Raw genomic sequence first — 144,179 nt, 5'->3', positions numbered from 1 at the left:
CTATGATGATTATCCCATCCCCGTGCTGTTGGAGGAAGACTTGGCCAATCATGTGAAGCTAGCCAAGAGGGTGGGAATGGTCACCCACAGCCAGGCTAAGCAAGCTATCATGCCTAGCTCTGTTCCAGAAACTTCTACCAGGACCCAGTCAGAGGTAATGGAACCAGACCCCATGCCAACGTCAGCAACAGCAGTAGTGGATCCAGTCCCAGAGACCCAGACAGAGCCAGTCCCACAACCAGAACTGGCGAAACAACCAGCACCAGAACCAGTGCCAGCACTGAATCCAGTGCTTGCATCCCCAACACCAGAGGGCCCCACCGAACCTGCACTGACAGCAGCAGATAACCCTACACAAGAGGCTCAGCTGGAGCCTGAACCTCAACGTAGTGCACCAGCGGAAAGTGGTTCACAGTCAATGGAAACAGCCCCATCCCCTACATCGCTTCCAGAGGGACCTAAGCTGGTAAGAATAAGCTTAAGGGGTCTTTCATGCAGGTCCCCACATCTGTACCCTAGAGTTCAGAGTGGGGAAGGAACCTTGACAGATGGCAACTTAGAACTTAAGGATACTTGCGGGGTTATGATTTAAAAATAAAATAATTTCTTCAACCCAAGACATTTATATGAGCGATGAGAAGTGGAAGGCCATTAAAAATATTATGGAGGCACTAATGTCTTCTATATTAACAACAAAGGCACTTCAATCAGGACAATTTACTCTGGATGATTTTTATAAAGCCTGGCTAAATGGCCAACTCGACACATCAAAGGAGTCTTCTTCACCTTTTATTGAAACGCTGTGGCCTCAGTGAAGAACTGTAAGAAAATGTTATTGGACAATGATACATTTTGATCCTGTAATTACCTTGACCCCCAGGTACAAAAGGCTTCTCTCATATGAGGACAAATAAAAAAGTAAAATTCATCTAACTCAAACATGGGCTAATTGGGAATTACTATCTGATATTCCAAATGTTGAACTTACCGATTTTTCAGTCTGGACAGTCAGATAACAGCCTCTTCAAAGCATCTGAGAAGTCCAAGACGCCAGAGACAAATTTTGGTTGAAGCAAGGTTAAAAAACATATTAGTCCCTTCCTGTGTTATTTTGTTGATGAGCCTTATGTCAGTAAAAGTGAAAATATTCTTCACTACTGGGAGCAGCAAAAAATAATGAGACCTGAACTATATCAATTGGCTAACATTGTGTTTGCTCTTCCTGCTAGGTATGTCAGCACAGAAATGGGATTTTTGTGGGCTGAAATTCATTTTGTTACCATAGCGGTCAAATATGACTGACAGAGTTCTGGAGGACATTGTACTAGTGCATATAAATAAAAAATTTTCTCCAGTGAAAGAAATATTTGTATTTGTATTCTTTTGCTAGGAGTTACAATGCAAGCATAAGAGTATGTGACATTAATCTGCAAGAAATGTATCTGAATCAGTTCAAACAGGTTACAAATGGTTGAACTAGTTACAAAAACATCATTCTAAGTTAGTGTCTGAACCGGCACTGAACCGGAGAGTTAGAAAATACTGATGAACCTGAATTAGACCTGAACCAAAATGTTTAACGGTTTGACTCATGTTTAAATAGTTACTTCTGGGAGAGATGAGAAACAGCCATATTCAAATCCCTCTTTTTCTACCAATCAACAAGAAGATCAAACTTATTTTGGCCTTCTCTAGTGAAAGAAGACTTCTGGGGAATTTCCTCCTAGAAACCTAGTTTACATAGTGACCGGATGCTCTCAAAATTATCTCTATGTGCAGCCATAAATAATTTAAGACAGAGCCAAAATGGAGATTAACCATAGACTTCCCATTACATAGGTTGGATAGGGCTGTTGGGAAATTGAGCTCCCAATTTGCCAAGGTAGTAATGGGGGAATATGGGCAGTCATTGAAGAAGCAAAACACAACAACTTGTGTCTGCAATACTGCCCCCTCCTGGACAGATGGGACCTACTCTGACAGAGAGCTGGATGCTCCATCTCTCTTATGCTTTAGCAGCCCTAAATTGCAATCAACACCTCCAGAATGTCGTTCTTTCTAGGGACAGAACGTACTAGTGAATTTATATCTAGTGGAAGAACTGCTAAGCTATTGGACCTGATTCACTGTGTCTTTGGCCCCTGTGTAGTAATTTATACTTGCACAAAAAAGTGTAAAGGCACCACCAATTCAGGATGCTAATGCTTTACACTCTTTTTTTGCACAAGTGTAAATGACTAGACACGGGGTGGAAGGTAGTGGAGAATCAAGCTTTTTAAATGTATTTTTTACTTAGGTGCCGTTTTAAAAATTATTATTATAATTATTTTCTTGTAGCACCTCATGTCCCTAGTCATGGACCTGAACCCTGTTGTGATAGACACTGTACAAACACAGAACAAAAGACAGACCCTACCCTAACGGGTTCCCAATCTCAGTAAATATATTTCTAGGGGTATAGCTCAGAGTTCTTTTAATTAGCAGGTCAAATGAGCTTTGTAATGTAATACTTTAATATAATTAGTGTGTGAGCTCTTTCTCTGCTTCTGTACAATTGACCCATGTTTATAACACAAAAACATAAGCACCAGTTGCCTGGTGTTGAGTGATCGGTGTCTGTGGGATGATTGTGTCTGATGGCTGGAGCAAGCCACTCTGAATATTCTCTGCCTGCGTGCGTGTAGCTATAAATAACTAGTTAGATCTGCATATGAATATTTTCAGCCCTTTTTCCTTTTATATCAAAAATGCAGAGGGAAATAAGCTAATATTGAGAATTTGGTATGACTAACCCAAAAGGTCTGGGGTTTTGTTCTTTCTTCTCTGTATTACATATGATACAATTCACACCATGTCGTGGTTTGAACTGTCCGGTGTCTTGAATTCACTTTGTTTCCAAAGCGCAGCCAAAAGCAGTTTCAAGGAGTTCATTTTCTTTTGAAAGCCTGAGGTTAGCTCTAACTCACGCCGGCTGCCACGAGCCACGAGGGGCTGCAATGACCGATTGTAGGTACATCCTGGCCATTGGGGAGTAACAGAATCTACACCGGCCAGGGATTCCCCCCTTACGCTGGGTTGATTCTTCCAGGATTAGATATGTCGGCTGCATAGCTGGAATCCATTAGTGGTTCAACACAGAGCAGTCGTGCTGCACCAGAGGAGCCAGCTTTTGTGTGTGTCGTGCAAATCAGTGCCTGTGCACACAGACAGCTCTTACCCATTTATAGTGGGTCCAATCCTGCAGCCCTCACTCCTGCCAATAGTACTTATACAAAACATCTTGTCAGGCCTGATTCCACTGGCACTAAGGCCCCTTTGGACCACTCTGGCACTGCAGAATGGCCTGATGTAAATAGAATTTACCCCCACTCTACAGCCCGTTAGGCTGTTAAACTGATGTAAATGCCAATGTGAATCAGGCCAATTGAACCCACCTGGGCCTACAATTGCAGAATCGAGCCCTCTGCCTGTGGGTGTGCACAAAGACCTGGTTTCATGCGCACATCTTGTGGGCACTGCTCATTTCAGCGAATTGCTTTAGCCACAGCTCTAGGGGCAAAGTGTAAAACATACAAGAGAAAAACAAAGCATTCGGCATTAAACCGCCTGTTGCCCCACCTCCTTCAGAAGACGTGGAAAGGCAGGTCTTCCCAGCACTGCCAGGACCTTTAGAGAGCCGAATATGTGTCCATTGCCCTGCCTGCAGCTCCTTCCTGTTCGTGAAGGCTTCAGCGCTGACCCCTCCGCCGATCGCTGCAATGCAGCGTAGTATTGTACAGGGAAAGAGGGTGCTTCTCAGATAAGCAGGTCCTAAGCCATGCAGGGTTTTACGAGGTAAGGCCAAGACCTCAGATTCGTCAGCCAGTGCAGAGCACGGAGAACAGGTGGGATGTGCTCTCTGTGTGAAGCTCAGCTGGTCTCAGGATGCCACTTCACTTTCCACTGGCATCTGTTCCTACAATCCAGGACTGGTATCTATAGCAAGGGCCCCAACCAAAACAAACAGGAGAACTCAGGTCTACCACTGCTATCTGGGCACGTAGGTTCAGCTGAGCCTCTCAAGGTCTGTCTACACAGCAACTAGCCACCTGTGGCTGGCTTGTGCCAGCCAACTTGGGCTGTGGGGGGGGGGTTCATTGCTGTGTAGACTTACGGGCTCAGGCTGTAGGACCCTGTGAGGTGGGAGGGTCCCAGAGCTATGGCCTGAGCCTGGAGGTCTACACAGCAATGTAACAGCCCCTCAGCCCAAGCCCTGTGAGCCTGAGTCATAGAATATCAGGGTTGGAAGGGACCTCAGGAGATCATCTAGTCCAACCCCCTGCTCAAAGCAGGACCAATCCCCAACTAAATCATCCCAGCCAGGGATTTGTCAAGACCTTAAAAACCTCTAAGGAAGGAGATTCACCACCTCCCTAGGTAACCCATTCTAGTGCTTCACCACCCTCCTAGTGAAAAAGTTTTTCCTAATATCCAACCTAGATCTCCCCCACTGCAACTTCAGACCATTACTCCTCGTTCTGTCATCTGCTACCACTGAGAACAGTCTAGATCCATCCTCTTTGGAACCCCCTTTCAGGTAGTTGAAAGCAGCTATCAAATCCCCCCTCATTCTTCTCTTCCGCAGACTAAACAATACCAGTTCCCTCAGCCTCGCCTCATAAATCATGTGCTCCAGCCCCCTAATCATTTTTGTTGCCCTTCGCTGGACTCTTTCCAGCTGTCACAGCCCAGTCAGCTGGCACGGACCAGCTGCGGTATTTCTTTGCATACCCTAACAAGAGCCCTGCATTGTGAACCTGTGTCACAAACAGTGGCCACCTCCACTCAGTCATAGGCACTGATAACATCTTTGCAATCTCTTCTGGTTGGTTCCCCCCTCCATAGGTGCTGGAACTAGGGGTGCTGGGGGTGCTGCTGCATCCCCTGATTTGAAGTGGTTTCCATCATATACAGGTTTTACAGTTGGTTCAATGGCTCTCAGGACCCTGCCTATACAAATTGTTCCAGCACTCCTGGCCCCCTCCCTAACTACTGCTCCCCAAACCTAAAGTCAACTCACCCTCAATCCCCACCCTTATGCAGGGCTGCCCAATGAAATCTGGCCCAGGGTCTCTGTCCTTATTGTCAAGGTTCTCAATAGCTAAAAAGTCACCTGAAGCTAGGAAGAAGCCCGTGGTGGGCAGCCCTGCTCCCCTGGGCACTGGAGAGTATAAGAACTGGAATAGAACAGAATAGCCTGTAAACCGTGAGGACACTTGCTCAACCAGGTGAACTTGAATGGAATGTCTACATAACCTGCTTGCTGATCTCATGTGACTGGATTTCAGGTACAAATGTCACAAACTCTTTCTGTGGATTGAGAATGCAGCTTTTTTGTTTTTTTTCTGCAGATGTTTCTGAGTCATAGGAAACAGGTTTGGGATACCCAAAACAGGAGACCATCGTGATTTTCTTATAAAATATGTATAGTCTTCGTGCTTCATGACCTCATGGGTATGTTATATGGTTAAGAGCTTTCTGGCATTCATTACGCATTAAGTATTCTTTTCCTCTTCCTTTTTGTGTGTGTGTAGTGTGGGTTTCTTTTTAAATAATGGCCTCGGCATGGAATTTTGCATGGGTGTTATTTTTCAGTGTGTTTAATAATCATCTTGTGAGAATGGATTTATCTTGAGTTCTCAGATTTCTGAGTTGCCATAAACAAAAAGCTCTTGTGATGTTTTTCATAGAATATCAGCATTGGAAGGGACCTCAGGAGGTCATCTAGTCCAACCCCCTGCTCAAAGCAGGTCCAATCCCCAATTTTTGGCCCAGATCCCTAAATGGCCCCCTGAAGGATTAAATTTATAACCCTAGGTTTAACAAGCCACTGCTCAAACCACTGAGCTATCCCTCCCCACTCACTGAAGACATTTAAAAAATCACAAATGCTTGCCTAAATCCAGCAGGGCCTTTACAGCTCAGCGACTGCAAAGGGAACTCTCAACATTCCAGTGTTTTTTTTTAAACACAGCTACTCCCCACTGCAACCACAGCTACTCCCCACTGCTGGCCCTGTGCTAATTAGTGGATTCGCCATCACTAACCATTTTTAAATCAGGATTGGCTGTTTTTCTTAAAGATCTGCTCTAGGAATTATTTTAGGGCAGTTCTCTGGCCTGTGTTATACAGGAGGTCAGACTAGCTGATCACATCAGCCTTGGAATCTTTGAATGAATTATTCCATACCCTGTCCTGCTACTTCCCAAGCTCTCAAGGCCAAGGGATGGGTTGAGAACCATCAGCTGCCAGAGGCAGGTCACACTAGAGATGCTGGCTAATCCTCTTGAAAGTTAAATGAACTATGTGCAGTCTTTGTAATCAGTCTCATCTCCCTCTGCTCCTCCTGATGCTGCCTTTGGACTCTGAGGGCCCTGGGCAAGTTCTGAATTAGTCTGTTTGAATGTTACATAACCCTCAACCTTTTGAACTCTGGCTCTTTGACCTCTGTGAGCCCAGGTGACCAGTTGCAATGAAACAAGCGTACTTGATTCTGGTTAGGGATGAATACAGACCTAGCCTGTGAAGGGTCTCATCCTCCGGCTGAGAGAGCCACGTGAACAAGTGAGCATGGGGGAGTTTGGTGGGTGTGGGAATCAGGCATTTAAATTAGACCACTAAAAGCCCCCATTATCTACTGAAAGAAAGGTTAGCCTTGGTCTTAGTCCTCAGTCACATGGCATAAACCGCAATCTAATGGTGGAGGTAAAGGACCAGCAGCAGATGAGGTGGGGAAGGGGCTACTCCAGTTACCACAGGTGCAGAATAGATGACTACTTACCTTGTGGCCAAGAGGCATCTGTCTGCAGCTGGTGCAAGCAGCTCAGGGCCTCCAGGTGGCATCTTGAGGCCAGAGTTGCTGAATTGGATATGCAGAGAAACAGAACAGCATATAGGGTCATTACTGAGCAGGCCCACTCTAGAACTGACTGCCCCAATCCACTAGCTGAGGAAGCCAGTCACATGATGGAAGGGCATGTAGGTAGAATGGAGGGTCCTCCCCGACCCCCTTGGATGGCACCCACTGTTCTGGCCACGGCATGCACACAGAGAAGTTAGATAGCAATATAAATGCTCCTGTTAGAAGGCTGAAGCATTACATGACTATATTTCTTGGAATTCAGAACGATAAGACATAAGAACCACAAAACAGAGGGAGATAAAGCAGGCTGCTCCCTAAAGCAGTGAGGCACAACTCACCCCACCTCACTCCAGGCTACTGATTCTGATTGCACACTTCCCTACAGAGCCCCCTGCTGGCAAGCAGGACCAGGAAGCCCCTGAGAATTTAAAGAGATTGATCACAATTTTAACACAGGTTTCAGAGTAACAGCCATGTTAGTCTGTATTCACAAAAAGAAAAGGAGTACTTGTGGCACCTTAGAGACTAACCAATTTATTTGAGCATAAGCTTTCGTGAGCTACAGCTCACTTCATCGGATGAAGTGAGCTGTAGCTCACGAAAGCTTATGCTCAAATAAATTGGTTAGTCTCTAAGGTGCCACAAGTACTCCCTTTCTTTTTAATTTTAACACAATTTTCCAAACACACCACACCCACATTCTGACTGGGGTAAAGGAAACTGACAATTAATTCCTCATGCCATAAAGAGGGCACTCCAAGAGATGGGTTGTGGCTGGGAGATAAAGACAGGTTAGGGGACAGGATCATTAGAAACTTAGATAGCTGATTATGGGGTGACAGCAAGAATACACCAAAACTATTATAATGCCATTACAAAACTCAATGGCACTGCCTCATCAGGAATACTGCATTCACTTCCGGTCGTCCTACCTCAAAAAAGGATCTGACAGAAACAGGAGGGATTCAGAGACAGGCAAATGGCATCATCAGAGGCATGGGGAAACGGAAACAGAAATGTCCATGAAAGGTTGAAAAGATAGGGACTGGTTACTTTGGAGAGGAGATGAATAAGAGAGGAGGTGATAATGCTACACATAATAGCGAGTGGTGTAGTGAATACAAATCAGGAGATTCCACTTACCTTGTCTCATAACATGGGGCTATGAAGCAGCACTGGAGAAGTGGCAAATTCAAAACTGATCAAAGCAAAGACCATTTCACACAAAGCACCATTAGTCTGTGGAACTCATTGCCACATGATATCATTAAAGCTGGGAGTTTAGCAGGATTATTAAAAGGATTGGCCCTTTATATGGCTAATAAGAATATTCAGAGGTTACAACAGTCATAATTAATTATAGAGGCTTGGAAAGGATCTAAACTCTCCTGCTGGAGGGGAAACCCCAGCCTTTAACTCATAGGAAGCAATTTCCTACGTGGAAAAGTTATTCTGTAACTGCTACCATGGGCTTTCTTGTACCTTTTGTTTTAAGCAGCTGCTAGGGGTATGGAACAGCTTCTGTATGAGGAGAGATTAATAAAACTGGGACTTTTCAGCTTGGAAAAGAGACAGCTATGATTGCGGTCTATAAAATCATCACTGGTGTGGAGAAAGTAAATAAGAAAGTGCTATTTACTCCTTCTCATAACACAAGAGCTAGGGGTCACCAAATGAAATTAATAGGCAGCAGGTTTAAACCAAACAAAAGGAAGTATTTCTTCACACAACGCACAGTCAACCTGTGGAACTCTTTGCCAGAGGATGTTGTGAAGGCCAAGACTATACTAAGGTTAAAAAAAGAACTAGAAAAATTCCTGGAGGATAGGTCCATCAATGGCTATTAGCCAGGATGGGCAGGGATGGTCCCTAGCTCTGTTTGCCAGAAGCTGGGAATGGGTGACAGGGGATGGATCACTTGATGATTACCTGTTCTGCTCATTCCCTCTGGGGCACCTGGCATTGGCCACTGTCAGAAGACAGGCTACTGGGCTGGATGGACCTTTGGTCTGACCAGTAGGGCCATTCTTATGTTCTTATTACTGGTGGCCACTATTTAGAGACAAGATGCTGAACTAGAAGGACCCTGATCTGAATGTATATTCCTATGAGGAGCATTTCTGCTGCAGAGGACAAAAAGGGCACAGAGGGACTCATTCCACCCTCCAGCCCTGCTGTCATTTGTTTCTGGGCAGCCCTCCCCCCGGCCCCTTTGGGACAGTGCTATCTCCAAGACACTAGCCAAACAGTTGCCCACAGGCAGCATCCACCAGGGGATCAGTCAAAGTCTAAGTGCAAATGTGTGACTCCAGTTAAAAGATAAGGGTTTTCATGGAACTAGAACCCTGCCTGGGCTGTCCTTCAGCTTTGTGGGGCTCCAAGCAACACTGAGGCTACAGAGGTGGGTGAAATTTGGCCGTCAGTTGCTCCATAGTGGTAGGGGTATGCCCACCTTAACAATTCTGATGGGCCTGAGCTGTGCATTTTTGAGTCTAGGGAGAATCCCAAAACATCCACTGGTTTTACTTCTGCTTCAGACCTGCTCTGGTTCCCTGGGGGACTCACACTGAGCTCACTACAAAAAAAAACAATGCTAAATCTCTGGAATGTCCCTGCCAAAGGAGGATAACCTGTAACCTTTGTCCAGAGTCCTCCTCATCCAGAAATGAGTATGAGCCACCGCCTCCATTCTCACTGTACACTCAGTTCTAGATCAAGGGACAAAGGTGACCAATTCTTCCTGGAATGTAAAATGACTCTGCTCCTTTGATAGTAACATTGAAACCTGAGGGGGATCATTAATGGACAGGAGAGAGACAAAAATTTCCACTAGACACCTGCCTCTCTCAACTGACCACAGCATGAAGGCTCATGTGATTTCAGTACCATTTTGCTGGCTTTTCTTACACATGGAAGTAGTCCCATTGAAGTCATTGGGACCTAATTGCATGCTTAAATGCTTTCCTGAATGAAGTCTGTAATTCGCAAATTTTGCCCTTGCTTTTCTGTGTGTGAATTTTCTGTGAGCTGGTTGCAACATTCTCCCTTGTATTCCCTGCTCAAAACTATTTGTAATTTATTCCACAAATTTTGGTCAAAATTATGTGTAAGTGTTACGTTCAAATAGCACTCTCCAAATGAGCAGTGATGGCAATAGCTGGGCAGCTATAGTTTCTGCTCTCTGGCTAGATGATTTATGTAACTAGCTAGCAAACTGGCATCAACTGCCAGTTGCATGTCTGACTGTAATATACACATTCCACATTCTACGCGGGGTTGGTTCCCATTAAGTGTGATTCATGAGTTTTACAATCCAATTTACAAATACAGTTTATTTTTTGGCAAATATTCCAAGAATGCGAGCTAAACATTCACCACACCTGGATCTGGTGCTTGGAAACTGACCTGTGAAGGTGGAACCCTGTTTCTACAGAGCCCCAATGGGATCTGCTCGTGTGGATCAGCTGACAGGATCAGGGCCTTGTCCGTCATTCCTTATTGACCCCACAGTGATAAACTGAATTGTGTTCCGAGTCCTTGTCTCTGCGAACCACCTCTTACAGTTTATCTATTGCTAAATGATTGTAAACCTACCCTTTCGTACATTCAATGATTGTTTCCGCATAAATATCAAACTATTTCCTTGTTTTAATCCCTGAGTTTAAAATCCAGGATTGCCCACCCCGAACATTTGAACATCACGAGTCAGGTCCTAAAAAATCATAAGCCTGGTCCCCCAATCGGGAGATTTTGTTAAAAAGATTCTATTTTGTCTCGTGGTCTGTCTTCTCCTTTCTGAACTCCCCCTGCCTTCCCTCAGTGTGTGACAATGTCAGGGCTGCCGTCTTTCATACATGGACAATGAGGAACTGAAGTTGCTGCAGAACTCTCGCTAGAAAACCCAACTGAGATTGAAGCTTTCAGTTTCTCTCCTAACCCAAAATCCCAAGTAGCTAACGCTGTGCCCCCCAGCTGCACATCTGCCTGTCCCCCAGCCAATCAAGTATAGAAGCACTTGTCCAACCCCATGTCATTTCTGTGCCCCTCATCCCCACATAAATTAATTTTGTGTCTCTCCAAACCTCACGTCTGCCCCACCCTACAGAGCCACATCAGTTCTGCACCCCAGCCCCACCTCTTCTCCTCCTGCAGCTGCAGGGTCTTTTCACCTCCCTCCCCTCCTGTGAAAATGGTATTCTGCTCCCGCAGCTCTCTCCCCTCATCAAAAACTTATGTTGGCTCCTGAGGGGAGCCAGGGAGCACTCTGTGTCCGGGAGCACGTGGGAAAGACAGTCCGTCAGAGCTGCCGGGTAGGGCTGACATGCACGTGGCAAGACGAGCTCCAGATAAGGCCAAAATGCCTTCAGGATAGCACACCAGGCCATGCTACCCTTACAGTATATGAGTTCATTTTAACTGTTAATGTTTTGACTTATTTTGCTCATTTAAAATGCTCTCAGCAGACATTTGCCAGTGTTGAAATGGAAGGTACTACTTCAATTTGAATAGTATTGCTGTCACATAACGAATACTGAACCTTATTGTTTCTGTAGAGGTACAGGCAGTATATATACACTGTGTGGCTGCAGCCCACATAACACATAGACAGCTGGAAATGCGCCCACAATGGTAAATAGGTTGAGAACCACTGCTCCAGCATGTCACCTCGTGCCATGATCTAGGTCTCCAGCTGCCGAGGTCTGACCAGACCGAGAGCGTGGCTGCCCCTTCCCCTTTCATGGTTGGGTTTCATCCAGGGGGTTCTCAGGAGTGTGTATGCTGTTTCTGCTTGTCTCAATATGATGTGCAATTAAGTTCAGCTATCCTTAAGAATACATCCTAATAGTTAATAGCTCATGGTTGTCACCTATCAGGGCAGCATTCCTAAGACCCTATAGGCGACTGCTGTTACTGCTTTGACCCATACCTGAAACAAGACATGTTGGTCATTGCTTGGGAAGCAGCAGCATTGACTGCCCTCTGCTGGATGTTCAATAGAGTTCTCTCCACTAAGGAATGAGTTCCACTCAACAACCAGCAACAAATCTTACTACCTCCTGATATGAATCAGATTCAAAACCCCATTACCAGAGCTGGGAGCCAGCCAGTCTCCCTGCTAGTCTCATATCGAGTGTTCGCTGTGCATGCACTTCCCTGACAATAGATAACAATCAGTTTAATTCTCAGAACTGCAACGGTCCCACCAAGGAAAGTGATCAACTGCTGCAATCTGCAACTGACCCATGGAGACTAAAATAAGAAACCATTTTCCCTTTACAGTACTCACGGGCCGACAACAACCCAGGATGTATCTATATCTCCCTGTTGCTTTGACTCAACTAGGTCAACCGAACTCAGTAAATGAGTGAGGGTGAATCAAGTCCTTTCTTCATGGGGTTGGTGGTTGCTTTTATTTAACCTATAATGGTCTCCTTATCTGTTTGAGATTCAACCTGCCCTGGCTGGGTGATGATTGCGTATTCTGCTAATCCGAGCTCTAGGAGCCATCCCAGCTATTTCTAAAGTACCTATCTCTGTGCTATCTAAGCCACCATCCGATCACTGATGATTTTCAAACTAGCCTGCAGGGGTTTTTTCCCATTTCCCGGGCCCCATGCCCAAATCTCGCTCCCTATCACTGTTACATTTCCTCTGCTATTATAAAACCACCACCCCTGGCCCTAAACTGCTGAGCAAAAAAAAAAAAAAAAAAACCAACCTGCCAATGAGCAGAGCAAAAACGGCCAGCCAATCAGAGTGGAGCCAAAAGGCAAGCAGCACAACAGTGCAGCACTTCTTGGAAACAGGCACCCAGAATGACTGCCCTGCTTGACCACTCCTAGAATAAGCCTTGATGGCCAACTGTTGAATATCCCCTCCTTAGCCTCCATAGCCCATTCATTCTCTGCTGGGTGCCACTTAGTGCCCATTATGATGGTGGTTTATTGAAATTTAATTGGTCTAAACCCACCAACTTCTTTCAAATTTGTGCTCTTCCTGTGGTAAATCAGTAGCTTGTGGTGTCGAAATACCTTACAGTATTTGGTGTCTGGGGAGAAATAATCCCAGAAAAGTTCAGTTGCTAACATAGAAAACTCATCTGAGTACTGACGGGATATCATGCAGTCATGACACTACAGCCCAGCGATACCATCAGTACTAGTATGACTAGTTTAGAATATAAGATGGAAAAAGAAAATACATCAGACAGAAATACCCCACCCCTATATTATTTTTTAGATAATTTGGGTGTCCTGGATGTACAAAGAGTTTGCCATGAATGGCATGAGGTGGTAATGACTCCCCCATATGTCTGGAAAGGTCATTAGTAGGAATAATTCCATATCTTTCCTCATCGTGTATTTTTGACCCCTTCTCCTTTTGTCCCACCACTTTTGTTATCCATTGAGTTGGCAGTATGGTTTGGAAAGTTTCTTCTACCCTTTCCACCACTTCTAGGGCCCCTAGCTATCACTTCTGGACACGTGTATTTTTGGTATCATCGGACAATTTGAAAAAACAAACAAGACTTATTTTAAATGTCATTTAGTTAATCCTTACTGAAGATATTAAAGCTAAATGAATAAATATAGATTTCATGCCTTTTGCTCATTTTAAGGAGAAAATGTGCTTTTCATACCATTAGTAAATGGTGGTGCAAAGTCTTAATGACACAGGAATAAAGAAGAATTGCTAATACCTATATATAATATATACATGCATGCATATAATTTTCTTGATTTTTCTAAGATTTTAATGATCCTTGTATGGGTAACAAACAGGCAAGAACCATGCTCTCTCTGCCATCTTCATATCAAAGCCAGTGCTCCAGACATTATCCCAATGTGTTGGGTTGTGCAACTAATACATAAAAAGAAGAGACCAAAAGCATACTTCATGCACTGATCAGGAATAAGCTTTGCAGAGGATACCAAACCAGTAGGAGATGCTAATACCAGAAGGACAGAGAAATAATACAAAAGGAGTTGTTGAGATCAGAAACTTAGATCAAAAATAGCAACATGAGACTGAGCTGAAGGAATGCAAGCTAATATATCAGTGGGCAACTCATCCAAACCAGGGATAGTCAATGGGAGAGAGAAACTATGAAACCTAGCAATCAGTATTGCTGTAGCAGATGTGGATGTGATAATGGGGAAGCAAATTAGGCATGAGTTTGTAATCCAATGTGACCCCAATTCAGCAAAGTAATTAAGCCTAATTTTAAGGGCATGAGCAGTTTCACTGTCAATGGGGCGACTCTCACATGGAAGTACCTTGCAGACTTGGGGCTCCGACAAGCAAAAGAAGCTAGTGCAGTTTTGGGCTGTTACCCAGAGATAATAAAAACAGAGAATTTTTTACTCTTAAATAGCCCCAAAGTCACCCAATAGGCCAGGCTGGGAACAAGTGTCCCAAGTGTCCTGCATGACAGTTTAGTGCTCTATCCATTAGAAGACACTACCTCGCTTTCAGGACAACCCCTTTCTTGGCACCTCATTAAAAAAAGTTAAATAGATATAGTTCAGCAAAGAGGCCTAAGAGTCTATGAATATTTGAAACTAATAAATATGAAGAAAAGGGAGGAATTTATCCGCGGGGAGACGAGGGGTTAATGCTAGAAGTGATGGGATCAAACCTGGAGAGGCTGCTCATCAAGAACTCACTGAGAGCTAGTTGCGTTGGGCTGTGCCAAAAATTGTGAGAAAGTTGGTAAATCCCCTAGTATGGACTGAACAAAATTAGAACATGGACTGTAGGGAGTAACTCTGCTGTGGTGGGGGAGGGGACCCTACCAGATCTTCCCCAGCTCTAACAGCAATAATTTCATGTCTCAAACAGATGCAATTTGTCAACTCATCCTATTATGTGTACAAGGCCCTTAAGCCTCTCCCTGCTTTCTCTGCCTCTGGGTTAAGCCTAAAGATTAGAGATTTAGGCCTGGTCTATACTGGGGGGGAGGGGGGATGATCGATCTAAGTTACGCAACTTCAACTACATGAATAACGTAGCTGAAGTTGACGTACTTAGATCGACTTACCGCGGTGTCTTCACTGCGGTGAGTCGACTGCTGTCGCTTCCCCGTCGACTCTGCCTGCGCCTCTCATGGCGGTGGAGTACAGGAGTCGACGGGAGAGCGCTCGGAGGTCGACTTATCGTGTCTAGACTAGATGCGATAAATCGACCCCCGGTGGATCGATCACTGCCTGCCGATCCGGCGGGTAGTATAGACATACCCTTAGGGTTGCCAACTTGGACTGAAGCTATTCCGGGAGATTTTTTCCACAACATGACGTAATGTCCTTTTCTTAAAATCTCCTGGATTGCTTTCAATAGTCACTGGGAGATCAATGCCAATTCCGAGAGACTCCAGGCCAAACCTGGAGAGTTGGAAACCCTATAGAGACTAGACACTGGTGTCTAGTTCATTTGTGTCCAACTGGGTGACTGGACTTCCTTCCTTTGGGGAACACTTTTTGGAGTCTATGGAGGCTTACAGCCTTTTGGAGAGCTAATGAGGGTCTCCATAGGCAATGATCGGCAGTGCATTGAGGGGCTGGGCCTGTTTGGCTGCTGGTTTTAAAGAAGAATTGTGTTACGGTAGGTAGGGACCAGTTTATTTCTCCCCATTCCCATCTCAGTTTGCTTCCCCTGGTACCTCCGGGGGAGCTGAAGGGGAACTAGCTTTGCATGGTCGCCTATTTCTGGGATGTCAAATTGGATTCAAGACAATGGGCCACATGCACCAAAGTGGGGGCAGGAAGGTATAAAGTATGCTGCTCTGTGGCAGCTAATTCCCCAACATGCTTTGCCCTGAGAGAGGGGCAGCTCCTATAGGGGTTTCACCCTAGGAGAGACGAGTTTGTGGCCAGGATCTGCATCATGAGAGACTGCACTGATGCAGCATTGACCTTGCTGTGCCCTCTTCCCACCTGCTTGTTGGGCTATACCCGCCAAGCCACTTGACACCACCAAGACCCTGGGCAGAATCTTGAGGTGGAATCTGACCCCAGGTCAGGTAGTAGGCTGCATAGGACAGAGCTTGTGAATGAAGCTGTCTGACTGAAATTGTCTGGTTGTTATTATACAGCCTTTGCATTGCAGTAGCAGGTAGAGGCCTCAGTCACAGCTCAGGGCCCCCCTGTGCTAGGTCTGCCTCTGCCCCAGAGAGCTCACAATGAAGGATATGATGGGACACAACAGATGGATGGGGTGACTGATGAGGGTGGGGAATATGAAGAAACATTAAAGTGAGCAAATTTTACAAAGCTCACCACCTACCCAGCCCCTGTTAGTTATTTTTTCTGGCTTGTACATTTTCTTTGGCTGTTTCACATGGGTATACAAGCCCATGCTAGAAAGAAATTAGGCAACGTCTTTAGCAAGAGCTCCTGCCCCTTTAAGAGGATCTTTGGGTGCTTCCATGCAGTTTTTAGGTAACCTATTTGGAGAGCAGTTACATCAGACATGGCTCCCAAGGCTAAGTACAGTAGTTAAAGATACGCTGTAGGCAGAGAGGTTTCAGATGGTCGGAAGTATGTCGTGGGTGACCATGGGTCTGTGCCCCAAGCTGTGTTTTGTGTACAGGATCTTGGAGGTGGTGTGCTGGGGGGCTGGGACTGCAAAGCACTGAAATTGAATGAGTCTAGCTGCCAAACAAAAGGGCAACAGTCCCAGGGGCCTGCCCTGGCTGGGGAAAACCAGTCTGATGCAGAGGGAAAACTTCATATATAGGCCCTGGGAGAAAGGCCATTGAGCAATGTGGTAATTTGGCCCACACAAACACCAGAAGGGAGATGGGCTTTGAAAAAAGGGCATTTCACAGAGAATGGGGAGAGCAGGCTGGGTGAATCCCATTGTAGAAAGGAAACGGAGATGAGGCTGGGTCCAAAAAGTAGCCCCCCCTCCCCCTGAGCTTACTAAAAGAATGTAAGGTCATAGAATTTAAGGCCAGAGGAGACGACCAGATGAGATCTGCTAGACTGACCCACAGGCCACCAGCACCACCCAACCCCCGAACACTAAACCCAACAACCGAACGTAGACTGAAGGATTACAGCCCAGAGGAGATTGGACTATTATGTGCCCCAGGCAGAGAACAGGAGGGACTGAGGTGCACCAGTTCCTGAGGCCCCTGCAATGGCAGGGAAATGAGGAAGTGAGATAGACCCAGGTAATCCTGGCAAGTGACCCACACCCACACGCTGCTGAGAAAGGCAAAAAAGCCCCAAGGTCACAGCCAGTCAGACCTGGGGGAAATTCCTTCCTGGCCCCACACGTGGCAATCAGTTAGACCTTGAGCTTGAGAGCAAGAACCAGCCAGCCAAGCACCCAAGAGAAAGGGCGCTCAGTGCCACCTCAGAGCTTGGCCCTCTCTGTCCAATGTCCCATCTCCAGATGTGGCCATCCTTGTGAGGAAGCTGAGTCAGTTCCCTTCCTGTAACACAAGGGGGCATGTTTCAGAGTAGCAGTCATGTTAGTCTGTATCCATAAAAAGAAAAGGAGGACTTGTGGCACTTTAGAGACTAACAAATTTATTAGGGCATAAGCTTTCATGAGCTACAGCTCACTTCATCGGATGCATACAGTGGAAAATACAGTGGGGAGATTTTATATACACAGAGAACATGAAATAATGGGTGTTACCATACAGACTGGAACAAGAGTGACCAGGAAAGGTGAGCTATTATCAGCAGGAGAGCTGGGGCCGGAGGGGGGGGGGGAACCTTTTGTAGTGATAATCAAGGTGAGCCATTTCCAGCACTTTACAAGAACAGTAGGAGAGGAAATAAACAAGGGGAAATGGTTTTACTTTGTGTAATGACCCATCCATTCCCAGTCTTTATTCAAGCCTAAGTTAATTGTATCCAGTTTGCAAATTAATTCCAATTCAGCAGTCTTTTGTTGGAGTCTGTTTTTGAAGTTTTTTTGTTGAAGAATTGCCACTTTTAGGTCTGTAATCAAGTGACCAAAGAGATGGAAGTGTTCTCCAACTGGTTTTTGAATGTTATAATTCTTGACATCTGATTTGAGTCCATTTATTCTTTTACGTAGAGACTGTCCAGTTTGGCCAATGTACATGGCAGAGGGGCATTGCTGGCACATGATGGCATATATCACATTGGTATATATGCAGGTGAACAAGTCTCTGATAGTGTGGCTGATGTGATTAGGCCCTATGATGGTGTCCCCTGAATAGATATGTGGACACAGTTGGCAACGGACTTTGTTGCAAGGATAGGTTCCTGGGTTAGTGTTTTTGTTGTGTGGTGTGTGGTTGCTGGTGGGTATTTGCTTCAGGTTGGGGGGCTGTCTGTAAGCAAGGACTGGCCTGTCTCCCAAGATCTGTGAGAGTGATGGGTCGTCCTTCAGGATAGGTACTCCAACGAGAGACTGCTGAATTGGAATTAATTTGCAAACTGGATACAATTAACTTAGGCTTGAATAAAGACTGGGAGTGGATGTGTCATTACACAAAGTAAAACTATTTCCCCATGTTTATTTCCCCTCCTACTGTTCTTGTAAAGTGCTGGAAATAGCCCACCTTGATTATCACTACAAAAGGCCCCCCCACTCCACCCCCGGCTCTCCTGCTGGTAATAGCTCACCTTTCCTGGTCACTCTTGTTCCAGTCTGTATGGTAACACCCATTGTTTCATGTTCTTTGTGTATATAAAATCTCCCCACTGTATTTTCCACTGTATGCATCCGATGAAGTGAGCTGTAGCTCATGAAAGCTTATGCTCTAATAAATTTGTTAGTTTCTAAGGTGCCACAAGTACTCCTTTTCTTTTTACAAGGGGGGCATGCCATCTATCTTAGCTTGTGGTGCTATGTACAATTACTCCAAGTATGTGTGTCAGCTGTTTGGCATTATATCACCTGAAGCTGCACCTGCATGGTAATAAGCAGCTGGCACAGCTGGTGTGTAGCACCCAGATCCTATCTAAGGGTGGGAGAATTGTGGAATTCCAACCCCAGATCAGTGAGGGCATGAGGAGGGGCACTCAGAGAGATGAGGTGCATAGAGAAAGGGGCCAATCAGCCCCATAACTGTGACATGTATGATGTGGTTACTATTGTTTAAATATATTACCATTTATTCTGCTTATGCGACAATATGTCCAGTTAGAAACAAAGGCCAAGATTTTCCAAACTGGGTGCCTAAAGTCAGGTGCCTAAAAGTCCTAATCCAGCGTTGAGAAACTCATCTTAAATCCATATTTAGGCATCTAAATAACCAGGCAGATTTTCAATAGTGCTGGGCACCAGCAGCTCCCCCTGACATTATTTCTACGGGGGAGGCCGTTGGATGCTGATTTGTCAGGCTTGCCGCTAGCACTCGCAGGGTGTCTAGCTTCTCCACCTATCAAAACCTTGTGCAAGGCTCTGTGCTGGCTGAAAAGTGAGCCTGCCAGCCGTAGGGTATGTGTTCATGTGTCCATTACATTACCCTGAGCCCCTTCCACACTGTTGGCAGGATGTAGGTAGTTTCATTAGGACTGTAGCAGGAAGCCAGCTATAATTGGGCTAGGAAAGATTTTAGGCAGAAGCTCTATGGTGAATCAGAGAAAGAGAGAGGTGTTGGGGATATCCCTGCTCTCCTTTGGCTCCTTGTTCCTTGTTCAAGTTTGGAAGAAAGTGACTGATTCTTTGCATTGGTCCCCAGTGATTCCTGTTCCGGGTCAAGTGTGCCCCATTGAGAAAGAGAGTGGTAATAGCAATCACGTGTTTTCTGCAAAAAGAATTCAGATTGTCCAATGCACTCAAATGAGCAAATGCTTACTGGGACTGGCGCAGGTAGGCGCTTTGTTAAGACCATATTTATTTAATAAAATCAATGGTGAAAAGCTATTAATTATGTCTGGGATTATCAAAGGGACTGAAGGGATTCAGGCACCTGACTCCCATTGACTTTCCAAATGCTCCCAGCCCCTTTTGAAAATCCCCTCCCATATCAGGTTTATAGATTGCTATGATTTATTATTTGCCATAGCAGGCCGAGACCGCAGCTCCATCGTGAGGGGCACTGTACATCTATAGAACACAAAGACAGCCTCTTCCCTAACGACCTTCTCTCTCTAGTTGTAGGAGTCACCAAAGCCAGTGCTTCTGCCTCGACCCTTCCCCAGCCCAGTCCTGCCTGGCTTTCTTCTAGAGGTTTAGAGAACAGGGTCAGGATTTTCCAAAGTGACCAGTGATTCTGGGTGCCCAAACTGAGGCACCTTACAGAGGCCTGATTTGGAGGAAATGCTGAGCACTGGCCCTCCAAAAATTAGGCCTCATTAAGGGGTCTCAAATTGGACACCTTAAATCCGAAGTCTTGGCCACCGTACATATATCCCCTTAACTGGAAATACTGTACTGGTGCTCACTCTTTGACTTCCTACTGCAATGCTTTCGGGAATAAAAACATCAAAGGTTTCTTTGGAAGCAAGCAGAAGTGATCAATGTTTCAGTGGGGATGTATTCAGATCATGAATCACAACAGGAAAACACTTGATTATCAGCCAAGGATGGGTACAGGGAGTTTGCCTATTCCCTTAACAGGGCAGAAGATAGCTGTTTATGTTGCTTTATAAAGGATGGCCCTGATCTTGCATGTGTATCCACAAACATGGACTCTCTACTCCTGGGTGAAGTACCATGGACTTGAGTTTTGGCTGCGTAAGGACTATGTAGGAACCTTTATTGATGCTCAACCTGACTAGTTAAATACTTTATACCCTGAATGCTCATGTGACATGTGAAACTATGGTGGCTCATTCTCCTGGAGAGGTCTATATATAAGTATATGGCTGAGCCCTCGCTGACTGCATTGGTAACCAGGCACTTTGTTGGGACCTCATATAGATGTTCCAGCCACTTGAGTATAAAGCTGGGGAGAACGGTTTTTTGTTTTGTTTTTTGGTTTGTTGGCAGTTCTGAAACAAATTGAGGGGAAAAATTGGTTTGGGTGAAGCCGAATTGAAAAATTGTTACACATTTTGGCTCGACTTAAATGGGTTGGGGGCCAGCAGGGGTCTCTCCCTTATAACCTTTAGCCCAGTGGTTAGAGCACTCAGCTGGGATGTGAGAGACCCAGATTTGATTCCCCTCTCTGGCAGGTGGGGAGAAGGGATTTGAAGGCCACTTCACTGTAGCATTCCCACATGAACAAATGTATCCTCACAACACTCTGGGGAGGCAGGGAGACATTGTTATCCCCTCTTGGCAGATGGGGAACTAACACAGAGAAAAAACCAAGGGCCAGGTGCCTAGTTTCCATTGAAATCAATGTGAGTTAGGTGCCTAAGTAACTAGTTCAGGGTGGCACAAGCAGTTTGTTGCACAGCTAAGAAATTAACCCAGACATCCTGAGTCCTGAATCACAAAGCCATGCTTCTTCTTCCCCTACAGAAATATGTTTGTGGGGGGGGGCTGGAGTGAGGGCAGGGATTCCTGTGCTATGTAACTTATGTCACATGATGCCCATGCACTTTGAGTGGGGAACATTGGTTGCTGTAGCCCTGTCCATATGGTGTATGACCCTGGAGTGACCAACAAGATAGAATCTGCATAAATGCCATAACAACATGCAGCACAAATGACTAACTCCGTTCTTTGGGGGTTTTACCCACGTTTCATTTCCTTCTGTTTTCCATGAAAGCAGGCACTATGGGCACCAACATAAGATTTGTTAAAGGGAGGTGAAACATGCTTGCAGTGTTTGGAGCTGGATTACACGGAGGACAGGGCTCAGAGTTCGGGGCTCAGTATGGGCTAGGGTTCCGTTCTGGATTCAGTGAGACTGAAATCTCATAATCCAGTCTCATTGGCGTCCACCTGAAATTAAGTAAATCTCACCAGATCAACTGTTCCTGAGAGACTTAACCTACCATGGAACACATCTGATCCAGGTCTGGGAAAAGGGCATGTTCTGCTTTTTGGATCACCCCAGGAACCTAAACGATAAGTGGGTAGAATTCAGAGCTGGGGATTCCACTCTGAATTTACCCTAACCTTCCAAAAATTGAGAAAGGGGACAGTCAGATTGGAATTTCCACCTCCAAGTTAGGTCTATCTGTAATTAGCAGCTGACTGGTAAAATATGCCACGTTCATCACAATTACAGTCTGTTATGGGGTGAAGCCTCAGCATGGGTGAGAAAGGGTCAAAGTCTAGTTTGGTACATTCACTCCATCTGGGCGGTAATTAGAGTGTCACTTGTCAGTCAAGGAGGGTAGGACTAAAGAAGGACCAAGTGATAACTCAGCAGACACCTGGGCCTTATTAATAGGATTCAGCACATACTTCCATCAGGGGAGAAGTCGCAGGGAGAAACCAGGCTGGCTGGCTTAGATTGGGCAGAACAGTGCATGAGAGCAGAGGTGGGGAAAGGCAGTGGAACCCCAGGAAAGCATTGCACACAGGGCCCAGAGGATAGGTTGGTTCCCTGGGACTTTGGATGACACTTGGACCTTTTCTTGTTACCCTGGAAGGGGTCTAAAGTAGCTCCTTCTCAGCTGGAGGGCTGAGTGGTGCACAAAGACAGATGGCCTGAAGGGGGTGCTGTAGATGAAAAGCCCTGCAACCTCACACCCTGACAAAAGGGGGCGCTTTCAAGGGTGCGGACTCACCACTGCACAGTCCAAATGCGAAGATGACTTACATATACATCTATTAAGAACTGGATTTCACGAGAGCATCAAGAACAGTGAAAGTGACCTGTATGCAGTTTAGGAAGATACGTCATTTATATCAGCCCCATGTGAGATGTCTAGCTCCTCTGTTGAGCTACTCTGCTGTCCAGTGCTTGAATGCTACAGCTAGTCACTGAATGTAGTCTGCGTTCAAGCTGGTAGGGAATTTTTTGACTAACCATGCCAATTTGTCAAAATCCCGACTGTTCACATAACAGGTTTGGTTACAACTAATCTCCCAACTCAGAACAGTTTTGGGGGGGAAAAAGTTTAGAATTTGTTCAGGATTTGTTCTGGGATTTTCAAAATGAAAAATTCCAATACAAAATCATAGATTCGTAGGATCGGAAGGGACCTCGAGGGGTCACCTAGTCCAGTCCCCTACACTCATGGCAAACAGAATTACTTTGTTTTAAAATGTAAGTGAATTAGACTGAAAAACAAAATTGAAATTGAATGTTTCAAAATTATTGAACCAAAGCGTTTCAATTGACATAAAACAAAAAAATATTATTTTGTGAAAATTTGACATTTTGATCTTTTGTCCCAGTTTGGGACAGTAAATATATATTCAAAAACATTTCCTCCCCAATTCTACTCTGCATGCTGAGGTCAGACTGAAGTGGTCTACTCTCACCAACACTGAGTTGAAAAGAGTTTGAGTGACAGGGAACTAGGGACAGGAACAGAGAAGTTCTGAAGGGAAAATCCCTAGGCACAGTAAGACAAAGAGAATGTTTGCTCTGAGGTGTCAGCTGTGTTGCTATTTCACTTAACAATACAGGGAAACCCCTGAGGGAGAGGGGTGGGACATGTCCCATGTGTTTATATGTTATAGCATGTTGGGACCTGCCTGTTTATAGACCCATACACAATGGGACAAGTTTTGCTGTCAGTTCCACCGGCAAACAGCTTGAATGTCTTTACATATTGCCTGTAGCTGTGAGGCTGGGAGTACCTTCCCCAGACCTGAAGAAGAGCTCTTTGTGGCTCAAAAGCTTGTCTCTCACCAACAGACGTTGATCCAATAAAAGATACTATCTTCCCCACCTTGTCTCTCTAATATCCTGGGACCAACACAGCTATAACAACACTGCATACGTGTCTTTCCTGAAGTCAATGGAGTTGCTTTGGATTGGTGGAACTGAGAACACAATCTACCCCCCTCACAGTTTTGACATCAATCCTGTATTCCTGCATCAAGGGTGATACTTGCACAATCACCCAGCCATGGAGGAAAGTACTAGGGACACAGTGAATATTCTTATGTTGACAGATGTTAATGGCTGTCATTGGGGGTGGTCTTAGACCCCAAGACAACCACAGACCCCATTACAGCCAATGGGTGTCAAACATTCTCTTCCAGGCTCAAGAGAAGGAGCAATCTGTTTCATTCACAAAGAGAGATGCTGAATGCAAGTGAAGTTGAACAAGTAGAAGTTTATTAAACCCTGTGGACTGCTTCGTCCCTATGGCTGAGTTGTTTCCAGCCTGACTCCCCTATTCCCCATTTCCTTGGTGTTCCCTCAATAACAGTCTCAGGGAACATGGGCCCTCTGGTTTCAATTCTATTGATCATGATATGCAGTCAAGCCCCTTCATGTCATAAAAACAGCTGCAGATAATGGTGATGACCACCCAAGGCAATAGGCCACCTGGCAGGCCAGAGCTAGCCCAGATAGACTAACAGGAGTTACCCTGGCCTGCTAGTGCAGTGGCTTGGATGTTGGGTGCAGCACATGTGTTGGAGAGGGAAATCAGTGGAAGGAATTGTGAGTGTGACCCTGAGAGGATGCCAAGGGACAGGGCTCCTTGAACATAGGGCTCCCTGCAGTGGCAGACCTGGGGATTTCTGAGGACTTTGCGGTGTTCTGAGACACAGGACTTTTTAGACATGCTTTCTATGATTACAAACAAGATTACACCAAGAACTCCTATCACTGATTTCCCCTCCTGAGAGAAACAACCCTGCAAGGCTCCAGATACTGGCTAACTGTTTGGGCCAAAGTGGAAACAGTATGATTGGGAATATAGTTGCAGAAGAGGCCAGAACCATTGCCAAATATAACCCGTATGACTCCAGAGGCCACAGGGCAGCAATTCCAGACTAACGCCACTGTGCATGTGAAAACAAAACAATATTCTGTCCCATGGCCCAGTTGCCATCAACAGAAACGCTTCATTTACCATAGGTATTTCTCTGTCAAACAATCATTTGGACGATGCTTTTGGAGAACAAACATGATGCAGACAGATCAACATAAGATGTGATTTCGGTAATAGAACTGGCCTTGATTTTAATAATAAAAATTAAAAGATTTACCGGGTGCCAACAAGAATTCTTTACAAACCAATCATTTCTGGAAAGGCGTCAGATCTGACTCTCAGTCTCCATAGAAAACAGGGCTATGTAGTAAAAAGGGACCCTATTATGTGATGACTCATCAAATTAGAGACAAATTTTCAAGTGCAGTCCTGCTCTGAAAAGTGACTCTTTGCAATGAGCATCATGGGGTTCTGTGCTATTGCTTCTCAGGTTCAAGGTTCCCAGCTAAAACGGTGGTGTGGTTTTCCTTAGTGCCTGCCTGGCCTCTGAGAACCAAGCCCGGTTCTTTCCTCTCAGGCATCATCACGAGGGTAAAGATCCTGCAGTCCTTGCTAGGCATCTGTGCAACGTAATGGTCTTCTCATTATGTCTCCAGTGACACGGGTGAAACCACACCACTTTGAACGGGCTAGGGTAAGAATTGTAACTGGGTGATCGTGGGGTTGTAACAATGTAACTGTTTGGAATGTATTAAAGTTCTGTGGATGATGTGCGAGAACGAATAGAACCCAGCTCGCTCACTTAGCTCTGCTGACTCCTCCAGGCTAAACGGCGTAAACGTACTGTAGGCACTAAAGTAAGCTGATTTGATTCCTGTGAACAAAGAATCTACTGAGTCTGAAGGTGCCATTTTTCCATAGTCACTCATCAAAGCAGAGCCGTACTTGAAGCAGGGCCTTTTCTGGGGGTGCTTTGTAATTCTGATCTGCATTTTGTACCAGAAATGCCAGAGGAGGCTGTGGCGATCCCACAGCAGCTGTCCCAAGCAAACATGACAAAACCACATTTTGACAGGAAGAATCCCACCCCAGTGGTATGAAAATGGGCAATGGGAGGAGGGGAGACAGGACCCAGCAATGGAGCTGGTGACAGAAACAGGGGCCAGCCCTTTGCTGTACTCCATGCCCCTTTCTGCACACCTGAACCCTCAATGCAGGCAACCTAAATTCTGGCCTCTCCTAACTTATGCGTGCATGACCATACAACCTTAATAATGATATTTTCATGTAGTTGCAATATATATAAGTATACTGTATCCTATTAATATGGCACATAAACGTCCGACCCCTAGTGGCTGTAATTAAGATCTACACCAAAGGTCTCAAACTCGAGGGCCACATAAGGACTAGTTTCAGAGTAACAGCCGTGTTAGTCTGTATTCGCAAAAAGAAAAGGAGTACTTGTGGCACCTTAGAGACTAACCAATTTATTTGAGCATAAGCTTTCATGAGCTATAGCTCACTTCATCGGATGCATAATGTGGAAAATACAGAAGATGTTTTTATGCACACAGACCATGAAAAAATGGGTGTTTATCACTACAAAAGGTTTTAGCTTATCTAAAGTGATCACTCTCCTTACAACGTGTATGATAATCAAGGTGGGCCATTTCCAGCACAAATCCAGGTTTTCTCCCCCCCCCAAAAAAACCCCACTCTCCTGTTACCTGGATTTGTGCTGGAAATGGCCCACCTTGATAATCGTACACATTGTAAGGAGAGAGATCACTTTAGATAAGCTATTACCAGCAGGAGAATGAGGTGGGGGGGAGAGAAAACCTTTTGTAGTGATAAACACCCATTTTTTCATGGTCTGTGTGTATAAAAACATCTTCTGTATTTTCCACAGTATGCATCCGATGAAGTGAGCTGTAGCTCACAGAAGCTTATGCTCAAATAAATTGGTTAGTCTCTAAGGTGCCACAAGTACTCCTTTTCTTTTTACATAAGGACTAGTACATTGGCCCGAAGGCCTCATCACTGAATCCTTTTCATACAACGATATAAAAGTATAGTCAAAAATGAAAAAAATGAAGAGTAATATAGTATGCGATTAAAAGTCACTGTATTAACTTTTTAAAAACTGTAATGTGAAGAGGGTTTTTAATAAAATATAAACACTCAGAACAACAAAACACACATTTACTCTTAGAATTACTTCAGTTAAAGCCCCCCTCCACCCCCAGCCCCGCCCCCACTCCACCCCCTCCATGAGGCCCCACCCCTGCCCTGCCTCTTCCCACCCCTTCCCTGCCCCCATTCCAACCCCTTCCCCAAATCCCTGCCCCGGCCCCGCCTCTTCTCCGCCTCCTACCCTGAGTGCACCACGTCCCCGCTCCTCCCCCCCTCCCTCCTGGAAAGTCCTACACACCACCAAACAGCTGTTTGGCAGTAGGAAGTGCTGGGAGGTAGGCAGAGGAGTGGGGACATGGCATGCTTGGGCGGGGAGGGGAGCTTGGCTGCCAATGGAGTCAGCACCTATGGCTGGCTGCAGCGGCCCGCGGGCTGCGTGTTTGAGACCCCCGATCTACACAATAGGTTTGTCACTAAAGAAAAGGTCACGAGAAGACTACAAGTGGGAACTGGATAGAAAGGGGAAAGCAAAATGAAACATCAGATTGATGTCTCCTTGCTACAAGAAGAGTGTTCAGAGACCCATTCTGCATTGGGAAGCCTATTTTGTTAGGTTGTCTGGTTTGAGTAATATTCAAGAGAGGGATATTATGGCATCTTTGGTAGCTTGTTCCATCGCTGAATTGCTCCAATATAAGCACACAACAAAGATTCGCATTCACCAGAATCTCGTCATTGCAGAGAGTCCGGGAGTGCTCTAGATCTTCTATAGCTACAGGACTCACTCCGCCACTGAAACACAGCCATGACTGCCCTACGAGGGAGACAGGCCAACATTGCACACTGCATAACAGTGCTGGGAGAGGATTTATGGATGGGGCAAATCCCAGTGCTCCTGAGAATCTTTAATCTCCACGCAGAGGGAATGTGGGGTTTGAAGGTTCTCTCTGAACGACATACAGTCAATTTATCCAGCCCCCTTCACCATTGTGTCTCAGCACCTCACACACCTTCTGTTAATTCTCTCTAACCGTGTGCCTGGGAGGGAAGGAAAGAATATCCTCATTTTCCAGATTAGGAACAGAAGCACAGAGACTAAAGGTGGTTTGTTCAGAAAGCCTCAGCATGGATCTAATTCTGCATCTGTTTAAGTCAACAGGCCAGTGCTGAGGGCCACAGAAAATCGGCAGCTGACCAGTCCGAGGCCACATGGGAAATGGGCAGCACCCGAGCCCAGCTCTCAGCACAGGGCCTTAGCGACAAGACCCCTCGACTCATCCCACTTCTGAAGGATGAAGGACTGAGTTGCACGGCCACATTGGGAAAGGCTGGGTTCAAGGCCTAGCTCTGCCACAGACTTCCAGTGGGACTCCAGGCAAATTGCTCAGGGTAAGGTTCACCAAAGCGCTCAGCGTTGGCCTGTTGACTCTGTACCAATGGGCCTGTACACCACAGTCTTCATACTTAGCCAGTCAGCCATGTCCCTTGATGCTGTGATGCTACATCTTCTAATGCTTAACCTCACTTCTCCCAGCCGCACCTACTGAGTATCCCTCTACCGACGAATGGGAAAGGAAGCAAGTTTGGTCCTCTGGATCAAATCCCTTCTACATGCCTGGTGGCAGCTTTCATATCTCCCCTACCTCTTCCCTCTAGAATGAACATGCCCAGACATGCCCATCAAAAAGAAAACCCCCAGAATCTTCAGCACTTTTTCCCTTCCTGCTCTCATTTTGAAAGCGTGTCTATAATCTTTCATCCTCTGCCAGCAACAGGAAGTCCGATTGCCTCTGCAGTCTGGCCAAAGCACACCACAAACTGGCAGAGCAGCTCATTCTTTAGCTACAGACCCCCTTGATGCTAATCTCTCTCTCTCCTGAGAAGTCAGATCTTTCAACTAGACAGAGGGAGCTGCAGCCCAGAGCCAAATTTTCCAACTGTCAGGAGTTTTCTGACCCAGGCTCCTGGTTCGGTGCTTTATAAAGCTAGGGGTCATCTGCAAAGTTCACAGCCCAGCTCCCTAAAGTTCTGTTCTCTGCATTTGACTCAACCCACTTCCATTTGTCAGCTGGCAGAAAACAAGTGTATGAGAAAATGTTCCTGCTTCTACCAAGCGAAGCCCCAGTCCAACAAATCACCGAGGCTGAGATTTGCAAGTAACCTGAGGGAGTTTTGCTGCCCCAGGCCCGCTGATTGTTCAACAGGCCTCTTTGCAACACCCATTCTTAAGTACTTGCTGAACTTTTCTAAGAGATGACTTATATGCGTAGTCAGTGGGACTGTTCACATGCTGAAGGTTAAGCACGTGCTTAATCGCTTTGCTGAAGCAAGGCCTGAGTCAGTGACCCTCTGTAGACATGTGTGACACCGATAGACCCCGGTCATCGGCAGGCGGGATGGAACCTGGGACCACTAGAGCTTAGTGCATGAGCAGCTCTCTTCCCCCTGAAGAACACCACACCCAGGAGGTGTGTGGGTTACATATGTATGCACCGGTGTGTGTATGCAAAAGGTGGTAAATAAACACAACAGGACTCGGTGGAACAGCAATGTTTGTTGTCGTGCTACAGTGTTTTAAGGGAGGGGCGACTGTAACAAGTTACTTTAAAGGAAATGTACTGGTGAATCAATATCTGCCGGCCCAGTGGGAGAAGCGGAGTTAATGCTGTAATTCCCCTGGAGTGTGGAAAGTCATGCTTTAAAACACTCTACATTTTTGGCTTGAGGATCTGGCCTGCAGGAAATGGAGCGCGCGAATGATGGACACCACTTTCACACAGGGTTTAGAGCTGTGGTTCTTGTAAAGTTTCAGATCAACTCTGCGGGCTAGAACCTCAGCTGCTGCAAATCCACATTGTTTACACCAGCTGAGGATTTGGCCCTACAGAAACAAAAGCTTCCCTTGCACAATGAGGAAGAAGTTAAAAGAATAAGGGAGGGGGGGGGGGACGACCAGTAGATCAGAAAGAAGTTGGAACATGAAACCCACTGTCTTAGAATAAGCCAAATTTACTACACAAGGGAATGGCAAGGACCAGAATGTTTTGAAATGAGACTGGAAGCTGTAACAAGATTGTGGTAGCTAGCAGTTGCACATTCAGTCCCAGTGGATGGAGTAGGTGGCCACTTCTTTCCGTTTAAGATCATCAAGAAAGGAAAACATCTGCTTTGTTTTGCATACTCTCTCTGATGAGTTGCCAAGGCTCAGTGTCATCTGTTATCAACTTCTGTTATGTATAGAAATGAGCTTATGCTGCAAAATATGGATTCAGCTATAATATATCAGGGCACAAAACGATCAACCCTTAGGACCTAACCTCAGCCACAACATGGGCTACCATGAGCACATCAGTGCTGTCCTTCCCTGGCTACACTGGCTTCTCAAAGAACATTGAATCAAGCCCTGGGTCCTTATCTTCAGGTGCTCAGTGGCTTGGGCCCAGGGTATCTAAAAGATGACCTAAAGCTCCAGGACGAGGACCCTGGTTGACAGCTCTGCTGTTCAGGTACTTTCTACAATAAGGGTAAAGCTTGTCTGTGCAGAAGACAGAGCTTTCTCAGGGGTGGGCTGGGACTGTGGAACAAACTCTCAGGGACTAAGGACCACCACAAACCTTCCTCTCCAAGGACAAGGTACATGTCTTCAACCTGCCGTCACTCATCTAGAGATAGCGGAGAATATAAGGAAAACCATACCATGGAATCCTACCAAACCATTACACTGCGTACAGAATGCACCCCGGGGAAGAGGAAGAGAGAAAGAAGAAACCATGTGTGACAGCTGTCAGTCACAGTACTTAGTGCACCACTGGAAGGTGGTGAGTACGTACAAGACCCTGAAGGGAATAGAATCCACATTTTTTATACCTTAAAATTCAGCTGTGTTTGGATCCAAGGGTTTGGTTCTCACCATTACAGCGATAGGTGGTAGATGTAAAATTCATGTCTAGGTCTGGGTTCAGATTTCAAACACTTCCAGAGGTTGGGGCGGGAGAGTAGAGCCAACGTTGTCAGTTGAACATATCCAGTAAAACATCTCTTTTGCCACCAGAAACAATACTGATACATAGGGCTCTGTGTTTGTCACAAAGGTCACGGAAGTCACGGATTCTGTAACTTCCTACGACCTCAGTGACTTTTGCAGCGGCCAGTGTGGCTGACCCCAGGGCCACCCAAGCAGGTGGCTCCAGGGCCAGCTGCTCAGGCGGCCCTGGGGACAGCCACAGTGGCCACTGCTGGAGCGGCCCCAGCCTCGGGGACAGCTGCACTGGCCGATGCTCTGGCAGCCCCTGGCAGCTGGCCCTGGGGACCACCCAAGCAGCAGCCGATGCAGCTGGCCCTGGGGACCACCTGAGCAGTGGTCCTGGGGGCAGCGGGAGCAGCTGCAGCTCAGTGGCTCCAAGCAGCAATCCTGGGGCGTCCCCAGCCTCTGATGTTCTGGACTCCTCCCCCCCCCCCCCCCCCAGCAGTGCTCCTCCCCCTAAGATTAAATCAGGGGAATTTATGGTATAAGTGATGGACAGGTCACAGGCTGTGATTTTTTTTATTGCCCGCGACCTGTCCAGGGCAGCCGTTCCCTGCAAGCACACACCACTGAGAGAGAGAGCCCACCACTCCTTGTAGCCAGCGAGCAGGGCACCCACCCACCATGTGGGCCAAGCCCCTCATCCAATGATTGAGCATTTCACATCAAATGAAACAGGAGAGTGCCCATCCCAGAACACCCAGCAGCCTAGTGCTCAGGGCACGTCGCTGGAGTGGATGAGACCTAGACACAAATTCCTGCTCCAAACCAGGTGACGTGGGGACTCAAACCAGGATATCCTGTATTCCATGTGAATGCACAACCCCCTGGGTATCTGGTGTTCCAGAGAGGATGAACCCAGGGCAGCCAGCCCTAAAAATTCCTAACCTGCTTGCCCTAAGCTGTCTTTTGCACAGGTAGGGTGCATTCCTGCTGGATCAGGCCCTGAATCTAGCCTTTAGTGACTACATCATTCACCCCCGTAGACACAGGTGGATCTCCATGTTTCTGAAGGGGTCCTAGCACCAGAGTCAGCATATCCTCCTGTCATAAATATAAAGGGAAGGGTAAACCCCTTTGAAATCCCTCCTGGCCAGGGGAAAGCTCCTCTCACCTGTAAAGGGTTAAGAAGCTAAAGGTAACCTCGCTGGCACCTGACCAAAATGACCAATGAGGAGACAAGATACTTTCAAAAGCTGGGAGGAGGGAGAGAAACAAAAGGGTCTGTGTCTGTCTATATGCTGGTTTCTGCCGGGGATAGACCAGGAATGGAGTCCTAGAACTTTTAAAAAAAGAAAAGGAGTACTTGTGGCACCTTAGAGACTAACCAATTTATTTGAGCATGAGCTTTCGTGAGCTACAGCTCACTTCATCAGATGTATACCGTGGTATACATCTGATGAAGTGAGCTGTAGCTCACGAAAGCTCATGCTCAAATAAATTGGTTAGTCTCTAAGGTGCCACAAGTACTCCTTTTCTTTTTGCGAATACAGACTAACACGGCTGTTCCTCTGAAACCTAGAACTTTTAGTAAGTAATCTAGCTAGGTATGTGTTAGATTATGATTTCTTTAAATGGCTGAGAAAAGGATTGTGCTGAATAGAATAACTATTTCTGTCTGTGTATCTTTTTTGTAACTTAAGGTTTTGCCTAGAGGGGTTCTCTATGTTTTTGAATCTAATTACCCTGTAAGATATCTACCATCCTGATTTTACAGGGGGGATTTCTTTATTTCTATTTACTTCTATTTTTATTAAAAGTCTTCTTGTAAGAAACTGAATGCTTTTTCATTGTTCTCAGATCCAAGGGTTTGGGTCTATGCAAATTGGTGAGGCTTTTTATCCAACATTTCCCAGGAAAGGGGGGGTGCAAGTGTTGGGAGGATTGTTCATTGTTCTTAAGATCCAAGGGTCTGGGTCTGTAGTCACCTAGGCAAATTGGTGAGGCTTTTTACCAAACCTTGTCCAGGAAGTGGGGTGCAAGGTTTTGGGAAGTATTTTGGGGGGAAGGACGCGTCCAAACAGCTCTTCCCCAGTAACCAGTATTAGTTTGGTGGTGGTAGCGGCCAGTCCAAGGACAACGGGGGGAATATTTTGTACCTTGGGGAAGTTTTGACCTAAGCTGGTAAAGATAAGCTTAGGAGGTTTTTCATACAGGTCCCCACATCTGTACCCTAGAGTTCAGAGTGGGGGAGGAACCTTGACACCTCCCCTTCCGCGCCCCACCCCAAGCCCCAGAATCCCACCGTTGGGGTTGGGACCCTGTTTCAAAAGCGGTCTCTGGATTTTGTGACCCCCCCATCCCCAAAGACAAGAGCATGCTTTGGGGGGGCAGCCTTTCAAGAGGGCTCCCCACATTTCACAACCCCACCTCCCACTGAGCCCGGGTTTGTTTGATCAAGGCCACATGTAAACCTTAATCCAGCTCTGAGAGGAGCCGCAGACAGCAATTCAGCCTGCTTCATGCATACGTCTTGCAAGAAGGGGAAACTTCAGATTATTCCCACACCCTACACTAACAACACATTGTGGTTAGGCCTCGCATTTGCGGTAGAGTTCATTTGCCTAGCACAGCACATCAGCTGCTTTGATGTCAAATGTGACGTTGGGATGTAACTTGCGTTTTCTGCTCTCAGTCTGACCCACAGTTGTCGAGTGCTGTGCACTCTGACTGTTCCCTGGAGCAAAGCTGGACTTCTCTGCGGGGCTTGACTGACTGGGGATCAGGTGGCTTTGGAGGGGTTCTGTTACATTTATCCTTGGTGCTGGATTGACAGCCCGGGGGACTGACCCTTGCACATCCACAGCACAAGAGCAGCATGGGCTGCGATGGTCAGACCCACATGGACCCCAGCAATTTCCTCACCCCTGATGCGTGAAGGGACAGTGCCTCAGCAGTGTAGAAAGCATTGCCTAGTAGACAGGGTACTGGCTGGGGATTCAAGAAACCTCTCTTCATCTCTTGGCTCAGGCACAGATGCCCTGTGTGAAGCTGGAGAAGCTGCTTAAGCTGCCCTGTGCCTCCATTTCCCTATCTGTAAAGTGTGCTAGCATTTCCCTATCACAAGCCTGTGAGGATGAAAAGCCATTCATGAGACTGGGGCGCTCAGAGAACACCATGATAAGGGTCATATAAGTAACTGGACAGAGACAACAAACCAATAGTTTAGTGGTCCCTTATCTCCCAAATCATCCACGTGTTGCTCTGAGTGACACCTCTTTCCAGCTGACTGTACCACCAAAGAGATCCTGCTGTGGGCAAAACAGAGAGCTGCTTTTGCTGGTGAGATTGGGCTTGTGGATAATGCACCGGACTGGGACCCAGGAGATGTGGGGTCAATCCCTGGCTCTGCTACAGATTTCTGGTGTGACCTGGGCAAGTCATTTGATCTACCCTGTGCCTCAGTTCCTCATCTGTAAGTGGGAATAATGCTGCTGCTGTTGTCCGCTATTTATAGCGGATACTCTTTGGGTTGGAGCAGTGTCTCCCTAGGTGGGTGCTGAGAGCATACCACAATGGGGCCCCACTAAGGAAGAAGCAGGAACATTGCTTCCTACAAGTGGAGAGTGCGGCAAGGCTAAGCTTTTGCTTCCCAAAGTGGCAGTAGGTGGGATGCAGCAGAGAATGTGGATGGGGAATGAGAGCAGAGAAAGGATCTGCTCTCCTTCAGCTGAGTTAGACAGCAGCATATGAGTGGCAAGGAGTGGGTCCTCTGATCCTTTTTGGGCAGATGCAAAGAAAGGCATCAGCAGTGGGCACATGAAGGGAATAAAATCGGGGGGCGCGGGGGGAGTGCTCCATATGGACTATAGTGGAGATGTACAGGTAGGGACAGAGACCAAGAAATTGGGGGGGGGAGTGCTGAAAAAAATCCTGCTTTGAGGGTTTCTACTAATGGACACGGTGGTGCTTAAATGCTCATAGAATCATAGGACTGGAAGGGAGAGGTCATCTAGTCCAGTCCCCTACACTCAAGGCAGGACTAAGTATTATCTGGACCATCCTGGACAGGTGTTTGTCCAACCTGCTCTTAAAAATCCCCAATGATAGAGATTCCATCACCTCCCTAGGCAATTTATTCCAGTGCTTAACCACTCTGACAGTTAGGAAGTTTTTCCTAATGTCCAACCTAAACCGCCCTTGCTGCAGTTTAAGCCCGTTGCTTTTTGTCCTATCCTCAGAGGTTAAGAAGAACAATTTTTCTCCCTTCTCCTTGTAACAACCTTTTATGTACCTGAAAACTGTTATCATGTCCCCTCTCAGTCTTCTCTTCTCCAGACTAAACAAACCCAATTTTTTCAATCTTCCCTCATAGGTCATATTTTCTAGACTTTTAATCATTTTCGTTGCTCTTCTCTGGACTTTCTCCAATTTGTCCACATCTTTCCTGAAATGTGACACCCAGAACTGGACACAATATTCCAGTTGAGGCCTAATCAGTGCGGAGTAGAGCGGAAGAATTACAACACTCCTGCTAATACATCCCAGAATGATGTTTGCTTTTTTTGCAACAGCGTTACACTGTTGACTCATATTTAACTTGTGATCCACTATGACCCCCAGAACCCTTTCCACAGTACTCCTTCCTAGGCAGTCATTTCTCATTTTGTATGTGTGCAACTGATTGTTCCTTCCTAAGTGGAGTACTTTGCATTTGTCCTTATTGAATTTCATCATATTTACTTCAGACCATTTCTCCTGTTTGTCTAGATCATTTTGAATTTTAATCCTATCTTCCAAAGCACTTGCAACCCCTCCCAGCTTGGTATCGTCTGCAAACTTTATAAGTGTACTCTTTATGCCCTTATCTAAATCATTGATGAAGATATTGAACATAACTGGACCCAGAACCAATCCCTGTGGGACCTCACTCGTGACCTTTTAACATGACTGTGAACCACTGATAACTAACTACTCTATGGGAACGATTTTCAACCAGTTATGCACCCACTTTATAGTAGCTCCATCTAGGTTGTATTTCCATAGTTTGTTTATGAGAAGATCATGTGAGACAGTATCAAAAGCCTTATGTCCAGCACTCAGGCCTGCATAATGATACGGGGCAAGTCACAATCTAATTGTGCCTCAGTTTCCCCTGCTGCAAAATGGGATTGTTGTTCCATGCTCCGAAAAGGTCAGTTATCAATTCAGATTCTATTAACATGATTAATCACATTACTGAGTTTCTCACCCCACCACTTTCATTATTTCTCTTTGAGCCAGGAGGATGTCCCTGGGGGACAGTGAATGGCTCAGGTGTGACTGAGCAATCTCATTTTGAGCTCACTGCTCCTGCAGTGCTGGTCTTCCCAAAATAGAACTACAGTATTTTGTTTCTCTGAAAACCTCATTTCTTCAACCACACTTTCCAGGAAGAGCACCTCAAATTTCGCAGGCTGAGTGTATGAAGATGTAGTACATTTGACATGACTGCATTCTTCCTGTGCCATTGTTACATGTATTTTATCAGGCAATGAGTGAGTTCAGGGAATTTTGTGCTGCTTGACAAAGTTGAGTTGGTCTTACAGTCACGATTCAAACTGTTCACAGATTTTTAAAGCCAGAAGTCATCATTAGATCATCTAGTCTAACCTTCTGGCTGGCACAGGCTAGAGAGTTTTACCCAGTTACCCCTTTATCGAGCCCAATCGCTTCTGTTTGACTAACAGGCCTTTATGAAAGGCATGCAGTCTTGATCTGAAGACATCAAGAGATGGAGAAGACACCACTTCCCTTGGGAGTTTGTGGTAATGATTAATCATCTTCATTGTTAAAAATGTTACTCCTGCTGGAATTCTGCACCAGCCAAATTTGTGCAGAATTAATGTTCCCCAGCACCAGAACTCGGGGAGCCACGGGGCCATGGTCCATCCACTTTTTAACAAGAGAAACATATGCACTGCGGGGAAAATGATCACAGAGGTGATGGGGGGGGGGGGCGGCACACAGAGTCATATGCCCCTCCCACCTCGAGATTCACAGGAGAACCTTGCCAGCAGCAGCCTTTCGGTGCTGTGTGGGCAGGAAGGGATGGGAGCTGCATCTAGCTGTAGGGGGGAGGAGGGTGTATCTTTGCAGAGCTCATCCCTTCCTCCCGCCTCCCACAGCTGGAAGCAGCTCTTGTCCCTTCCTGCCCGCACAGCCCTGAAAGGCAGTTAATGCCTCCAATTTGCTGCTGGCTACCATCATAACCCAGCCGCTTCCTGTCCACTGGCTGCAGTGCAGGCAGGAATGGGTTAAGCCTTAAGGTGGCATTGTGCACCAGGCCAGGAACCTGACTGCTGGGACATCAGCGACCTTGGATCCTGGCCAGAGGTAGCTCGGCAGGGGAGGGCGCCTCTTCCAGGAGGAGCAGCACCACATGTGACTGCTGCCTTGCGCACAAAGTCTAGGGGAAGGAGCAGCCCTGTGCTCCCTGGGGCCAGGACCCAGGCTGAGCAGGGAGGCGTGGGGGGGATGCGCAAAGAGAGCGCTAAACCTCTGCCTGAGGGCTGCTGCAGAGCTTGAGTTCAGGCAGGAATAGGCTAGAAATCACACTCTCTTCCACCTCATCCCAGTGATGTTTAGAACTAAAGTTGTCTCCTTGTTTTGTTTATTCGTACTATAATTATACCGTAAATAGTATAATGTGGCTACATTTTGTATTTGGGTTATTTAGGTTACAGTTGTACTCTGTGGGATATGTAAGTAGTATTTTCATTCCTCTGCCACTTTGGCCTTGCCCCTCCGTGTTCCCCACAGTTCTACAAAGGCTCCAGTGCCCTTGTTCCCAGCAGAATTTTATTTTTTCCACACAGAATTTGCAATTTCCACCAAAGTGCTTCCTTTTCCTGTTGTGCACATTTCAAATGGATTAGTTACATATCCACGTAACACGTTTGCGTGCACATGAGCGCTCCTGCTGCGTGGTGCAACGTAAAAACCTCACTCACACTGTATAGTAGCGCTTCACTGTGAACTCCACTCTATGCATATCTGACCTGGGTGGGAGGGGATAGCTCAGTGGTTTGAGCATTGGCCTGCTAAACCCAGGGTTGTGAGTTCAATCCATTTAGGGATCTGGGGCAAAAATTGGGGATTGGTTCTGCTTTGAGCCTGGGGTTGGACTAGATGACCTCCTGAGGTCCCTTCCAACCCTGATATTCTATGATTCTATGACAAACAGACACAAAACAGTCCTTAGGGACACTAGAACCCTCTTAGGCCAGGTCGTTACAATACTTTTGTATAATGTATAAAATGAAATATTTATTTCAGAAGATAACTGTCAACAAAGTTACATCAAGTTCTGTATTAATATGCCTAGTAAGGACTCTATTTGTCAAAAAACATTTCCTGGCACTTTTCTGGTGTCTGTATTGTTGCAGACATACTGGCCAACATGTATTTTGAAAAAAATTACCAAAATAATTGAAACTGCCTCGGGAGAAAGGTGGTGGAAACCTGCAGTCCTTAAAAGGGAATCTAGGAACTGCCATGCTGGCTCAGACCTAAGGGCCAGTTAGTCCTGTGTCCTGGCACCATTAGCGGCCAGTGCCAGATGCTTCAAAAGTTGTGAGGATCCCTGATGCAGGCAGCTGCTGCGAAAAATTGTTGGGTCAAAACCCCCTTATGTCCAAAAAAAAAAAAGTTGTGATTTGTTATTTCTAACCCTACATTTATAGGATCAGTCACCCATTGACACACAGGTGTAACATGGACCCTTTCTCCATTCTCTAGGTGGCCCGTAGTCGGCTCCTGTGACCTGTCTGGTTAGTTAACTGACTTGCTCCACCAGCTACCATAGTTGCTGGGTTACTCCTCCTTCCTTTGCAGGTCTCAGCTGTGGATTCCAGGAGATGACTGGACATCTTAATCACCCTACTGAAATCTCCATTTACAATATAAGTGAGATAAATGCATAGGCTGGAAGGAACCGTTATGGTCATTTAGTCTGATCTCCTGCATAACATGACATGTCCTAATGAAATATTTTGCCACCCATAGCTCATTTCACTCTCCTACTGTTATCCGGATGTGGTTAGAATGATCAAACTGCCCCTAAGATCTCATGCCATCATTGGTGACCTTTAATCAATAGCTCCTGCACTTCATATAGTGATTTGTATACAGGTATCACTGTCTGTGCCCTTTATCCCTTTTTTGTGAGTTGTTTAGACATAAATATGGAGAAGGTTGTAGTACAGTAACTCCTCACTTAAAGTCGTCCTGGTTAACATTGTTTTGTTGTTACATTGCTGATCAGTTAGGGAACATCCTTGTTTAAAGTTGTGCCATGCTCCCTTATAACATTGTTTGGCAGCCGTCTGCTTTGTCCACTGCTTGCAGGAAGAGCAGCCCGTTGCAGCTAGCTGGTGGGGGCTTGGAACCAGGGTGGACCGGCAGCCCCACTATCGGCTCCCCGCTCCCCTAAGTTCTCTGTGCAGCAGCCGCCCAGCAGGCTATCAATTGCCGGCAGTTCAGCTGTCCCTTCCCCCACTGCCATGTGCTGCTCCTGCCCTCTGCCTTGGAGCTGCTCTCAGGAGCCTCCTGCTTTCTGTGCGGGGGTGGGGAGGTGAAGAAAAGGGGGGCTAATGTCAGGGTGTCCCTCTCCCCCCTGCTTCTGCCCCCCGCTTACCCAGTTTCCATAGAGCAGGGGGTGGGGACATGACAGAGCTCAGGACCGAGGGAACATTCTGGCAGCAGGGCTGTCTCAACTTGCTGATCTACTTAAAAAGGCAATGTACTTATAGTGGAGTCAGCGTACTTAAAGGGGCAATGCGCATCTGACTCTCTCACACACAGGATGTGTGTCTCTGTCTCTGTCTACCTTGCTGTCTCCCCTCCCTCCATTTGTGCTGCCTTGTAGAGTGTGAGGCTACATTAAAAACAATGTGTTAATCCTTGAGGGCTCAGCTGTTCTGGTTCATCATTTAGCAGTAAGGCATTCCCTGGGAAATATCCCACCCTCTGACTTCACCACCTCAGCCAAGCTTCACAATCATCATTGTTGTGTACAGTATTAAATTGTTTGTTTAAAACTTATACTGTGTATAATATATAATATAGTCTTTTGTCTGGTGAAAAAATTTTCCCTGGAACCTAACCCCTCCTATTTACATTAATTCTTATGGGGAAATTGGATTCGTTTAACATCGTTTTGCTTAAAGTTGCATTTTTCAGGAACATACCTATAATGTGAAGCGAGGAATTACTCGATACAGATTCCGATCTTATGGGCCACATTCCCAGCTCGTGTAAATCAAGGCAGTTGCAGTGCCTGCAGTGGAGCTGCCAGGATCTGTCAGCAACAAAGAGTTTTATTACAAGTAATTGTGGCACACAAAGAATTTTTTGGGCATCTACAGGCTCAGTTTGTAGTGCAGATTTTAGTCAGAGTTAGGACATATGAGCTGAAATGCCTCCAGAACCCAATCTGCATTTAGAACCCCCAGAAATTCATGTTTGTTCCAAGATTTTCACTTCCACCCTTTACAAAAAGGGACCAGATGTTAAGTTCAAAGCCAGGATCAGATTCCAGAGACTCCACCTCCACAAAGCGTGAAGGAATTTAGATCCCCAGAGAGAGGCTCCAGCTGGGTTTGGATTCTGAAAGCTTGGGGCTGGGGAGTGGTTGAGTTCAGGGTTCTGGTATCATAAGGCTGGGACCAAGCAGCAAAACTGAGAGCCACATCTGGGTCCAGATTCCAAAGAACCAGAGAAGCCAACCATGAAGATTTGATCCAGGTTTGGATGCCAAACACACGTTAAAGTTGGGAGCAATGGGAGATCTGATCCAAGGTTTGGGTCCAGGCCCATCTCTAACATATAAAAGGCAACAAAAGAGTAGCTCAGTTCTCCCAGTACATCCTCTTTCCACCCCACAACTCTGTGCCCCTCCCAACCCAAGGCTCGTCCATCCCAAGGATCCTTCTATGCCCATCTACCAGGTGGCAGAACAGAGAGCTACCCATGAGGCCATCATTCAGGCTCATGTGTTGCCAGCTTTAGCACTAAAGCACCAGTCCTAGCACATTCTACTCTGCTAGGCCATGCCTGCATTACACATGAATTCCCACCACAGCTACCACCAGTTCAAACTGCACCAAAGGGAGCGGTCATATTCACAAGCTTCTGGTGGCTTGTGGCATTTTTATCCCCAGGTCAGTGGTCTGGACCCCACTCCGCTTCTTCCCATTCTCAAGCAACTTCCCTCCCTGCTGTGCATCAGCTTGCTGGAGTGTAGAATTTCCACCGCTAGCTCACAGGCCATTAGTCATTTCAGTGCAGAGAGCTGGAGGGAATATGCAAGGTAGTGGAAAACAGAACTGGGGACTGGTGCTGCTGAGGGTTTTGTTGTGTTTTGGGACTTTTTCTTTCCTACCGTGGGCGTCCTGAAGATTAAAACACTGAAAAGGTCAAGAAAGCCGTCACTGTCCAAACTGGGAAGTGTTAATAGAGGCTTCTTTACTCCTACCTACAGACACCCAGATTGTTCTGGGCTAGAGAGAGCAGTAGCACCATGAGGCCTTGAGGTTTTCTGATGAAGGGCTGTTTTTTCCATAGCCTGACAGAAGGATTTTGCATCTGTTCACTGCACTATATTCTAGGTGGTACATTATATTACCAGTGATGCCGATAGTTAAGGTTACCTGATTATTTCCATTAGAAGACCCTGGTATTGGTTGCTTATAACTTTGCCAAACTTTAACCACTCTGGCTAAAATTTTCCATGTCCAATGTCGGCCTCAAGGCTGAATTTTTTATTATTTTTTTTTTTGGTGGAGGGGGCCAGTTTCAGCTGAAATGGATCAGCTGGGATTGCTGGGCACTAGAGTCCCTCAGGTTGGCTGCAACTTCAGACCCAGCCACTTCACCACTTCACCTTGAATCTGCCTCAGCTCGGCTGCATCAGCCACCCCCTCACAGCCATCTACTGCCTTGAAGCTGCCTCTAGGCTAAGGCTTCAGAGAGAAATCAACGGCATACAGAATCCTTAGTATAGCCTGTGTCATGACAGAGGTACTCCCAGCAGAAAATGGAAGTCAGTCTCTTTCCTAGCTCATGCTTTGTCCAGATCCCTTATTCCAACAGTGCCACACCTTGCTCTAGGTCAGGGCGACCACTCAGCCCGGGGGGGCATTTGGTGCTGTTCTCTTGCCCTTTCATTTCCCAGCAGGGACATTTCATTGCCCCTAAACTCAAACTGTGTACACATCATACACATTGTAAGGAGAGTTGGGGTCTTGGAAAGCTTGGTAAGACAAGCATGCTGGAGAAGGGTCTTTTGATGTAGAGACTTGGTGTTAGAGTTGATTCCAGTGAGGAAGAACACAATCCAAGATTGTTGGGAGGGACCTTTCGAGATGGAGAAATTGAATGAGGTCACTTGTGATGTATGGAAGCTCCATGACAGGGGAGCTGTGCAAACGGTACATGTCAATAGATTGAAAGCTTACCAGGAAAGAGAGATGGTGGTGAACGTGATTGGTGCTGCTAATGAGGGAACATTTATTGCCCCTTTAGTTGATTTGGGGAGGGAGGGTAAGGAAGAGACTCCCCTGGAGTGCACTGAGATTTGGGAGAGTTTGAACCCAACCCAAAAGTGGGAGATGTTGACCCCCTTGAAATACCATAGGCAGGTATTTTCCAGCCCTCTGGGCTTAACTAACAAAACAGAGCATTGCACTAAAACTACAGAGCCATGCCCTGCCACTAGCAGAGCATACTGTGCCGAAGGAGAAAGGCAAAGACAGATGCAGGGGGAGGTGGAAAGTGTGCTAGATATAGGGGTGCTTGTGAAAAACCCCATGGCATCTCCTGTCATGATGATACTTAAAATGGATAAAACCACGAGATAGATTTTAGAAGGGTAAAAACCATCACCCAACCTGTCCCCACCCCCTGGATAGAGAACCTACTGGATCTGTCAGGGGATGAAAAACTCATAAGTACTTGAGATTTGACTTGCAAGACTGGCAAATTCCCTTAGATGTGGATGCCCAGGAAAAGTCAGCTTGCCTAGTTGAATCTGGCCTATATGAGTTTAATGTAATGCCTTTTGGATTAGTTAACGTAGGGGCTACCAGTCAGAGGCTTGTCAGTGAAGTGCTGCAGGGTTTACAGACCTCCGCAGGCCCAGGCATAGACAACTCTCTTATCTCTAGCTACTCCCGGCAAGACCACCTGAACCATATGGCAATCATATTGCAGAGGCTTAGAGAAGCCAACCTCACTGCCAAACTGACCAAATGCAAGAGGGGGGGTGGGGGGCGCGCTCAGGAAGCTTTTTTGGGCCCAGTGTGGGCAGTGGGTTGGTTTGCCTGGAGCCTTTAAAAGTAGAAGCCATTTGAAATTGGCCTGCCCCACAAACCAACAAGCAGGTTCAACCCTTTATTGGTCTGGCCAGTTCTTACCCGAGGTTTATAAAAGGATTTAGTGACATTGTGGCCCCCATAACAGACCTTACCAAAAAAAGGGGAAGCCAGACAGGGTGGTATGGACCCAGGCCTGTAAGAACAGCTTCAAGGACATGCCTTCTTGAGTAAAAGACTGGCCCCCAGTGAACAGAACAATGTTGTCATTGGGCGGGAATGTTATGCCATAGTAAAAAGAAAAGGAGTACTTGTGGCACCTTAGAGACTAACAAATTTATTTGAGCATAAGCTTTCGTGAGCTACAGCTCACTTCATCGGATGCATTCAGTGGTTTGAATGCATCCGATGAAGTGAGCTGTAGCTCACGAAAGCTTATGACTGTTAGGTGAGAAAAGCTAAACAGGAGGCAGTTATTCCAACCGAACCAAAGTCAGGCTAAGAGAGGCTGCTGGGAAAGTCTCTGAAAATAGAATGAAGGAATATTTGTTTAAGTTACAGAGAGTGAGAAAAATGCATTCCTGCATTTTTGTACCAGATGTGCTGGGAACAGTCCTTGAGATACAGAGGGGCTGTTTTCCAGTCCCTGCTCTTGTGTTATGTCTGTTTTAACTCCTCGTCTCCTGGTTGACACCCATACCGATAAGAAAGTTAGTGAAGCACTACGATTTGCTAAAAGTTATCTACAATAAGGGGGTAGAAGTGCATACATAATAGAAAAAGAGGATTTTAACTAACATGGGGGGGGCGCGTGGGCTGCTTTATGAATAAATTTGTGATGCGACGGGACTGTCTATAAAAACCTATTAGTTTTACTTAGAGGCTGCTGGTTCTCTTTGGAGACGAGCTGCTCTCTACTGTTGTGTGCACTCTTCAATAAAGAGCTTTGAGTTCGGACCTTGCTGATGTTGCCTGTCTCTCTCCGGTCAGACAACGAACCGTGCCGTCTGGAGTTCGAGTCCTCGACATGCTCAAATACATTTGTAAGTCTACTTGCCACAAGTCCTCCTTTTCTTTTTGTGGATACAGACTAACGCGGCTGCTACTCTGAAACATGCCATAGTAAGTTAAGCAATTTAAACTTTTGCTGTACAATCAACTTAATGTTCTGACAGACCACTCCCCACTGATATGGTTGCACCAAGGTAAAGGCACCAATTCCAAATTATTATCCTGGAGGTTAGCTCTGCAAGAGAATGACATGGAAATAATCCATATCAAGGGGAAAGAAAAGGTAGTGTCAAGAAGAGGGGCACCCTGAGGCATATTCAGGAGTGTTGGTGACATCCCTTCGTATACCATTTTTGCACTGGGGATGTGATGCTGACAAATCAGGTGCCAGCTCATGCCAAGGCCCTCCATGTCTGAACTGAACACTGGCAAATACATGGTTGGAATGAGTCCAGCTCACCTGTGTGTTAGCATTGTTAAAATACCTATTAGAGTTATGAAAATGTGTTTAATGTTATAGACTTCATTGAATGCTTGCAAATTGCTGCCTGCATTAATCTCGCTTAGAACCATCGGTATCCTGTGTGATAAGGTAATATTTAAGTATTTGCATTGTAAATCTCCATAGCAGTGGAAGTCACTAGAGAGGAGAGAGACATTAATGTGAAATGCTGGCCTACAACAAAAGGTATTACATCCTGCCCCCACAGACAAGGCCCATCAACACCCGACCAGCTATTGTGAAACATCAAAGAGGACAGGAGGCTTGTCTGATTGCTTTCTCTCCCCTCCCCTCCACTGAAGAGAAGACATTTAAGTGAATTCCTCCCGTCAGATGAGCTGGCAGCTCACACAAGGGGAAAAGGGAAATAAAAATGCCTGACAATGAGAAACTGCATTTTCATGCTGCTTGAACTCCGAGGGGTGAGGATTACTTATCTTAAACAAAAGATCCCCAGTGTTTAGCCGGGGTTAGCCCTAAAGGACACATTGAGCTTGCTGATTATAGAAGCTTCTATTACTTTTTGAAATTTAAGATTGGAACTATTTGTGTCTATGTTTACCTGCTTTAACCTTGTAAATAACTATTTCCTTTTCCTAGTTAATAAATCTTTAGATAATTTATTACAGGATTGGTTACAAGTGTTGGCTTTGGTGGGAGACCTAAGGTGCAATTGACCTGGGGTAAGTGGCTGGTCCTTTGAATATTGTTTGTGATTCTTGGTGTAAGGGACCATCTATCGCAAAGGCAGGCCTGCCTAGGTGCCAGGACAGATCAGAGTGACTCAGAGGGCTGCCTCTGACTCCATGTTAAGGCTGTAAAAGTGCCTGAGTAGTTCACACTTGATCATCGGGTGATTAAATCTAAGTATAGAGCTCACAGCCAATTGGGGCGTGTGCCCTGTTTCCTGACAATCTGCCCTGAGGTTGGTGTCCACGCTATGGAGTCACTGCAGGACAGCTTGACAAGGATAACTCAGTACTCCAAGGCTTCCTCTCCCTGGACCCACTAGATCAAACCCTGGCTGGACCTAACTAATTTTGCTGTGACATGATTGTAGTCAGATCCATGGTATTTACTGCGGGGAGATTTTTCAGGCAGACCTTGAAACCCAGGTTTTCCATGGGCTTGAAAACCCTCTTTTGGATTCAGCTGACCTTTAGGGTAATGTGAAAGCGAATCTCTGCTTAACTTCTTGTTTTTAATTGAGTCTCTCACCCTTTGCCTTGTAAACTGAAGCAAAGTGACCTGTAGGGCTGAAAGCAGCAACCAGCTGAGTTCCACCTCTGCCTCCCAGAGGTGAGAGGGAAACATCAAGTTTCCTGCTTCTGCCATGATGACAGCAGGAAATCAGCTGGTAAATAACAGCTTGAGGGGTAGGTGTGGAGAGCTGACTTATCATATACTTGCACTTATCAGGGAAAGATTGCAAATATCTCTCTTCCCCTATGTTGCATGTCATCTTAGTTTATAAAGCTATTTGGGGTGGGTGGGTACTGGATCTCGCTATATCGATATAGTAGGTATTTGGCTGGGTTGGGTTATATCGATATAGGGCTTGGTTGAGGTTGGAGGAGGGGTGCCCCGGCCACGGCAGATCCAGGCTGGGGCTGAATTTGGGCTGGGGGCGTTCCTTGAGTGCCTGCGCCGTGCTAAATAGGCTGCTGCACAGCTTACAGAGACCTTAGCCCAGGACTGTGAGTCACCCTGTTACCCCCTATTCCAGCGTGAGGGAGACTTGCCTGTGCTAGCTGGGTGTTCGCTCCCTACCACCACCACCACCACCACCCTTTCAGCTACTCAAGCGCTCTCCTCTGGGCTATGCCAGACTTGTCTTCGCCTTGAAGGTTATCAATAGGTGCACCCCAGACCCAGAGTCCCTTTGAATTGTTCTGCAATATCCAGGCCCAGACACTAGCCACTCACAGACATGCCAAATCACAGACATGTCCGCAACGGAGTAGTGTACCTCAGTTTACCATTTTTACCTTCAACCATCACTCTTGTGTAGCACGCAGCACTGTGAAAGAAAAGGAGGGTTATTTAAGAAAAAATAGTTAACTAGAAATGAGAGAGTGGTGGAAACAAATGGTTACAATGCAAACCAGAATCACAAAATGCAAAGTAGAATGTACACTTATTAACAGTTCCCTTTCCTATCTAAGAAATTGTTTCTCCTCACCTGCCCCCTCAAAATCCAGTCTGTTGCAGAGCTGGCTGGCTTATCTGGATCCAAACTTTCTCCCCCCATGTCTCCTCAGTGAAAGGATATAGGGTGCTTTCCCTACCCTCAGTTACATTGAACAGCTGCATTTATTCAAAGGCAGGGTGATTCTGCCTGTTGTCATGTTCTTTTCATCTCCAAGCAGTTTTGATTGCAACTGTCTGATGGTTTTCCACTGAAAGTCTTGGGATGAGACAATGCTAGATCACTGAGCCTTGCATTCCATCACTGGCTAAACACGGTGGGGTGACAGCTCCCTCCTGCCTGGTTGGGCCATCACCAAGACACATCACCAAGACAAGTCACACATTGGTGACTAAGTTTTATTCCAAATCCATAAAGCACACTGTCACTATAAATACATTATTCCTTAAATTATACCCATACATACATCTCTCCCTAATTTATGAATCTTGGCAAGTTACAAGCTTTCTGTAGATATTTTGTACATTCTTGATGGATGAAAATCCCATAAGACATGGGCTTGTTATAGTGAGTTTGTCAGGTCTGAGATGAGTTGTTTGCAAACAACAAGGGACCCTGGGCCAATGGGTCTCTGTCTCTGTTAGCCATCCTGCTGTAAAAGTCCAGTGGGAACAAGGCAGTGTAGTTTTATTCTAAGGCCAACCAGAGGTGGGCAGTTAATAGTGCTGATCTCCCCTACCTACTTTGCTGTAAAAACTGCAGGTGCCTTGCCTCACTAGGGTTTTACAGCAAGAGAACTATCACTTCAGCTACCTCACTGTAAACCCCACCACCACCTTTCTGGCAATGGGGACGTGGTCAAAGCCAGGGGCTGAGCTTGCTGCAGTTCACTCAGGGAGCTGCCCTGCTGTGGGTGGGCCTGCAGTTTCCACAGCAGCTGCCTCAGAGGGAATTTACCTTGTGTGTCTGTCTCTCTGGGAGGACGTCATGTTGTCCCCACGCACTTTCCTGGCATCTCTCCCGGCCAGTGCCTACATGTGCAGACTGGAGTCCTAAGAGCTTTAGTGTGGGAGAGCCTGGGGCTCCATTTCCAGAACTCCCACAGAACTAGGAAAGCCCTGGCTGTCCCTTTCCCCACACCAGTTATGGGGAGACCACCACCAAACCCAGGGGGGATTGGCTTCTCAGCCAGCTGCCCAGCTAGTCCATGAGCCAAAGGGGAACTACTCCCCACCCCTCGAACAACATGCCACAGGCTGACCAGCCTGCTAGCACCGGTGCTGGAAACAGCCTCAGTAGAACTGGGGCTGGCAGAAGGGTTGTCCTAGCCGAGCCATTGAGGGAAGCCTCCATGAGATGCTGGGGTGGAGAGAAGAGAGGCTGGGCTTATGGCTGGCATGGGGGAGACAGGTGCTATGGGCAGCGTCCCCGCGGATGCCGATGGGAAGTCAGTGAAAAGGAAATATTGTCTCAGTCTGAGCCCTACTGTGCTGTCACTTCAGGATGATTGTGGAGGCCAATATCGCACCGGGGGGAGTGGAGAGGCAGGAAAGCAGATAAACAGGGTATGGGCGCTGAACCCAAATCCTTTCCATGGAGAGGTGGTTGGTGCCACCAGCCCAGTGCTCCTATTTACCGTGGCTGAGGAACTATTCATGCATAGCCATGGGAATGCTCCCATCTGCACAGTAGGACAGCACAGCGGTGGGAGAAATGTAGACAAAGGTCATTGAGGTGAACGCCTCTTTATCAAAAATGGGGAACACTTTCTGCAATTTCATCTCCGCAGTTTCCACCCCCAAAACATAACATTTTTGCTTCACGATCATGATTTTTCTTCTGTTTTCACAGTGAACTAACCTGGCCTGAAAACCGGCTCACCAAACATGGCCCTATTTTGCCTGAAATATTCAGAAAAACAAAACTAGCTTTGACAACAAAAAGCAGAAATGGTCACATTTTGAGTTCTGTAACACAGATTTCATAGGTTGGAGGCCCGAAGGGCTCATTACGATCAGCTAGTCTTGACCTTAACACAGGACGTAGGATTTAACACAGGGATTCCTGCATAGCTTCTGGCTGAGCTACAGCAGATCTTTTAAGAAGATGTCCAGCCCTGGTGTAAAGGCTCCAAATGATGGAATACCCACTGCATCACTAGTAAATTGTTCCAGTTAATATTTCAGTACTCCTCAGTGAACTGACCAGAGAAAGAACCAGTCTGTACTTCTGCTGCCCTACCATTTAACAAGCAGGGCCTGTATTCTAGCTCATTCTCAGCATTTTACAGTCCAGGTTTTGAAACCAAAACACGATACCTTCACACCCCAGCCCACAGGAATGCAAGAGAAGGGAAGTCCCAGAGCTAATTCCTAGAAGTTATTAGAATTTACGACGTGTGCTCTGGCGCCACCTCTTGGCCATTTGAGCTACTACATCGAGAGCACAGCATGAGAGACCTGAAAGAAAGGGCCATTTGGGCTTTTTTGGCAAGTCTGGCACTGTAAAGGGTGAGGGTGGGACACACAGCGGGCATCTCACTGTCCTGTCCTCAAAGTTGTATCATGCTCACGCTGACTATCAGATCTGAGTTGGGAAGGAATTTCTGCCAGGTCAGATTGGCAGGAACCATAGCAATTTTTTGCCTGGCTCTGAGGGATGGGTCACCTGCTGGGTTCCCTAGCCATATCTGACCTAATCAATGCCCTGCCCTTGCAGGGGCCTTGGAGCACTCCAGTCTTTCCTGTTTTCTGCCTGCAGCCACAACAGTTTAGTCTCCTGAGGACTAAAGTCTTTGGGCCTGCACTGTGGGGCTGGCTGGGTTTGGCCCTCTGCTCCAGGCGTTGCAACCTCTGGGGTTGCAGCACTGCTCAGGTTTGGCCCCGCCCCGCTGACAGGACCAAATTTGTGTGAGTGGAGTTGTGACCTGGTTCATGGAATTGCAGGGCCACTGACTCAAATCTTGCCTACCCGGACTCCCATTGTCATGACGACTGGGCCAAACCAGAGTGGAGTTGGGACCCCAGAGGTTGCAGTGCCTGGAGCAGGGAGTGAGCCCATCCAGCCCCGTGGGACAAGGAGCCACAGGAGCTGCCATGTGACCGTTTAAAACACTGGGTTCCTAATCCACAGGTTGAGAAACCCTGACCTAACCTATCCCCCTGCACTGTGGCAGGACTAAGTATACCTAGTCCATCCCTGACACGTGCTTGTCTATCCATCCAGTCCAATATACAATTTCCACTATGTTATCACAGCTAGTATTATCCAGTCTGATTTTAAAAGTCCTACTCAAAGCTTTTACTATTACCCGGGGAGCCTATTCAGTCAGCCATATTTTCAGAAGCAGGGACTGTATCCTGGACACCAGTGACTCTGTAAAAGACTAATGGGCCATAGTAGGTAACCAAACAAACATTGTAACCTCATCAGGGCAATCTTTTCATTATATGTCTGTCCAGTGTCTAGCACAATGGGGTTCAGCTCTGTGGAGGAGGTGCCTAGGTGCCACCCATCCCTGCAGATAAATAATAACGATCTCCTAGTTTGATACTGTGGAAAAAAATTGCTAATCCGATCGCTGGCTGTATAAGCAGGGGAATAGGGAGTAGGAATGGGGAGGTGATATTCCTTTGAATACAGCATTGATCAGAGAGCATCATGTCTATGCCCCACAGAGGATTTTGAAAAATTGGAGAGGGTTCAGAGAAGAGCTACAAGGATGATTTGTGGCCTGAAAAACAAGCCTTACAGCATAGAATGAGGGAGCTCAATCTGTTTTACCAAAGAGGAGGTTAAGAGATGGCTGTATTACGGTCTACAAGATATCTGATTTTAGGCATCTTGTTAGTCTAGCAGGCAAAGGCATAACAAAACCCCATGGCTGGAAGCTGAAGTTAGAAAAATTCAAATTGAAACTAAGAAACATTCACCGCAAAGGTAGTTAGCCATTAGAAGATATTCTGATGGGATGTGATATATAAAGGCACTGTTACTTGGAGTTTTTCAAACCGAGACTGGATATCTTTCAAAAAGATGTATGTCTAGCTCAACCAGAAGTTATCAGGTTCCTGTACTGTGCAACAAAATAATTCCCTTGTTGGCAGAAATTACTAAGTGACATTCTCTGGCCTGTGTTTTGCAAGAGATCAAACTAGATGATCAGAATGGTCTCATCTGCCTTATTATTTAGTGTTACACAGTGTAGTCATGGTGATGCATCCGATGAAGTGAGCCGTAGCTCACGAAAGCTTATGCTCAAATAAATTGGTTAGTCTCTAAGGTGCCACAAGTACTCCTTTTCTTTTTGCGAATACAGACTAACATGGCTGTTACTCTGAAACCTATCATACCCTGCCTTGATCCCACAAGACTCTGACCTCTGCTATGGAAAGTGACTAAGGGCTGTATGCACAAGGCAAGGCTGCTCATACTTTGTATAATGTTGCATACTCTGTTGTGAGAGAGTAGAAGATCTGGAGAAAGTTATGACCCCAATTTTTTTGACCTCTGTTGTTAACTTCCCCTCAGAGTGATTTGTTTGCAGTGTTGGTATAGGCGTGTTGGTGCCAGGATATGAGACACACAAGGTGGGTGGGTTTATATCTTCTTAGGCCAACTTTGGTTGGTGAAAGAAACAAGCCCTCTAGCTCCACAGGTCTGAAGAAGTGCTCTGGGGAGCTCAAAAGCATGTCTCTCTCACCAAAGTTGGTCCAATAAAAAGATATTACCCCCCACCACCACTTTTTCTCTCCCAGTGTGAGTTGATATTCCTGGAGCAATGACAAACAAGGACCCATTAGAAAATTAGCCACGTTATTAGACTTTTTGATTGCAAACAATTTCAAAACTGAAAGCAAGTCAGAGAGGAAGTTTAATTGTGGAGTAGCAACAAAAATTCAGGCTGGAAGGACTTGGAGCAATGCAAATCAGAGTCCGGCTGCACAGGGGTCAGTGTGGGGGACACAGAAGTACTCTGTCTTTGCCTGTTCTTCAAGACATCTCTCCATAAGGGTGTCTGGGTGCATTGTGTGGGAGGTATTACTTTAAGTGTGTGTTTCCTGTGTTGCATAAGTTTGTGGTTTGGCTTCGGGTAATGCGAACATTCTTTTTAGGGATACAAAGGGAGAGCCTTCCTGAAGGTTTTATTACTTTCTAGTGCCCAATTTCTGGTGATTCAGCAGCAGCCTTAGCAAAGCTTTTGGGAAGTGAATAGTGTAGTTAAGCACAGAGATGAGAGTCACTAAACCCAGAAGGCCTTTTATCCAGCCTTTACCACAGAGTCACTGTGTGACCTGGGGCAAGTCACTTAACCTCTTTGTGCCCCATTCTCCACCACCGGTAACAGGGGGATAACACTGTGGAAAATGCTGTCGGGGCTAAGTATGATCATTCCTTGGTCTCTTCAGCATTATTCATGGGACTTGAACTAGCAGGACTCTTCAGTCTGTCATACTTGCTTAAAAAGGTGGCTAACATCACCGCTCATGGCCCCTGTGAAAAAGCTGGTGTGGGTTCAACTCTGCAGTAGACTCCTCACAACCGGAAGGAGAATTGAGCTCCATATAATTTTGTTGAGACATTTTTCTTTTAAGCAGCCTGGCTGAATCGTTCATCCGCCCCCTGCGTCATGGGCGCCTTGTAGAAGTTCAAATCAAAACAGATAAAAATTCAGCTTTGCTGGACAACTGGCTTCCTCTCAGCCTGGAGTTTGGCTATCTTTGAGCATTACAGCTGCTAGCTTAAGGTATGAGTAAGACTCACACGTCAAAAAAAAAAATTTTCCTTGAGTGGGTTTTTTTTGTTTTTTTACATGAGATCTCAGTCCCACGTATTCCTTTCTTTGCTGGGGAATCTTGACTAGGTGCTCTAAAGGCCTGCATAGTCATGTGATAACTGTTACGGCATTGTGAACACCAGCTCTCCCTCCCCCCGCCTTTAGGGAAGGGGATGCAAAAGTGCTGGATTTAGGTATTCTGTCAAGAAAGCAACAGTATCTTCATCCGTAGGCCCTGCTGGCATGTGGGTAGGTTCCACTCTCCGTTAGCCAAAGGAGGGAAAAGTGGCTCCTTGAATCTTTGCCGGTCTTTGACATCTAGAAGTGAAAAAAGATTGATCAGGGCAGACCAATCTGGAAGCAGCAGCTTGAATCCCACTTTTGGCTGCCATTTGATTTAGGATTTTCCTTTCTGTAGTAAGTTGCTGGCAACAGCACTGGTGACCATGCTGAAACTTTGCAACAGTCTTCAAATTTACCTTTGCTTAAACCCCAAGTCTTCTTTTAAAGTTTGCATTACCTGTGGCATTTCCCAGCTCCTGCAATGAGACAGGCAGTGGGAGCGTGAATGCATGTTCCCAGAACAGCCTAGACTAGGACTCTGCCTATGGACAAAAAAAAACCAGCCTCTTCCCTCAACCTCCCTGAAGAAGCTGGCTGTGCAATCTATGGGATGGGATGGAGTCTCACTGCTTCGGGGATGGGAACTGGGACAGCACAGAATATCCGGAGGTGGGCACAAGACAGGAGGCAGGCAAATGGTGCTACGGGCAGCAAGTGGCTGTTTCTAAATGTTGGAGAGCAAAATAGTCTTCCTCAGAATAGCTCCAAGGCACAGGAGCTACCTTCTCCCAAGAGTAGCTGCTCTCCAGTGTTAGGCCCCACTTTCCTCCCACAGGGCTCTGGCTTCCCCCTCCACTTCTAAATTAAACCTCACGCTTAAATCTTCCCTCTTCACGTCTTTTACATTCTAACCTTTAAACACACCGTGATGCAGAGGAATCTACACTATGAAATTAGGTTGATATTATAGAAGTTGATTTTGAGAAATAGATTTTATACAGTCGATTGCGTATGTCCACACTAAGCACATTAAGTCGGTGAAGTGCATCCTCACTACTATGGTTAGCATCGACTTACGGAGCGGTGCACTGGGGGTAGCTATCTCACAGTTCCCGCAGTCTCCGCCACTCATTGGAATTCTGGGGTAAGCTCCCAATGCCTGATGGGGCAAAAACATTGTCACAGGTGGTTTTGGGTGCATGTAGTCAGTCACCCATCCCTCCATGAAAGCAACGTCAGACAATCGTTTCGCGCCTTTTTTCCGGGCCGACGCCATACTGCTTTCAGCAGACAGTACAGTAGGACTGCTAACTGTCGTCATCCACCGCTTCTGCTGCAACTCTGCTCTGTTGCTATTGTCTCAATAGTGAATTTCTCCATGTTGTCCGTCATGGGTTCCCAGGTACATGTATTCTTCCTTGGGAAATGTGCGCAGTGCTAACCATCGTCCTCCACTGCTTCAACTCTGCTCTCATGAATCCACCTCACAGGTCCTCTCATTGTTCTCTATATCTAGCCTCATGGCATCCGTCGTCAGCCACCGCTTCCGCTGTAACTCTGCTCTCCTGCAGACGCCATACCACAGCAAGCATGGAGCCCACTCAGATCACTGCGGCAGTTATGAGCATTGTAAACACCTTGTGCATTAACCTGCAGAATGTGCAGAACCAGAACCTGCAAAAGCAGGCGAGGAGGCGACAGCAGCGCAGTGACGAGAGTGATGAGGCCATGGACACAGACTTCTCTCAAAGTACGGGCCCCAGCAATTTGGACATCCTGATGGCAATGGAGCAGGCTCATGCTGTGGAACGCTGATTCTGGGCTCAGGAAACAAGCAGACTGCTAGGACTGCATAGTGTTGCGGGTCTGGGATGATTCCCAGTGGCTGCAAAACTTTCGCATGCATAAGGGCACTTTCATGGAACTTTGTGACTTGCTTTCCCCTGCCCTAAAGCGCAAGAATACCAAGATGAGAGCAGCCCTCACAGTTCACAAGCAAGTGGCGATAGCCCTCTGGAAGCTTGCAACTCCAAACAGATACCGGTCAGTCGGAAATCAATTTGGAGTGGGCAAACCTACTGTGGGGGCTGCTGTGATCCAAGTAGTCAGTGCAATCAGTGAACTGCTGCTATCAAGGGTAGTGACTCTGGGAAATGTGCAGGTCATAGTGGATGGCTTTGCTGCAATGGGATTCCCTACCTGTAGTAGGGTGATAGACAGAACGCATATCCTTATCTTGGGACCAGACCACCTTAGCAGCCAGTATGTAAACCACAAGGGATACTTTTCAATGGTGCTGCAAGCACTGGTGGATCACAAGGGACGTTTCACCGACATCAACGTGGGGTGGCCGGGAAAGGTACATGATGCTCACATCTTCAGGAACTCTGGTCTGTTTGAACAGCTGCAGGAAGGGACTTACTTCCCTGTAAGCCAACCGCCTTCTCCCCTTCGATCACTGCTTGCAGAGGCAATAAAGTCATTGTGTTTCAAAATCATGCATTCTTTATTAATTCATCACACAAATAGGGGAATAACTGCCACGGTAGCGTGAGAAAGGTGGGGGAGGAGGGAAGCACCGGGTAGGGTGGTGGATGAGGGGAGGAGGGAAGGACAAGGCCACACTGCACTTCAAAACTTATTGAATGCCAGTTTTCTGTTGCCTGGGCAGTCCTCTGGGGTTGAGTGGTTGGGTGCCCAGAGCCCCCACCGTGTTCTTGGGCATCTGGGTGAGGAGGCTATGGAACTTGGGGAGGAGGGCGGGCAGTTACACAGGGGCTGCAGTGGCGGTCTGTGCTCCTGCTGCCTTTCCTGCAGCTCTACCAGACGCCAGAGCATATCAGTTTGATCCTCTAATAGCCTCAGTATTGCATCCTGCCTCCTCTCCTCACGCTGCCGCCACCTCTCCTCTTACTCCCGCAACCTCTCATTTTGCTCGTCCCTCATGTCCTCGCATTCATTTTCTGCTTTCCTGGACTCTGCCGTTCTTTGCCTCCATGCATTCTGCTGAGCTCTTTCAGTGCGGGAGGACTGCATGAGCTCAGAGAACATTTCATCGCCAGTGCGTTTTTTTTGCCTTCTTATCTGCGCTAGCCTCTGGGATGGAGATGATAGGGGAATCGTTGAAACATTTGCAGCTGCGGGAGGAAAAAAAGGGAGAGTAGTATTTAAAGAGACACATTTTAGAGAACAATGGGTAGACTCTTTCACAGTGAATCAAGCTGTTAACACATTATATAGCACATGTGCTTTCGGTACAAGGTCGCATTTTGCCTCTTATATTGAGGGCCTGCCAGTTTGGTGTGAGAGATCACACACGCAGGGCTGGGCAACAGAATTTGGCTTGCAGGCAGCCATGGTAAGCCACAGTCTTTCGGCTTCTTCAACCTTCATAACATGTGGGAATGGTTTCAAACAGCAGTGCCCTCCTTTCCCATACCAAGTACCCGTTGCGTTGGGCATTTAAAAGGAGGGGTTGCAGTTTTCGAGTTAAAGTGCAGCACAAACCCAACTAACCCCCCCCCCCCCCCGCCCCCCGACACCACCCAATTCTCTGGGATGATCGCTTCACCCCTCCTCCCACCACAAGACTAGTATCAGGGAAGATCCCTGCCAGCCAAATACAAACAGCTCAGTGTGAATGCCCCCCACCACCACCATCGCGTGGCTAAAAGCGGGGATGATTTTTCAGCCACAGGCAAACAGCCCAGCAGGAATGGGGCCGCCTCTGAATGTCCCCTTAATAATGTCCCTGGAGGATTTCCGCTCCATCCCCAGACGTGTTAATAGACTTTTCCAGTACTGTACTGGCTGCGAATGCATCCCAAGTCTTCTGGTCAAATTAATCACTACACACGCTTGCTTTGAAACCATGTATTATATTTACAAAGGTACACTCACCAGAGGTCCCCTCTCTGCCTTCTAGGTCCAGGAGCCCACCTTGGGAGGGTATTGGCTCCAGGGTGATAAACAGTTCCTGGCTGTCAGGGAGAACGGTTTCTCTGCTTGCCTGTTGTGTGCTATCCTCCTCCTCGTCCTCCTCATCCCCAAAATCCTCATCCTTGTTGCATGAGACTCCCACTTTGCAGGTTTCCACGGACAGGTGTGGAGGAGTGGTAGGGGAACCCCATAGAATTGCATGTAGCTCATCATAGAAGCGGCATGTCTGGGGCTCTGACCCAGAGCGGCCATTTGCCTCTTTGGTAGGCTTGCCTGAGCTCCTTAATTTTCACGCGGCACTGCTGCGGGTCCGTTATAGCCTCTGTCCATCATGCTCTTGGAGATTTTTTCAAATATATTGGCATTTCGTCTTTGTAATGGAGTTCTGATAGCATGGATTCATCTCCTCATACAGCGATCGGATCCAGTACCTCCCGTTCGGTCCATGCTGGAGCTCTTTTGCGATTCTGGGACTGCATGGTCATCTGTGCTGATGAGCTCTGCATGGTCACCTGTGCTGATGAGCTCGCCATGCTGGCCAAACAGGAAATTAAATTCAAAAGTTCCCGGTGTTTTTCCTAGTGCATCTGAGCTTTGGCTAGTGCATCTGAGTTGAAAGTGCTGTCCAGAGCGTTCACAATGGAGCACTATGGGATAGCTCTTGGAGGCCAATACCGTCAAACTGCGTCCACGCTACCCCAAATTTGACCCAGCGACGTTGATTTCAGTGCTAATCCCCTCGTCGGGGAGGAGTACAGAAACTGACTTTAAGAGACCTTTAAGTCGACAAAAATGGCTTCATTGTGTGGATGGGTGCAGAGTTAAATCGATCTAATGCTGCTAAATTCAACCTAAACTCGTACTATAGACCAGGGGCTATGAAAAGGACTTTGCATTTATTTCAGCAACACAGCAGCATTCTGATATGATAGACTCCTGTGTGAAGCGGTGACTGAACAACATTCAGTACAAGAAGGGGTGGGCAAAGAAACAAATTTGACCTTTGGGCCTTCCCTCAGAGGTAGCCAAAAGACCACTGGGTTCCAACCAATCAAGTGCCATTTTGAGCCACGTTCTTGAAATTTGGGAAATTCCTTTATTGTGGGTTGCTGATGAGAGAAATAACCCCAAATTTGACAACTGTCATAAGTCACAATAAAAGTCGCCATTAACAGTTCCCAGACACGATAGTTTGCTCCTTCCAAGGGTGGTCACATTGAGTACATAGCTTCCAGTTTGGAAAAACGATACTGCTCAAGGTCACCAGTTCCGTTTATTGGATAGCAGCCAGACAATTGCTGACGGTGAATGAATGTGCCAGTGCTGACAGCCAAGTCCACCCAAACGATAGACTACTGTCAGCTAGTGGCAATAGCTACTCACCCCAACACCTTCCAAGAGAATGCACTTGTGGGTGACCCCTGTCACAACCAAACCAAGGACGGGTGAGGCCACAAAGGGAGGGAGGGCCAGTATGGAGGCAGGGCTATGAGGATGTGCCACAGGTACTGTAATAAAATAATACCACGTAGCTGTTCTCTAGCACTTTTCATCAGTAGATGTAAAATCCTGTTACAAAAAGGTGGTCAGTACCATCACCCCCATTTTACAGATGGGGAAATGGAGGCATTTCCTTAATCCAGCCCCGTGTGGCCGGTTTCCTTTAACATCGAATAGGTTACACAGCACTGGAGAATAAAAAGTTCTGCACAGCATATACATGGCATGCACTTCATATAAACACACACAAATGCATATTTCATTTTAGCACTAGGCATTTTTATTTAAAAATGTATGACACTTTAGAGGCTGCTTATTAAAATTTCTAGCAAACACTTAATGTTCTCATTCCATACCATAAGCATTATGACTAGCTGGGAAATCCCCTGCCCCCATCCCAAACCCAGTAGTACTTCGGGTGCCCTGCTGATCTCACTAGTATACATTGTAAGTATTATAGCTCAGTCTTGGTTTTAAGCATTGCCTTCTAAAACTAGTGGATTTCAAACTGGTGGGGTTTTAAGGCTCATTCTGCTACATACACGGGAATTAAGAAAAAACAGGTGCTGGGAAGAGACGGGGCGAAAAAAAATCTGTGTCCTGTTGCAGATTTCACATGTGCTCAGACACTGCTGGGCTTTAGGAGGCTGTGAAGCTGCTACTGCATGGTCCATGCTACCAGTGACCAAGTGCTTTGCCAGGTCCCTCATGCTGCTTCTTCCTTCACCACCATCTCCTGGAATTGGCTTCATAACTCACTAGGGCCCTTCTCATCCTGAACCACTGGATACAAACTGCAGCCGCCACCCTTACTACCCCTAACACCATGGCATGTGGTACACTTCCTCCCACTCACCTGGGAAGCTTCAGAAAAACGGGAAGTACTGACTAATGGGGGGGCCACCTAGCTACATTAGTGACCCTCCAGAACCATCACCTATTGTTTGTTAAGGGGATTCCCTGGAAGCATAGGCAAACTGATAGGTCAGTGATTGGGTGGGAGGGATCTGAGCCCCTCACCAATTATAGGGAAGGCAGCCAGAGGAAAGACGGAGACTGGCTCTGTGTTCTGAGTACACTAGTGAAACAAATTATAGCTGCCCCAGTACAAGTATGTTCTGAAGAGGGGAAAAGAAGTGGGTACAGGGAGCCCTTTAAGGTACGCCTACACGGGAGCTGGAGGTGTAATTTCCAGCTTGAGCAGACATACCTGCGTTGGCTCTGACTGAGTTAGCACGCTAGCCACAGAAGTGTAGCCCCCGCAGCAGCAGTGGCTAGCCGTCCTGAGGACAATCCCACCTGAAATGCTAGGGACGTACTTGGGGCAGCAAGACTTCTATTTTTAGTGCACTGGTGCAAGGATGTTTCCTCCAGCTGGAAATGACACCTTCCAGTTCCAGTGTAGACATCCCCTCAGCCTCTCCTCCTAGCACTGCATTACAGGAAGCTGCCATAGTCCAGTTTTCTGAATAGGTAAAACAGCACCGATTTGGGTACATGGAGCTTCAGCCCTAAACACAGTCCAGTCCAGCCCACCCACCAGTTTGAAAGATTGATTCTATACTTCAGTGTGTTTTAAACCGCTTTCTCCTCTCAGCACACACACGTAGTTCTCCCTCCAGCCTCAAACAGGCTTCCAACAGTAATACCCACTACAGAAACCTATTAACTCTCCAGAGGAGAGCTCCATACATACCTTCTATTCAGAAAAAAGGGGTGACCTGTCAGCTCATGTATCTCAGGACAACTCTATAAAGTTATGAAGAAGGCAAACCCATACTGAGAGCCCTACCAGGCCAGAATACAATAGTTCATTCCAATACATAGGATGGGATTTTCCCCCTCTTTACACCATTGTATCATCACTGGCTCAAACTGAGCTGCTCCGTATTTACACTTGTGTCACAGAGCCGGATCAGAGCATTGCGTTTTGCAGGGCTTCAGTACATTCATTGGCTTTTTTTGGATAAAACAAATAAATCATTTGTTCATATTGCTCTGACTATTCCTCCTATTGGCTCCCAGAGCGGCTACCTCTTACTCCAGAGCTGGACAGTACCTAGACTGTGAAAGCAGGACTCCTCCATTACAGAGCAGGCAGGATGGGTATCTGCATCGGAGAATACTACTTTCAAAAACAGACTTTACTACACATTTCAGTGTTTTCTAAATCTCTCACACAGCTGCCCTGTACATACCCTTGTGCTTTGTAGTACACAGCAGTTCAGAGAATTTGCCAGAACAGGCCCTTCCATTTGTGTGTCACAGTCCAGATCCAGAAGTGGAGGTTGCCAGGGTATAAATGGAGGGCCACGTGGGCACTATATTCATCTTCACTTGGGTGTCTTGACTCCCCAGAAGTCCAATTCAGCTCCCAATGAAATCAAGGGAAAGACTCACACTGAGCTCATGGAAAGCTGGATCAAGCCCTGGGTACTAAGAGAGACTGCTTTGCCAGCTTCATACACGCTCTGAACATACCTTGGTAAGTTATATACTAGTGTGATTACACCACAGACACTCTCAGAGCACAGCCTTTTCCAATACAAATACCTGTCACAGCAGGGCACCTGCACTCTGGGCCTGCCCCAAAGCCCAGGGAGGTCAATGGCTTTGGATCAGCCCCTTTGACATGTGCAACATCCCATACTCCTTCCAACTCTTTCTGTAGTCTGTGCCTCCCCCGCCACTGGACAATGGCAGGATCTGGGTTCTCCCTGGTGACACTGACTGGGTGCAGAGAGTGAGAACACATGACAACCATTCTGGCAGTGGGGAGCGGACTTCTCCCCTTCACAGGGAAGTCCTAGTTACACCAAAGGAAAAGTACTTTGCCACAGGCATGTTTCTTCACTTGGATTTTAAGCACAGAGGTACAGGCTGCAACCCGGACAGTCACTGGCGAGCGTGAGGAATAGTCATGCACTCTGTCAGGCCCTCTAGGGCATTAGGCTTTTGCCAGCACAGATCCATCACACCCACTAAACAAAAATGTGGATCAGTCTTCCTTAAAACTAAATAGTTCCTTCTCCCCCTGCCACTCACATTTTTCCCTACACAGGACACAAAGTCTAACTTCCATTCCCTTTCAAATGCAGTTGGAGCAGTGCAGCCCCAAGCAGTCAGAGTAACCCAGAGTTGGGTTGACTCTATGGCTTCACAGTAGCAAACAAGATGTACTACCCTTGGGTCACATTTCCATAGGAAAAGGTTACACATTACACATTTCTGCCTTGAAATGCTGACACGATGATGCAAGATTCACAACTGTTTTCAAACCAGCAAAGCCGAGGAGACCCCCGTTGCTGAGTTCACGAAACAACAGCCTGCCTCAGCGCCGGCCATCCTCACTTTAGCACAGCAGCAGCCCTTCCTTTGCTGCCAAGCGCTGGCGATGGATTTTGTCTTGCTGCAGCTCCTCATGGTTTGGATGCCAAAGTTTCATGATGATTCTCTCAATGTTTAGCGCGTAGACAGTGTGTGCTGGAACAACCTCTCTGTGCACCTGCGGGGGAGCGGGAGTTACACGTTAGAAAACATTGTTAGCCAGATGCTATCACGCTCACTCCCCCATTTCTAAAATAAGATGCATCTAGTACATTTACTATAACTATAGAATAAGCTGATGAGGGGGTCCTCAGGGGCAACAAAAGCATGTTGCTTTGTGTTTCTAACTTGCCAACATTGACACACACCCAGAAGAGACTACCTGCGCTGAAGCCACCCACTCAGGATAAGCACAGGGAAATAGATAGTCTTGAACATGCTCATAAGGGTCAAACTCAGGAAGCTAATTCCAGAGTCAAGAGTCTTCCTGCTGAGAATGCTTGGTCTCACCAGCCCCAAGCCATGCAAACCCAGGGACGGACACCTCGAGCAGCCCAGCTGGTAATAAGTACCTGCATGGAACACAGAGAAAAGAGGGATTTATATGGCAACTCAGTGTGCTGTATTTCTGCCAGAATCTCCATCAATCGAATGCAGGGAGGGGGGCTGTGACCACCTGTAACCTGTGCATAATCCCAAGGTGAGAACCTATGAGCTAACGCATAATGCGCTTGCAGCTACAGCGGTAATATTTACCCAGCTAGCGGGGCCCAATCCAGAGTCCCTGCCAAATACTCTAGGCAGCTCCATATATAGCCATAGATTTAAGAAGAAAACAAGGAAACAGCCTGTTTAAACAAACAAGCAGTGGGGAGGGAGTGAAATCAGGTCAGTCTCCAAGTACATATTACAGAGCAGACACAATCAGCTCTGACTAGCAGTCTCTTGTCAGGAAAGCATCTCCCCAAGCCATGCTGCAATGGAACGTGAATGGTTACCTGTAATGCCTCAAAAAGGTCATACATGTTCACAGGAGGGAGAGTAGCTGGTAAAGTATTCCCAGAACATGCTAAGAGGAGAGCCGCCTGCTGCTCAGCATCGTCAGGAGCGGGATGGGAGGCTAGATTCTGACCTGCGGAAGGTGCCACGCAGGTAGGAGGACTGTAAAGAAAGGGACATTAAAGACATTCCAGTCACTAAAGAAGCTCCCATTTGGGGAAATATCAGGGCAGTAGCTTGGCTCCTGAACTTTATTTTTCACTCAGAGCTGGCTCAGGCCTTGTCTGGATACCAAAGTTACACTGGTTTCACTAAAAATCAGCTTTTAAAAAGGGACCAAGTTAAAATGGCGCAAAGCCGTGTGGCCACACTTAAACTGGTTTACGTTACTTTTAACTTAGTCACTTTATTGCAGACAGGCTGCTGGCATTCTTACATGACTAATCTCCAGCCAGAACAGATCCCAAGGCTGTGTCTACACTAGGTAAAGAGTTGCAGCAAACTAAAAACAAATACATCTTGGTTAAACTATGTATTAGTTGCAACTCTTCAAATGGCAATGGTGCCTTCTAAGGCTTTTTGCTTTGTGAGGTCACAGCCAAAATGCCACTGCTCCCCAGCAGCCAGAGACAGCATGCTTAGTCCTAAGCATAAAAAACGCTGTGGTATAGTGCATTGCTGTTTGGGTTTCAGAGATTACAAGAGACAAAATGTGTTCTGGAGATTAGCTATTAAAAAGACCCTGATATCTCAGGATTGAAAACATAAAGGAGCCCACTGTGGCCCACGTGTCTGGCAGAGATAAGGCAGGAACAAACAGAGTCTTTATCTGCAAGGTGGTGAAGGTAAAACCTAAAAGATCACCTGAAGCTCTGGGACAAAGGCTGTGGCTGACAGCGCTGCTCCCAAGCCGGAGCAGTCCTAGTCCTATTTTTGGCCCCCTACCTCCCTGCAGTTGAAATAATTTACATATGCAAAACCCATCACTTGCATGCAGAAGTGATGGACTCCACCCTGCTCCCAGCAGAACAAAAACCAAACCAAACTGCCGACCGATCAGAAGCGGAGCAAAACAAAGCAGAGTGGTACAGCAGTTCAGTGCCCCAGACAACTGCCCAGCTCACCCGCCCCTGGAACTGCCTCTGCTCCCAAGGCACAATGGCGCTGTCCACCACAAGGGTAGTGCTTTGCTGTGCAGAGACTGAGCTTTGCCGGGGGGCCAGCCTGAGACCGCAAAACAAATTTTTAAAGAATATAAGAACTGCCTTGACCCTCATCAGCTTCTGCTCCAAGTGCAGGTGCAATTTTCTGACCTCACCTTCAGCAAAAAACACACGGAGCAGAAAGAAAACAAATAAATATAAATTATTTAAAAGACCTTAACATCATTTTCCGTTGGAGAATTAAAAAAGGGAGTCCCATATGTGACAGATGCTAGTCATGTTACTTTGTGCACTCCTGGAAGGTGCTCAGATAGCACAGTGATGAGGGAGGTATAAGATTGGAATGGAATACAAACAAAACACTGGATGCTGAATCCACCCCAAGGGGCCAGCCCTGGTTTCTTACGAACGCTTCCTAAGGAAGGAATAACTGACCAATTAAACAGAATTCCAAGTTTCAGCTTTCTAAACTACTGGACTGTCCCCCTCCAGGAGGGTAGTACAAACGGATTGGGGATTCTGTGGGTTACCATCCATGGCTTGCACCTCTGGCAATTCCAATCTCTCTGTCATCACAAGCTGCATGCTCTATTTACTGTAGTAGAGAGAGAGTCTAGAGCATTAGGCCTCGTGCAAGACCTGAGGCCCAAGCCAGAGGCTGTGAACCAAAGTCAGGCAATGTACTGGAGTACTGTGTCCAGTTTTGGGCCCCACACTACAAGAAGGATATGGTTAAATTGGAGAGAGTCCAGCGAAGGGCAACAAAAATGATTAGGGGTCTGGAACACATGACTTATGAGGAGAGGCTGAGGGAACTGGGATTGTTTAGTCTGCGGAAGAGAAGAATGAGGGGGGATTTGATAGCTGCTTTCAACTACCTGAGAGGTGGTTCCAAAGAGGATGGTTCTAGACTATTCAGTGGTAGAAGATGACAGGTCAAGGAGTAGTGGTCTCAAGTTGCAGTGGGGGAGGTTTAGATTGGATATTAGGAAAAACTTTTTCACTAGGAGGGTGGTGAAACACTGGAATGCGTTACCTAGGAAGGTGGTAGAATCTCCTTCCTTAGAAGTTTTTAAGGTCAGGCTTGGCTGGGATGATTTAATTGGGGATTGGTCCTGCTTTGAGCAGGACGTTGGACTAGATGACCTCCTGAGGTCCCTTCCAACCCTGATATTCTATGATTCTACGATACTGAAGCAAATGCCTGTAAGTTCAGTGTCCGGTACATGAACTTGGCACAGGTACTGCTAACATTGCTAAAACACACTGAATATATAAACACATTCCAGCAGACTAGCACAAGAGATGATTTGACAGAAGTGATCAACAGGGATGTTTTATCTGAAACATCAGGACAAAGGTACAAGGGGTGGCAACAAACGTCATCAAACACACAAGGTGGTACGTAAGTTGTTTATCCAAGATTGTTTGTCTCAGTCTATAAATGTTGGGGTACCTCACCTTAACCCTTTTCCAGCCTCAGGGGCAACAGAGAGTCCCACTGCTGACTGAGTTCTTGTCACTCAGCACTCCTGTTTTACTGTACCTGTAGACACTGATCTGGGAAGCTAGTACTGTGTCTTGAGGGCAATAAACCTGGCTGAATGCCTTTACCAGAGTCTGGTCTTTCTGGGTCTGCTGAGCCAGGTACCTGTGCAGAGTTTGGACAACACATGGAGTGAGCACCTATGCATGCCAAAAATGGCCTCACACCAGGGATGTTGTGAAGATTAGTTATAGATAAGGCTGCGTGTCTGTCATGAAGGTCACAGAAGTCACGGATACCGTGACTTGTGCAGCGGCTGGCACCGGGGCTGCCCAAGCAGATCAGGCAGCCCCTGGGCCAACTGCACTGGCAGTTGCTGGGGCAGTTTGGGTGTGGGAGGGAGCTCAGGGCTGGGGTGCAGGGTAGCGCTTACCTCGGGGGGGGAGGGGCCCTCCCCAGAAGTGACTGGCATGTCCCTGCAGCTCTTAGGCGGAGGGGCTGGGGGCTCCACGCACTACCCACGCTCACAGGCACCACCCCTGCAGCTCCCATTGGCTGCCAATGGGAACTGTAGCTCATGGCAGAGGCAGTGCAGGGAGCTGCAGGAACACACGCAGCTGAGTAGGGAACCTACCAGACCCGCCAACCCTCCCCCGCCCAGCACCAGCAGGGGTCCTGGGCCCAAGTTTTAGTTAGGGGTATATAGTACAAGTCATGGACAGGCCATGGGCCATGAATTTTTGTTTACTGCCCAAGACCTGTCCATGACTTTTAGTAAAAGTACCCATGACTAAAGCATAGCCTTAGTTATAGATCGTCAAGCCTGTACCCTGGGACCAGTGCATAATTAGTCTTAAAATACAATTCAGTACATTATCCAATCCAATTTAAATGTTTCCAGTAATGGGCTTTCCTCCCTTCCCTTGGCAGTTAATGTACAGAAAAGGCTTTGAGATCCCTGGATGAAAGGTACTTCAGATGTACACAGCATTATTAGGGCTTGAAAAATTCATTCGCCAGCAGGGAACAGGAAATTTTCCCTGTGGAGAGGGAGTGGGATGGGGGAGAAGCATAATCTTCTGCAGAATTTACTCTTTCATGCAAAACAAAACAAAACACCACTCCTTATGCTGAGAAGATAACCTTCCAGATATGAACTGTACAGTCTTCCTGAGTCTGCAGACAGATGCAAAATTACTGCTGCTGCTGCTGCTGCTGCTCATAGCCTTCCCAAGAGGCTGCAGCAGGAGACTGAAATCAAAATCATTGCTGATAATTTTACTGCTGACCAAAAGAGTTCTGCACAGTAGCCACGAGTCAGTATCTTTGTCAATTCCACACTGTAGCTATCTGGGAAAGCTATAGGCAACAACAAAGGTGGACACTGGAGCTATCCACATGGGAGTAGGACCCAAAGAGAGGCTGGGAAAGTGGTAGAGCCCGGAGAACAGGGAAGGGAAATAGTGGCCCAACCCCTTCACAATTCTTCACAAGTCAGAAGATCGTAGGGGCATGGCGTATTCTTATCTCATCTTAAGGTTTTATACAGGTGAAAGCTGCTTCTCCCTTCCAGCAGCAAGAGGTAGTTGGAAGGGGGGGGGGGGGGTAAGAGTCTGTGTACTTCAAATCAAACACTCGCCTACTAACCAGAGGCTTATATGAAAAACTGAGTCCTCAGACTGGATCTAGAGAGAACACCCAAACAGGAATTCCAGCGTCCTCACCTGCTAGGAATCAGTGGTAAGGGACACAGACTTCTCACCAGGGCACTTATGCTAAACCCCAAGTCCTTCCCCTCTGCCCAGTAGGGACAGTCCTCTGGCACATCTGCAGTTTCTGAATATTAAATATTACCACTAAGTTTTCTCTAGGGGTTTAAAAAAAAAATGGATCAGTATGCTCAGTCTCCTACACCAACTACTCATTGACTATGTTTAGAACGAGGTAGCTCCATGAGAGCTCGCTTACCATTCAATTAGATTATTATAGGCAACAACACTGTTCTTCAGGTAAGGCTGTGGATTAACATTGCTTCCGAAGGCGTATTTGAAATGACCATCTCTCAGGCGATAGGCTTTCCTCCTGGATACTACAGATGCCAGAATATCCTTAAGGTGATTCTGTAATGACAAATGTTACCTTTACCATTTGTGGAGCATGCTCTCAATATTGTCACATAGGCCTGTTTATCCCTTCCACCTAGATACCGCTGCAATCAGTGCATCACAAATGCCATTGGTCATATATAGAGGCAGTTTCATAACTATTCATTTTAGACTATTAACTGGTGGATTCTGTTGTATGGATAGCTTCCATTATTAGAAGTACAGTCCGGCAATGTTATTTTAAAGGAAGTGCATTCAGTAGAAGATGATACAAATAGCACCCCCCTGCATCACATATCTGGAAAAGAATGTATTTTATAGTTTTTTACTGAATCTGGAAAAAAAAAAATCAAGATAGCCCTGAAAAAAAACAGATCTCCAACCCAGATAAAAATCCTAGTGCCTCAGGAGGGCAACCCAAACAAAACAAAGCCAGCATGCTGATTTCCTTGCTATCACAAGTTCATATGTTTCTCTTCCTGATTTATTTCTGCAAACCAGTAGGGTACCAAACGTCAGGGGCACCTGCCTTCAGACAGCAGGATTGGTGTAAATTTCTTTACCCTATTTGTACACGAAGCAGAACAAGCACAGTAAACAGAGCACTATGTGCACTTGTCTGTGAACTGAAACTCACAGCTCTAATTTGAGATCTCCTGGTACCAACCTTAAACATGTCTCTTAAATGTCAGGAAATTCCCACCACTAACTAGCACACTGTGGTAGAGGACAAGAAAGGGTTTCATAATCAGCATCAGAGAGTGCATGTGCATAGGAATATTGCACTTAAAGCTATTCTGAAAGCCACACTATGCTTTTATTAAGGGCTGGCCTTACTTCTGAGGTGAAACAGCTGGAGAGGGATGTACAGGGGTGAAAAGAACAAGCAGAAAGTTGCTCCCACATCTGGTCCTATTGATGGATAGGGAGATCAGACTGGCCTCTGAGTCTGCTGTGTAAGCACCCAGAAGCACAAGTCTTAAGTAGTTGCTTGCATTGCTTGGGCCTGATCTTGAGAGATGCTAATAGCCACAACTCCCATAGAAGACAATGGAAATTACATGTAATCAGCACTTCAGGTTTAGGCACTATATGATTTATCTACCTTGCTTGAGCTTCAAGAGCAGACAAGTTTTACAATAGCTTGACGTGCCTAAAAAGGGACTGTTCAAAACTAATCTTGTGGCCTCTGGATATAAATCTGGAGTATAAACCGCTGCTAGTAATGGAATATACATTTTAAAAATCCATCATAGTTAAAGAAGTCTTTTATTTTAAAAGCTGAAGGTCAAACGTTTTCAAACTCAGCTTCTAAAATTGTGCCTACAATTTTTCACTCTGAGTTTCTGCAAATTATATTTTTGTATGCACAAATACAAGATCCTTTACGTGTGCCAAGACTATGATCTGAAGTGCTGCAGGAATAACTTTCAGTGCCAGTTTGGGAGGCACCTATGAAACACATGGCATGGATTCTCATAAGTCACCTGTAAATATAGTGAAGCTAGTTTCCTCTCACACACTGTTGTGCCTCACCATATACAAAGCCTTTTATTAGTAGCATAATCAAAACCACATTGTTGGTTTGTCTTTTCTAACCTGCACAGCATAGACAATAGCCGTCACTGCCTCTTCGGTGACATTGTCCAGCCCGTGCTCATATGCAGTCACTATCATCCTTCCTTCTAGCTGGCCCCGCGTGGGAAGCATCATTGTATGGGAACACAGCTTCAAATCATCATCTTCTTGAGGATCCTTTGCCACAAACTGCTGGGCTCCAGACAATGGATTCTGAGGCTGGAATCGGTGCTATCAGACAAACACACTTTTCATTTAAAAACTACTAATTCCAGCAGTGAGTACGGTTTTCAGGGGAGATGTGAAATTGAGGTCCTGAATTTACATGGTCATTAAACAAGGCACTCTTCATAACAGAATAAGGATTTTAAGCATAGCCACCTAGTTGAGTTCCAACTTTGGTTATTATATTCTGCCTGTCTTACATTTACCTGGACAAGGTGAGTGAGGTAATATCTTTTATGGGACCACTTCTGTTGGTGAGAGAGACAAACTTCTGAGCCACACAGAACCGAAAGTTTGTCTCTCATATCAACAGAAATTGGTCCAATAAAAGATACGACCTCACCTACCTGGTCTCTCTAATATCGTGGGACCAACACGGCTACCACTACACTTCAATTTACCTTACCTTTTCAACTTAACATTGCTGTGTGCTGCTAAACAGCTGGCTGTTTCCCCTCAGAAAGAGCTGTTTTTCAGTCACCCCAAAATATCAGATGCTTAATTAGTTAATGTTTATACAGATATCCTCGGATAGAGGGGGTTATAAAAGCTTTATACAAAACTACAAAGGATAACCATATATCTAAACAATGTTTATTTAAATATGATTGAAAAAAATATTACCACTAATGAGTGGGAAGTTGTTCTGCTAATTTTGAGCACTTCAGCTTTCATTTGGTTGCAAAGATATAACCTTCAAAATGTAACTGATTCTGCAAACAGAAAACATATGTCTTTGGAAAGCAGAAGCAAAGTGGAATTAACATGGAATCTGGTAATTTCACAGCTGTTACTTGGACCTTCCTGGGTAGCAATGAAATTGTGTCAATTTCATGCTGTTGAGGATACTAATAGCAGGGACAGGCACAGAAGTTATTCATGGGGCGGGGGGGGGGGGGGGGGAGGAGGATAGAGTAGAAGACACTTCTTTTCCCCTTCTCTCCTTGCAGCAGAGAGGTGGTCCTTTTGAGAGATCGAGTGGAGCATTAACAGAAATCTCCTCTCTCAGCAGTATTTTGGTGTCAGCTGAACATCGCTGAACACCTTAACTCTAATGGGATTATTAACTTCACTACTTGTAAATAATCCTATCCAAAATTCATCCTGATAAAACCTTAATACAGTACTACTCTATCATACATTCCTGAAAAAAAATGCATATGTACAGTATATATACACATTCACATTTTTTAAACCCACCAAGTTTTAAGTCCACCACCAGACATATGTATTACTCAGTTAACCAGATTCTCATCATTGCTTAGCGCGAAAAGATTACTGTGAATTTTTATAAATGAAGATACTACAGATTATCTGAATAGCAGCTTCTATGCATTGCTGTTACAGTCTTGGCCAAAACTGGGTGAATAGTAAGAAATATTGTCTGAATCACTGTGGCAATTTCTAAATATAATTCTACTTCCACTGGGTTCACAACTCTTTAAGACCACTGTCTGTAAAGAATATTACAGTGCCAGATTATACCAGTGTCAGATTTATTCTCCGGTGTTTATGGGCCCAATTCTCACTCACACTAATGCTCTTTATACCACTCTGGCAGTGTAAAACAGTCTCCAAGTGGGCCCACCTTACAGACCCTTTAGAATGTCAGAGTAATATAAAAGGGGATTAGTGTAAATGAGAACCTAGTCCTAGGCGTTTCTCCCCTTACCCCACGGGGAAAAGCCTAGGCAGAGAAGAGGCACTCCGAAGTATTTTCCCTTAAGAAACTTGGAGCCCTCTAAGAGTGGTCTGTTTAAAAGAAAGTGTTGCACCCATCCAGACATCCCAAAGCAATATGGAGTTGGCTAGCCCAACCAGGCTCACGCAGCAAGTCAATTTGAGAAGAAGAGGCAAGCATAATGGTAACTATAATATATGGAACGATGACCTTTTGCTTCATGAAGCACTTAGCTTTTTAAAGTCAACAAGAGATCAGGGGCAGCATGAAATTATAAATATCTGGACTGAAAGAGACTTGTCTGGTAATTACACTTGAATACTTATTGCTTTAATAAAAATGCTTCTGCTGGAATGAGGTGAAGCATCTTAGCCATCCCAGCTAACAAAGGGGCCATTTACTGCTCACAAGTTGCCAGCTCTTCATTTCTAGAGTGTTTAGCAGAGTGGAGACCCTTTGCAGAATATAAACTTACATCAAACTTCTGCCGAACAGAAGAAAACTTTTTCTTTCCTTTGGGTTTTCCAGGTTTAGCTGCAGAGCCACCCGTCCACGGCAGAGGCCCAGGACCCTCTGAAAATAGGAGAGAAGGGAAAAAAGCGGAGAGGGGAAGGTCACTCCAATTTTTAGCCAATATAATTTAGTTCATACAGTTAACAACAAGACAAAACCCACAAGGTTCTGATACCTCTGAAGAGCACTTCCATACTTTCCAATTTAAGTGTATGTACCACTTCTATTTTACACTATTTGGCTTGTTACTATTCTCAACTACTAAAACCATGTATCTGAGCAATAATTCTGTTACTTCAGAGGGAAATTATCTGAACAATATTGTGCCTTTCTTGCAACATGTTTTTAAACTGCAATAGATGCATGAGGCTATCACAAAAGCACATATATATAATGGCTAGACAACACTACACCTACCTAAAAGGACATGGCAGGCACTGTATTGGTGGATGACTTCTGAAGACGTTTATTAAGCAGTACATCAAGGATTGTATGACTTCAGATACTTGAGAAGCATAGTTAAAGTCCGAGCCTGCAGAGTTCCAAGTGACTCCTGAGAGGTGCTGAGCATCCTCATCTCCTATAAAAACCACTGGAAGCTGAGACTGCTCTGACCCTCACAGAATTGGATCCTAATTCTTCAGGCACATCCTGTATTTGCTATTATGCAAATTACAAAATCATATACAGAGAAAAGCTAGATGTGTGTTCACTGGGTTTTAGTGATGATAATGACCCTGAAAGTTCTAGAGTCTCCAGACTGTTCAACATATTTCACAGAGCTATCTCACATGACATGAGTCTGACCAAGGAATTAGTGGTTGGAATTCCCGTTTGTAATCCTGTAGTGGTATACAAATGTCTACACCCAGAAAGAGCTTTTCATTTTAAAAACAATGACCTAAACTTTTGAGGACAACAGTATGTGGGGAAACATCTTAGAGAACTCAAATTATATTGAGGGATGGAAAAATAACAGACATTGCATTGTCTGTTAATGGATCCTTTATATACCTAGGATTTCATATGTTCTTACTTACCCTGAGAAATAGCTGCCCCAAGGAGTAAGAGCTCCATATAGAAGCTCAAAAACACAAGAATTTCTTGACACAGCAGTCCCTACACTACTGACGCCAAGGAGTTCATAACAATGGTGTTGATTTGGAAGAACTACTAATAAGAGAATAAAATGTATTTTAAAAACAATTTTCTACACCCAAATCATTTCATATTTCCCCACCCCCAAAAAAATATTTTTTAGACAAAAGGAAGTCACCAACTGAAGTTATATATACAATTCTTAAACCAAGCTGGGGTTGCACACTCAAAGACTAGAAGTTTCTCTCTATGCAACACATCAGAGCAACCTTAACTCTTCTAGTAGAAGGGGAGGGAAAAGAGTAGAGCATTTCAGGGAAACTATGAAGACAGAACGAAGTTGCTCAGGGCCATGGACGCAGAGGTTTTTGTAGGCAGGATGAAGAAAGGGGTGATGCGTATCATTCAGGCCCTCTCAGTAGCACCCCGTCCCACTTCTCCACACACACACGCAGCTCAGCAGACACTTCCTATATGCTTAAAGTTAAAGTGTTTAAATGTGTTATTGTTTAAACATTAAAAGTAGCACTGGGATGAACTGTGCTGCTAGGCTCTCCTCTAGCAAAGCAGTTAAGCACATGCTTAACTTTAAGCACATGAAGAGTCCCATTGTATCTCATGTGTTTAATGATAGATTCTTTAAGGTGCTTTAAGTACTTTCCATATTTCAGATGAGACTTAAAACCAAGGTCCTGATCATATGTGGTTCTTAAAGATCCCATGACATTCTTTTTAAGAGTAGGGATCTTAGAGTCAGCATCCTGGCCACATTCCAACTCTAGGAATTATGGTCAGCCTAAATAAATTCCCTCTACAGTTTCAGTTCTAAAAAGGTACTCTTCAGGTTCAGTTGTGTAGCACTGTTGTGTTCTACTTGACAGTTGCCATACGTCATCCCCAGAAATGGCTGCATTTCACTAGCAGAGTCATCCTGGACTATAGTTCGTAAGTCATTCTGAAACGAGAGGGATTGTGTAAGCATAATATAGATATATCTTTTATTGAAAAGATTGTTTGACATTCTGGAGTTTTGTAAGAAACATGCTGTGTCAGGACATGACAATTAGCCTTTCAATATCCGGTGCCTGGCAGGTATTCAAGTCCTATTAAGGCAACAACAAAGTTCAATTTGAAGTTTATGTGCTAACTTGCTGAAAGGTAAATTTGCAGCAACATATTGCTCCAATGCTTGGGGCCAGATCCAAATACCCTTACTCACAACTGAACATATCAGATGCCACAAGTGGAGGACAACTTTGTGGAGTACGGTGCAACCCAGCATGAGTGAGGGTATCAGAGTCTGACCCACTGGATCTTACTGAAGTCAGTGCAAGTCTTTCCATTGACTTTAATAAGTACTAGATCAGGCTCTTAATAAACAAATGTCATATTCATCCTTAAAAGGGCAAGGGAGTATGAAAAAGTTGAAGAAGAAACAGAGACCCAGAAAGCAGACAGAGAGCTAGCAACTGTGTGGAACTGACGGAAGGAGGAGGAAGGACCAAGTGAAACCAGTTGCAACAAGGATGGTTGTTATATATTACATCACACCAGAAGGTGTAGCCAAGCAGCCCACTTGGATACTGCTCAGGAGTTAGCTACTTGTATTTCCATTGCCACTGCTGGCCAGACCAATATTACAGACTTTATACCACATACCCTTGGCAAGGGGAGTCCTGCAGAGTAGTCAGTATCTCCTACTGAAATGTTCACAGAATCTTGTGCACCAGCTCCCACTCCATTATTTTTGGGGGAGGAGCTATGGAGAAGGTTTGATCTGATGGATTTTTTCATTCACCGGTAGTACTATCAGGCACCTGCCCTGCCCCCAGTTTGAGCTCTCTGGCTGAGAGTGCAGCTCCCACTAAAGAACAAAGATTGGGATTGCTTCCTGTGAGGTAAGGGCTGCCAGCCCTTTCATGATAATCTGTCTAATATGCAGCCAATCCGCTCCTTTATGTTTACTCTGCAAACATCTGCACCCCCAGTGCTGTTCAGGGAAATAACATTGCCCCTCCTTCAGGCTTTCGGTATCGTGCTGTGATCATTTTGTTTTATTAAACAAAATAAAAATTCAGAAAGGTAAATGATTTACCACACATTTCACATGATAGCCAATAAAATTATGCAATTTTGCAACTTTTAGCTTGTCAAAGAGCAGAGCAGACAATATAAAATTGGACAATATCACACAGACACGCTAGGGTGGGGTTAACAATTCTGTGATCGTTATTTGATGACAGGGAAGTTAGTACAAATGGTGTTTAAAGACATGTCAGAAACCAAGGAAAGCTTTTAGCATTTCAAAGTTATGTTGGGGGAATTTGGCAGCTCTGGAAAAATCTTTGAAAGGTTTTACCCCTGAAGTCCACGCATTTGTATTTCCTAGCCAAGGGGAGGACAAACTTTTTGGCCAGACGGCCACATCGGGGTGCAAAACTGTATGGAGGGCCGGGTAGGGAAGTCTGTGCCCCCGCCACCCAAACAGCCTGGCCCCCACCCCCTATCAGAACCGCCGACCCAGCCAACCCCCCGACTTCTTGTCCCCTGACTGCTCCCTCCCGGGACCCCACCCCCCAAACCATGCGCCCGGGGACCCCACTGCCTATCTTACCCCTCCTGTTCCCTGTCCCCTTATTGCCCCCCCAGGCCCTTAACCACACCCCCACCCCCTGACAGGCCCCCCAGGACCCCACTCCCTATCCAACCCCCACTGTTCCCTGTCCCCAACTGCCCTCCAGGACCTCCTGTCCCTTATCCAACCCCCCGGCTCCCCTACCATGCAGCTCAGAGCAGCAAAAGCTCGCAGCCCCGCCGCCCGCCAGAGCCAGCCGGGCTGCCAGCATGGCTGCAGGGGAGGAGAGACAGCAGGGGAGGGGCCGGGGGCTAACCTCCCCAGCCAGGAGCCCAAGTGTCAGGCAGGATGGTCCCATGGGCCGTAGTTTTCCCACCTCTGTCCTAGCCCATACAGGGTATGTGGCATTCCTTCTGATTCAGAAGAACTGGGCTGTTTCTGTCTCTGCGCCACACCTCAGAATATGGAGCATGAATGTACCAGAAGAGTAATGCCAATACTCAGTCCACTCCGGCTATTTCTTCCCAGACCTTAGAAGGTTAGAGAGCAGCCTCTTGGGTCCCTGCTAGATATCCCAACCTCTCAACTTGGATTAAGAGAAAGTATTCGAGATTTAAAATTAAGAAATCATAATCCTAACTGAAAAGGAGTACTTGTGGCACCTTAGAGACTAACAAATTTATTTGAGCATAAGCTTTCGTGAGCTACAGCTCACTTCATCGGATGCTCAAATAAATCTGTTAGTCTCTAAGGTGCTACAAACACTCCTTTTCTTTTTGCGAATACAGACTAACACTGGCTGCTACTCTGAAACCTAACCCTAACTAGGCTCTGGCCCTGGTTTTTAATAATGGTTCTAGGGACAAGAGAAAGCCACAGCCTGACTGCAGCACCATATAAGCATAATTGATTTCGGAGCAGAAATTGGAGTGAGTAGCGTATTAAACTCCAAAAATGCCAAGGCTTTCTAATGTAGGATGACAGGAGAGAGAGTGGTGTGGAATAATTCAGGGGGGGTGGGGTGTTCAATATATGAAATTTTTGATTAAGCTTAGAGAAGAAGATATTTCTAAACTACCAGATAAGGCAGATGTTAATGTAACAAATGTCTCCTGGGCTCCCTTATCTAAAGGCCATCCAATGCAGTTGGTTTATTTGGAAGGTATGTACACTGGCACTGAGAGGCACAATCACTTTTGCCCAAGAAGGCCTGGCCAGGTTGAAGATTTGCCACATTACCTACTATTATGTAGGTATTATAGATGTTTTTCCTCAAAAGTTATCTCCAATCTTGGCCCTGAAACCTTTTGCATCATTAACTCAAGAATTAGTATGGTTGTTATCGAGCAGTATTGTTTCAGTTATACAGCCAGTTATCCTATTTGCCCACTCAGCAAAAATAAAAGACTGTGAAATTAATGCTCTTTATGATGTAAATAAATCAATTTGCTTCGAACACCTCTAATTTTGTTTCTGCATGTTATGATCTATTTTAAAGATGTCAGTTGAATTTAGGAGAAAGGTTGAATGTGGTTTTTTGTATTTTGATCATTTTAAAATTTATATTTGTTTCATCGAGCATCATGGCTAACTGCTAAATCTGAGTTTGTTGGGTGCTGCTGTTTAATTCAGGATGTGCTAATTTCTCTAGGATTTTCTACAGTTTATCAAGGATCTCAGAGCAGTTACTCTTTTACCTACTTAGCATGTAGGCTAGTCATAGTTTGGCTTCTATAGTATTCCTAGAACATTTTCTTTACTTCTCTCACCCCTAGCAGACAAACCTGTTTTATTCCTACAAGCCTGCACCATTGTCTCAGTGTTCCCAGGGGCAGAGAGGGAAAAGAAGCTGAATATGAAAAACAAGAATTTCATCATCATTACAGATATCCAGCTGGTTATGCTACTGCCACATAGGATCCTGAAGAACCTCCATAGTATTTTCCAGGAGGGCTGAATCCGATTTAGAATTCAGTCAGTAAATATGATCATCAGGCATTTGGATATCACTATCTGATTTCCTAATGTTTCCAGACAATTACAGCAACGTCAGCTGAAGGCTTATCCTTTCAACACATCAATCCTGTTTTCTCCACTGTCATTTGGATGTTTAGTTATGGAACTTGGGGCTTCACATTGCCAAGCTTATTTTCTCTTGCAGTTACAGAGGTCACCTTCTGACTGTGTAAAATCCCCAAGCAGATCTCTGGGTTAAGGTGTTCCTTGGGCCAGTGTTCTTGAACATACAGGTTCCCTTCACATAGTCCTCCTATTCAACAAAAGTAGGCAAGTAATCCCAACCCCTATTCAGCCAAACACATATTTAACTTTAAGTACATGCTTACATTCTGTTGAAGCTGATGGGCCTTAAAGTTAAGGATATAAGCACCTGCTTAGTGTTTTGCTACTATGAGGGGGAGTTTCTACAACTTAATATTTTGTTTCCAGTTTTAATTTTTCCTCTTAATTTTCTTGAGCCTTGTGCCCTTAGAATACCTTTTAACACACAGTATTCTAGCACTTAATCATGAGGTTCATATTAAAGGCTTCAAGTATCGGGGCACTGAAGTAATGAACCTCATCTATGTGATGGGCTCTACTGTTCACCCACTCATTGACAGCTACTTCCTCCTGAATTCTCTTGCTTTGTGCTGCATGGACCACCTCAGGCTTTGCCATTTTTCTTTATTCTTTCCACAGGTCTGTTACTATACCTATACACTGGGCTTGCATTCTTCTGACCTATAGCCTTGGATGACCTGTCACAAGCCACGCATCATAGGGCTAGGTTAGCATTTGGATGGGAGACAGAACATGCAAGTGCTCTTCACTTCGTAGAATAAGCCAATATTCTAGTAGGTGTAGAAGGTAACACGGTGTTCTTTTGTAGAAGGCATAAGACTGAACTGTAAGCATTGAGAATCTTTAGAAACACAAAGTAAGGAAGTCTTGAGCAGGTCAGAAATTAAGAGTGTGGGTAAAATGAGTGAGCATGGGATACCATGAGGAAAAACAGTAGTAAAGAAAAAGAAAAGAGCCACAGCTCTTCAAAAACACAGTAGTCTTCTGTCAGGATTCCCTCCCCAATCTGAACTCTGGGGTACAGATGTGGGGACCTGAATAAAAGACCCCCTAATCTTATATTCCACCAGCTTAGGTTAAAAACTTCCCCAAGGCACAAATTCCTTTCCTTGTCCTTGGACGGGATTGCTGCCACCACCAAGCGATTTAAACAAACATTCAGAGAGGGGCCACTTGGAGCCCTATTCCCCCCCAAAATATCCACCCAAGCTCCTTCACCCCCTTTCCTGGGGAGGCTTGAGAATAATATACTAACCAATTGGTTTAATGTGAGCACAGACCAAACCCTGTTTTTTTAGGGCACTGAAAATCAATCAGGTTTTTAAAGAATTTTATTTAAAAAAAAAAAAAAAGTAAAAGAATCACACCTACAAAATCAGGATGGAAGGTAGCTTTACAGGGTAAATAAAAAGATTTAAAACACAGAGGATTCCCCTCTGACTTTGCTTTCCAGTTACATACCTCTTAGCATAGGGAAAATTCACAAGCTAAAACAAAAGATAATCTAACACTGGGTCCCCAACGCAGTGCCCGCGAGCGCAATGGCACCCGCTGGGGCAGTTGTGTGCACCGGAGAACCACCCGCCGAAATTCTACTGAGAAGCACTGCCATTTCTAGGAGGCATTTCAACGGCGACCCTTCTTGCCGCTGCCGTGTCTCGGCGGCATGTCGGCGGCGGGGTGTCTGGCATCTGCCAGAGTCTTCTGGGAATAGGCATATGCTATCCCCACAGAAAGGTTGGGGGACCACTGATCTAACATATTTTCTTGGTTTGCTTACAATTTTTGTAATCTTAGATGGTCCTTTCAGGTATGTTTTTAGGAGATGATTTTTCCTGCCCCGGTCTCTCTCTGTCAGAGAGGGAACAAACAAAAAAGAACATAAACAAAACCTCCCCCCTCTTGCCCCAGATTTGAAAGCATTTTCTGGTCAGGTGCCAACTAGGTTAATTGAACTAATTAACCCCTTACAGGTAAGGGGATTCTGTACCTCTGGCCAGGAGGGATTTTATGTTACGGTCTTTTTACTAAGCAAGATAGGTTACCAAGAGCACATCATACAGAGCCGTAATTCTTTGCATTAATTCTTTGCATTAATTCAGACTTTAAGACAGCAGCAAGGTCAAGATTTCAGTTCTTATCCTCAAAAAAGCCTTTATAGAAGTAACCCCAGCTATGCTGTGGGACTGCCCCTCACTCTTTTCAGTCATGACAGCAGAATTCCACAGCAACTGGGAACCTCAAAAGTGACAGAGGAGACAGTTTGCTCAGCAGGTTGATACAAGTGTGGAACACAAGCCTGGAAGCAATCAACAATACCAGACCTCCCTGCTGTCAGATTGAAGCATAAAACCTCTCTCTCTAACCTGCCTTTTCCAACAACTTAAAAAAAAAAAAAAAGATTAGTGAATAGGGAAAAAGCCAGAAGTTCTCTAAAAATAAATTCATTAGAATTCGCAAGGCACTTCGAGATGATGAGTACGGTTGTACTGCCTGCATAGACAGACGATATGATTCCATGTGTTGCTACTAAGCCCTTCTGCCACCATTCCCTTATCAGGTTTTATGCAAACAGGTTAATATAATGTTAAGCCTGGAGATTTTAAAGTTGCAACAATATCAGCAGATCCAAGGAGGCTTGAGCAACATTAACTGCTCCTTTAAGCACGTGCGTTACCACACATAAATCCACACAGCCAGGCCGTATGTGGTAGTTGTCATCTAGTGTAATATTAAGGAACTGCATCTCTTTCCATAACTAGAGGTGCTTAGAAGTAGCATTATAAGTGACAGCATGTGTTCATTTTACTAATTTCTAGAGCACAGTTTATACTTATTGCACACATTGAAGGGAGCAGTATTAGCACATGGGAAACTTTAACGACTACTCTTGTGCAGTTCAAGATTTGCCAATGTCACATTGGCAGGGTTTTGTGACAACCGATCCACTGTGGAGCTAGCCAGCTTCTAGCCTTGTTAACAAAAGCAACAAGCTGAGAAAGAGAACAGAGCTGCTTCTCTCCAGGCTTGCACTGCTTTGCCATAGGGGCAGAGTACAGTCAAACCCCAGCAAAAGGAAGGCGGTGGCATTTGAGACTTTTCCAACACACACACACACACACACACACACACAGTGTACAGCAGCAAGAGCAGAGAGAGGAAAAGAAACGTACTAACAGATGAAGCTACAAAGATATGTGTTACAGAAAAGAACCCACCCATTCTGTTTATTTCTTTCATTTTATTTTCTTGGCCAGAATAGAGAAGGACAAATGCTTAGGAGAATCTCTCTGATCACTCTCTTCTCTTTTCAGTTGTCGCTTTATTCCCATCTCTTTCTTTCTCACACATTTCTTCTTTTCACCTCTCCTCCTTTCTTTGGAGGCAAATGGGACATGGTCAACCCATCCCTGTCTGTCAGACTTGTTGGCCCTTAAACCAAAACACATTGCCACCTCTGAATAATTAATAAAAAAAAAAAAAAAAAAAGTTATCCAGTCTCACGTGTAGATGACTATAGCTCCAAGTCTTTGTTAGCCCAAGATTACTGAAAAAGAAATTGGGGCCCTATAGAAGCCAGGATTAGCTAAAAAACAACTAATTGCTTTGTTCATCAAGATGGATCAGAGACCCTATAAACTGAATGTACACTTCAGTAGGATTTCCCTCCCGGGGAGAAAACACAAGCATGTGAAAGCAAAAACACAAGTAGTTTTTGAAAGTCTTCCTAGGAACAAAAACACTGAAGGAGGCAATTTCCACAAGCTAAGTACTCTCAGGGGTCTAACAAGAATCTTCCCTGAAATTGGCAATCTGGAACAGAATGTGAGCAGCTCTACAGCGATTCTTATTAATACAGAGTACTCATGTGATGCTTTGTCTGTCTAGGTACAGCCTGTCGCTGTAGTATCCAAGTGCCTCCCAACTTTTTATGGATTTATCCTCAGATCACTCCTACAAGGTGGAGAAGTGTTTTCCCCAGCCGTAAAATGGGGATAAGAGGCACTGAGAAATGAAGGACCAGATTTTTAAAGTGTGCTTGTTCAGCACCCAGCAGCTCCTATTGTTCTCAGTGGGAGCTGTCAAGTGCTGTGCAAACCCTTGTTAAAAATCTGGCCACTCATTTAGGTGCCTAAACAGGAGTGGAGATCCCCTCCCAACCAGAGCCTGAGCCCTACCTGAGCAACGTTACATATGACAACATCTGTATCACTCTTGGGAAATGGAACCCAGACCTGCCCAGTCCCAGTTCACCACTTTGTCCTTTTTTAAAAGATAGTTGGGCTGTGGTTAAGTCTGTCCGGTTTTATTCAGAAGGTTTAGATTATAAAACAAACCAAGTGCAATGTATTTGCTGCAGCCATCCCAATGTTAAAAACCCAAGAAGCAGCAGAAGTTACATGGAGAACTTTTGGTGTTTGGTTAGCCAGGTTTGATTGTATTATGCAGTCAGCATAAACAATACAGCAGGCTCAGCACAACACCCTAAAATGCCGGTCTCTGAACTTTCTAGCAGTCTCAAACTCGTATTCTAATTTGCAGTTTGAATCACTTTCACTCAAAGGGTCTTGTGACTAAAGTTACTGGTCAAGATGCATTCTGGTGTCAGCAATACTGAAACTCACTAGACACCACAGACAAGCGTAACACCAGACATAATGTGATAGCTGCAGGGACTTAACAGAAGTATATTAAATTCATTGGCATCATTTTAATTAAGACTTTACAACTACGAGCTTCCTGTCCTCCCCTCTACTCTGGAGGCAGGACAAAAACACACACACACACACACCCCCTGGGCGCCCCATCATCTCAGGCATTGGCACCCTGACAGCAGGATTGTCTGGCTATGTAGACTCCTTCCTCAGGCCCTATGCTACCAGCACTCCCAGCTATCTTCAAGACACCACTGTCTTCCTGAGGAAACTACAATCCATCGGTGATCTTCCTGAAAACACCATCCTAGCCACTATGGACGTAGAAGCCTTCTACACCAACATGGACTACAAGCTGTCAGGAACAGTATCCCCGATAATGTCATGGCAAACCTAGTGGCTGAACTTTGTGACTTTGTCCTCCCCCATAACTATTTCACATTCGGGGACAATGCATACCTTCAAATCAACAGCACTGCTATGGGTACCCGCATGGCCCCACAGTATGCCAACATTTTTATGGCTGACTTAGAACAACGCTTCCTCAGCTCTCGTCCCCTAACGCCCCTACTCTACTTGCGCTATATTGATGACATCTTCATCATCTGGACCCATGGAAAAGAAGCCCTTGAGGAATTCCACCATGATTTCAACAATTTCCATACCACCATCAACCTCAGCCTGGTCCAGTCCACACAAGAGATCCACTTCCGGGACACTACAGTGCTAATAAACAATGGTCACATAAACACCACCCTATATCGGAAACCTACTGACCGCTATTCCTACCTCCATACCTCCAGCTTTCACCCTGACCACATCACACGATCCATCATCTACAGCCAAGCTCTGCGATACAACCGCATTTGCTCCAACCCCTCAGACAGAGATAAACACCTACAAGATCTCTATCAAGCATTCTTACAACTACAATACCCACCTGCAGAAGTGAAGAAACAGATAGATAGAGCCAGAAGAGTTCCCAGAAGTCACCTACTACAGGACAGGCCTAACAAAGAAAATAACAGAACGCCACTAGCCATCACCTTCTGCCCCCAACTAAAACCTCTCCAACGCATTATTAAGGATCTACAACCTATCCTGAAGGATGACCCAACACTCTCACAAATCTTGGGAGACAGCCCAGTCCTTGCCTACAGACAGCTCCCAACCTGAAGTGAATACTCACCAGCAACCACATACCACACAACAGAACCACTAACCCAGGAACCTATCCTTGCAACAAAGCCCATTGCCAACTGTGCCCACATATCTATTCAGGGGACACCATCACAGGGCCTAATAACATCAGCCACACTATCAGAGGCTCGTTCACCTGCACATCCACCAATGTGATATATGCCATCATGTGCCAGCAATGCCCCTCTGCCATGTACATTGGTCAAACTGGACAGTCTCTACGTAAAAGAATAAATGGACACAAATCAGATGTCAAGAATTATAACATTCATAAACCAGTCGGAGAACACTTCAATCTCTCTGGTCACTCGATCTCAGACCTAAAGGTCGCAATATTAAAACAAAAAAACTTCAAATCCAGACTCCACGAGAAACTGTTGAATTGGAATTCATTTGCAAATTGGATACAATTAACTTAGGCTTGAATAGAGACTGGGAGTGGCTAAGTCATTATGCAAGGTAACCTATTTCCCCTTGTTTTTTCCTACCCCCCCCCCCCCCCCAGACGTTCCTGTTAAACCCTGGATTTGTGCTGGAAATGGCCCAACTTGATTATCATACACATTGTAAGGAGAGTGATCACTTTAGATAAGCTATTACCAGCAGGAGAGTGGGTGGGAGGAGGTATTTTTTCATGCTTTGTGTGTATATAAAAAGTCTCTTCTACACCAGTCTCTTCTACACTTTCCACAGCATGCATCCGATGAAGTGAGCTGTAGCTCACAAAAGCTTATGCTCAAATAAATTGGTTAGTCTCTAAGGTGCCACATGTACTCCTTTTCTTTTTGCGAATACAGACTAACACGGCTGTTACTCTGAAACCACACACACACCACTCTGAAACCTTTCTCCTAGTGCTGCCTCCCTCCATGACTCAGAGTTTCCATCTTCCTGACGAAAGGCTCAGTCTCCTTTTGAAACCTGTCAACATCATTCTCGCATCATGCCAAGCAGATCGCTGGAGAAAACAGAGCAAAACCTCCCTTCACTCGGCCCTGCAGGTTGGTGGGGCACAGAGCACACCACCTTACAGAACTCACAGTCAAAGAAGCAGGAGACTAGAAATCAAACCTTGATCTCCTGCGTGGCAATGCAGAGCACTAATCTCTAGTTAAGTGTATGAAATCCTTATTTTGTATTACAGATGATTTATATTACAATAGTAATAAGGCCTCAGTCAGGATCCCCACTGTGTCATACGGCACCTAGTTCATAGTAAGAGACAACATACAATTTAAGACTAAATAAATCACAGCATATAACTTAAAAACAAAGCCCACCACAAACACTTCCCAGGGTTGTGCTGTATGATTTAAAAAAAACAAAACACACCACACTAATTTTTTGTTCTCTTACCTGGTGCAGAAACCAGGATTTGGCATCGGGTGAGAATAGCCAGGAGGAAATCATTGTGAGAATGGACTGCAAAAAAGATAGTTCACTCAGACAGACGCTAGGAAAGAAAAATGTTACTTGAAGACAGATTCACATTAGCAACATGGCAGGCAAAGTCCAAAGGCAGACACTTGAAGCTACCTTATAAAGTGATTTTGTTTACACTTTCCACAGCCATGTCTTCCCATTCATTCCATGGGCTGCATACACCTCCCAATTGATATCCTTTACATAGGTTTTTAGCCTCTCTATGAAATAAGAACCTTCTCCTTTGCAGCTCCTAATCTCAGCAGTGGTAAGATAATGTGGCCCAAGAGAGGAGGCAAGTTCTAGACAAGCAGTGGGAGTTATGTAGTCACACTTCATGTGGCTGCATCGGTGTGTAGCAAGCAGCAACTAACCCAGAATGTGGTATTTTGAGAAATATGGGAAGACAGAAAAAGGGACACTCCCAGAGACTCTCTTACCGTTATCTTGGGTGAGGAGTCTACGAGCTTCCAGATCAAACTCTTCTTTACTGATCTTTTGTTTGAACCAAAGTTTCAAGTTTGCCCAGTATCTGTGCATGGGAGAGAGAACATTAAGCACTGTAAACAACATTGCTTTGCCTACTATATCTATTCCTTTTCTCCCATTTCTTAAATGGACAGTCATGTAGTTCAGATCCAACATGTAGCTTTTTGTATCATATTAAAAAAATCTAATAAGAAACAATGTTTTAGTATAACTTCAGTGAAAACAGAGAGGGTTGCATAAGAATGGCCCTACTGGGTCAGACCAAAGCTCCATCGAGCCCAGTATCCGGTATTCCAACAGAGGCCAATGCCAGGTGCCCCAAACGGAATGAACAGAACAGATAATCACCAAGTGATCCATCCCGTCGCCCATTCCCAGCTTCTGGCAAACAGAGGCTGGGGACACCATCCCTATCCATTTTGGCTAATAGCCTTCCATGAACTTAATTCTTTTTTGAACCCTGTTATAGACTTTGCCTTCACAACGTGACCTTTGGTTTGACCTAATATGGCCGCTCTTATGTTCTTAGGGGATAAAATGTAATAGTCATGCATTTAGGGACTAACAATAAGAATGTTTAATATAAGCTGGGGGTATATCAGTTGGAAGCAACAGAGATGGAGAAAGACCTGGATGTATTGGTTGATCAAAGATGACTATGAGCTGCCAATGTGATGCAGCTGTGAAAAAGGCTAATGCAATCCTAGCATAGATCAGGCGAGCTATTTCCAGTAGAGGTAGGGTAGTGTTATTACCATTATACAAGGCAGCAGTGAGACCTCACCTGGAGTACTTTGTGCAATTTGTCTCCCATGTTTAAGACAGATTAATTCAAAGTGGAACAGGTACACAGAAGGCCTACTATTAGAGGAAAGGAAAACCTACCTTACGAGAAGAAACTTAAAGGACCTTGGCTTAAGGACCTGATTGCCTTCTATGATGCAGAAACTGGCTCTGTGGATATGGGGAAAGCGATGGACGCGATAGATCTTGACTTCAGCAAAGCTTTTGATATGGTCTTCCCCATAGTATTCTTGCCAACAAATTAAAGAATTATGGATTGGATGAATGGACTATAAGGTGAATAGAAAGCTGGCTAGATCGTCGGGCTCAACGGGTAGTGATCAACTGCTCAATGTCTAGTTAGCAGCTAGTATCAAGGGGTCAGTCTGGGGCCGGTTTTGTTCAACATCTTCATTAATGATCTGGATGATGGGATGGGCTGCACCCTCAGCAAGTTTGTGGATGACACTAAACTGTGGGGAGAGGTAGATATGCTGGGTAGATATTACCCCTCTCTTCGGCACTGGTAAGGCCACGTCTGGAGTATTGCGTCCAGTTTTGAGCCCCCCACTACAGAAAGGATGTGGGCAAATTGGAAAAAGTCCAGAGGAGGGAAATGAAAATGATTAGGGAGCTGGGGCACATGACTTAGGAAGAGAAACTGAGGGAACTGGGCTTATTTAGTCTGCAAAAGAGCAGAGTGAGGGCGGATATGATAGCAGCTTTCAACTACCTGAAGGTGGGGTCCAAAGAGAATGAAGCTAGGCTGTTCTCAGTGGTGGCATATGACAGGACAAGAAGCAATGGTCTCAAGTTGCAGTGGGGGATATCTAGGTTGGATATTAGGAAATATTATTTCACTAGTAGGGTGGTGAAGCACTGGAATGGGTTACCAAGGGAGGTGGTAGAATCTCCATCCTTAGAGGTTTTTAAGGCTTGGCTTGACAAAAGAGGGGGAGAAGATAGGATTGCTCTCTATAAATTAGGGCTGTCAAGCGATTAAACGCATGATGAAACAATAACAGAATACCATTTAAATATTTTTGATGTTTTCTACATTTTCAAATATATTGATTTCAGTTACAACACAGAATACAAAGTGTACAGTGCTCACTTTATATTTATTTTAAATACAAATATTTGTGCTCTAAAAAAGAAATAGTATTTTTCAATTCACCTAATACAAGTACTGTAATGCAACCTCTATCATGAAAATTGAACTTACAAATGTAGAATTACGTACAAAAAAATAACTGCACTCAAAAACAAAACAATGTAAAATTTTAGAGCCTAAAAGTCCACTCAGTCCTACTACTAGTTCAGCCAATCGCTCAGACAAAACAAGTTTGTTTACATTTGCAGGAGATAATGCTGCCCGCTTCTTGTTTACAATGTCACCTGAAAGTGAGAAGAGGTGTTCGCATGGCACTGTTGTAGCCGGCGTTGCAAGATATTTACACGCCAGATTTGCTAAAGATTCATATGTCCCTTCATCTTCTTAAAAGAACTACACTCTGATGCAGAAACTACAGAACCCAAACCACCAAAAAAGAAAATCAACCTTCTGCTGGTAGCATCTCACTCAGATGATGAAAGTGAACATACGTCGGTGTGCACTGCTTTGGATTGTCATCAGCATAGATGCATGTCCTCTGGAATGGTGGTTGAAGATGAAGGGACATACGAATGTTTAGCATATCTGGCATGTAAACACCTTGTAATGCCAGCTACAAAAGTACCATGCGAACAGCTGTTCTCACTTTCAGGTGACATTGTAAATAAGAAGCCAGCAGCATTATCCCTCGTAAATGTAAACAAACTTGTTTCTCTTCGTGACTGGCTGAATAAGAAGTAGGACTGAGTGGACTTGTAGGCGCTAAAGTTTTACCTTGTTTTATTTTGGAGTACAGTTATATAACAAAAAAATTAAAAAAAAAAAATCTACATTTGTAAGTTGCACTTTCACAATAAAGAGATTGCACACCAGTACTTGTATAAGGTGAATTGAAAAATAGTATTTCTTTTATCATTTTTACAGTGTAAATATTTGTAATAAAAAATAATGTAACATTAGCACTGGACACTTGGTATTCTGTGTTGCAACAGAAATCAATATATTTGAAAATGTAGAAAAACATACGAAAATATTTAATAAATTTCAATTGGTATTCTATTGTTTAACAGTGTGATTAAAACGGCAATTAACCATGATTAATTTTTTGGGGTTAATCGTGTGAGTTAACTGCAATTAATTGACAGCCCTACTATAAATACATCTGAGGGATAAACACCAGGGAAGGAGAGGAGTTATTTAAGTTAGTTGCCAATGTTGGCACAAGAACAAATAGGTATCAACCAGCCATCAATAAGATGATGCTAGAAATTTGACAAAGCTTTCTAACCATCAGAGGAGTGAAGTTCTGGAACAGCCTTCTAAGAGAAGTAGTGGGGACAAAAAAAACTTAACTTGTTTCAAGACTCAGCTTGATAAGTTTATGGAGGGGATGGTGTGACGAGGTTTCCTAAAACTGCATATGGCCCACCCACAACTGCTTTTAGCAAACATCTCCAATGTCCAGAGATGGAACATTAGATGGGGAGGACTCTGAGTTGCTACACAGAATTCTTTCCCAGGTGTCTGCCTAGTGGGTCTCACCCACATAATCAGTCTCACTAGTCACCATATTTGGGGTTGGGAAGAAATCCCCACCCCCACCCCACCCCCCGGACAGGTTGGCAGAGAACTTGGGGTTTTTTCACCTTTCTCTGTTGTGTGGCGTATGGGTCTCCTGCCAGTTTGAACTAGAAAAATGGTGGATTCTCTAATTTGAAGCCTTTAAATCAAGATTTGAGGACTTCAGTAACTCAGCCAGAGGTTATGGGCCTATTACAAGAGTGGATGGATGAGGTTCTGTGGCCTGTGATGTGCAGAAGTTCAGACTAGATGATCATGATGGTCCCTTCTGGCCTTAAAGTCTACAAATTTAGGTGTAGTTGAGTTAAGAACATACAAATGGCCATACTGGGTCAGGTCAATAGTCCATCTAGCCAAGGATCCCCATCTTCTGATAGTGCTGGTGCCAGATGCTTCAGAGTGAATGAACAGAACAGTGCAATTTATAGTAAATCATCCATCTTCCAGCCCCAGCTTCTGGCAGTCAGAGGTTTAGGGATACCCAGAGCACAGGATTGCATCCCTGACTATGTTGGCTAATAGCCATTGATGGACCTATCCTCCAGGAACTTCTTTAATTCTTTTTTGAACCCCATTATAATTTTGGCCTTCACAACATCCCCTGGCAATGAGCCTCACCAGTTGACTATGCACTGTGTGAAGTAGTGCTTCCTTATGTTGGTTTTAAACCTACTGCCTATTAATTTCTTTGGGTGACCCCTACTTCTTCTGTTATGTCAAGGGGTAAATAAGACTCCCCTATTCACTTTCTCTATACCAATCGTAACTCCCCCGCCACCTTGGAAAAGAGATGACTAAACTGAATAATCCCTGTCTTTTAAATCTCTCCCCACATGGAAACTGTTCCAGATCCCTAATTATTTCTGTTGCCCTTCTGTTCTCCAATTCTAAATACATCTTTTTTGCAATGGGGCAACCAGAACTGCACATAGTAATCCATAGAGTTATATTGTGGCATTATGATATTTTCTGTTTTATTAGCTATCCCTTTCCTTGTGGTTCCTAACATTGTTAGCTTTTTTGCCTGCCACTGCACATTGAGCAAATGTTTTCAGAGAACTATCCACAATGAGTCCAAGGTCTCTTTGTTGCATTTCAGCCATGTTTTTCACTTGCAGGCTTCAAATTTATCAGAAAACCTTGAACACCCCCCCACCACCACACACACTTTTTATAGAAGGCGAATGGCTTCCAAATACCCGTAAGGCTACCCATACTACAGGTTTTTCTTTGTTTCGTCATTAAGAAATAACGTCAAGTTGTTTCAAGATTATGTTATTTGAATCCATTTAAGGGCCGGTTTGTGCTGACTGGAAAATGGGAGTAGAAACTTTTAAAAACAGGTAGGAAAACTGTTTTCCTCCGAATTATCCATTTTGCCCTTTGCAAACATTTATACATGCCACCAAACACTTGTACTAATGTCAATCACTCATTAGCACAATGATTTAATGACAAGTCAGTCCTGAATGTAGTTATGCAGCAGCAAAGCCAACAGAGGAAGCACAAATACATTAATGCAAAGAATCCTATATATTAACATGCTACTGCTGAATATAACAGTCATACAAATGTACTCCTAGAATACTAGGTGGTGAGAGTAGCACCATTAGGAAGGTGCCATTAGGAAGGTAATTTGTTCATATTTGAGATCAGAGTTTATATTTTACATAGGATCTCAATAATACTTAGCTACAGCACCAAGAGCTCTTAACATCTGTGCGCATTCTTAATACACATTCCTTGACAGGTACCTCCACTAGTTTCTATATTTCTTTAAAGTTTCTCATTCACTGGAATGGTGGTTCTCTTAAAAGAGAAGGCATTTAAAATTCAGAAGACTTTTCCACTAGTTTCGGCATTGAAGGTTAAAACCTGTATGTTGGGTAAACACTCAGGCAATTCAGAAATCTACAAATCATGAGCCCTGCTATTTGTAAACATGGCTTAGTGCCAGAAACTTAGTAATAAATCTGGACCACAGCCAGCAGATTTTACTCTGGCAGGGACAACAAATGGATTTAATAGCAGACAGTACATTTGTTCAGGATAATAAAACATTCAATTTAAAAGGGCATGTAGGTCACATTCATTGTGTCAATTAATGCATGGTTTTTGAAGGCCAGAAAAGGTTTCCACCTTGCTGTCACATCAACTTAATCTTAAGGGCTGTTCAGAGATTCCAAGACAGAGCCAAAACATCTCCTTAGTGGAGGAAGAGGATGGGAGAAGGGAGTATAGCATCTGAGCAAGCCAGCTGACTATCCAAATATAAAGCAGAGAAATATAGGCATTTACTTACTTTTTAGAGTCCTAGTACTGTCTTAAACCTCTGTTTCCCTCTCAGATAAAGATGCAGAGGGAAGCAGAGTAGGCCTCCATCCCACCACCAACATTATTACAGCATGCATGTGTAGCGCCTTACTATCCTCCCCTAACCCCACAGATCCCTACTCCTGTTCCTAAATGATTCAGTCACCACGACAGCAATTATACTTTGTGACTCTGCTGATAAGCACAGGGAATGCCAGGATAGTTAATGCTGTTTCAGCAACAATAAGTGGGGGGGGGGGAGGAAAGGAATGAGATGTCTGTGTTTTCAAATACTGTTGAATCAAACCTATTGTTTTTTAAATCTACATAGGAGAGGGGAGACAAACACTTCCTGTGGCTGTTTCCAGATCCTTCCCCCCCACCCCCTGCCTATATCCTTCCGTTAAATGGATAGATTTTTTGCAGAGCAGACACTGCAGAGCAGCATACATCCCATTTCATGTGTTTCATCCCAGGCAGTGTGGTGGACAGGAAAGGAGCAGAGAGGTGGATCAAAAAGCATAGAGTCCTTAAGGTGATCATATCTCCCAGTCATAGTTACGATCATAAATCATTTTAAAAACATTTCTCCTTTTTCCCATGCTCAGTTCAAACTAAAACATTGTGGTGAATGATGTAAACTTTAAAGGCACATTTGAGGGAAAAGGAAAAGTGCTCCCAATTAGGTAAACAATCGACTCATCAAATGAATACATAATAGAATTGGCCAGTGTTAGATCAACGGGATTTGAAAAACCCTGATGAATAGGAAGCTTTTCCTGACAAGAGGGGATGAGAAACAGCTGTGCTCCACTAACTAAGGGATACAATGTGGCTTACTGGTAGAGTGCATTGGACTAGGACCCAGGAGACCTAGTTCTATTCCCAGCTCTCCCAATGGTCAGCTGGGTGAATGAGCAAGTCACTTCACAGGTCTGTGCCCAGTTTCCCCCACTATAAAATGGAGTTAATTATACTGATCTCTGCTCTAAAATGCAGAAAAATAGAACCTTAATGGCTGAAACCCACTTCTTATAAGTTGAGGTTATGAAGATAAACATAATATAATAGAATAAGTTGTCACCCTGAGTCTGCAGACAGTCTACTACCTGTGCTGCTGCCCATAGCACCCCAGAACAGCAATAGAATGAAATTGACAAAACTAGGGTCAGTATGACTCACAGAAGAGGCAAGCACTGGAGTTATCCATAAGGCAAGATGCCCTCAAAACTGAGATTTAGAGTAGCAGATACCTGCCTTCAAAGTCAGGTGCCTGTGACATAGGATGAAAGGTAGAAGAAAAAAACTGCTTTCCCCCTTCTAGCATCTAGAGGAGGCAAAAGATATGGCATTAGGGTTTATAACATGCCAAGTAGCACAGAAGATGGAGCATCTGAAGATGGATGATGAGAACTGTGCTTCTGTGTTCTCTAGATCAGTGCTTCTCAAGCTATCGGATGTGCGGGACCGGCCATTTTTTTTTCCCCAATGTGCACGCAGACCGGCAGCCGATGGCTCGCGGACCGGCACTGGTCCAGGGACCACCACTTTGAATAGCACTACTCTAGATTGTACAGGTACACCTACACCTCATCCCCCTGCTCCCATCTTTGATACCAGCTTCTGGTTAATACTGGTGTTAACCTTTCAATGCTATAGTATGACCATTAACACTTTCTCCCTGAATCTCCATCAGACACGTCCCTCATCTGCGCTATGCTCCCCCTTTGATAGCCCAAGCTTTCATGCGCTAGAGCAAAGCCAGCTTCTGAGACTCAGGCCAAACATGAACCATGAACTGAAATTAGTGATTATGATCATTCATTCTGAGTGACATTATTTCCCTGTAGGTGAAAGCATTTAAGAACTATTTCAACAAATTCTTATTTGCCACCATGATCTAACAACAAATGTGTTAGAAGCAAACCGCAGCACTCTAACATCCAGAGTTGATGCCCGCCATTAATAACACTACCTAGCTCTCACAGAGTGCTTTACGAGGGACGGAAATATCATTTTCACCATTTTGCTGATGGGAAAATGAAGGCACAAAGGTGTGAAGTGACTTGACCAGGGTCAAAATAACCCAGTGGAAGAACCAGAGACAGAACCCATTTGAACCAATTCAGTTTCTGTTATATTGCTTATAAACAGAAGTCTCTAATTTTTTATTTAAGTTTATTATGGGGGAAATGGAAAAACAATTACATAGCACTAAGTTTAGCATAGGCAAAGGCACATGAACTAAGTGGTCCATTGTACTCATACAGGTTTCAGAGGAACAGCCGTGTTAGTCTGTATTCGCAAAAAGAAAAGGAGTACTTGTGGCACCTTAGAGACTAACCAATTTATTTGAGCATGAGCTTTCGTGAGCCACAGCTCACTTAGCTGTGGCTCACGAAAGCTCATGCTCAAATAAATTGGTTAGTCTCTTAAGGTGCCACAAGTACTCCTTTTCTTTGTACTCATACAGAATCCTTGCAAATTTCTAAATGTACTCCAAGTAAAAGACCAAGAGAACAACCAGTTCTCATCTTGCTTACTAGCTGTTTAGTTTAAGCAGACGGGAAAGGAGGCATCTTTAATTAAACAGGCAGACCTTAAATGACCTAGTTAAGCGCCATGTGTGTTAAAAGTGTGGGCCTACAATTTCTCATGGTGGAACAGGATGTTTCAGTGCAAACCCAGAGGGTGAAAAAAGCTTGCCTCTCTGCATGAAGACCAGTTCATCTAAAGTAAACAAGAGAGCAGCAGGAGTCAGCAGGTCCCTTCCGGCTACATTTGCCAGCTTTTTGCTAAATCCAGAGTTTTAACTGGATCGAATTAAACCGGACAAGCTGGTGGGAGAAGAGACAGAGGCTGCTACTTCATCACTTCCCCTGATCTCTTACTGCCCTCAAAGGCCCGAGCACGGGGTGAAACGGACCCGTTATTAAGCTAGGCCTGCAAAGCTCAAGCTTCCTGTCAATGAATGAAGAGATGCTGCTTAGATGAATAAAGTCATAGACTGCGAGGCAGCGCTGGGACCGCCTAGCGCAGGCCGCGGAGCTGCCCCACGCCACTGCCTAGGCCGATCTGACAGACCGAGCGGCCAGGCGGGATTTCAAAATGGCCCGAGACGGCGACGCCACAGGGCCTCGGGACGCCGGTTCCCGCGGTTGGTTCCCCTGTCAGCCACCGCTCCCTTCCAAACGCCGGCCCACGCCCTCCGCGCGGCGAGGCGCGGGCACCCATGAGCAGGCTCCCGCCCCCGCTCGCCCGCCCGCCCGCGCGGCCCAAAGCGCGAGGCCGGTGTCCGCCGCCCCGCCCCGCCCTGCCCCGCCCCCACCAGGCCAGGACGTCAGCCCCTGCGGGCCGGGGGCTGCCAGTTGTCCTAGGGAAAGTCGAGGCCGCGGGGCGACCAGCGACTGGGACACGCTCCAGGCTGAGCCCCTCGGCCCAGGAGTGGCCTCCACCGGCCGGCAGGCCCCGCTCCCCCGGGACCGGGCAGAAACCGAGGCCGGGGCTCGGCGGACCTAGCCGGGCTGCGTGTGCGGGGCGCAGGGTGGCCGGGAGCGGGCCCCACTCACTGCTTCACGTTCTCGCCTAGCGCCTCGCTCAGGTTCTTCTTGGCCACCTCCAGCTCGCTCACGTACGTCGCCATGGCTCCCTCCGGCGCCTGGCCGCCCTTCCGCGCCGCTCTACGCGGCAACCACAGCATCAACTAACTCGTGCACTGCGCCTGTGTCTCTTCTCCTCCTACCTCCGCTGCTTATTTGTTTCACAGCTCCCGGCCGCGCCGCTTCTTCTAGGGGAGGTCGGGGCCAGTCACATGACGTCCGTCGCCAGTGGTGGTCGCGTGGGAGGAGTAGTGTGTCACTGTCAGATGCTTCAAAAAGAAAAGGAGGACTTGTGGCACCTTAGAGACTAACCAATTTATTTGAGCATGAGCTTTCCTGAGCTACAGCTCACTTCAAGGAACGCATCCGATGAAGTGAGCTGTAGCTCACGAACGCTTATGCTCAAATAAATTGGTTAGTCTCTAAGGTGCCACAAGTACTCCTTTTCTTTTTGCGAATACAGACTAACACGGCTGCTACTCTGAAACCTGTCAGATGCTTCAGTTCCCCAGGCGCCAAGAGGAAGAGGTGGGGGAGCGCCAGCAGTCAGCGCTGCGGGGTGGGCCCGGGGGTGGGTGGGTCAGTATCATGCAGGGCTTGTGGGGCCCTGGCAGGGCAAGATAGAGATGGTCATGTGGGATCAGTTTTGTGAGTCAAGAAGCAGCAACCTGAGGGTGGGAGAGTTTGAGGAGTCATGGTTGTGCCCCCCCCCCCCCCAGTGCTTGGGGAGACAGGGACCATGTGCATTGTGTGTGGAGAGAGAAAGTTGAGGGCGTCTCTCACGGCACAGTCTCATGGGCACAGAAGGTGCACTGCACTGCATGGGTGCCCTGAGTAGGCTCATGGATTCACTGTGTGTGAAATCGTCTCTCCCAGAAACCTTCATTGTAGGTCTGAGTAAATCATCCACCACATAGGATGGACTTAGCCCACATGAGGTATTTATTTGAATCCCAGTGCAAATTCAGAAGCTGCAGAATGCAAGCTATGGTTTAAAAGAAAATTGTCTAATGCCTCATATCATTGTTCACAAATTGTTACAATGATCCAGTGTATACTTAAACAGCCCTGGGCCCAAATCCTGATTTCAGTGCTCAGCAGTTGACTAGATTTAGCCCTTTGTCGTTTTACATAAATTCTCTTCAGTCTAAAGTCTGCATTTTTCTAATTTTGGCCCCAGTCCTGCAAATAATCCTCACTATTCATATAATAGGGTGGGGTCTAAATTAGCTTTAACACTCAAGAAAAAGATCTTGGCAGTAATTGTGGATAGTTCTCTGCAAACATCTGCTCAATGTTCTGCAGCAGCTAAAAAAAGCTAACAGAATACCTATTCGGAAAGGGATAGCTAATAAAACAGAAAATATCATTATGCCACTATATAAATGCATGGTATGGCCATATGTTGAATACTGCATGCAGTTCTGGTCGCCCCAGCTGAAAAAAGATATATTGGAATTGGAAAAGGTTCAGAAAAAGGCAACAAAAATATTAGGGGTATGAAACGGCTGCCATATGAGGAGAGATTAAAAAGACCAGACTGTTCAGTTTACAAAGGAGACCTAAGAGGGGACATGAGAGAAATCTATAAAATCATGAATGGTGTGGAGAAACTGAATAAGGACATGTTATTTACATCCTACACAACACAAGAACTAGGAATCACTCAATGAAATTAGTAGGCAGGAGGTTTAAAACAAAAGGAAATAGTTCACACAATGCACAGTCAATCTGTGGAACTCATTGCCATGGGATATTGTCAAGGCCAACAGTATAACTGGATTAAAAATATAAAGAATTGGATAAATTCCTGGAGCATAGGTCCATCAATGGTTATTATCCAAGATTGTCAGGGACACAACCCTATAGTCTGGATGTCTCTAAACTTCCAGCTACCAGAAGCTGGGACTGAATGACAGGGATGTATCACTTGAAATTGCCCTGTTCTTTTCGTTCCCTCTGAAACATCTGGCACTGGCCACTATCAGAGACTGGATACTGGGCTATTCACTGGTTTGATCCACTCCTGTGGTTATTCTTATGTTCTAAAGCCACACATGCATAACTTTACACACATTTCTGCAATGGGCCTGCTCATATGAGTAAAATTACACACATGCTTGGGCTCTGATCCTGCAAATTCTTTTCTAGCCACCAGTACATTATATGTTTAAGGGGCAACTTTTTTCCTTGTGCAGACAGCTGCACCTCTGGCCAGTAATACTATCCTAAGAGCTTTTCTCAGAGAAGCTGATACAAAAAGTTGTATTAATAGAGTATGTTTTTATAAAATGCTGCTTTTTTATTATTCTTTTTCATGTTGCTTGCTTATCCTCATCCTGTCTTAATAAAGGTTAGTTGCTATTTAGAGTTAATTGTTCTGTCTTTAAAATAGTATTAAACTATTTCCTTAATGTTTGAGAACTGGGTTATGGAAGTGATGTTTGCATGTTATTGGTGTGATTCCTATTTGTATTTTGGGTAGTGGCCTAGAAGCCCTAACCAAGGGCTAGATCACTTGTTCCCAAACTGGGGGGTGTGGAAGAACATCCCGGGGGAGGCACACCAGGATCTGGGCAGGCCGACACGGAGGGCAGGAGGGAGTGCCACCCAGAACTCTGGGTTCCACTCTGCCCCCAGCCCTGACTCAGCCCCAGCTTGGGCTCCAGCCCTGGCCCTCTCCCAGCCCCCCAGCCTCCTGCCTCAGCTCCAGGCTTCCAATCATGGTGGGGGGTGCGCACAGGTTCCATTACCGTTAGTGGGGGGGCGTGATGGAAAATGTTGGGGACCACTAGGCTAGATGCGACCCCAGCACGTGACAAGCGACAGCCCCTGTTTCGAGGGCTTGCACGCTAAACACACAGAGTGACGTGACTTGCCAGGGGCCGAGCCAGGATTGGAACCCAGGCGTCCTAGCCCCCGGGCCGCTGCTCTAGCCACTAGCTGCGCACCTTGCAAGGCGCTATCTGCTCCTTCCGCTACAAATCAGTGGCCGCCCCGCCTGCGGCAACCGGGCCCCGCCCCCTGCAGGAGGCTGTATCGGCTGCTGCCGCCGCCGCAGTTCCAGCACGTCGCCCGCGGGGAGTCAGGCCGACAGCCATGCCGGGACTGCTGCTGGGGGACGAGGCCCCCAACTTCGAGGTGGACACCACGCACGGCCGCATCCGCTTCCACGACTTCCTGGGAGACTCGTGAGTGGTGTCGGGGGGGTCCGGGGTAGGGGACAGAGACCCCCACCGCCCCGGCTTTCGAGGTCTGCGGGGGTGGGCTGGCTTCTCTTCCTTCTCTCTCTCTAGGCGGAGCTATAGGGTTCAGAGGCTTTGGGGGGGTTCCTCTTTCCTTCTCTCTGGGGGGTTATAGGGCTAGGAGGTGAGGGGGAAGAAGTGGCTGGGCTCTTTTCCTCTCTGGCGGGGAGGGGATAATGGCTGACTGTTTGTTTCTGCAACATTTCTTACAAATCCTAAATGTTGGGACTAAGCTGTCTGGCAATCCCTTGAAGTTTGAAAGAGGTATTTCCATAGTAAGACTACTATAGGCCAGTATTTTCACAGTCGACAGCTCCATGCATAACGTACCTTCCTGGGGAACTCTGCATAGGACCGCTAGACTGTCTGCTGTTCATCAGTGGAACACAGCAAGTACAGTAGTTAAAAGGGGACTGAGGATTTAGCTCACCATAGTTACTATTCAGTCTAAAGCGCATGTGTCTTCCATAACGCTAATAGGGAGCATGCTGTAGTGTGAAATACAAAGGGCTGTGCCCACGTTGCCAGAACATATGCTATCAGGCCAGTTGCTCAGTATCCGAGGATGACACTTACTGGTATGAACCAGTGTGGGATTTGGAAAGAACAGGATCCCATGTAGGCTTTGAAACAGCTGAGTCATTTCTGACCTTGTGTAAACAAGCTCTAATATTTCATGTCCGATTACTCATATTAAATCACAAAAAAGGCAAACAGATCAGACAATGGAACTTGGAAACAAATCTGTATCTTTATACCCCATTTCCCCAAGGGGGAAGTATAAAAGACTGTTAACTTTCATGCTCTGTGTAGAACAACCTCAGCCCCCAAAGCAATGTGACTGAAATAAAAAGACGCTGCTGTGCCAGTTTGTTCAATACCTAATGTCCAATGTTTGTTCATCTGAAATTATAGTAACAGTCATTTCAAATGTGTTTTATGGGTCTGGGATGACGGCAGTTTCCTGGTAGGGCATTAAAAGGCAGCAATTTTTCAACATAATCTGGTGGCATGAAATTAAAGAAGATTTGAGAGAGTAAGTAGAGGGACTATGCTGCTGGAGACAGTTCACATAGCACCATGCACTGTCAGGTGCCCTGAATGGTGGAATAAAAGGAAACGTATTAGATTTGGTAGTGAAGGAAGTAGGGATAGTAAAAAGATGAAATCTCTACACTGGGTAGGGCCACTGTTGTGTGACTTGATTTGAGCTGGAGAAGCCACTGTGATTGACTGTCACTGGACTGCTGCTGGTCCCTTAGTGGAGTTTGATGGCAGCACAAAAGCCAGCCCTGCAGAAGGGGATGGTTTTGAAATGGTCTGTGTTCATGTATTCCATGAGGAAACAGTCTGTTGCCGTAGTGCCCAAAGCTTGCCACCTGAGGGCCAAATATATTATTTCAAAAGGGCAGCAGACAGCCAAGGGGAGGGACAGGACTATGGGAATGCTCCTGGTGCTGCTCCTTGGGCTGTGGGAGACTGGTGGGAGGCCATGCACCACATTTCCCTCAGGTAGCAGCAGGACTGATGCAGAGGCTCAGGGCACAGCTTAGGGTATTTGCTTTCCATTCATAATCAAACAAATGTTCTGCTTATCACAATTGCCCTCCAGGGTCACAGACTAGGCACCACTGCTCTAGCACTCATCGCAGGATACTGGGAATCAAACTGGGTTCTCTTTATTCTATCACACCCTTCCTGTGACTTGACTTCCCAGAGCTTCAGTTTCCTTATCTGTGACATGTGTGCTACCTCTTAGGGGTATGATCTCAGTTCATTATTGTATTTGCAGTACTTTGGCCTGGTCTACACTAGAATATTAGGTTGGTTTAACTACATCCGTCAATGATGTGAGAAATCTACACCCCTGAGCAGTGGTGTTATGCCGACCTAAATCCCCAGGTAGACAGTGCTCAGTCGTTGAAAGGATTCTTGGGGAGGTGGATTACCTGCATCTACAGAGGTAGTGTCTACACTGAAATGCCACAGCAGCGCAGGTGTATTGCTGTAGCATTTTAAGTGTAGATAAGCCCTTTGCGTTCCTTGCATGGAAGGCATCGTTGAGGTGCAAAGTTTTCTGTAAACTTGGGTTGTCGTTTTTTATCCCAAGATTAGCAATGGTGGAGTGAATTGATTCCATTCCAAGCCCAATCTCTAGACAAAACTTAGCAATGCTTAGTATATTTCAAAGCACTTTACAAGGGAGGGATAAGACCATTATCCTATGTTATAGGTAGGCGGTGCTGGTGGAAATGAAGCGCACAGAGTTCATCTAAGTAGCGGGGGAAGTAAATTTAAAAAAATCCAGATTCCTTTGGGACTAGGGTTCACATTTACATATCAGAATAATTTACCTGGCTTCTGTCAGATACAAATGGGTGTCCTGTCAGCTGACTGAGCTTGCGGGATGGAACAGACTGAAGTTTGCTATACTGGTCTCGTTTGGATGTGTAGGATGGTGGCTTTTGGATGCAGTCAGATCTAAAAATCCCTCTATTTTAGAAAAACAAACAAACAAAAAAAACCCTGTTATTGAGGGTCAAGACACCGGCCAGGAGCCCCAGCTAGTCTGTCTGTGTGTGTGTGTGTGTGTGCGCGCCAGAGAAGGGAATATCCATAAAATCAGATTCCTGTAAATGCACCACTCTTCAAAATCCATTGCTGGGTTTCTAGGCACAGTCATGGGTTTTCGTAATCCTCAGCCTGTTACCCTCTGTACATGCAGTTCAGCATTTGACCTTTGGAGGTATTCCTACTGGACTACAAACTATTTGAGCATAGTTCATTCTGCACCACTCAGTCAGCTAAATAAGCAAAGAAAGTAGAGCTGTCAATTAATTGCAGTTAACTCATGCAATTAACTCAAAAAAAATTAATTTGGATGTTTTCCTACATTTTCATATCGATACCTCTATCCCGATATAACGCGGTCCTCAGGAGCCAAAAAAATCTTACCGTCTTGTAGGTGAGACCGCGTTGTATCGGAGTAGGGAGAGGAACCGCTCCCCGCCCCAGCTCACCTCTGCTCTGCCTCCGTCTCCTTCCCTGAGCGTGCCGCCACTGCTCCACTTCTCCCTCCCTTCCAGGCTTGCCGCGCCAATCAACTGTTTGGCACGGGAAGCCTGGAAGGGAGGGGGGAGAAGCAGAGTGGCGGTGGCGCGCTCAGGAGAGGAGGCAGAGGCGAGCTGGGGCGGGGAATGGTTCCTCTGCCCCCCCTTACTTTCTGCACCCCCCCCCACTCACCTCCACTCCGCCTCTTCCCACAAGCACCCCGCAGCGCCGCTTCTCCCCCCTCCCAGGCTGATTGGCCTGGCAAGCCTGGGAGGGGGGAGAAGCAGAGTTGCAGTGTGCTCAGGGGAGGAGGCAGAGCAGAGGTGAGCTGGGGCGGGGGGGCCACGGCAAGTAATGGGGGGGAGGTGCAGAGGAACTGCTTGCGGTAATACAAATTTAGATATAACAAGGTAAAGCAGCCCCGCTCCCCGGAGCGCTACTTTACCACGTTCTATCCAAATTGGCGTTATATCGGACCGCATTATATCAGGGTAGAGGTGTATTGTATTCTGTGTTGTAATTGAAATCAAAGTGTATATATTTGATTATAAATATTTGCACTGTAAAATGATAAACAAGAAATTAGTATTTTTTCAGTTCACCTCATACAGGTACTGTAGTGCAATCTCTTTGTCATGAAAGTGTAATTTTAGAGCCTACAGGTCCACTCAGTCCTCCTACTTGTTCAGCCAATTGCTAAGATAAAAAAGTTTGTTTACATTTACAGGAGATAATGCTGCCCCTCTTCTCACTGTCTGGTGACACTATAAATAAGAACAGGTTTTTGCATGGCACTTTTTTAGCCAGCATTGCAAGATATTCATGTGCCCCTTCATGCTTCGGCCACTATTCCAGAGGATGTGCTTCCATGCTGATACTCGTAAAAAAAAATGCATTAATTAAATTTGTGACACAGTTCTCCCCCAAGGAGTTTAATGTCCCCTGCTCTGTGTTTTACCTGCATTCTGCCATATATTTCATGTTCTGGCAGTCTCGGATGATGACCCAGCACGTGTTCTTCATTTTAAGAACACTTTCACTGCAGATTTGACAAAACGCAAAGAAGGTACCAATGTGAGATTTCTAAAGATAGCTACAGCACTCGACCCAAGATTTAAGAATCTGAGAGGGATGACATGTGGAGCATGCTTTCAGAAGTCTTAAAAGAGCAACACTCTGATGCAGAAACTACAGAACCCGAACCACCAAAAAAGAAAATCAACCTTCTGCTGATGGCATCTGACTCAGATAATGAAAATGAACATGTGTTGGTCTGCACTGCTTTGGATCATTACTGAGCAGAACCCATCATCAGCATGGATGTGTGTCCCCTGGAATGGTGGTTGAAGCATGAAGGGACATAATAAATCTTTAGCATCTGGCACATAAATATCTTGCAACGCCGGCTACAATAGTACCATGAGTACACCTATTCTCACTTTCTGGTGACGTAAATGAGAAGTGGGCAGCATTATCTCCTGAAAATGTAAACAAATTTGTTTGTCTGAGTGATTGGCTGAACAAGAAGTAGGACTGAGGGGACTTCTAGGCTCTAAAATTTTACATTGTTTTGTTTGAGTGCACTTTTTTGTACGTAATTCTACATTTGTAAGTTGTACTTTCATGATAAAGTTATTGCACTACAGTATTTGTATTAGGTGAATTGAAAAATACTATTCTTTACAGTGCAAATACTTTTAATAAAAAATAAATATAAAGTGAGCACTGTACACTTTGCATTGTGTTGTAACTGAAATAAATATATTTGAAAATGTAGAAAACCTCCAAAAATAGTTAAACTATCATAGAATACCATCTATTTAACAGTGTGATTAATCATGAGACAGCCCTAAAAGGAAGTGCAATTGGGAGTTACTTTCAATTTTACGTTGCTCCCCATGGCATATTTTGAAAATTGGCAAGTCTATAGTAGCCAAACTTGGCAGATTTTCTGCCTTATCTCTACAACAGTTTGAGTTTTTATATTTCAGTGTTGTTACAAGTTAGCTGGGTAGTTTTCACCAGATAATATATACAGTAATAAAAAGGTGCAAAGCCATAAACTCCCCTAACAACCATGCTCATCACACAGTAATTCAGATCTATGAGCTAAACTGTAACTTGTTTTGTCCCTGGGTTAACACTGCTGGTGCAGATCAAATAAGGTGGAGGCTGCACAGGCTAGTGTGGACTAATGTGTTTCATGTCTACTGTGGGTCAAGTAAAAAAAATGCTGTGTGGCAAGTACTGTATGTATCTGGGGTCAGGATTTTTCTTAGAGAAACTTGATGTTGGGATTACTAATGAGCTCACGGCATGAGGTCCTGTCACTTTTAGCCGTTATGGAGATCCCAGTTACCTACCTAAAAGTGTTCTAAGAAATGCTTACTTCTTCCTTTTTAATTATTGAGTCATACTTACAGAAAGTTCTTCATCTCTGAAGACTCTTTGTAATAGTGCTTATGTGGGTTGTTTCCCCATTTTTTTATTTATTTATTTACTTATTTATTTTAAAACGGTCCTTCCCAGCTTATCAATGGGGAGGTGATGTGGCCTGGTGGATAGAGCAATGGACTGGGATGCAGGAGACCCCCCTCACCCCACCCCACCGGCCTGATAGGTGAGCGTGGGCAAGTCATGTCCCCTCTGCATGCCTCAGTTTGCCCATCTGTAAAAGAGGTTCAGGTATACTGACCACCTTTATAAAGCACTTTAATATCTACTGATAAAAAGTACTATGTAAGAGCTAGGTATTATTTATCACACCAGAACCTAGAGCTATCACGGCACATAGCTGCTAACTACTACTATTCTGAGGTTCAGTATAACAAACTAGGCCAGGACAAGACCCAGCACCTTATTTTGAAGGGGTGTCCCCATCTAGAGGTGACTGACCAGATGAAAACTGCACAGAAGGTAATAATTGAGGTTGTAAAATATCAGTGACCCTTTAAGGATGTTAATTCAGGTGACTTAGTAGCGGAGTCTTGTTCCAGTGGCACTATAAAGGTCTAACGAGTATACCGTATACATCGGCATTAACTTTATGGTGATTCTACTTGACAAAGAAATGCAACGTTTGTCCTGGAGGATGGGAGTGGAAGTGGCAGCCACTGGAGACAAATCACTTTAAAGTTTTTTAGTTTATTATCTTTTGATATGGTGACATGCCCACAGTTCACATCATTAAGCTAAAGTGGAGAGGCAAAACAGGGAGATGAGAATGAAGAGTGAGGATTGGGGAGAAGAGTTCTAAAAGCCTGAAGGGTCATTCTGCAAGATTTGCTTCACCTCAGCCTCTTACAGTGATGGAGACACAAGAAGGATCTCTTAAAGGAATTCCTTGCTCAGTTGATGAGGAGATGAACAGTGCACTTAATTCCTGAGGCCAGCAAGCTTAAAATACCATCTGCAGCTAGGTATTTCTCCGTGTGTCTAACAGATTCCTAATCAGAATCTGGGCTCATTCTGTTGCTGTTCTCCATTCTGTTCCCTTTCAGATGGGGCATCCTCTTCTCTCATCCCCGTGACTTCACTCCCGTCTGCACCACTGAGCTGGGTCGAGCAGCAAAGCTGGCCCCTGAGTTCAAAAAGCGCAACGTTAAAATGATAGCCCTCTCTATTGATGACGTTAGTGACCATCTCGCCTGGAGTAAGGTATGCTGGGGGTGAAGAGTTGGCAGCAGGGAACTCTTTGAGGGAGCCCTGAATAACTGCCTGTATTATTACTAGCATGCAGAAGGGTTGGTCTTGCTTTGTAACATAAGCACACTAATGGAATAAAGCCACTGACTGACTGACAGACATACACTCGTTGCCAATACATATGGTAGGTGTAGTATACACCACATCAATGGGTATGTGTATGGTATTAAAATATAAATAGATGTGTGTTGGAAAGTTATGTTAACTGAATGTACTCTGCTCTCCTTTCAGTTCTGTACACCCATACCAAGTATCCCACAACACTGCAAAGCTGAAGGCAACTTTGTCATTAGAAAACAGGAAGCCTATCAAAGCCACAATACACGAAAGGCATATGCTAGCGCAGGTTAGGTTGTACCTCTACGCCCAACTAGTTTGGGATGTAGTATTTAAACAGCTAAGAAAGGAACAGAACAACAAGTTAAGGAACTGGTGGGTTGGATTTTTAATTAAGTATAAAGAGTCTTGAAACTTGTAAAAATCACACTGTAAATACTACCAGCTGACATTCATGACTTTGAAGCACACCTTTTACATAATGTGAACATGCTGCGAGAATTTGCTTCCCGGAACGAAGGTACTTCTGTCCCTTTTTCATATTGTGCTGCTTTGTATTTAGACAATAAATGTGGCTAAATTCAGTCTCTAGAACATTTTTAAGAACAAACTGTCAGTGTAGTTAAACAATTGGCCAGGCTACACCTTTTCGTCACTACTCTACCTCCACCCCAGGTTCTGGGTCTCAGAAATCTTTGCTGCTTGTAGGGTTTTTTTTGTTTGTTTTGACTCTCTCCCATGCCTGATCAGTGGGCTCAGTATTTTGATCCGAGTGCAGATATTTGTAATTTTATTAGAGGATATGACTCAGCTGGCTCAGCTCTGCCCTGTCTATCCCTCACCTTTTCTTTTCGTTCTTGAAGTGGTTGATTGTCAAGCTTTGAAGCTAAGGCTCTGCCTCCACCATATGGAAAGGAGTATGGCTTTGTATTAGTCACTTCCTTAATGCTGCCTTAATCACTCTTGGCATAGTCCAGTGTTCATGGCATCCTAATCATTCTTGCAGCACAAAATTCCTTCAAATTAGGAGCTAGGCAGGAGGGAGTTTCCTAATGTGTATGGGAACAAAATGATGCCCTCAGAGAAAAGTCAGCAATTGCTGAGACCTGCAGGATAGACTGAGAAAAGGGTTGTGGTTGATAACCACCTGAACGTGCACTCCCAATGTGGTGCCTGGTCAAGAGAGCTGAAATTATCCTTTGCTGCGTAAGTTGGAAAATGAGTGTGAATAGGGAAGTGGTGTTACGTCTGTATAGGACTATAGTGAGACCATTACTGAAATATTGTGCACCGTGCTAGTATCAATACTTCAGAAAAGATGTGGAAATATTGGACAGGGTTTAGAAAAGAGCTACGAGTGATTTCAGGTCTGGAAAATGTGCTTTTTAATGAGCTTTGACGTTCAATCTACTTATCAAAGAGAAGACTAAAGGTGCTTTGATCATCTTCTGGAAGTCCCTACAGCAAGAAGGTTTATCTAAGAGAGGACTCTAATCCACAAGACAAAAGGCAGAACAAGATTCTGCGTCTGGAAGTGGGAAGCCGGAGAAGTTCAGACTAGAAATGCAGTGCAAATGTTTGAGTGAGGCTAACGAACTGTTGGAACAGCTTACCAAGGGATGTGGTAGCTTCTGTGTCACTTGAAGTCTTAAATAAAGATTGGATGTTTCCTTTTTGAAAGATCTGTTCAAGTTCAATCAGAAGTTACATGCTTGAGGCAGGAATTACTATGTGAAAGTCTATGGCCTGTTATGCAGGCGGTCAGACTAAGATCATAATCCTTGCTTTAAAATCTATGAATAACTTCTCCTCTCAGCTCTTGTGAACACATTTCAATCCTGACTTGCAATAACCCCAGCTCTTCCAGTCCTCCGTCCCCATAGAGTTCTACCAATACAACTGAACATTGGTCTCCAGCAGTCACTGCTGTTCTGTTCGTGGGTGGCTCTAGCAAATGTTGCCAATTCTCATGAACTGGGAGATTGTCTCACTGTTGAAGCAGCCTATAGATGTACAGCATTATAGAAAACTTTGAAATGTCTGTTTAATGTGCACAAGTTTCCACTGGAAACTAGAGATTAGGCTTCAAAATGGTTCCTAAAAGGAAAATGAACTAGGATTTGAATCAGACTGCTCAGTTTCAGCATCCTGGTAGGGATGGTGTGAGTCATAAACAGCAGCTGACTCTAAGACAATGGCATGACACCTTCACCAGTTGGTTAATGTGAGTTTGAGAGTAGAGGGTCACACTGGGACTATGAGCTTTTGAAGTAAGTGGAAAAGAGCCCTGCTGCATCAGAGACAGGATTAGTGAGGGAGAGATGATAAAACACCAGTGGGATGCTCCAGTGGGTTACAGCTCTTTCTTGTTAGCATCTAACTTACGAAGTATGGAAGGCTGTTCTTAACAGAAGCAAAGACAACTGATTGATTTTGGAATCATCTTTCTACATTTGATACTGGAGACAATCCACATGTCTATGTTCCTCTGGTCATTAAACTGTTGAAATGCCAGGATAGATCCCAGGAGAACTAGAGAAGTGATTAGGGAAATGCTGGAGACCCAGAGCACTGAACTGGGATGATCACAATTCAGCTCATCTGTAAGCAACAAGCCAGGAGCAAAGCACCAAGAAACCCCTGCTCAGTTGTTGAACACAGCAGACAGCTTTAATGACCAGAGATAGCAAACTGGTTTGTAGATGAAAGCTGGTCATCATCTGTCTAGACAAAGGCAGACTGCATGAAATCCTAGACTGAGGCCTATGAAGTAAGGATTGCCCTTTAAATTGCAGCTTCTTTCATAACTAGATCTAACAAAAAGGAGATTAGAGAAGGAGCATAATTTAGCTAAAGAGTCAGTTTTCTCAATCTGTGCTGCTATTGTCCAGCAAACTTTTCTCTTTGGATTAACCATAGAAGTGTCGGGCTGGAAGGGACCTCAAGAAGTTATTTATTCCAGCCCCCCTGCGCTGAGGCAGGACCAAGTAAACCTAGACCCTCTGACAGGTGTTTTTCCAGTCTGTTCTTAAAAACCTCCAACGATGGGGATTCCACAACCTCCCTTGGTAACCTGTTCCGATACTGAGTTATCCTTAGAGTTAGGAAGTGTTTCCTGATATCTGACCGAAGTCTCCCTTGCTGCAGATTAAGCCCATTACTGCTTGTCCTACCTTCAGTGGATTTGGACAACAATCGATCACCATCCTATTTATAACAGCCCTTAAATTAAGCTCTGAAATAGGCTTCCAAGGGAGGCAGTGGAATCCCCATCATTGGAGGCTTTTAAGAACTGGTTGGACAAACCCCTGTCAGGGACGGTCTAGGTTTACTTGGTCTTGCCACAGCATATGGGGCTGGACTTGATGACTTTTCAAGGTCCTGTCCAGCCCCATGTTAATTCATTAATGCTTATGAAGAGCTTTGTGATAACTGGAGAAGAAGCGCTGAAGTTATATAAATTATGGTTCAACTTGCTATATAGTCAGTGTCCCATTTTATATATGCAGAAGTGACGTTTCCCTCTTGTACCAACGGAGCTTGTTCTCTAGTAGTCTGTCAGTGGCATCAGTCAGGTTATAACTTGCCTGCCCACTCACAAGCTGTAGTAGTCTTTATATGCAGTCAGTGAAAACATATTTTCATCTTTCAATTAAGTGATCAGAAGGAAAATTTCAGTATTTGATGTTCTGCTGATGTAAGCAAGTGACAAATAGCTTTCAGAAAGTGAGATCTTCACTCCCCAAGCTAAATGATCACTGCAGTGATCACCAACATCTGATGCTACTATTACCTTAGCAGGCATCGATGGTCCTGTTTTTCATTGCTGTCTCAGCCCAACTACCCTCAGCATCTTCAGGTGAGAAAAGCCTACTGCCATTCGCTTCACTGACACCGGCTTATTTTAACTTGGACAGAGGGAAATACCAGTGTATAGGGGAGCTGAAAGAGCCTTGGATTGTTTCACTGCATTGAAAGGTGCAGATTGCAGTTACTTTTTATGAAGCTCTGTGGCAGTAGGGGAGAGACTGGAATGATTTAGCTTCTCAGAAGTCATAACTAAATCCTGTGGATTCTTCCTCCAGGCTCAGCTTTTCCTGAATGAAGACACTTGATTGATCCAGAGTTATGTATCTGATGGGTCACTTAAAGCATTTTGAACCTCTGAACTGTTTAGCGGTGGTTCTGTCTTAGATATTGCTGCTTCTGTGCTGCTTCTTCTCTTTGTTTTACTCTCATTTAGGGGTATTTGCATGAAAAGGATTGGCTCCTTCTGGAGCAGATCTCTCAAAACAAATAATCATGCTAATAATCTTTCAATAAACAGGTGAGGAAAGGAAAAATATCATGGAATTATTTCTGGGAAGCATCAACAGCTCTAAACTGGATACATTTCAGGGGCTGTAATAGAAACAAGAATATTTACCTATATCAAAACAGTGGAGATGGCTATAGTGGAGTTTAATTTTGTTTTTCAGTTTTGATGGAGAGACTTTGAAGCTTTGTGGAATGATGCAGGATAATGCTGCATGCCTATGAATCCATCTAGCAGCTTCCTTTTATTGGTTCATTACGTTAGTGATGGGCTGCCTGGATCTAGAAATGGGTGAGACCTCTTTCCAGGAAAGCCGGTGCATTTATTGTCAAATTAGCCCTTGCTCTCTGAATGCCAAACACAGTGTAAGTTGTAATGCAGGAAGCTGCCCCTGCTAGACTGGACTGCAGCCACCAAATCATTTTCTTGAAGCTTTTTCTGGACTCCTGCCACGTGCCTCGTAGACTTAGATGAAAGTCCAGAATGCCATGTCTTCATCCACTAAACCGCTCGCTGCACATCACACCAGGCTATAGAGTAAACTTAGATCTCAGGACTTTGCTGCTAAAAATAAACTGGAGAAACTGGCAGTTGTGCACTTTACCCTCCAGACTTCCCGTGAAGCCAGTTCACTTTTTTTCATACAGAATTTCATGAGGTGCCTGGGGATTTACAATGGTTCAGAAAAGCCACAATCCTTTAATTAAAAGAGAATAATCCAGTCCAAAGACTGACCGACAGCGCAACACCAAACAGGGACTAGCGCAGCCAGTACCTTGCTGATGACTCTTGTGATGAGAGGGTATGAAAGGCCAGAGGAAAGCTAGGACTTGGTTTAGGCATCCTGTCAGACTCTAAATTTGGAGACTCTCTTGCTCTGGATTGAACAGTCCGTTCAGTGAGCTTTCTAGATCCCTTTATAGAGCAGCACTCTGTTTAGACTCACAGACTTGATGATCATCTAGCCTGACCTACTGCACATTGCAGGCCACAGACCCTCCCCCACGCACTCCTGTAACAGACCCCTAATCTCTGGCTGAGTTACTGACGTTCTCAAATCGTGGTTTAAAGACTTCAAAGTTCAAATTACAAAAAATCCACAATTTACTTTTCCCTCCAACAGAAACAACTCAGCAAATTAAACACCAATTTGTGAAATGTTTGTCAACCTGAATCTGTGCTGCTTTGTCTGAAGGATTTCACCCAGCTCTACTCCTAGCACATTTCTGTTTTACTGCACCCACAACAAGTGTGTGTGGTTTTTTTTTTTTAATTTTAGTTTCTTTTTAAAAGTAAAAACATCAAACGGAACACTGTGAAACAAAATGTTAGATTCTGGTCAAACTTGAATTTTTTTTAACTTCAGTTCATCAAAAAAAAAAAAAAAACCCAAACCAACTTGCATTTTGTTTTGGGTGAAACCAAAACAGCGCTCCACCTTGTTTGGCCACCAAACCAGAAAAACCCAAACCCAATTATTCACACAGCTCTAGCTAGGAGGCTGCAGTAGAGATAAAGATTATTTCAGCCCCCAAAAGCTCACAGCTTAATTCTATACAAGATATAAATAGTAGTAACAAGACATCTGTCTAATTGTATAAAATATTGTTGCCATGCTGTGGGAATTGTAGAAGTCTTAGAGTAGCATAAAGAGAATATAGAGAGGCTTTTCCAGACTCATTAGGAGTTGAGTGGTAACAAACAAATTTAAAATATCCTTGAGGAATTAGCACCGCATTAGGTTTATGGCAATAAAGAGTTGGCTGTGACACATAACCAAAGGATCAGTCTTCACATACATACTGATATTGTGTGGGAGACTCCGATGAAAACGGGAGAAATAGTTCAGTGCTGGTAGCAAGAGAGCTGCTGTTCTGGGAAAACATGGTCTGTTTGCCTCAGACTTTTTGCAGTTCTACAAACTCTAATTGGCACAGTGGCTCTGCTCTTACTATGCTGCGTAAACACTAAGCAAGTCACTACAAACTATATAAATACATTTTTAAATGGGACTTGGAAAGGACTTGACAGACAGGGGAACCCAGGCCCACCCTCTACTCCAGGTTCCAGCTCAGGGACCCTCCAGCCAGCAATCAAAGTCTGTTCCCTTCTAAGCCTCACTGCCTTTCCCTGAGCCCTCTCCTACCTTCCTCTCTCTCTCTGGGTTTTCCAGCCCAAACACACTTCCCCTCTCCCAGGGAGTGACTGCAGTCCCCTTTCTGCTGTGAATTTCCTGCCTTTATAACCCCAATCTAGCTGATTCCTCCTTAGCTGGCCTCCCTCACTCAGTCAGGGGATTACTTAGCCATCTCTCAGCTGCCAGCCTGTTGGGTTAATTAGCCCCCTTCTTTGTCTTCATTAACCCTTTCAGGGCAAGCATGAGCTGAACACCCCATCACAGCCGGGCCTGGAAGATAAGTTGTTCTTACGGGTTCCTAATAGTCTCCTTGTTCACCTGTCTTTTCCATTCCAAAACCTTAAAACTTGCTTTTTAAAAATAGCCTTGTTCGCTCTGCTGCCTTGAAGTCCCAAGAGCTGTCTGTGCCCGGTTCCAGAGGGGGCAGAGAGTCCACGGAAAATAGAAATGGAACTGTTAAGGCCCTGTCCATGCTGGTAGTGAAATTGTATCAGGGAGATAACTGTACATTAGTGACCTGGAAAACTTGAATTAATAATAGCTGTGTTTGGAGCGCACTGCCCAGGCAAACTATGCACCACTGAGCTATTTTAAACCTGCCCTGAAAATTAGACTGACGGCCTTGGTTAATGCTAAGTGGGGTGGATACGGTGTAATTTTTTCCCAGCAAATGTGCATTGCATTTTCCATTCGAATCTGACTTGGTCTGCATTCTCTCTTGTGTTTTTTACCCTCGCCAGCCAGTACTGAGGATAGTCAGGTAACTTGTCCTGGGTGTCATTGCTGGATCTAGGCCTTGACTAGAGAGCAAAGTTCCATCCATTAAAGAACAGGGGCCGAACGTATCCTTGATCTAAGTGGTGCAACTGTTACTGACATCGGCATGTGTTGTACCTGCTTACCCCAGGTCTAAATTTGACTCTAGCTGTGTGTAATGGGACCTTTTTAACTATCAGAGGTGCGGAATCGCATGTACTGAATGATTCACATCCATCATCAGTGAGCGCTCTTTATCTGAGCTCCAATTCAAAAACTTTGCCCAAAATATGGGGTCTTTCAGCACATATTGTAAGTGTGATATTGATTGATTGTTGCATTGTACTACTTAAAACTAGGGCTGTCAAGTGATTAACAGCGCGATTAATCTTTTTAAACAACAAGAGAATACCATTTATTTTAAATGTTTGGATGTTTACTACATTTTCAAATATATTAATTTCAATTACAACACAATAGAAAGTGTACAGTACTCACTTTATATTTAGTTTTGATTACAAATATTTGCACTGTAAAAAACAAAAAAAATATTTTTCAGTTCATCTCATACAAGTACTGTAGTGCAGTCTCTTTACCATGAAAGTGGAACTTACAAATGTAGAATTATGTACAAAAAAAACCCTGCATTCAAAAATAAAACGATGTGAAACTTTAGCGCTTACAAGTCCACTCAGTCCTACTTCTTGTTCAGCCAATCATTCAGACAAACAAGGTTGGTTACAATTTGCAGGAGAGAATGCTGCCTGCTTCTTCTTTACAATGTCACCTGAAAGTGAGAATGGGTGTTTGAATGGCACTGTTGTAGCCGGCATTGCAAGGCATTTACGTGCCCATATGCTAAACATTTGTCATAAGTTCAGTTATGTACCCCCCAAAAAATCTGCATTTCTAAGTTACGCTTCCATGATAAAGGGATTACACTTCAGTACTTGTATGAGGTGAATTGAAAAATACTATTTCTTTTATCATTTTTACAGTGCATATATTTGTAATAAAAAATAATAATATAAAGTGAGCAGTGTGCACTTCGTATTCTGTGTTGTAATTGAAATTAATATTGAAAATGTAGAAAAAATCCAAAAATATTGAATAAATTTCAGTTGGTATTCTATTGTTATAAGTGCGATTAATCATGATTAATTTTTTGAGTTAATCTTGTGAGTTAACTGCGATTAATTGACATGCCTACGTAAAACGTAACTTTCTTCGTATAAAAAGAAAAGGAGGACTTGTGGCACCTTAGAGACTAACAAATTTATTTGAGCATAAGCTTTCGTGAGCTACAGCTCACTTAGCTCACGAAAGCTTATGCTCAAATAAATTGGTTAGTCTCTAAGGTACCACAAGTCCTCCTTTTCTTTTTGCGGATACAGACTAACACGGCTGCTACTCTGAAACCTTTCTTTATATAGTGTTTGTAACAGAGGTTAAAGTGCTTCAGTCATTTGTACTTTATGTACTACAACTTCTGTTGTAGGCCCTGCTGACATGAAGGAATTCAGTGTCTTCTGTCCATACTGATAAACAGAGTTTGTGTAATGTTGTTCTTCACAGTGGACTCCCCCAACAGAATAAAATCTGGTCCTTGGAAGCACAAGTCCATTCTGCCTACTGCTTTAGTGCTCATACAGAGTATTCAATTTCTCCCTCCAGTCCCTTTACACCCGGACAAGGGCACATTCAACTGTACTAAAAGGGGGCAAATTCAAAACTGATCAGGTGAAATACACAATTTAATCTCATTGTGTATCTCGCTGGCAGAGGAAGTTGTTGAGACCAAGCCTGGGGTAAGATTCAGAAGAGTTGAGATGTGGATACAAAAGCTATCCAGAGCTGTTATAATCACTGCTAACATTTTGGAAGGAATATTAAACTTTTCTAGCTTTGGAACTTATGTCGGTCTCTCAACTATTAGACTAGGGCATGACCTAACATAGGGGCAGATTATCTCACATCTGCTATGGTGGGGTGTGTACCCCTTCCTCTGAAGCATCTGGGTTCTGGCCCCTGTCAGTATACTGGACTAATTGGACCTCTGCTCTGATCCAGTTTGGCCAACCCTCTGTTCCTTTGGTTGGTGCCTCAAGGTTCTTTCTATACTATTCTTCCCCTCCCCAGGGAAAGTTCTGTAAAGGAAAATAGGAGTCATGATGTTGGGTAAGAGACTGTAATGATCCTAAATCTAGTCCCTTGGTGCCGGCTGTACCTTCCCAGGCTGCTCCCCACTGCCTGCATGCCACTGACTGATGGGGTTTGGCAAGTACAGGAAAGAAAATGTCCTCTCCTCTTGCAGCAGTAGTGCACTTTAATTGCAGAGTAACATCAGAGCACTGAACGGCAGCCTCACTGGCAAGGAAAGCCCACAGCGGAGTGTGACTGAGTTATACAGGATGAGCAAGTGACCCATAAAGCTCCTTGCACATCCTACAATGAACACCAACCTGTACTTAAAGGCAGTGATCATCACAGTAAACCATCTCTTGTGACAGCTCTGATCGGTGCTTGGGGAGGCATTTCCTTGTCTCTGTACAAACTACAGTGAGGCTATTGCTTAAAAATGGTAGAAACCAAAGGTAGAAACCAGGCACGCAGTCAGTGTGGTGGTGGCGGGTGATGGGAGAGGGAGCAAGTACCTGTAATTGTAAAAGTGAAAGAAGTTTTCTCTCTACACTGTAGCCCTGTTCCTCCACACATCTGCCCTCTTGTCCTCTGCTAATGTCACTCCCAATGGGTAATTACAGCACTGAGAATCGAATTCAAAATCTTGTTTAGAAAAGAATCCCCCACCCCAGAAATCTAAGGTCGCCTGAGCCACGAATCCTCATTGCCTTGGCCCAGGAGTACCATGTTAATCCATACATTGAAATCTGGAGGTGTCGCTCGTAAAATTGGAGCGGATTTCTCTTCCCCCTCCCCCCCCCCCTTTTGATCTGAGTCTTCAGAAAGTGCTGAGCATGCCTGTGCTTTCTCTCCCCTCCTGCTACAGGACATCAATGCTTACAATGGTGATGAGCCCACAGAGAAGCTCCCCTTTCCCATAATTGCTGATGCAAAGCGGGACCTTTCAATCCAGCTGGGCATGTTGGACCCAGATGAGCGGGACAAGGATGGCATGCCGCTGACGGCGCGTGTGGTGAGCACAGGCTGCATGTGGGGCACTAGTGTAGACCGGGCGTGGGCATGAATAGGGTTGGATGACATGGGGCCTAAGCCCCTGGTGCCTTGTCTATACTAGCACACTATCCCCGTGCAGCAGCCTAAGTAACCAGTCCATTGCATACGAGTGACTAGAGTAACTGACTGGCTGGAGAATGGAGCAGATCTTCAAAGCAATTCAATGAATCCTGTCCCGCTGAGGTTTGCCAGTGGGGGGGGTTGGGTGGGTGATCCCTCTCCTAGCTATAGCTACCCTCAGTTGGGTAGGGAGACGGATGAGGGAGACTATCCAGGAGCCAGTTGCTTCTGCCTCCCAACTACGTGTTAGTTTGCTGATCCTGCGCTCCTTTGTCCTGCTGAGAGCGTGACGAGATCGGTAACACTCCTTGTCTGGGATCTCAAATGGGCAAGGAGTAGAACTAAACAGGGGCAGAGGGCCTCTGTGGATGCCTAAAATTTGTTTTGTGACGTTCCTTCTCCCCTCCAGCACTAACATTAAAAGACCGTTATTGTCCCCTTTCAAGGTAGGGACCCACAGAGGGAGGTGGTGGTAATGCTCCACACAGTAAAATAAACTACACACCTGAAATATTAGATACTGCATAAGAGCAGATGGCCGTTTTTCCTTTGTATGTGGCTGCATCTTTCCTCTACAAGAGATGAGGCTGTTTTATAATAAACATAGTGCCATCAATGTAAATAACACTTGTTCTGTCCTAAATGCTTACAGTCTAAAACGGACAGGACCCACGACTGCCTTTCAGAAGAGGGAGAGTATAGGGATTATGGGTAGGAAGGATGGTCCTGCTTTTGAGCAGGGGATTGGACTAGATGACCTCCTGAGGTCTCTTCCAACCCAAAGGCCTGGTCTACAGTAGTGCGGGGATCGATCTAAGTTACACCACTTCAGTTACATGAGTAAAGTAGCTGAAGTTAACATACTTAGATCTACTTACCGCGGTGTCTTCACTGCGGTAAGTCGACGGCTGACTCTCTCCCGTTGACTCCGCCTGCGCCTCTCCCTCTGATGGAGTACCAGAGTCAATGGGAGAGTGCTTGGCTGTCGATTATTTGTGTCTAGTATAGACATGACAAATCGACCCTCCCCCACTCCATCCCTCTCCCCGCTGGATCGATTGCTGTCCATTGATCCAGCAGGTATTGTAGACAAGCCCTAATAATCTATGATTCTATGGAGCAGGAATTGCTTTGAAGGAGGCAGTGTGGTGGTTGATGGATGAGGGAAACTATCCATATTGGAATACCTGTCTCACTGAAATGTGGCTTACCTGACACTGTTAAATGCTTGTAGCTGATATAAATTCAGGTTACTCTTCTATTCAGATTCCCAGAGTAGCTCCTTATGTCTCTCTGCTGTTCAGGTGTTTGTTTTCGGCCCAGATAAGAAGCTGAAACTGTCAATCCTCTACCCAGCAACCACTGGCAGAAACTTCGATGAGATCCTAAGAGTAGTGGATTCCCTGCAGCTGACTGCAAAGAACAAGGTTGCTACCCCAGTGGACTGGAAGGTAAATATCTATAGAGCTACATCCCAGTGCTGTAGGGCAGTTCTGGGTGTAGAGAAGGACCATTCCTAGAGTCTCTGCCCATTCTCAGGACAAGGTGAAGTTAGGTAGTTATCATACAGAGGATGTGCTAAGAGACGTGGATCGTGAGAATCCCTGCAATCCTGGGACATGCTAAGGGCACTCCTTGAGGCTGAGAAGTAGAGCTGGCTGGGAGAATTCTGACTAATGTTTCATTGGAATTTTCTGATTTGGCAAAATCAGACTTTTGTTGCAACAGTCCAATTTCATCGACGTTGCGATGGAATCCAGGCATGCAGACTGCCCCAGGGCTGGGACTCCATTCCCTGGGGTGGAGAATTTGAGTTTTAATTCCTAACCAGAGCAAACCAGATCTCAAAATAGCACAATCCTCCATGAAACGGAATTATCTTTCTCCACACAGCTCTGCTGAGAGGTGTAGTAACAGTGGGGAAAATAACGGTAACAACGGCACTGTCCACATTGCGCTCGTTAAGAGTCATACGTGGCTGGTTTAATGATAATAAGTTCTTTCCTCCTGTTATCAGTGTGGGCTCTGCAAGGCTAGGGCAGAATGAGCTGGATTCTGCTCCTGCTTGTGCATGATAAGCAGAATTGTTGTGCCAATTGCAGAGCCCAGTGCTGCCCTGGTTTCAGAAAAAAACTCTCTTGCAAACAAACCATCTGGAGTCCTCCAGAGCCCACAAAGGAGTTTTGTCTTTCTTAATCTGAGAAAGGAGACCCATGTCCTACAGAATTTGACCATTCTGATGCTTGCATACGTTATCTGTATCAAAGAGAAGTCTCGTTTGATCCATGGTATCTTATAGACCCATCTAGGTCACTTTTCCTAACGGAAAAATCTTCATAGTTTTTCATGATTAAACTAAACAACTCTCTCCTGTCGTGCATAACACTGGGAAGACTCTCTTTTCATCCTAATTATGAAGCACTCTCTTTAAAACCCAGCTGAGTACCACTATGTGTAACTGCTGCCTTATTAAAGTGAGATCTTCTGGTGTAGGTAAAATCCACCATCTGGCTATGGGCATCCTTCTGACTTGTTATCATCTTAATGAACTGGCTAGAGTTCATCACTGGCCTTGGACTTGGGACTGCTTAAGGATAATAGAGCTGTACTACTCATGGAGTGTTGCTTTTAGCTTTAGTAGAGGCTGACGTCTTAGAACTCCGATCCTCCTGCTTCAGTCCTCACTGCTGCTGTGAAATGCCCTGTAGCTGGGGAGTGTGGTAAAAGTCTCAGTAGACACTGGGTTAGTTACTTGGTGTTACAGCATCAGCTAAGCTTCCAAAAAGAACTCATGACTTTGGCTGAGCTTCCACCTCCCGACTCTTCAGTTTTGCACTGGTGATGCGGGAGTTCCCTGTGCATTCATACAAAGAGCATGGTTTTTATACCGCTCCTATTGCTGGGGTGTTCATAAAGGATCAAAGGGAAAGGTTTTCTTTGCTGCTTCTCCGGGCCTGAGGTGTGTGGCTTTGTGGAAGAGTTATTTTGAGAGGGGAATTCACAAAAGCTGGGGCGCTTAATGGAAATGCTACCCTCTCTGGGAAGATTTAGGTGATGTCTACACAAGCACTCACTGCCGTATAACTTATGTCACTTGGGTGTGAAAAAGTCACCCCCTTGAGCGACATAAGTGACATGGACCTAAGCGCCGGTGTGGGTAGTGTGATGTCTGTGGGAGAGCTTCTCCCGCTCACACAGCTACCATGCTCGTGGGGGGGGGAGTAGTTAAGCCGACAGAGCTCCCTCCCATCGGCTTAGAGTGCTTACAGTGGCGCAGCTCCACTTTTCTAGCCCTCCTTGTGAGCAGATCAGTGGTGATGACCAGGTGAGTTGTATTGTCGCGTAGGAACTGTTCAGCAAGCTGGTGTAACGTGTTCCCCGGTTGGGAGACTAGTAGCAGGCAAAGGTGTAAAGATGAAGTCCCCCTATTTTCCCTTTACATCCTTCTGTAAGTTACTTATCTGGCTGCACCTCCTTCCTTTGCTGCTGCAGTGTTACTTGTCTTGTGCACCGGCTGACTGCTGAATTGGTCCAAGTTACATTACTGATGCCTGTCTCGCGCATACCCCATCTTCGTTCAAGTCATTGCTGAATATGTCCCAGAGGCTTCATGGCAGCCAGATGTCTTGCTGCACATCTGAATATGGCAGAATGGGCTCAAGCGTATATTCATTTTCCACTCCTGCCTCGGCGGGGGTAACACCTCTTTTGTAACTGGTGAAGTTTAACGCTGGTGTGGAGGATGGCATGTGCACATCAGTGTATACGGTGACTAAGGCCTTAATGAAAGGGGGGGTCCGGGAGGTTAAAATCTCGCTTCTTAGCACGGGAACCTTGTAGTGTCCCTCGATTTCTCTGCTTCACTAAAATATTCCCTGTTTCTTACCAGCGTGGAGACCGTGTCATGGTTATTCCCAGCGTGCCAGAGGATGAGGCCAAAAAGCTGTTTCCTGAAGGAATCTTCACCAAGGAACTCCCGTCAGGCAAGAAGTATCTCCGTTACACCCCGCAACCTTAGAGCAAGTCGCTGCCAGCAGAGATACCAGACTGCCAATCATGTGGTTTTTAGCAGAGCCGTTCACCTTGGGATGGGAAGGACAGAGGCTGCTCCAGGGAGTAGTTGTCAGACCAGTTAAACTGACAGCTGCCGTGCCTGGTGTTAGCTTCTCAGGGAGCCTTCCTGGGGCTGGCTCAGAGTTGATTAGAGTCATGGCAGATGCTGGTTCTGGTAAGCCATGTGATCAGCAGCCTTGTATTATCTGCTTGAAACCAGCTGGGCAGCAGCAGTACAATATGAAATTCTTGATAATTCATCCACTTGGTACTCACCCTCCACACACCTTTATAGCTAGAAAACTGAAATGTGCTTCTCCACTGGAAACTGCTAATATATGGAAGAGGATGATGGATTTGTAATAGTGATGAACGCTTGTTCTCATGGGTCTCTCCTATTTTAATATTGGTGCTGGGGCAGGATGGAAACACTTCATGCTTCAAAAGAAAGATCCCATCCTACAATGAGACGCACCCCTGCAAATAATGATTCACAATGTGACAAAGATTATCAAAGTAGCTACAGCTGGGCTGTGAGAATTGCTGAATAAGCAGCCAAAATTGGATGGGGTGGTAGCTCATGGAATTGTCCAAGCTGCCATGTGCCTTTAGAACTAAAATTACTCTAACTTGTTAATCAAAAACTTGCCTTTGACAAGTTTGTTACCAAAGCCGATGCTGCATTAGAGGAGCTGTAGGCGCATCTGTAGCGACATGGCTTTATTGTAGACCTGTCTTTCTCATGGGGTTTTTTGCTTAGATAGTTGACGATTTTTTCTTTTTGGAGGGGGGAGTTCAACAAATAAAGCAGCATTTACCAGAAGTATGTGTAGTGTGTTTTATCTCCCCCTTACCTCAGCATGCCAACACGCACCATTAGTGCTCAAAATACATTAATAACATAGCCTTGCCTGGTAGAGTTGTGCAATGGGGACTTTCACAGGTAGCCAGAGCTCTGGATTCATGCCAGCATGGTAGTATTTGTCATCCTAATCAAACTTTGTAAATGAAGCAATTATCTCAAAATACAGGAGCCTCAACAAAAGCAAATAATAGGATTATCTTTACATGTCATACCTTTGTACCCTTACTTTCTGTATCTAGCTGAACCCACCCTCTTGTTTGCCCTGGGGAGATGCTGTATTCATTTCCATGGAGTATAAGGGCCAAAAGAGCCAAAGGTGTTAACATGACCTGGAAGCTGTCCAACTTTAAACAGTTTTAAATAAAGAGGGGGTGGGGTTTGGAAACCAGAGACTTCAGCCTGCATAGTTCATGGCAAACAGAAACAAATGCTAAAGCCTGGAGAGTCATTGATGGGGATACACAAAGAGAAAAGGAGCTAAAACAAGTCATAAAGCACTTACCCTGAAAAGATTCTATAAATCAAAGTTAGGATTTGGTTATCAAATTCACATTTAAAGAGCGATGATACCAGTTAGTCTTATTTCATCAGACCTCCCTTCTTGGGGGCTGGGCAAGAGCGGGGAAGGGCTTGTTTTGTTGCTCAGTTGCAAGATGTTAAGAATGGTCACCTTTCCTAATCGACAAACAGAGAAGCACAAAGGGGAGAGGCAGCGTAGTAAAGATGGAGGAAATACAGCTTTGTTGATGTTCCCAGGGCTACAGGCAGCAGGTCAGCTACAGCCAGATGCTCTGGTCTGGCCCGTCAGTCATGATAGCAGTTACCCTGGCTCATCTTCTGGTCTGGGGTCTGGGACATCATCTGGCTGGTCTGGTCCCTCTCTACTGGTCTCTCTCAGGCTGGGCAGAGCTGGATAGGGTATCTCATCACAGTGTGCTGATGCCAGGTGGTACAGATGACCTTAGGATCACATGGAAAGCAGAGAGAGGATAGGAGGGAAAACAGTGGGGCGGGCAGGGAAGACAGAGTAGGATCTTGGGTCTTCAGCAGGAGTTTTGATTCATGTGGTCAGGAAGCCCAGATCACAGTGCGGTTGCATCATGATGCAATGACTCAGCAACCCTGGGCAAAGGACGAGAGTCCTGGTGTGGGAGTCTGATGGCCTTCCCCCTCCTCCAGGCATCCCTTGGTTGATCTGCCCCCAAAAGCCTCTTTCAAAGGGACTCAATAAAGGGGTGATGGGCAGAATAGTCCAGCCTCTTTTTTTCTTACCAATTAGGCCTAACTGCTGACATGCTGAGTTCAGTCTGTTACCTTCCAGGCCCACGTTTTTTGTTTATTCAACACAGTCCTTGAGTTGTATGACAGAGCCCCTTGTGGGCAGAGGAACTCAGCCCATTCTTCACTTTTACACGGTTTCATAGAACAGGCTTTGTTGGCCTTGTTGCCTTTTCCCATCAGTGTTTTTCATGTGATTGGAACACTGATAACCTGGCTCCACTTTCCCTGCCGTTGAGCTCACAATTAGGGTAAATTTATGGCCCAGTTGGTATAACAGCTGTTTTTTGCAAACTAGAAATGTACAGCACTTTTCATACCCAAGCCCTGGACACATGGGCTTTGACCCCATGATCTCTAGCCTCAGAAGCAGGAGCCCTACCCCTGTTGTCAGGCCTCCACAGCGCACAGCTCTTCATACATTTAAAATGATGCATTTCATGCCAGGGAAGACACCTTTCACTTTTCATAACCAGTATGTGTGTGTCCAGAACAGAGCCCACAGCCTCCCCTAGCCCGCAGTCATGCCCTACACCAGCAACTCAGCCTTACGTTTCTCAGGGAAAGAAATGTGTGAATTGGTTACAAAGAGCCTCTTAGCTGGGAGTAAAAGTTTCCTGTCACTTTGACTGCCAGAGCATCTTTGGGATAGCAACTTGTGATCTTTGCCACCCTGAGTCCAGTGCCTCAGCCTTGGAGCAAAGACTTTGTCAATTATGCATGAAGTGGCCAGGGCCAAAATCTATCCCCATTACTGCAGGAACGAGCGGTTCAGCTGGCACCTCGAACCTGCAAAGCCAGAACTGGCCCTGCTCATGGAGCATGCTGCCTTTTCCTGTTCTAGGAGAGGTCTGCCAACTGGGGCAGGTATTTTCACCATGTGAGAGACAGTTTGCAATTGGCAATTCTTGCAACCCACATAGACCACATCCTTGCCAGAAATGCAAGACCTAACTGGCACATGGGGCTTGGGTTCACTATTTGCCAAGGGAGGATTGCTGCATGCTACTCAAAACTTTCACCTGAGATGTTATTTCGCCACGTTTGTGTTGCACAACCATCCTGTCTGTGCATGTCAGGCACGGAGCCTGTGACTGCCTGTGCCCCGGGATGCGTTTTATCCAGCACGTACACTAGATTCTGCAGACTCAAAACCTGCATTTAAAACAAAGTCTCTTCACGGCAGGGATGTGAAGAAACCCTGCCAAGTGCAGTGTTGCCCCAGCATGACACTGCTTAGTGATGTGTAGGCTGAGTCATGTTTGTCTCCTGAGGAGGTGCTGACTCTTAACTCCAATGACACGTTGAAGGGCAAATTTCCACATAATTTAGATGTGCAGCTGTGCACCTGCTTTGTGCACACAAGTCCAGTAATTGTGTATGTACAGAGGGCAGAGATAGCACTGGGCCTACATGTCCTGCCTCTCTCCCCACTGAATGCAACTAACGTTACTAACCAGAAGTTGCGTTGCTGTGTTGAGGCAGCCCTCTCCGCTGCTCTTGGGGCAGAGCTCCTATCAGCAGTGGGAAATGTGCTGTAGATGGCCAAGTAATACTCTAACTTTGTCATCCTGGCCCCTGCTTTAGGACAGTACTTTGAATCTCCCTGGAGAGTAGGCCAGGGGTGTCAAATGCAGCCCACTTCTCCAGGCCAGGCCACCTGCCCTCTAGAGCTCACCCGGAAGTAGGCAGGTCTAGCGTGTATCTTAACAGCTCTTGAGCAAGTTTAGCAAGGCCTGGCTAGAAAGTGAGAAGGTGTGTGAGGGGGCTATCTTATTACGTCACCCCCCTTGCCTGTCTGATATGGGACCAACACAGCTACAAAGCCACTGCCTGTTCCCAAGCGTCCTCTAGGGTGTCCCTAGCAGTATTTTGAGGGCACTATTCCAAGAGCCAGTTGAAACTTTTCCAAGTTATTTCCCCCTCAAAATGAGATTTTTTTTTGCCATATTTGTTGACGTCAAATTTTTGGCACCTTTTCAGGGTTTTTTTAAAATGATCCATTTGTTACTGATTGAAAATGGGGTTCAAGCCTGGCCGCTGCTTGCAAGGGGCTGTCAAATCAGCCAAGCTCACCAGGCCATGAAACATGTTCTAGCCGTGCCCTGTGTGAGAAGGGGTGGTACAGACCCAGGGAATCCTGCACCAGAGCCTCTCCAGCTGCCCTCTTCAGGCCCATGTAAGTCCCCCTTTGTGCTACCAGAGCAGCTTAAAGCTTTTGTGCCAGGATCTGGCCCCAGGATCTGGTCTGATGAAAGGCGATACACACTCATTAAGCATTGTGGCTGTCCCCTACAGCCTGGCTCCCTATTTGCCCTCCCATGGCAGTCCTGCTGCCAGCGGTCCCAGCCCTCTCTCCCCAAAGCTGGTGTTTGGCCCTTGCTGACCAGGGTAGAGATGGGGCAGGTGGGGGAAGGTGCTTACTGAGCTGCCTCTCATTTTAGAGCTGGCCTGGAGCACTTCTATCTCTAGATCGTAAGAGGAAAACAAGAAAACTAAATTAGTTCACCTGCAAGACAGAGCCTGAGCCTGCAACTCCCCTGAGCTGCCTGGGGGTAGTAAGGTTGGAGTCTCATCAGGGAATAAAGAGAATTGGCCCAAGCTGGATAATAATGAATTTATCTGGTTCTCTTCATGTTTGCCTTAAAAAGGAGGAGTTTCACCAGTTGGGAAACTGAGGCACAGAGCAGGGAAGTGACTTGCCCAAGGTCACCCAGGAGAACAGGGGCAGAGCTGGAACTAGAACTTATGGATCATGAGGGTTCAGGACTCTTATCAGCAAGGCCAGAGGTGGGCAAACTATGGCCCGCGGGCCACATCTGGCCCACGGGACCATTCTGCCCGGCCCCAGAGCTCCTGGCCCGGTAGGATAGCCCCCAGCCCCTCCCCTGCTGTTCCCCCTCCCTCGCAGCCTCAGCTCATTGCGCCACCGTGTGGGCAGCGCTCTGGGCGGCGGGGCTGCAAGCTTCTGCAGGGCAGAGTGGCAGCGTGGCTGCCAGATATGCTGCTCTGAGCCACATGGTAAAGGGGTCAGGGGGTTGGATAAGGGGCAGGGGGTCCCGGGGGGGCAGTCAGGGGACAGGGAGCAGGGGGCAGTTGGATGGGGCAGAGGTTCGGGGGTGCAGTTGGGATGGGGAACGGGGCGGTTGGATAGGGCAGAGGTTCTGGGGGGGCAGGGGATGGGGAACTGGGGAGGAGGATTAGATGGGGGTGGGGTCCCAGGAGGGGCAGTCAGAGGACAAGGAGCGGGGGTGGGGGTTGGAAGGGTGGGGGGTTCTGAGGGGAGCAGGCAGGGGACGGGAAGTGGGAGGGGGCAGATAGGGGGCGGGGACCAGGCTGTTTGGGGAGGCACAGCCTTCCCTATCTGGCCCTCCATTCAGTTTCGCACCCCGATGTGGACCTCGGGCCAAAAAGTTTGCCCACCCCTGCGCTAGGCCACACTGCCTCCCGTGATCTTATATTGGCTCAGCACCACCTAAACTTGAGGATGCCGGCCAGGCAATATTCTGGAAAGCATCGTTCTGGGGGCTCCTTGGGCTTTTCAGAGCTGTATCCCAGAGGCAGCTGCTGCTGTCCGGGCGGTTCTACCCATTCATCAGGGAACAGCTTCAGGTCTCAAACTCCTAAACTGCATTCCCAGCAGTATCCAGGCGATGGCACCAGCGTAACACAGATGCTGCCTAGGCCAGGTTTAGTTGGGAGGTGGGACTCGATTGCTTTTAAAATTCTACTGCTTTTACCATGTTCCCCTACTTAGCTAAAAAGCATTTCAGAGTTCCTTCTTTTCCTCTTGTGTAGTGCTAACATTTGCCTGTTACGATGGTCCGTGTATTTTTAAATGGCGTTTGTATTACAAAAAATAATACAACAATAATTTCTTGGTGTTCATCAGGCTTGGGCCCCTTGTTAATCCAACTACAGTATCGGAACTTGAATTCTCTCTTTATATGTCCATAGGCTATGAGATGTAAATCCTTCAGATCTGGCTTTGGTAGAGCCAACATTTCCCAGTTACAGAAAAAATAGCTGCAAGACCCTGATCCTTGCACCAGAGCAGAGAAAGATTTTGGGGGGAAGGGGAACTCAGCCCTATTACAAACATTTGAGTGACAGGCCTAGGATACGTAGTTCAAAGCACTGGTCCATAAAGGGTGGACCAGTTTGAACCAGTTGATTGTCCTTTTTAGCCAAGCCCTTAATAAAGCACAAAGGTTCCTTCAATTCTTTTGGAAAGGCTCCTTTGCAGTGTTTTCAGTTCCTTTCATGCCTCGCTGTGACATTTTCAACAGAGTGAGGAAAACCAGCTAACCGGAGCCAGGAGTACAGAACATACACAGAATCATAGAGCCACAGGGTGAGAAGGGAAAGCAAAGGTCAGCTAGTCTAACCCCCTCCCAAGATGCAGGATATGTACATGCTTCACTTGAAGCCCATGAGCAGTGAGTCCCATTGACTATGATTGAAAAACTCATGTACTTAAAGCTACTTATGTAAATCTGTTTCTGGACTGAAGCTGACAATTTTTAAGGTGTAATTTCTTTTCTGGATCAAACTGGAGAGGCACCTTGCCCTTTGAAATCAAGAGACCTATGGCCCAGATTCAAACCCGTTGTTAGCCACCAGACCTTAATGGATTGCAGTGGAGCCCTGCCAATTTACAGCAGCTGAGGATCTGGCCTTTGATATCTGACTGGTCTAGGTTTTCTAGGTGACTTTTTGAGTGCAATGCAAGCAAACTGAGACAATGTTAAAATTCCCCAGAATTCAGAGTTATCTGCCCTCTGGACAATTCCAGAGCCAGAGAACTGCTTCAAAACTAGGTGTAGAAGATTTCACATTTCTTTTCAAGGGCACCAGCATTCGGAGAAGATATGTCTTAGTGGGATGAAGCTGGGATGCTTACAAATTTTTGCCTCCAGTCAATATAAAGTTAAATGGACTGTATATGAGGCGTAAAGGCGGGGAGCAGAGGAAAGATAAAGGAGAGTCACTTCTAGTGGTAAAGGGGAGAGGGGAGGATCTTGCTTCTTGGTGTTAACTGAAAGGCCACTAGAGAAATAGTGGCAAAGAAAAAATTAAATCAAAGCATAGTTAGTCGGAGTATTCTCATGGCTGAATGGTCTGTGGCAGGAATTGAGCCTAAGACCAGGCTAGAAGAACATACAGGCCCTTTAACTGGAGAAGTAAAGGGTCATCACTAGGGGCTGCCACGGAGGGAAATGGGGAATGACGGTGGGTTAGGTGTGGGGGAGAGGGAAAAAGTCATTTATTTGTGGTAGGGGGCACTGAGAGTCTGTGCCGGGGAGTTAGTCACATGCCCTGATGTCCCCCTCCATCTTAGACACAGACATTAAGTGTGTTCCCTAGCCACATCAGTGCCAGCAGTGGGATCAGAACCCAAATTCTGTATGCACAATCCCCGGTTCTAAGGCACTGCTCATCCCCCTGCACCTCTGCAGATTCTCAGAGTTCCACTTGAGGGAGACAGAAACCTCTGGGTAGGTCCAGCGCGGAGTCTGGCAAGCAGAAAATCAGTGTCAGGGGGTGGGTGAGCCAAGCAGATTCCAGGACAGGCCCTTTCTGCTGGCTGAGCTCCCAGTTCCATTCCTCCCCACAGTGGGAACACACCTGCACCATCACTTAAAGGCCCAGTACAGAATAGGTGCCCATTTGAAGTGCATTATTGGCCCCCTGAGAGTCCTTTCAGCTGGGAATAGGACCTAGGAAGTCACCCCTTTGGGCCTAGCTTCAAAATGGAATCTTTAGAGGAGCCCACAAGCTCAGGTCCTAGTCCTGACAGTAAGCATCACCTAACACTTACTCAAGTCAAATTCCATCTCCCATCATGCTGCCCAGCCCCTGGCTGCAGAGTTTCTCGCAGTCTGCTCTGGAATTGCACTCCCTTTACCAACTCCTGTTCTAAAACACTGATAAAATCCTATAAAAAGACCATGTTTAGTTGGAATAAAGTTGAGAGAACACAGCAGTTACATAAAGGTGAAAAAATGACAGGAGTGCAGAAATTACCACAAAACCACAGCATTACAAACCCAGAACATTCAGAATTAAGGTTACACTTAAAAGAAATCCAAACATGTGACAGTCCTGAAGTTAAAATCGGGCAGGGAGCAGTTTGAGATTTTGAAAAATTGGGCCATAAAGTCACAATCTCAAATTTTTGCAAACTGATAAGCCCAAACCAAATTTGGATGGGGGGTCAATGGAAACATTTTGTTTTGACAATTTTGAGATGTTTTGGCATTATTTTGACCTTTTGTGTGGAGGAGGAGGAGGAATGGTTAATTTATATTTAAAATAACTAAAATTTCAAAATTTGAAAGTTTAATTTTTTTGGTTTGAAAAGTGCTAAACTGTGATAATTTAACATATCTAAGCTTCCACCCCCCCTCCCCCAGTTATCAAATCAAGAGTGGCAATAAAACTGACCTGTTCCTGTGAACTGTTTTGGTTTTGAATAATCTGCATTTTTCTGAAGAAAAAGTGTTTTATCCCAACCAGCTCTACTGGAAATGAAGTTAGGACCCCAATAGCCTTAACTCTGCCCTGTAGTGACACCATGCAATAACCATACACTTCTGATTATGAAAGTTACTTTGTTTTTGTCCCAGATTACTGGAAGAAAGACACAAGGGTGTCGTTCATATTCCTCCCCCCACAACCACCCCCCATTTTGCCACCACAAGGCAGGTTTAAAGGTTATTTTGATGCCTGAACTGTTGACCTTTTCTTTCTCCTGGCCAGGGGTTTTTCAGTTAGACGTGGACAATTATCTCAGAACTGCAGCAATGCAAAAACAGTCACAACCACTGCCTAGAACCTCTCATGCCCAAATCCAGAACATCAGGCCATTATCCCCAGAGACATACTGCTTCCTCCCCACTCCCCTCAAAAAGGAATTGTGACTCACACACTGGGTGTTATTTCAGAGTGTGCAGGACCTTTGTTTTCACAAGCAACTGGAGTACTGGGTGGGCACGGCAATGCAGGAACTCAGATTCAAAGCATAAAATATTATGAGCCCAGCGTGACATTTTGGGGTTTCATGTGTGTAGCATTGAAAAATACCTAGAAATCATAGAGGATGCAAATGGAGTTTGAAAGACACCTTTCCTTTGCACATCCAAACTGATGATTGTCAGGAAAAAGAGCCAGCAAACTGCTAAAGCCGTCGTCTACAGGCATCTCCCTGCGTCAAAAGATCTGCAGTCGAATGCCCTTCAATTTCCCATGGAAAGAAATTTGTAAACAGCCATGAGGTGTCCTCTCTGAAACTGAACAGCGGCCAAAGTGATATGCAGAGGTCACACACCCCCAAAACACAGTCAGCACTAGATGCATGTTCACTGCTCTCTCACTGAAAAGCGTTTGGGAAGCAGGCATGACATATTAACCAGGAAAGACATATTTGTATTTGCACTGCAGACAAGTACTTGGAAGAAATGACAAACACAGCAGGTCCATCCATCATCATCACAACTGCACCAAGCCCCAGGTTACCATCTTACCCATGAGACCAACCTTCTTTACAGGATGAGCCTCCTTCAAAAGAGAGCTTATGTCAAGCAGGGGTAGATCTAAAGGGCCAGAGAAACACAGCTATCTAAGATCTAAGTCCAAGTGGATGGCCAAGTAGCTTGGGGTTAGCTCTGGTAGAAAAACTAGGTGAGGCAATCCCAGCTGCTTCCTACTAGGAGCCATTCTCCCATTTGTACACAGCTCCTTGGGCTGTTTCAGTCTGTCGTGTATTTCATTGCCTTGTCTGGTTTCTTGCAGACTAACATTATATGTCACTAGAAGTGAATCAGTTCCTCCTTGCCTCTCCCTAGTCAGGCCAACAGCAGATCGCAGAGGCCAAAACAAGCTCTTTTCTTGGGAGGTCAAGGTGTTGGTTCCAGGAGTCAGTGAGCCATTAAATGCTGAAAGGAGAGTGGCCTGGATTCAGGGCCTGGAGCACAGCAGGGAACATTGGAGCAAGTAGTGCATGAGCAAAGGGCAAGCAAGGAAGAACAGTCGGTTTGGCAGCTGACTCTGAAAGTGAGTGGTGGGGAGGAATTTGAAAAGCCAAGCACATAATGCATATTCATCCATATGCAAATTAGGGTATTAAGAGATTTGCATAAATTTTCCAGATTGCTGGACCTTCTGCCGTCACAAGGATAAGCTCTGACCCAGCAGGTCTTTTCCATCTCTCATTGCTAAGATGAGCCGTGCAATATCCCAGTGGGCCCAGCCGGAGGCAGCGCACACAGACCCCAAGCTGCTGTTTACATACCTGAGAACACTGTCTATTTGGTAGCTGTTCAGTCCCTCACTCAGGCTCTGGTGACATTCGATGCGCAGGAGACGTTTTATAATGAAGATGAAGCCTTTCCCCACCTAGGGCTCTTCTTGATTTTGTTCACGTATGTTGCAAGACCCGCCCTCGCTCATGTGACTAACAGCTTAAGACCAGGGGGAATGTGACCGTGTCTCTGGCTGCAGAGGCTGCATTATGGAACCAGAAGGAAAGCTGGCTGGAGGGCCTGGGGACCCGAAAGGATGGCCTGCAAGGGTGCAGGCCTAGAACCCAGGGAGCTGTCCTACGTCCTGGCAAGCATCAGCAGGCCTCACTGAGGAGCTGTCTCCGGTGCTGATCTGACTCAAGGCTTCTTTGGGAGCTGGAGGAACTTCCCAGCAGATTCCTCCAGAAGTGGAAGGAGGAGGGGAAACAGGGCTGGATGAAGCTCATTCCTTGTTGGAAAGCCAGGAGTAGAGGCCTTGCATGTGTACATTATTTCTGGCACAGAGAAGACGCCCTGCTCAGGGGGTTTGCAAAACAGCCACAAAGCAGCTGACTTGCACCCTCATTGGTTCCGGATAGTAAGCAGCACTCCGCCAGTTCTACCCACAGGGCTGACATTGCTGAAGGAGGACGTTTTCCAGGCTGCTGAGTCAGGACACCTCTGCAGCCTATTGCACTACAGGGAAAAGACTGCAGGTTACCAGGCTGTCTCCTGCTGAAGAGTCCAAGGCTCTCAGAACTCCAAGCAAGCCCAGAGCCTGGAAGATGCTGCTCCTCCAGGACTACTCTGGGTCACGCTGCAGCCAAAGAGTGGAACTGTGAGTCAAATTCCCTTAAAATGAATGAGGGGAGGAAAGGACAGGATGGGGCAGACACCCAAAATACATCAGCACAGGGGAAATGTAGTGTTTTATTTACCAATGCAATGACTGTGTGGGGTGGTGGGGCATAGCTAGACCCCCATCTAGATTGTAGGAGGCCTCAGGTGAAGGGGGCAGGTAACACAGGTGAAGGAATGTCTGCTCACATGAGCACACCTTCTAAAACTCCATTCAGTGGGGAACTCGTGTGAAGCTTTCAGCCTGAATTGAGGTCCCTTGGCTCTGGTTTGCCTCTGCAGCTAGTCAGCCCCCTTCTCTGGCCACTTCCCCCAATCCACCCCTCTTCCAATAGGTGCGCTTCTTTGTTCTAGCCATTGATACAACTTGTCCAGCTCACCTTCTCTGGCCAGGAGGAAGCATGCACCCACTCCCTGAGGCCCAGATCCCACCTGTTAACCTGCACAGAGACATCCCCCAGGCCTACACTGACCCCTCATGGTGTGGCCAAATTTGAACTGAAGTAAATGCGTTCTGGCCATTTTAAATTTCCCCTGGGATTCTTTCTACTGCCTGATTCACACCATTTAGTCTAGCTGGGTCCCGCCCCAGAGGTGAGTGCGTTTCAGTGGTGAGTAGAAGGATTACATACATATGGCCTACTCCTGCCAGGAGCTGGGAATCTCCTGGAAGCTGATGGGTACCCTCATTTCCCACTGAATCCCCCCCGGACCATGCAGGATCTGGGCCCTGGTTTGTCAGCTGCCTTGGGATGCCTTTTGGTCCTGCTTTGAGCAGGGGGTTGGACTAGATGACCTCTTGAGGTCCCTTCCAACCCTGATATTCTATGATTCTATGAAAGCTGCTTTAGGCTGTGAATACAGGATGTTACAGTTACTGCCCAACACAGTTCCCTGGGGACAAGTGCCCGCATCCCAGTGGAGCTACATCGCCAGGCCCACATGGAATTCACTAGCTGCATGTTAGGATTTAAACTCAAGTGTCAGTGTCCCACGGCCCTAGGTTAGTCCCTTACCCCACTCTGCCCAAGGGGGTCCATGCTACTCTCCAAGCACTTGCCCCTGCCTGTGCTTTTGGGTTCATTTACTTTTGAACAAGGCCATGTCTACACTACAAAAGTACTCCAATTTTACAGAAGTCGATTTTTGGGAACAGATTTTGTAAAGTCGAGTGCATGCGTCCACACTAAGCACATTAATTCGGTGGTGTGCGTCCACAGTACCAGGGCAAGCGTCGACATTCCGAGTGGTGCACTGTGGGTAGCTATCCTACTGGAATTCTGGGCTGAGCTCCCAACACCTGAGGGGGCCAAAAATTTGTCATGGGTGGTTATGGGTAAATGTTGTCAGTCAACCCTCCCTCCCTCCGTGAAAGCAACAGCAGACAATCATTTTCTGCCGTTTTCCCTGGATTGCCCGAGCAGATGCCATAGCACAGCAAGCATGGAGCCCGTTCAGCTCACCGCAGCAGTTATGACCATTGTAAACACCTCGCGCATTATCGTGCAGTTTATGCAGAACCAGCACCTGAAAAACCAGGCGAGGAGGCGACGGCAGCGCGATGATGAGGACATGAACACAGATTTCTCTCAAACCACGGTCCCTGGCAATTTGGAGATCATGGTGTTACTGGGCCAGGCTCATGCTGTGGAATGCTGATTCTGGGCCCGGGAAACAAGCACAGAGTGGTGGGACTGCATAGTGTTGCAGCTTTGGGATGATTCCGGCCCAGAAACTTTCGCATGCGTAAGGGCACTTTCATGGAACTTTGTGACTTGGTTTCCCCTGCCCTGAAGCACAAGAAGGACAAGATGAGAGCAGCCCTCACAGTTCACAAGCAAGTGGCAATAGCCCTGTGGAAGCTTGGAACGTCAGACAGCTAACAGTCAGTCGGGAATCAATTTGGAGTGGGCAAATCTACTGTGGGGGTTGCTGTGATGCAAGTAGCGAATGCAATCACTGAGCTGCTGCTATCAAAGGTAGTGACTCTGGGAAATGTGCAGGTCATACTAGATGGCTTTGCTGCAATGGGATTCCCAAACTGTGGTGGGGCTATAGACGGAACCCATATCCCTATCTTGGGACCGGACCACCAGGGCAGCCAGTACATAAACCGCAAGGGGTACATTTCAATGGTGCTGCAAGCACTGGTGGATCACAAGGGACGTTTCACCAACATCAATATAGGGTGGCCGGGAAAGGTTCATGACGCTCGAGTCTTCAGGAACTCTTTTCTGTTTGAACAGCTACAGGAGGGATTTCTTCCCAGACCAGAAAATAACTGTTGGGTATGTTGAAATGCCTATAGTTATCCTTGGGGACCCAGCCTACCCCTTAATGCCCCGGCTCATGAAGCCGTACACAGGCATTCTGGACAGTAGTAAGGAGCTGTTCAACTATAGGCTAAGCAAGTGCAGAATGGTGGTAGAATGTGCATTTGGACGTTTAAAGGGTCGCTGGCACAATTTACTGACTCGCTCAGACCTCAGCGAAACCAACATTCCCATTGTTATTGCTGCTTGCTGTGTGCTCCACAATCTCTGTGAGAGTACGGGGGAGACATTTATGGCGGGGTGGGAGGTTGAGGCAAATTGCCTGGCTGCTGAATACATGCAGCCAGACACCAGGTTAGAAGAGCACAGCAGGAAGAGCTGTGCATCAGAGAAGCTTTGAAAACCAGTTTCATGACTGGCCAGGGTACTGTGTGACACTTCTGTTTGTTTCTCCTTGATGAAAACCCACCCCCTTGCTTGCCTCTAAATTCCCTGTAAGCCACCCACCCTCCCCCCTTCGATCACAGCTTGCTTGCAAAGGAAATAAAGTCACTATCATTTAAAAATCATGTATTAATTTATTATAAAAATAGGGAGATAACTCACAAGGTAGCACAGGTGGGGTGGGGGAGGAGGGGAGGAGGGAAGGAAAAGGCCACTTTAAAACTTGTTGAATGATAGCCTTCTGTTGCTTGGGCTGTCCAATGGGGTGGAGTGGTTGGGTGCCCGGAGCCTCTCCCCCGTGTTCTTGGGCATCTGGGTGAGGAGGCTATGGAACTTGGGGAGAAGGGAGGGCGGTTAAACAGGGGCTGCAGTGGCAGCCTGTGATCCTGGTGCTGTTCATGAACCTCCACCAGACGCCAGCACATGTTCTTTTGATCCCGCAGTAGCCCCAGCGTTGCCTCACGTCTCCTCTGATCTTCCTGCCACCACCTCTCCTCAAGTTCATTGGCCACTTTCCTGTACTCTGCTATTGTGTCCCTCCACACATTCTGCTGAGCTCTGTCAGTGCCGGACAACTGCATCGTGCGTGCGTTTTTTTTGCCACCTTATCTGAGATAGTCTTTGGGACAGAGGAGGGAGGCTTGAAACATTTGCATGTTCTGGAGGAAAAAAAGGGAGTGAAGTATTTAAAAAGATACATTTTATAGCACAATGGCTATACTCTTTCACAGTGAACAACACTATTCACATTACATAGCACATGTGATTTTGGTACAAGATCACACTTTGCATTTTTTTGAGTGCCTGCGGCTTTGGTGTTAGAGATCACACATGCAGTGCTGGGCAACAGAATTCGGTTTGCAGGCGGCCATGGTAAGCCATAGTCTTTCGGCTTCTGCAACCTTCGTAACAGCAGCACCCTCCTCTCCCATACCAAGCAAAGCACGTTGAGTTGGCCATTTAGTGCCGCAGTTTTCCTGTTAACGTGCAGCAGCAGAAACCAAACTAACCACCCCCCCTCCAATTCTCTGGGATGATTGCTTTACCCCTCACCCCACCGCGTGGCTGGTATCAGGGAAGATCCCTGCTAGCCAAACGCAAGCAGCTCAACATCAATGCCCCCCCCACCCCCGCCACGCCACATAGCTGACTGCGGGGAGGATTTCTTTTCAGCCACAGGCAAACAGCCCAGTAAGAACGGCCACCTCTGAATGTCCCCTTAATTAAATTCCCCTATTTCAACCAGGTTACCATGAACGATATCACTCTCCTGAGGATAACACAGAGAGATAAAGAACTGATGTTGCTTGAATGCCAGCAAACACCAGGACCATACGCTGCCAGGCTTTGTCATGCAATGAAACCAGATTACTTGCTACTAGCATGTTGTGGTAAAGTGTCCTGCCATGGAGGACGAAATAAGGCTGCTCTCCCCAGAAACCTTCTGCAAAGGCTTTTAGAGTACCTCCAGGAGAGCTTCATGGAGATGTCCCTGGAGGATTTCCCTCCATCCCCAGACAAGTTAACAGACTTTTCCAGTAGCTGTACTGGCCAGGAATGCACCCAAGTCCTCAAGGCTACTTAATCATTAAAAAACGCTTGCTTTTATAACATGTATTATATTTTAAAAGGTACACTCACCAGAGGTCCCTTTTCTGGCTTCGTTGGGTTGGGAGAGTATTTCAGTCAGGGTGATAAAAAGATCCTGGCTGTCGGGGAGAACGGTGTGCTGTGTGCTCCCCTCAAGCTCGTCCTCCTCCTCCTCATCTTCCCCATCCACAAAATCCTCAGGCATGGCGGAGAGTATCCCATCATCGGAGTCCACGGACAGGGGTGGGGTAGTGGTGGCGGCCCCCCCTAGAATTGCATGCAGCTCAGCATAGAAACGGCATGTCTGGGGCTCTGTCCCGGAGTGTACGTTTGATTCTTTGGTTTTCTGGTATGCTTGTCTGAGCTCCTTAAGTTTCACACGGCACTATGTTGCGTCCCTGCTGTAGCCTCTGTCCCTCATGGCCTCAGAGATTTTTTGAAATGTTTTGGCATTTCATCTTTTGGAACGTAGTTCTGATAGCACGGATTCCTCTCCCCATACAGCGATCAGATCCCGTACCTCCCGTTTGGTCCAACCTAGAGCTCTTTTTCTATTCTGGAACTGCATGGTCACCTGTGTTGGTGAGCTCGCCTGGCCAAACAGGAAATGAGATTCAAAAGTTCCTGGGGCTTTTCTTGTACACCTGGCCAGTGGATCCGAGTTCAGAGTGCTGTCCAGAGCAGTCACAATGGTGCACTGTGGGATAGCTCCCAGAAGCCAATACCTTCGAATTGTGTCCACACTAACCCTAATTCAAAACAGCGATGTCAATTTCACCGCTAATCCCCTCCTTGGGGAGGAGTACAGAAATCGGTTTTAAGAGCTCTTTATGTAGAAAAAAATGGCTTCGTTGTGTGGACGGATGCAAGGTTAATTCAATTTAATGCTGCTAAATCCGACATAAACTCGTAGTGTAGACCAGGCCTTAGTCTGTCTCAAGATTGACACGAGCTTTCATGGTCAGCATCTGGCTGGTCATGTGGTCCCCATTTCCGTACAGCCAGGGGTCCCAGCATATCCATACCAACACACACCCCTGGGAGGCCCTCCTGCTATCCAGCTGGGATCTAGTCACTCCCCATGTGGCCCTATGGGAATGGCGGAGTGATCCCAATCCATCTTCTTGACCCCCAGCTTGAGAACACTGGCTGTACTGGTGGGTGTGGATGAGTTGAACCCTTCTCTGCTCACCCGTGATCGAAGCGCTGGGCATTTGCACACAGCCCCTTTATCGACCTGTCTATTACCATCCTGGCATTTTTAGACTGTGGGTGGGGAACAGGTGGCATCTTATTCTTTCATTATAACCCAGAGCATGCCTTGCACAGCCACTGAAGAGTTCCAGGGCCTGGCAGGGCTTCCCAGCTGCCACATTTAATGGCAGGTAGGTAGTGCCATAGAATCCATCCCCGTCATGCTGCAGCTGGAATTGATACACTGCTGGTTCTAATCCACGGGAACGAATGAGGCCTCATGATTTACCTTTCAATCCCTTTCAGCTCCCTTTTTAACTGCTTTACACCATTCTGGAGGTGGTTGCTTCCACTGGTCAGATCCATTTCCCAGGTGGGGTTCTGGACACATCAGATCAGTTGCGCTGCATCACATACCTTGGTAGTATTTATAGTGTAACTTAGGTTTCAGAGTAGCAGCCGTGTTAGTCTGTATTCACAAAAAGAAAAGGAGGACTTGTGGCTCCTTAGAGACTATCAAATTTATCTGAGCATAAGCTTTCATGAGCTACAGCTCACTCCATCACTTAATGATCACAAAATGAGTCTATCCTATGCCACCAGCCCATTTAGTCTAGTTATTTGCGATACATAATACCACTTTCCACATCTAGCCATTAAATAGAACTGGCAAGGAAAAGAATTCTCCCCTCCCCCATCCCAGAAATTTTTCTTCTCTATTTTGAGGGGTTTCATCACAACTGCACAGTCTCCAACATGGAAACTTTTGCGGGGAAAAGTTTCCATTTTCTCTGAAAGTCATTCCCCGCCCCCCAAGCTGGGACAAAACATTCTCTGCCAGCTCAGCTATCGGGCTGGGATCCTACATTAGAGCCCATCACCATAGCATCTGTTCTCCTCTCAAACCCTTGAGAAAAAGACATATCAGAAATAGTGCCTGCCATGCCAACAGCTGGGAGTGAAATATTTGATTGGCAGTTCTTTGCACGCATGGTGAGTAATGGTGTGTAATTGGGTACACTCATCTCCTGGCTGCTCTGGGGCTTAGCTCTTTCCAGATCTGTCGCTTGTTTGCACGCCCTGCAGCCCCAATCTGTCTGTGACTGGGGGTGCTCCCTGTGGCCATGTCACTTGTTTTTCTCCCATTCAGGATAGCAAAGTCCCACAGGACAAACTGCACCCTGCAATCTTCAAAGCCACCACACTGAATGTGCCACTTCCCCAGTGGCTGGGAGGAGAAGCCGAGCCCCTCCTCTACTCCAGGTTCCAGTCCAAGGACCCTGTGTCTAGCAATTGTTTGTTCCCAGACCCTGTTGCTATTTCCTTAGACTCCGTCTATCTCCCCGCTCCCTGTGTGTACCAGCTCAAACACCCTCCTCCCAGAGAGTGACTACAGACTACTTCCCAGCAGCTCTCTATGCTACCAATTTCCTGGCTTTCTACCAGCCCTGCCTGATCCTTCTCAGCTGGGCTCCATCACCAATCAAGCCTGTCAGGCCCTGGCTCTCCCCCAGGTGCAGCGTATCAGGTTAATTAACTTAATTTAACCTGCTCTGCCTTGTGTGGAGGGGACTCCTCATCACAGGGAGTCAAATAAATGAGTTTTGCATTTAATTCTGAATGAGGTTAGTGTTCATTCTTGTTTCATGCGGCAGTGCTTGTCACATGAAACACTTGCCACAAGCTTGTCCCCCTCTCCTGAGTAAATTCTGTCTTCTGCATGTCGGACCCTCCCCCACTGGTAAAGTGGTTCCATTGTTTCAGTGGAGAGCTCTAGCAAGAAGGCATGATTAAGACAGAGACCATCTCAGGGAACTAAAGACAATCTCCAGAAGGGCTTTGAGTATCAGGGAAGACACCAGAAGCTTCTCAGAGCACTTGCCGTATGTTAATGAAGTCAGCCTCACAACACCCTGCGAAGTAGGTACCCACTATCATCTTTCATCTTGGATAGAAACAGACATCGAGGCTCAGAGAAATTAAGTGACTGACCCAAGGTCCCATAGTGAGGCAGAGCTGGGAACTGAACACAGGTCTCCCAAGTCCCAGTCCTGAGCTTTTCTCCCAAAACTCTTCCCCCTCACCAATAGCTGAAGAAGGGGAATTGCAGGAGATACTTTCCCCAGTTAATGCCGGGGCTAGGAAGCCAGAACCCCAAGCTCCATTCCTGGAGCTGCCCTGTTTCGGCAGAGTTACTTTACGCTCTGGGGAGCAGGGATGGCAGCCAGAAGAATTGCACCCCTCGTGGGGTGAGGAACTGTAACCGTAAAGGGCTGAGAGCTGGCTCTGGCCGGAGCTCTGGCCGTGCACAACTGCTATTCTTTTGCTATATTGCACGGGGCATCTCGCCGCCTTTCCTTCCTCCTGCTTCTTTTCTCCCCTTTTCCCGCCCTGAGCAGAGAGTTTCCCGGGGAGAATTAACCACTGGCCTGGGGGGAGCTGGGACCTGAACATTCAGATGCAGTGCACTCTGCTGGTTTGCTCTTGCCAATTGTCTCTGGGTGAGGGAGCCAGCCTTGGCATCCCTCCGCTGTGGCTCATTTTCCCGTCTGTGGCTTGGATCCGGAGCAACCAGATGGGCTGACGCCATTTCGCTCACTCCGCCCCACTTACTACGCAGAAGAGCAGATGGGATACGGAGCCTGTGAGAGTCTCCTGTCTGCTCCCGGCCAAGATTTCACAGGCCATCCGAATGCAGTCTGTGCATTGCGTGTCTGTCGGGTTCCTACAGGAGCTGGGGCCAGTGGCTACACTACACCAGTGTCCTGAGTAGGTGCAGAGTGTGTCTGAGTGAGGGTGGGTGGGATTTGTTTACAGACGAGTCCGTTAGGGAGCATGTGTAGGAGACAGGTACACAGACGTGCTACACTGAGTGTATGGGCTGCATATATAGGACGTGTGTGGAACACACATGGATCCGTATGGGCACAAAGGGTAGATCTGGTCTAGGGCGTATTTATGTGTTGTGGGCAGGGGTTTTGCATTGGTGGGTGTGTGTAAATGCATGGCCTCCTCCCAGGTGCCCCCGCCCCCAATTCTGTGGCCTCAGGGTACCCTGGAAATGACCTCATGCCTCAGTTTCCCTTGATTCCTCAAGTGGACTCACTACAGCCTTTGGCGCATATAAATAGCCCCTTTGGGGGTGGGGGTAATTTATTGTTACCATAAGTCCCATGACCATAATCCCCCCAGCACAGTCTAAATAGTCCATTCCTCCTAACAGTGCAACCCAAGTATGGCTTTGGTATCTCTCCCCACACCCCACGCACCCCAAGTACTTCTCTAGTGTCGCTCCCCAGGTCTCACCCCAGCCATGGCTCTGGTGTCTCCCCACACCTCACCCCAATCCACAGGTACTTCTTCAACCTCTCTCCGCAGACCTCACCCCACCCCTCTAGCTGGGGTGTTCCTGTTTCCTATCTAGGCAGGACTCCAGCTCCTGCCTGGAGACATCAGCAGACTCCATTGGTCCCCAGCCTTCAGCCCACTCTGGCCATGGTCTCTGTACTTGGGAATCTTAGAATATCAGGGTTGGAAGAGACCTCAGGAGGTCATCTAGTCCAACCCCCTGCTCAAAGCAGGATTAACCCCAAATAAATCAGGCGAGTAAGTGACTGCCTCACACTTTCACCAGCCCCATCTCACTCTGCTGCTCAAGCCAAGAAGGCTTGCCCCTCCCTCCTTCCAAGCTATTCCCTCCCTGAGGCTCCCAGCCCAGCTCTGCTCCTCCTCAGAGCTCCTTTTATTCTCAGGACCCTGTCCAGCTACATGCTGCCTCTGAGCCCTTGCTGCTCTCTCAGGAGTCCAGCTTCTGAGCTCCCCAGTCCCAGCCATACAGTCTCTGGCAGCTCTTACCTATCCCTGACTCCCACCCAGGCAGCCCTGGTTCACTAGCTCTCTCCCTGGCTCTGCTTCTCCCGGGTCTTTTAGAGCCCCCGGGTGATGCTCTGCCTCTTAACTGACCAAAAGGCAGCACCTGTCCCAGCACAGGACCTGCTTCATGTACAAATGTGTCATGGAGTAGGGAAGCAGCCAGCTACCATGAGAAATCCCCATTTTTAGGCTGTTTTTGACTGGCGTGGAAGAGCTGGATGGCCTGAAAATCACCGGACTGACCCTGAGGACAAAGGACGATGTTTGTTTGCGCAATGTGTGAAGAAGATTCCTCAGAGTGTCTCCGAGGGCCTGTCAGTCCCCGAGGAACCCGGCCACTGGTAGTATGTGTGCAGGCTCCTGCTCCCCCAGACGCTGTAGGGGGAAGAGGCTCCAAAAAGGAAGCGATTGGTTTATTCCAAGCTTCAGTCCTGCCAGTTTTGCTGCGGTTCAGCTCTTTGTGTCTCCCAGGATTGTGCACTGGGAAGGGTAACTTGGCTGGAGAGCGAAGAGGCTGATTTCTTCACAAGGAGCAATATCTGGGCCAGATGGGCCATGCAGACGCTGCTGATGGGGTGGTGGGGGGTAGGATGATTATAACAGCTCCTTGCTGTGGAGTTGCTGCTAATGGAGAAGGGCTCTGTATTTAGAGCACTCAGGGAGTTACATCTGCTCTGATGCCCTCCTATGTCACCACATGATGCTCCAGGATCCAGCTGCTCCAGCCATCTGCAGCCAAGGCTAAAAGACAGCAGGTATAGTTAGGATCTGGAGGTGACATATAAGTATTAATTAACGGTGTAACACAGGGCCTACAGGCCTGTAAGATCTTTAGCTTAGCCAAACAAAGCCTCAGACCTAAAACAAGACTTGACATGAGCAAGTAAGTAACCTGTATAACCTGGAAGTGACCCTAGCTCATAAGTTGTCACAATGACCCTGTATCACAGGATGTCCTAAGAGAGAATGCTGCATGAAGTAAGTGTGTTACACTATTAACCTTTCAGACATATATATTGCAATGTGCCAATCAAAGCCAGTTATGCAGTGGTTCTCAAAGGGGGGTATGCTGGGGTCTTCCTGGGGGTACATCAACTCATCTAGATATTTGCCTAGTTTCACAACAGGCTACATAAAAAACACTGGCAGAGTCAGTAGCAACTAAAATTTCATACAACCGATGACTCGTTTCTACTGCTCTATGTACTAGACACTGAAATGTAAGTACAATATTTATATTCCAATTGATTTATTTGATAATTATATGGTAAAAATGAGACAGTAAGCAATTTTTCAGTACTAGCGTGCTGTGACACTTCTGTATTTTTAGGTTTGATTTAGTAAGCAAGTTGTTTTTAAGTGAGGTGTAACTTGGGAGTATGCAAGACCAATCAGATTCCTGAAAGGGCTACAGTAGTCTGGGACCGTTGCGAGCCACTGAGAGTATTTTGGGGATTTCGCAGACAAAGGGTATCAGGAATGTGCTAGCCACAAGTTGTTCTGGTGATTGAGTAATGTAAATGTAACAGGCATAAGGGGAACGATGAAAAACGGGGCATCTCAGAAGTTGTGGGGGTGTGGAAGTTCAAATAAGGAAAAGGGGTAAAATATGTCTGAACCCCAGTGGGTATCCGTGTGACACACTACAAAGGCTGTATCCCAGTCTGTGTGTCTTGGGAGACGCCAGGATGACACGCGCGGGTGATGATGGTAACGATGAAGATGAGGAGGAGAAAGATAAGGATGGACACTTCCAGTTTCTTTGCAAAGGATGGAGTGAGTTTCTGAGCGTTCTGATGCCAGGCGTCTTGACCAGCCTGTATTATCTCTGCTGGGATGGAGTGTTTGTAATTTTGCTGGTTGTGCTAATAAAAATATTACAAGGTCAAAAGGCCTTTCCTAAGTGTGAGGGTTGCCCGTGCACATGGGGGCTCTCATCACAGCGACAACGCCAATAATTCTCAGTCTCGAGGCACACCCCAGCCAAACCACAGAACACAAACTGGGAATGAATACCTAATCAATAGATCATGCAACATTTCCCCCTTGGAACCATGTGAAAGGGGACAGGAAGCTTCCACCATTCCACAATAACCCACATACACTTGACCTGTGTATGGATCGTCCTTTTATTATGTGTGTGTACAGCACCCAGCACCAAGGGGGGCCAGTTCCTGGATGGAGCCTCTCTACCCATTGCTACAATAACAATGCATGGATAATCTGCACCACTAACACTGACGTGATGGTTCTTCAGCTGCCAAAACTCTGGCCTCTCCCACTTGCGCTAAAGGGAGAGAGCAACTTACCCAGGGGGGGTCAGTTTGGCTCCCAGGACGATTCAACAGCTTTGACAATGCCTGAAACATTGGAAACCTTGAGAGGGAGGGAGCGACTGCAGGGGGATGAGTTCTTTTCTCAGGACTGGGCATACAGTCTCCAGTGGGCCAAAGAACTTTGCATTCTGTGGTTTGGCTGGGTTGTGCCTTGAGTGAGACCAAGAATTATGATGTGAGTTTGGGGCTCCCGACTCTGGATTTTCAAACCTGTGGGGCTGGCACTATTGAAGTCACCTGGGCTCAGCTCCACCCAGGTATTTCTGTGGGGTTTGCAGCTCCCCTGAGTCTGCACCTCACCCGGCTTCAAGCTGCTTATAACATCCTGTGATAAATGAAGGGCGGAGGGTGGGCGGGTTTGCTCCCTTTTATAGACACCCAGCCAACCAGTTAGCTATAAAATCCCTGTTACTAGCTGTTCTCTTTACCTGTAAAGGGTTAAAAAGTCCATAGGTAAAAGGGAGGGAGTGGGCACCTGACCAAAAGAGCCAACCGGAGGGTTAGAACTTTTTAAAATTGGAAAAAACTTCCTTTGTCTGTCTGTTGTTGTTCTCCGGAGAGAGGGGACAGAGCAGAGACAGGGTTGGAACTATGCTGTAAAAAGCTTTGAGCAAAGTGTGAAAATCATCAGATCATACCTAGAACCTACGCATTTGAAACCCCAGATATGTAAGTAGATCAGGAAATGTCTAGGAAGACCCGATTAGGTTTATCTCTTTTATTTCTCTATGGCTTGTGGATTTTTCTGTGCTAACCGCAGGTGCTTTTGTTTTGCTTGTAGCCTTTAAGCTGGACCTCAAGAAGCTATCTTGATGCTTAATCCTTGTAATTGTTTTTTTTTAAAACCTAGCAAAAAGTCTAAATTGCAGATGTATTTTCTTTCTTTTTGTTTTTAATAAAGTTTACCTTTTTTAAGAACAGGATTGGATTTTTGTGTCCCTGTGACGGGGTGGTCCCCCCGCCATGCCTTGAAGGGCTTGAAACAGCCCTGGGAGAGGGCTGTTTGGGAAAACAGCCACAGCTGTAGCCTGTGTAATTAGGGCCCAGCTGGCCCTTATAAAAGGGCAGTGGGCCAGAAGGAAAGAGAGACACTCTCTCTCTCTCTACATGGAGAGAGGAGGACCTGGCTGCCTTAGAAGCTGAGGAGGGTACGTAGGGCAGAGCAGTGTTGGGGAACGGCAGAGGGACCTGGGGAGCTCCAGCCTACCAGAGCTGCAGGCTGAGGTAAAGGCTCACGAAAGGGTACTAAGGCTGTAGAGGAGCAGCCCAGATCTAGACAGAGGCAGCTGGTCTGACCCCCCTTGCCAATGATAAGTGGTACAGACTGCAGTCTGCCCAAGGGAGCGGGGGCTAGATGATGACTGACAGTAGCCACTGAGGCAAGGGAGGGATAGGGGGTTGGGGGCTCCCCTGGGGAGGGGAGACCCAGACTGATGGGGTACTGCCAGGGGGCAGAACCCTAAGCTAGAAGGGCACCAGGGTCTGGGAGGGGCATGGGGCTAGCAGCAGGCAAGACATTGACCGGCAGAGGGTGCTCCTGGCTGAAAAGAGCTAATTCCCTGGACAACCAGCAGGAGGTGCCACAGTGGTGAGTCACCACCCCATGACAGACCCTAAGAGGTTTGTGCACATGTTGTTTAATTAGCGGCTGTCAACAGCTGATTTTTTGTTTTCTTTCTCAGCTCTTTCCTGAAGGGGGGGGTGAAAGGGCTTGAAGGTACCCTACAGGAAGGAATTCCCAAGTGCACCTTCCTGGGTTCTCAAAAGGGGGTTTTGCACTTGCATGATGGCAACATCTACCCATCCAAGGTCAGAGAAAAGCTGTAACCTTGGGAGTTTAATACAAGCCTGGAGTGGCAAGTATTAATTTTTAGAGTCCTTGGGGGGGCCCCTATCTTCTGCACTCAAAGTGCCAGAGTAGGGAATCAACTTTGACACATCCTCCCCCATTTGTAGCGCGCCAGGGGGTCTCAAAGTAAAACCAAGTAAAGAAAGGTCCTTTCTCTCTCTCTCCCCCTTACAAGGGAGTGACAGAAAAGCAAGGCAAGAGTTGCCTGGCACTTGGGTGGTCTTTCTGGGCTCAGCCCTTAGGGGCTTGGCTTGTCAGCTGCTCTATTGTCTGTAATGAAGGCCTACATCCAGCCTCTCCTCTTGAGGCATCCTCTTTACAGCTGGTCCATGCAGGAGCAGTGAGGCCTGCATCTCCCTCTGGACTGATCAGTCTCTGAGGCCAGCAGTCTCTGAGAGGTAGCCTCTTCCTGTTCACCACCCCTTCCTGTGGCAGGTTTTCCCTTTCCAAGCCCCCATGGCAGAGCAAACCTTCCAGGAGCAGCTGGCTAGTGCTGAGCCAGGCAGAAGAGTGGGCTAGTCTCCTCCCCACCAGAGAGCGGGTGTGCCCCTTCGCACTTACACTGAGATCAGTGGGAGCCAGGAGCCTCAATATATTCAGGGATCTGGGCCCTGACGTCTGCAGGCCAGCTCCTCCTAGCTGCTCTGACTTCAGTGTCTGTCAGATCACAGCGCCTTGGAGCTGGCCCGCGATCTCAATTTGTGAACGTATTGTGCGTAAGAATCGCTCTGATGTGTGGTTTAGGGGAACGCATT

At 46.1% G+C, this 144,179-nt stretch overlaps 2 protein-coding genes and 1 long non-coding RNA gene across 4 annotated transcripts; 2 read left to right on the top strand and 1 right to left on the bottom strand.

Annotated features, from left to right (window-relative positions):
• Positions 1-58,277: 58,277 nt before the first annotated feature.
• TADA1 (transcriptional adaptor 1) lies at positions 58,278-94,145 on the bottom strand. Of its 2 annotated transcripts, XR_007358200.2 has the most exons (9): positions 93,979-94,145; positions 84,570-84,661; positions 84,064-84,129; positions 71,060-71,157; positions 68,700-68,909; positions 66,964-67,115; positions 62,346-62,508; positions 61,730-61,919; positions 61,391-61,525 (listed from the first exon to the last, which is right to left on the bottom strand). XR_007358200.2 is itself a non-coding variant. In XM_048862671.2 (8 exons), the coding sequence occupies exons 1-8, from the start codon at positions 94,107-94,109 to the stop codon at positions 61,373-61,375; spliced, it is 1,065 nt and encodes a 354-aa protein (XP_048718628.1). In that variant the 5' UTR covers positions 94,110-94,145; the 3' UTR covers positions 58,278-61,372. The 2 variants fall into 2 exon arrangements, 1 of the variants encoding a protein (XP_048718628.1); XM_048862671.2 differs by lacking the exon at positions 61,730-61,919 and having other exon boundaries at positions 58,278-61,525.
• Positions 94,146-97,040: 2,895 nt separating this feature from the next.
• PRDX6 (peroxiredoxin 6) lies at positions 97,041-119,405 on the top strand. The gene is made up of 5 exons (XM_048862669.2): positions 97,041-97,199; positions 103,805-103,961; positions 114,282-114,428; positions 115,834-115,980; positions 118,419-119,405. Exons 1-5 carry the CDS (start codon positions 97,108-97,110, stop codon positions 118,545-118,547), a joined length of 672 nt encoding a protein of 223 aa, XP_048718626.1. The 5' UTR covers positions 97,041-97,107; the 3' UTR covers positions 118,548-119,405.
• A 9,489-nt stretch (positions 119,406-128,894) lies between these two features.
• Positions 128,895-132,704, top strand: LOC142072990 (uncharacterized). Its single transcript, XR_012669633.1, has 2 exons — positions 128,895-129,845; positions 131,290-132,704. It is a non-coding gene; the product is annotated as an uncharacterized LOC142072990 (long non-coding RNA).
• The last annotated feature ends 11,475 nt before the right edge of the window (positions 132,705-144,179 follow it).

Source organism: Caretta caretta, chromosome 8, assembly GCF_965140235.1.
Source record: "Caretta caretta isolate rCarCar2 chromosome 8, rCarCar1.hap1, whole genome shotgun sequence".
Taxonomy (NCBI): Eukaryota; Metazoa; Chordata; order Testudines; family Cheloniidae; genus Caretta; species Caretta caretta.
The sequence above is the reverse complement of the archived record's forward strand: the minus strand, read 5'-3'. Positions and strand labels throughout refer to the sequence as shown.

Coding starts and splice junctions, on each gene's coding strand:
- TADA1 (XM_048862671.2), bottom strand. CDS start 94,109: ATGCTGTGGTTGCCGCGTAGAGCGGCGCGGAAGGGCGGCCAGGCGCCG. Junction 71,158..84,063: donor AATCCTGGTTTCTGCACCAG/GTAAGAGAACAA, acceptor TCCTATTTTCAG/AGGGTCCTGGGCCTCTGCCG. Junction 67,116..68,699: donor CTATTGTCTATGCTGTGCAG/GTTAGAAAAGAC, acceptor TTGTCATTACAG/AATCACCTTAAGGATATTCT.
- PRDX6 (XM_048862669.2), top strand. CDS start 97,108: ATGCCGGGACTGCTGCTGGGGGACGAGGCCCCCAACTTCGAGGTGGAC. Junction 103,962..114,281: donor ACCATCTCGCCTGGAGTAAG/GTATGCTGGGGG, acceptor CTCCTGCTACAG/GACATCAATGCTTACAATGG. Junction 115,981..118,418: donor CTACCCCAGTGGACTGGAAG/GTAAATATCTAT, acceptor GTTTCTTACCAG/CGTGGAGACCGTGTCATGGT.